Source organism: Aquarana catesbeiana, linkage group LG05 (assembly GCF_042186555.1).
Source record: "Aquarana catesbeiana isolate 2022-GZ linkage group LG05, ASM4218655v1, whole genome shotgun sequence".
NCBI classification, from domain to species: Eukaryota; Metazoa; Chordata; class Amphibia; order Anura; family Ranidae; genus Aquarana; species Aquarana catesbeiana.
Window position 1 is genome coordinate 450397107 of NC_133328.1, and position 144179 is coordinate 450541285.

Sequence of the window (144179 nt, forward strand, 5' to 3'; positions counted from 1 at the left end):
ATGCAAGTGATTATTATTGCGGAAACTGACAGCAATGCTGGGGATTGTTATTGCAGAAACTGGCACTGATCCTGGAGGTTGCTATTTCCTGGGGGAGCTCTATTTTCATATGATTTTGTTGTTCAAATTTGCTAGTTGCTTGATAGTTGCTAACGGCACTACTGTTGCTATTATATGCAGTGTTATATGGGAAAAAAATTATTAGGCAGGGTGACACCATGTTTTGTCACCCCAGGTGACACCAACCCTAGTGACGCCACTGATTTGGGTACCACATGCTTGACAAAGCATTTAACCTCCTACCACTCAGCCCGTTGGCAAGAGCACCTAGAAGCCACACAAAAGGTATGCTCCACCTCACTCCGCAACTTTCTGGTCTATCCCCACTATACCTCATGGCCTCTCAGCAGCCTCCACTGACAGGGATGATGGCATAGCGAAGGGTGTCACAGCTATGTAAATTCAAGCTGGTCAAAGCTGCTGGCCTTACAACTCCTGCCTTTCTGTCTGGTGGATTCTGCCCCCCTCCGTGATTTTGCAGAATGTGTTGTACCACAGTGGCAGGTTCCCAGTCGCTATTTCTTTTCACACATTCCAGCTCTGTACCTTCACCTAGAAGGCAATGTTGTGGCATCATTGGGCAAGGCAGTCAGCTGCAAGGTCCACATTACTGTAGACAAATGGTCCAGCAAGCATGGTCAGGGATGCTATATTTCGTTCACAGCACACTGGGTAACACTGCTTTCAACTCGGAAGGCTGCAGGACAGGACTCAGTGCTGCAACTTGTTGTGCTGCCACATCTCCATACAACTACTGGTGATGATGCAACATTTGTCAGCTCCACCCCTCCTCCTCCATGCCCTCCTCTGCTGAATTGTCCTACGAACCACCAGTACCCCCTGGTGGGGTACAAGGGGCTATTCCATGATTCAGGCTAAAAGGTGCCATGTAGTGATTCAACTGGTCTCTGTAGGGGACAGGAGCCACACAAGAGCAGAGATTCTTGCAGCTCTGCAGGGGCAGGCCCAGAGATGGTTCATGCCACGCCAGCTGGAGCCAGGAATGGTGGTGTGCGATAATGACACAAACCCCCTTAGACAAGGAAAGTTGACACACGTGCCATGCCTGGCACATGTCCTCAATTTGATGGTGCAGTATTTCCTAAATAGGTACCCAAGGTTGGAAGATCTGCTAAAGCAGGCCAGCAGAGTCTAGTCATTTCAGGTGGTCATACACAGCCAGTGCTCGGTTGGCTGGAATTCAGCAGGAGTTCCGCCTTCCCGTAACCCACCTGATTTGTGACATGCCCGCAAGATGTAACTCAACTCTACTTGACTGGCAATGCTTTAGCGGCTGCACAGATGGCCATCAACCCCCTGTACCTGTATGAGTATGGCACAACGACAGGCTCAGGCCGGCTCTGCTTTTTTTCCCCCACACCAATGGCTGCTGTTAAAGGATGCATGCACTGTACTGTCACCATTTGAGGAGGCCACAAAGATGGTAAACTGTGATAATGCATGCATCAGTGACACAATCCCTGTTGTGCTCCTGCTGGAGCAGACTCTGCATGGCATTATGGACAGGGCACTCAAGGCGGAGCAGCAGGAGGAAGAGGAGGACACCATTCTTGCAACACCATACAACACACAAGAGGAGAAGGAGGAGGAGGATTCTGACAGTTTTGGAGGCTTTGAAGAAGGGGAAGACATACGTCAACCCTTAACAGATGGTTTTCCAGCCCCTGAACCCTTGGAAGTGGTACCTGGCTGGGAGGCAGTTCCAGATACTGTAATCTTCAGTGACCCCGAGGAGTCTTCTTCTCATGGCTCCACAAACTTTGCTGTGCATGGGCTCCCTAATTCTTCAAAGCCTGCAATAGGACCCGTGTATACGTGGCATTAAGGAGAAGGATCACTATTGGTTGGCAACCCTCCTTGACCACTGTTACTAGGGGAAAGTCTCAGAACTCACCCTGTCCCCACAGGGGGAGCAGTAGATGACATTCCTTAAGGACACCTTTACATGTAATGCCTTTCCTGACTCTGGTAGGTTACAGTCTGGTGGAAAATGTATGTAGCACTAACCCCCGAAGGAGCTGCTGGAATTTATTTGGGCCTGTACTCTGCTTTATTTCCCCTTTGAATACCTCAGTCCCCCCGACACAGCTGTCGTTTAATAGTGTGCAGTCAAGACAAAACCTTAAAGACAAGTTCACAGTACACAATGTGATATACCTGTTTGTCTTTACCTGGGCCTCCACTTGCAGGATGATGCAGAGGAAAACAACACTCACACAGTTGTACTTGAATAAGAACCTTGTTTACTGTAATTGCTTTAAAGGGTAAACACTACAATGGTTGTACTGTCAGATCAACATAGTCTGACAGTCAACTGAACTTTATCTTACAAATATATTACACAGATATAAAGAGTCTGAAATAATTTGTGAGTAATGTATTAAAATAAATAGGATAACAGTCAGAGTGAATTGTTCTCACTATGAGCACTATCCTACTCTATGCGCGCTTATAACTATACCAAATCAGAGATTAACTTGATAAAGTATAATGCAGTATTAGAGAGCTCCCATATTTAATATCACATTAACCTTAATATGGTAAAGGAACACAAGGCCTTGTATTTTACTAAACAGTACTTCTTTTCTTCTGTCTTCTGCTAGCAAAAATAAAGTAGATTTGTAATCCAAGGGTTAATGACTCCTGATCAAAGTAGGCTGAAAGACAGTAGCAAAGTTCCGGTGCCACAGCACTATAACTATCTTTGGTGTCAGTGACTCAGTACTAAACTCTCAATGAGGTGCAGGCCCGAAGCCTAATATTAACTGTCTATTCCTCTTGACTTAGCTTGTGGAACTATGGGTCCCAGCAGATCTGTCTTGTGCAGAGGGATGTGTAAAAGTGCATCAAGAAGTTTTTGGGCAACAGCCCTCTCACCCAACCAGGACAGTGTTGTCAGAAAACTCTGTTCTGATGTGCAGGGTTCTGTCTCCGGCCAGCCGGCACTGCTGCGCTGCTCCACTCCACACAACGAGATGCTCAAGAACTCCCAGACGACCCCAACAGGCTCCTCTGGCTCCTTCCCAGTCTTGCGCTGCCGTCAATTCAGCTCTCTGTTGAGTCACAGTGCTGCTGCTCGGATCGTTGTTTCATGGAGTTAGGCCGCGCCGTGCTGGAGACCTCACACAGATCCTTCCAGGCTGGCCATGCGTGTCCAAGAGACCTAAGATGGCAGCTCCCAGCCTTTTTATAGTCTTCCCACAATGCAGTTCAGTTCTCCCAATGTTCATGGGAGTTAATGGGCATCATGGGTAGGTCACGTTAATGGCCAAATGTAAACAAACAAAACACTTCCATGTCAACTTTTTAAATGATGAAAAATAAAGATGCAGTACTTTTATATTTTGGCCGCTAGATGGCACTATATAACTTATTAACATTACAGCATTACAGAAGCAGAAATTGTCAGCGCTACACATTCCTCCTGCTTGAACTCTTTGGTCCCCAAAGAGATGTAAAATTTTGTTTCTGTAACACATTTTTGATTCTATACGGTTACACAAAACAGACAAGGGAGATTCCCACCAATTTTCACATGATGGGGAGCTGTCCTGTACATTCACAGTCGACACTTTACTGTCATGTACAGGTGTGTCAAGGGGTGAGATGGGGTTTTGGTTTTCTGAGTCAAAAGCAAGAGTATCAGGCTTTTCAGAGTTTCTTCTGGCAGTAAAGTTAGTTCCTTCAGAACACTCGCCCAATGTCTCATACGTTAGTCTCTTTGTGGGACGAATAACTCTTTTGGTCCTCTGTGCTTTTGGCGTTTCAGGCAAGTTGGTTTGTTCCTCAACTCCATCCTTTTCTTGTGTCTCAGGATCAGAATCAGTGCTTAGACTTCCCAAATCTGTTTCTGGTAGAAAAATTTGAGACTCCTCTATATCTTTCCTTGATCCACTTTTGGGTATGAATTCAGGAGCCTCTGGTCTAAGAATTCCACCATCCTCTCCCCCTGCTTGGAATGGAAAGTCTACTCCAGATTCCGATACCTCAGATGGCCACAGACAGCTTATTTCCATCTCCTCTTCTTCTTCTTCAGTAGCAGAAGGTTCAGGCCTAAGTCTGGTCACTGGTCTGTGTACAACAGGGGATGTGGATGGCAGCTCCTCTTGTGCGGTAATCCTGACTGCTTCTGTGAGAGGCAGGAAGTGATTACGCTGCCAAGTCTTTATTGGTCCAGTGTTTCCCTCTGGCCGAATTTCATATACTGGAAGTCCTAAAAGTTTCTTGCACACTATATAGGGTTGTGATTTCCAGTGATCAGCCAGTTTGTGCTTGCCTGGAATTCCCAAATTCCTAAATAGAACTCGGTCACCGGGTTGTAAATCTTCAACCCGTACATTGAGATCAAAGTTCTTTTTGTTTCTGTATCCTCTGCGGTCTGATGTGACTTGGACTTTATCATAAGCAGTTTTCAGACTCTTCCTCAACCTATCCACATATCCTCTGTGAGAAGGCGCTGAGGTATGATCCAAGCTGGTTCCAAAAGTCAAGTCCACCGGTAGTCTGGCTTCTCTTCCAAACATTAGTCGGTAAGGGGAATATCCTATTGCATCACACTTTGTACTATTATGTGCATGTACTAATGCAGTAATGTGCCTGCTCCAATGTGGTTTTTGTTCAGATGTCAGGGTTCCCAGCATGTTTAAAAGAGTGCGGTTAAATCTCTCCGGCTGAGGGTCACCTTGTGGATGGTATGGGGTGGTTCTAGTTTTCCGAATGCCTAAGAGATCCAACAGCTTTTTAATCAGGGTACTTTCAAAGTCTCTCCCTTGATCAGAATGAATTTGTTGTGGTAGACCATAATGGACAAAGAACTTCTCTATCAAAACTTTCGCCACTGTAGAGGCCTGTTGATCTTTAGTAGGGAATGCTTGAGCATAACGGGTAAAGTGATCAGTAACTATTAGCATATTCCCCTTTTCACTTAAGTCAGACTCCACACACAGGAAATCTATACAGACCAGTTCCATCGGTCCTTGGCTCTCCAAATGGCCCATTGGGGCAGCTCTCTGAGGTAAGGTCTTCCTCTGTATACATCGGAGACATGAGTGACAATAGCCCTCTACTTCGGTCCTCATATAGGGCCAATGGAACCTGTCCTTCACCATCTGGAAAGTCCTTTCTGCTCCCAAATGGCCGTGATGATCATGTAGAGCAATCAGTACCTTCTCTCGGTGCTTCTCCGGTAAGAACAGTTGCCACTTTTCTTCACCATCATCAGAGGGGCCCCTTCGGTAGACCATCCCTTGCTTGATCTGTAGCCAATCCCACTCTTTGTGTAAGATGCAAGCTTCCTTTACAGTGCTTTTGAGAAATAAATCAGGATGCTTGTCCTCCAAAGCTCCACCAGGCTACAAAGTGGGTCCTGTTGTTGGTCCAACCGAAGATCCCTCCTGGACAGCTTTGGTAGACCTTCCTCTACAATTTGAGTGACATTACAGTAACACTTAGGCACTCGGGCAGCAGACACTGCAACTTCTTCTGCTCTAGCCCCACCGTTATTTTGCTGTTGTGCTCCATCACAAAGGGCTCTCACTCCTTCTGGGGTGAGCTGGGTCCATTCTTCTTCTTGACCCTGGGAGCAGTGAGGTTGTCTTGATAATGCATCTGCATCTCTATTTCCAATTCCTGGTCTATATTTCAAGCTGAATGTGAAAGCTAAGAATGCAGCCAACCACCTATGGCCCGTGGCATCCAACTTTGCTGTGGTAAGCAAGTAAGTAAGTGGGTTATTGTCTGTCTTAACCACGAACTCTGCACCATACAAGTAATCCTTGAGTTTATCTACCACAGCCCATTTTAAAGCCAGGAATTCCAGTTTGTGAGTGGGGTAGTTCCGCTCAGCGGGGGCTAGACTTCTGATCACATAGGCTATGGGCCTTTGTTGTCCATCATATTCCTGATAAAGCACTCCTCCCAGCCCGTCTCAGCTGGCATCCACATGCAACTCATAGGATTTAGTAGGGTCTGCATAGGCTAGAACCAGAGCAGTGGTAAGGCCCCATTTCAACTGTCTGAAAGCCTCTTCACACTGTGGAGTTCATTCTTCTAGGATGGACTCTTTCTTCTTTCTGGGGCCTTCCTTTGGCTTCCCCAAGCTTTCAGAATCTGAGCCAGTTCTTTCTTGATTCTTCAACAGCTCAGTGAGTGAGTGGGCTATCTTAGCAAACCCCTCCACTAACCGCCTGTAATAGAAGCAGAACCCTAAAAAGGATCTAAGTTCAGTCACGTTAGTTGGTCTAGGCCAGGAGGTCACAGCCTCCAATTTCTGCGGGTCTGTTGCCACTCCTTCAGCGGATACGATGTGACCCAAGTAGTTCACTGACGGTTGGTAAAAGTGACACTTCTCCAAGGAGAGCTTCAGGCCTTCGTCATGTAATCTCTTCAAGACCTTCTCCAGGCGCTCTTCGTGTTCTTCCAGTGCTCTGTCAAACACTATAACATCGTCTAAATAAACTAACACCTCAATCAGGTTCATGTCACCCACTGTCTTCTCCATTAATCGCTGGAATGTTGCTGGGGCTCCAGACAGACCTTGAGGCATTCGATTAAATTCGAAGAATCCTACAGGGGTAATAAAAGCGGTCTTCTCTCTATCTTCAGGGCACATGGGGATCTGATAGTACCCACTCTTAAGATCTAGCACACTGAACCACTTTGCTCCTGTTAGACCCTGTAGGGCATCCTCTATCCGAGGTGTGGTGTACTGATCTGGGATGGTCCTCCAATTTAGTGTCCGATAGTCAATGCATAGTCGCAAAGAGCCATTCTTTTTCCTTACAACCACTATCGGAGAGGCATATGGACTACGGGACTCTCGGATAATCCCCGCCCTTTTTAGTTCAGCCAGCTGCTCCCGTAGATCTTCCAGGTCTCCCAACGGGATCCGCCTTACCCTCTCACGGAAGGGTTTATCTTCTTCTAACCTGATTTTGTGTTCAGCACTCTTTGCAAGCCCCACATCGAACTCACTTCTTGAAAAAACAGTCCTCCATCTCAGAAGCTGGTTCTTCACTCTCTCCCTCCAATCAGGTCTAAGAGATGTGTTCTTTGGATAGAACTCTTCCAAGGGGATCTCTCCATCCTGTTCTCCCATGGTGCCACACAGTGAGACTGGGGTTGCTGGACTAACCTGCCCCAGCAGTACTCTGGCAGGTACCATTACAGGGAAGGCTGTTGTATTGTGAATACTGACTGAGATACGTCCTTTACTCCTCTTCAGCGCTCTAGTTGACAACACCTCAGGGACAACTTCCAGGCCCCTGTTATCTTTCTGTCTGTCCGTCTCAAGAATGACGAAGAGACCAGGCTGTCTCCAACTCAACTTGATAAAGGCCTTTAGGCAGACTACCTCACCCGGTTGTACCAGCTTTTCACTCTTGTCTAAGCGCCAGACTTTTCCCACTCCTTCTGGGGGGCCCTTCTGTTCCTGCACAAGATCCTGGTACACCTGTGTTAGCATGGGGTGCACTTCCTTGGTTGGAGTGTTCTTCTCCTTTACAAGTGGAGTTAGAAGTCTCCTTACCAAGTCAGTGTTGGTCCCAATAATAAGGGAACTTCTGTCAGCCCCTGGAGGGCAAGGGCACACCACTGCCACAAGTGGATCAAAGGTAAGCTTGATGGGTATGTATCCATCGTAGGGGAAGTTCTGTGTCCCTAAACCCCATATCTCCAGCTCTTCCAGCTTCTTCAAGGGGAGATGGTTGAGATATTTCTCATAAAAATCTTTGTATAACAAGGTCACTTGGGCTCCAGTATCCAGCAGTGCTTTGGCGTAGATTCCTTCTACCTGGATGGGGATGATTGGGGAGGGTCCCACTAGTTACTAGTTTGGGAGAGAATCCACAATGAGTGGTGGGTTTAACTTGCTTGCTAGTGCGTATCTTGATCCCTCATTTCCATGGGCGCTTACTCAACTTCATTTTCTCTTTTGCCCTCAGAACTTGGTATGTCTGGGTTTTGTTGGAGTTGGCAGCTGTCACAGGGCACCCAGTTGACTCCTTCACTAGGGCCCTTTGAAGTTTTCCATTGGTTTTTGGCATTTTATTGCTGCCCTTGGGCTTGGGCATACTCTCCTATAGTGTCCAACCCCTCCACAGTTGAAACAGGGCCCAGATTTTCTCTTAAGTGTGGAATTTAACACATTTTCAGATATTTGAGCCCCTCCATGGGGTGGAGTAACGGGTTTGGCGGTCAACAGAGCCATCATCTCCATTAATTGTGACACCTGGGTCTTGAGAAGCTCGATCTGAGGATCATCATCCATTACGCAAACTGTCCTGACCCCAACAGTGTGTTTCGGCTCTTGAGTCTTTTCTTTTTTTCTCTTCAGGATAGCTTCTTCATCCCGTACAATCCGAATCAGGTCAGGATACTTCAATATGCCCCCATCTTGGCGAGTTATTAACTGGAGTGTAATGGGGTCCAAGGGCTGGGCGCCCCTTAAAACCTGTTTGGCTCGAATTTCATCCACCTCGTGGGGATCTAGCCCCTTCTTCAACAAGATCTGGTGGATTATCTTGTCCAACCGTCTCATACATTCTGACCGTTTCTCTCCCTCATCTTGATAGGTGTGCTCCAATTGATAAATCAGGTCCAAGACTTTCTCGGTATGCCCAAACACGTCCTGCAGGATATCTAGGTAATCCTGGGCAACACAGTTCTGTTTGCTGTGTTTCAAATTTCAGCTAGCTTCTGAAGCAGGCCCTTTCAAACTCTCAGTGATTTGTTGTTTTTTGTGCGCTTCAGGGATGTCCCATTCATCCAAGGCTTGTGTGGTCTGCTCCAACCATTCTTTAAAGGTGTCTTCCTCTAGAGGTACAGGCCATCAGCCAGAGAAAATGCCAAGCTTTCGATACCCAGTCCCTGAGTATACTGGGTTTCCCTTTTGACATTGAGACACAAAATTCCCTAGGGCCGTAAAGAGCTCTGGTTTAATTGCAACCAGAATTGGCTGGGAGGGAACCTTAACTTTAACTGATCCCATCTGTGGGAAGTTGGTAGGTCTTTCGCCCGGTCCCCCTGGGTGCGTCAGATAAAATTTGGTCTTATAAGCTAATTCAACATTTGTGCCCTTGAAGTTTTCTGGGACTCCCTTTCTCCACTCTAGCAGCGCATAAGTGCGGGAGGTCCCATGATCCGGTCTGACAGCAATCACCTTTGCTTTTCGGTCTGGGGACAGTGCTTTCACCACTTGGTTAATTTGTTCTTTCTCCCAAACATCTCCCCAGAGCTCAATCGCCATGCTCGCTTCTGAGCGAGTGCCTTCTACTTCACACCACTATGTCACAGTGATGGGATCCATTCTGGGGTTCTTAAGGGGGGGCTTGACTTCAGAGAAACAGTTATCCCGGACGAGCCCCCACATGTAGCACTAACCCCCGAAGGAGCTGCTGGAATTTATTTGGGCCTGTACTCTGCTTTATTTCCCCTTTGAATACATCAGTCCCCCTGACACAGCTGTGGTGTAATAGTGTGCAGTCAAGACAAAACCTTAAAGACAAGTTCACAGTACACAATGTGATATACTTGTTTGTCTTTACCTGGGCCTCTACTTGCAGGATGATGCAGAGGAAAACAACACTCACACAGTTGTACTTGAATAAGAACCTTGTTTACTGTAATTGCTTTAAAGTGTAAACACTACAATGGTTGTACTGTCAGACCAACATAGTCTGACAGTCAACTGAACTGTATCTTACAAATATAATACACAGATATAAAGAGTCTGAAATAATTTGTGAGTAATGTATTAAAATAAATAGGATAACCGTCAGAGTGAATTGTTCTCACTATGAGCACTATCCTATTCTATGCGCGCTTATAACTATACCAAATCAGAGATTAACTTGATAAAGTATAATGCAGTGTTAGAGAGCTCCCATATTTAATATCACATTAACCTTAATATGGTAAAGGAACACAAGGCCTTGTATTTTACTAAACAGGCCTTCTTTTCTTCTGTCTTCTGCTAGCAAAAATAAAGTAGATTTATAATCCAAGGGTTAATGACTCCTGATCAAAGTAGGCTGAAAGACAGTAGCAAAGTTCCGGTGCCACAGCACTATAACTATCTTTGGTGTCAGTGACTCAGTACTAAACTCTCAATGAGGTGCAGGCCCGAAGCCTAATATTAACTCAGTCTATTCCACTTGGCTTAGCTTGTGGAACTATGGGTCCCAGCAGCTCTGTCTTGTGCAGAGGGATGTGTAAAAGTGCATCAAGAAGCTTTTTTCGGCAACAGCCCTCTCACCCAACCAGGACAGTGTTGTCAGAAAACTCCGTTCTGATGTGCAGGGTTCTGTCTCCGGCCAGCCGGCACTGCTGCTCCGCTCCACACAACGAGATGCTCTGGAACTCCCAGACAACTCCGACAGGCTCCTCTGGCTCTTTCCCAGTCTTGCCCAGCCGTCAATTCAGCTCTCTGGTGAGTCACAGTACTGCTGCTCGGATCGCTGTTCTGTGGAGTTAGGCCGCGCTGTGCTGGAGACCTCACACAGGTCCTTCCAGGCTGGCCATGCTTGTCCAAGAGACCTAAGATGGTCACTCACAGCCTTTTTATAGTCTTCCCACAATGCAGTTCAGTTCTCCCAATGTTCATGGGAGTTAATGGGCATCATGGGTAGGTCAAGTTAATGTCCAAATGTAAACAAACAAACCACAATTCCATGTCAACTTCTTAAATGATGAAAAATAAAGATGCAGTACTTTTATATTTTGGCCGCTAGATGGCGCCATATACCAACTTATTAACATTACAGCATTACATAGAATTAGAAGCAAAGATTGTCAGTGCTACACGTAGTTTTAAGGCTTCTGTTGGTCAAGAGAGGAGCGGTGGAGAAGGGGGCCGCCTCAGTGGTGCTCTTCAAAATAGACGAAATGACGAAAAAATGTGTTCTGTTTTGTTTAGATTTGTTAATCTACTTATTTAGTTTTGTAAAATTTGGTTGATTCGTTCAATTTGTATTCAGGATTTGTATTTGGAAATTCGTTTTATGTCTTTTTCAAATTTTCTTTTTCGAATTTTCATAAAATTGACAGATTTTTTTGATTCGAAACGTTCGAACCGATAAATTTTGAATCGGTCGAATCGAAAACTTTAGGGTTTTTTTCGATTCAAATGTGGCAAAGTGAACAAACAAAAGAAAAATCTTCATCAAATGATTACAATGACTCTTTAAATCACCTTTGGCTTATCAAAAACAACATTAATTTGGAATGGGACTCTAATAACACACACAGTATTTGATTTCAGAAATATGTTTACAGTTAAAATTCGACCGTAGTTCAATGTAAAATTCGATTTGAATTTAAATTAGAATTCAGAGCATTCGTTAAATTTTGTTTATAATGTATTTCTTGTATTTGGATATATCCGAATCTCTGAATAAGGAAAAATTTGTCTGAATATTTATTCGGAACTAAACGAACCGCACATGTCTACTTCAATTTTTTTTTAGTCCTTGGCACCCAGGGCTATCAGCTTTTACATCCCATCGACAGCGTCTGCATCATATGATTGGAGATAATCTAATGGTGAAAACAGACACTGAAAGCTTTCCAGTTGATGATCCACTGGGTTACTGGGTCATGAGAATAGACCACTGGCCAGAACTTGCTCATTATGCAATTGAGCTGCTGGGCTGTCCTGCATCCAGCGTGCTTTCCAAACGAACATTAAGTGCTGCAGGAGGTTTTTTGACAGATAAGAGAGCATGTCTGTCCACAGAATCCATGGAGTGGCTTACATTTAACAAAATGAATCAGTCCTGGATCAGCAGAAGCTATCAAGCCCCTAATGCCGATGTCTCTGATTAAGTTCTTTCTGGATCTCAAATCTCTGAAAGACTGTCTAGGATGCCTAGCTTTGTGGGTGTTAATTTCATCTGGAAGAAATTTTTTGGTGTAGGATTCATGGGCACAATTATCACCCAAGAAACACATTTTTTCACACCTGTTTGACAGGTGCATGCCATTTAAATTTTTGACAGCAAGGCCAATTCTTGCTTTCATCAAGAGTACCTCCGTAGGGTTATGGTGTGAAAGCACCACCAACACCCAAAGCCCAATTTTTCTGCACCAGTTACTTCTATCCAAAGTCTGCAAAAAAGACACCAGCATTTATCCAAAGAATCTCTAATCTTGTTCCCAGTGCACTAAATTGTGGCCTCATCATACTGCCTGGCTCCCAGGAAAAATGTAATATTCTGAGCTTTACATATGTCATTATTGCTGCAGCAGGTTCTATATACGGTACAGATGAGCCACTTTACAGGCAGACTAAGGGGGCCCCCCGGGCACTATATTTAAAGGAATTTTTCATTTTTATTGCTATATCTACTTTTTATGGTTTTACTTTTAGCATGAGTAAATCACTACTCATTTAAAAATGTTTTTTACAAATTTTGTGTTCATTGATGCATGTTCCCCAGGGCAGTACCCAGACCCCCATACCCTTTGTAAACCCAATTACTTGCATATAAGCCTTCAAAATGGGCACTTTTGATTTTTGCAGTTTGGTTCTCCAATGGAGTTCGCTATTTGGTCCTGATGTTTTGTGATGTTCGAAAGTTCTGCCGCAAACCGAACCAGGGGTCTTTCGCTCATGTCGATGAGGGAATTTTTTGTGGATTTTTATTTATTTAACAAAGGACTAGGTTACATATTTTTTTCTGTTTGTGAATAAGTAAAGTACATACCCATTCACATGGAGGATATTTGTATTTTCAGGGACCTTTGGGGTCTGTGTGCCTTAACCACTTAAGGACCGAGCCCCTTTCTGAGATTTGTTGTTTACAAGTTAAAAACATTTTTTTTTGCTAGAAAGTTACTTAGAACCCCCAAATATTATACATTTTTTTGTCTAACACCCTAGAGAATAAAATAGCGGTCGTTGCAATACTTTCTGTCACACCATATTTGCGCAGCGGTCTCACAAGCGCACTTTTTAAAAAAAAAAAAAATACACTTTTTTGAATTAAAAAATAAGACAACAGTAAAGTTAGCCCAATTTTTGTTTATATTGTGAAAGATAATGTTATGCCGAGTAAATTGATACCCAACATGTCAAGCTTCAAAATTGCGCCCGCTCGTGGAATGGCAACAAACTTTTACCCTTAAAAATCTTCATAGGCGACGTTTAAAAAATTCTTCTGGTTGCATGTTTTTAGTTAAAGAGGAGTTCTAGGGCTCTACCAATCGTGGCGATACCTCACATGTGTGGTTTTAACACCGTTCTCATATGCGGGCACTACTCACGTATGCGTTCGCTTCTGCACGCGAGCTCGTTGGGACGGGGCGCGTTTATAATTTTTTTTTCTTATTTATTTTACCTTTTATTTTTTATTTTTACACTGTTTTTTTTTTTAAAACTGTTATCACTTTTATTCCTATTACAAGGAATGTAAACATCCCTTGTAATAGAAAAAAAGCATGACAGGACCTCCTAAATATGAGATCTGGGGTCAAAATTACCTCAGAGCTCATATTTACACTAAAATGCAATAAAAAAAAATGTAATTTAAAAAAAAATTGCAAAAAATGTCCCTTTAAGAGCTGTGGGCAGAAGTGACGTTTTGACGTTGCTTCCGCCTGCATTGTTATGGAGACAGGTGGGGGCCATCTTCCCCTCACTCATCTCTATACCTAACAGGAGACAGGACGCAATCGCCTCCGCCACTGCCGATGGCTCCGGTAAGAGGCGGAAGGGCACCGGAGTGCGGCGAGAGGGGGGCCCCTCTCCCGCCGCTGATAAAAGTGATCTTGCAAGGATTCCGCCTTAGAGACCACCTTCATCTTGTAGTGGACTGCCTGCTGAAGAAGAAGAAGATACCGGGGTTATGGCAGCTAGCTGCTGCCATAACAACGATATCCTCCTTCAAACAGCTGAAATAAAACTGCGGCGGGAAGTCCGTAAGTGGTTAAAGTGATTGTAAGCCTTTGTTTTTTTAATTAAAAATAACAAACTTGTCACTTACCTCCACTGTGCAGCTCGTTTTGCACAGAGTGGTCCCGATCGTCCTCTTCTGGGGTCCCTCGGCGTCTCTCACGGCTCCTCCCCGCATCAGATAATCCACTTAGAAGTGCTCTCCCAGGGAGTTACTTTGCGGGGGGCGCACTCCCGAGTCCAGTATTCGTCATCCACAGACGCGAATGCCAGACTCGGCCTCACCCCCTGGCGCCCGCTTCATTGGATTTGGTTGACAGCAGCAGGAGCCAATTGCTGTGCTGCTATCAATCTATCTAATCAAGAGCTGGGACCCCGTGCAGAGAGGGACAGTGCGTCTCCGCCTAGGGAAATACGAGGCTCAGGTAAGTAAAACGGGGGGAGTGGGGGGGCTGGTCACTGCCAGAAGTTTTTTCACCTTATTGCACAGGATTCATTAGGGTTAAAAAAAAGGGAGGGTTTACAACCCCTTTAAGAAGCAAGAGGGAGATGTAATTGAAAACAGTTTTTCTCTTTGTAAATGTCAGTGCTAAAAAAAAGCAAAAAAAAAAAACTGCTCCCAGCTACATGAAATAAAAAAAAATGTATTGTACATTGGTACCCAGGGTAGTGCCCAACCCCCATACTAGTTTTGACACCCCCTAACTTATTATCCCAGAAAATGGGAATTTTCAATTAATGATGGGCTTGATGTTTGTGTCGAACGTAAGTTTGTTTCGAACATCAGCTGTTCGTTTGTTCGTAGACATTTGCCCTCCGCGGAGTGCCCCATAATGCACTGCGAGATAGCAGTGCATCGAAGGCTGCTGATTGGCCGAAAGCATGCACCTGACCTCTATGCTTTGGCCAATCACAGCACTTTGTGCGGTGAGAGCCATGAGTGGCCAAAGGCAGGGTGCATGCCCCACACTATATAAGGCTGCTTACATGGCGGCCGTGTATAGTGTGAATTAAGAGAGAAATTAGGCAGGGTAGTTAGTGGATTGGGTGTGCAGTCTGTGTAGTATATATAATACAATGCAGAGTATATAGTGCAGTCAGCGTAGTATATATAATCCAGTGCAGAGTATATAGTGCAGTCAGCGTAGTATATATAATACAGTGCAGAGTATATAGTGCAGTCAGTGTAGTATACATATGTATCACCCTCTACTTAGGTAGGTGCTAGAGATAGTTTTTTTTTTTTGGTTAGAGCTGGCAAATTTGGGTAGGCCTGGGCTGGGAGTGGCTCAGAGTAGGCTGGTGACTCACAGATAGCATCAGTTTTCAGTCACCTCCCTCTTGCTTCTACAGGATTCGAGAAGAGGAGGAGGGGGAGGAGCCCAGCTGGGGAGGGGTTGTCGGGTGGAAGAACTGGAGATGGAGCACTAGCTTGTCAGAGCCTTTGAGGGCGCTCCCCATTCTGGGGGGGTAGCCTTGGGCCTGGGGTTTGGGTGCAGGATGGAGCCTTTCTGGAAAGCAAGGAGGAACTGGTCAGGAGGAACAGAGAGGAACCAAAGAGGACAACAGGAGTTAGTGTTGCCAAGCAAGTCTCCAGGAGAGAACGACTAGTGGGCAGGGTGACAGGTGGACCACAACTTTCAGCAGCCCCTACAGGGGTGCCTCTCCATTTGGGGGCTCATCCAGGATCCCCTGATCACATGTGACCTGCCAGCCGTTGCCCCTAGCAACCATGGAAGTGAGGCGGGGAACTGGGTTTGTTCCACCAGTATTAAGGAATTGAACCCTGGTAAGGACTTGTAAGTGTGCTATTCAGTACTAAATAGTGAGTGATGTTGCCCATAGGAACGAGCTGGAGCCATCATAGATTGTTGTTACCCATTTACCCAACTGCTCCAATCAGCACCGGGGTGAACACTTACATTTATCCTGCAATTCAGTGACTTTTTTACCATGTGCTGTCACCCGTAGCAACCATGGTGGCGATTGCGCCCATGGATTACAAATATGTCCAGCGTTCTGCTAATCCTGGACATTCTACAATGCATTACAAATATGCCCAGTGCTCTGCAAATGCTGGGCATCTTAAAATTTTGCTCCAAACTCCTGCTATAGACAGTAAAGCAAGCCTGAGAGTATCCACTGCTGCCCGGGGATATTGGGGTCAGCCTGCTGGTGGCTGCGGGCGGGACTATGCTATATCAGTTCTTTACAGTGAGGCATTGGCTAAAATCTTTATTGTTGCTACCGGCAACCACCGGACAAGTCAGTGGTCATCTTACCCCAGTTGCTTGGGCACAGTCGGTGCTGAGCAACATGCCTGGACAAGTTCTGCTTAGCATGCCTGCACAATTCAGTGTGTTCAACAAGGGGTTACAGCAGCGTGCCTAAGGAGGTGTCTGCCTATCATATCAGTTCCACAGGCGCCAGCCAGTCTGGAAGCGAGGGGGCTGTGCCACACCCTGGAGGAGACGAAAGGTTTCCTGCTAGCAAGAGACACCACGAGGCAGAGAAAAATGGCGGAAGGTAGCTGCTACCCACCTTAATGTGGTTGCCTGAGAAGAAGGAGTAGGCACTGGTGGATACCGGTGTCTGGCTGGAGCCAGGTGAGGGGTTCGCCCTGGGAGTGATCGAAGGGACTGAGTGGTTGTGTCTGCTGTGCCCAGAGTGCTGGATCCCGACCGCGGTATTCACTGCCTGGGCCCGGTGTGGCCATTGTGATGAACCACTAACCCAGTTGGAATCCATGCAACCTGAGCCACGTTACTACATGGTGGACCTGCGATCAGGACTCTGTCCCCCACAGATGCAGAAGTCCCGGAAGGCCGTAGAGGACCTGGAATCATCCCCTAAAGGAGGAGTGGAGTTGTGGCCTTGCGATTCCTCCGTGAAGAAAGAGCACATTGGAGAAGAGTCTGCCATGACATCCTCCAGAGTTGCCAGGGAGAGGCCCCAAAGCACCCTCCCCATGTTGAGGGCTAGCGGCCTGGTACGGTTTAGGACGGGGGGTGCTCGCTTGTCCCCCCCTTTTCATGACCTGCCGGGCTGCATGCTCGGATAAGGGTCTGGTATGGATTTTGGGGGGGGGGGCCCACTCCAATATTCTTTTTAATTTTAATCATGGAGGGGGCGTTTTTTTTTTCTTTTTTTTTTTCGTCTATATTGCCGGGAGCAATATACATTTTCTTTTAGAAATGTCATTATATTGTGAGATTAGTGTACCTTGAACACTCTTTTTTAGTGTATACGATTCATATTATTGTTTTCTCTCTTATTTGTTTTCTCTTACTTGTACCACCATGTGACTTGAATAAAAGTTTGTAAACGAGAAATGTCATTATTGCTGCGGCATGTTCTATACATTGCACAGATGTGCCACTTTACTGGCAGACTAAGGGGACCCCCAGGCACGATATTTAAAAGGAATATTTAATTTTCTATTGTTTCACTTTAAGCATCATTAACCACTTCAGCCCTGGAAGGTTTTACCCCCTTAATGACCAGGCCATTTTTACGATACAGCACTGCGTCGCTTTAACTGACAATTGCGCAGTCGTGTGATGTTGTACAGGAAATTGATATCCTTTTTTCCCAACAAATAGAGCTTTCTTTTGGTGTCATTTGATCAACTCTGCAGTTTTTATTTTTTGCACTATAAACAAAAAAAGGCTGACAATTTTGAAAAAAAAAAGCAATATTTTTTACTTTCTGCTATAATACATATCCAAATATATATATATATATATATATATATATATATATATATATATATTGAAGAAACAACAGGACCGATGCTTGATGCAAAGATTTCTTTTACTTGAAAATTCCAATACAATACAAAACTTGAAAGTGCAGACGTGCAAGCAACTGTACAGTATCGAGCATGAATCGCTCTTCATCAGGCTTCTCTGTCTGTGTGTGGAGAACCCGACATCATCTTCCTCTCTTATCCACACCCAACACATCACCACACATGTTACGAATCTAACCATTACCATTACTGATTAGCAAAACCTAAGAGTTTAACCCTCTCTATGTGAAACAAAATAACAAATGACGTTGTAAATCCATAAACCAAAATATTTACAAAAGACAAATTCATATATCATACAAAGTATCATCCCAATTGCGAGCATTACCCAGAAGTCAACGACATCTACTGCCATCAGAAATTTACATTTATCAATCAGTAATCACCCCGATTCGTAACAATATAGTTTCAGATTTCTTAACCCATTTCAACTGGTAAATGATTGACGGATTTCTCAAACGGGAATTCATTCCATTAGATCTGGAGAAAATATAAAATATATATCTATCACATATCAGATCATTAGGCTGCCCTGCATCCACAACCTATAAAAATAGATATAGATCATAGTCTCTATTCATACCACCCGGGTGTAGAGACTGTAATCTTTTGATCCACCAAACTTCACGTTTCCTCAATTTCAAAATCCTGCCCCCCCCTCTTTTGTCACAAGATATTTCCTCCAAAACCATAAACCGCAAATCGGTATCTCTGTGTCCCATCTCAGAAAAATTACGTGACACAGGGAGGCCTGACTGTGGGTGTCGGATCATACTGCGATGTTGTGCAATACGATCCTTGATTTTTTGGGTGGTCTCCCCAACATAGATGAGATTGCACGGGCATAAAAGGATGTATACCACATAGGATGTCTGACATGTAAAAAAGCCATTAAGCATTACTTTACTTTTAGTTGTAGGATGAATAAAGTGATTACCCTTGAGCATAAGATTGCATTGAATGCAATTAAGACATGGAAAACATCCATTTCTTTTCCCACCCAGAAATGTTGTTTTTGTTTCATGGGTATCGGATCTGAATTCAGATCGCACAAGGGAATCACGTAAAGTTTTATTCTGCTGATAAGCTTTCATAGGAATTTGTTGAAATTCTTCTATCCGCGGATATGATCGCTTTAAAATTGGCCAATGTTTCCTCACTAGATTAAAGATCTTGTCACTATAACTGTGGAATTGGAAGATAAATGGTATCCTAGATTTAGTTGATCTATATTTTTTGTAATTACAAATCTTAGCTGACTTTAGAATCTTGTTTAGTTCCTGTGTGATCAAACCATCCGGATAACCCCGCTCTCTAAACTTACAGCACATTTCTTCTAATCTCCTGCCCCTGACTGTAGTATTGCTAATGATCCGTGTTACCCTCAGGAGCTGGCTTCTGATGATAGAACCAAATACATGGGGAGGATGATAGCTATCAAATCTCAAGAGTTGATTCCTATCGGTGGGTTTAGTGTATAGATCGGTCTCAATCCGTTCCTGTTCAATATAAACTCGTATATCCAAAAATGGAACCGAATCACCACCCACCTGACGGTGCTGTCATCTAACCAAAGGGCTAAGAAAAGAAGGTAACCCACCTAAATTTTGGATATATATATATATATATATATATATATATATATATATATATAAACTAATTTATTCATCAGTTTAGGCCAATATATATTCTGCTACATATTTTTGGTAAAAAAAAAATCACAATAAGCGTACATTGATTGGTTTGCGCAAAAGTTATAGCTTCTACAATACAGGGGACAGATTTATGGACTTTTAATTTTTTATATGTTTTTACTGGTAATGGCAGCGATCTGCGATTTAGCGGGACTGCAACATTGCGGCAGACAAATCTGACCCCAAGTGACACTTTTTGGGGACAAGTGACATTATTACATTGCTATAAAAATGCACTGATCCATTTATAAATGACACTAGCAGGGAAAGGGTTAACACTAGGGAGGCGATCAAGGGGTTAACTATGTTCCCTGGGTGTTTTCTATCTGGGTGGGGGATGGACTCACTGGGAGAACAAATAGATCGCTGTTCCTGATCACTAGGAACAGCAGATCTTAGAGTTGTCCCCTGTCAGAACAGTATCTGCCTTGTTTTTTTTTTTTTTAACAGAAAAGTTTATTAATTTTGAATAAAACAAAAAACAACAAAAACAGCGGTACATTTTCGACAGTCTACAAACAATACAGTTAAAACAAAAGCAACTTGACAATACAGTATAGAGTAGTGTTTCTATGCCCGGGGACCCAACCAATTTGGGGCCCAAATCAGTGAAGCCAATGAAGAGGGTCCCAAAGGTCAGATACAAGTCTGAATCTACATTGAATGCAAGTTATTGGAGGGGAGTGGGGGGGGGCGCCCTTCAAGATTATATTTCAACAGATCTTGGCTATTCAGTGCCTGATTCCAAACCCTACTCCAAAGTCAAACGCCGCTCCCTAACCTATGCCGCCCATATTCTCTCAAACTTTTTGGGGCAATTGCGTCCCATATAGGTTAATTTGTATAGAGGCAGAGCTGCATATACCAAGGATCTCCATTGTTGCACCGATGTGGGGGAGGGGTCATTCCATTTTTGGAGGATCGCTTTTCTGGCATCAAAGGCTGTATAGAATACAAACAGTTTTTTTGATTGGGTGGTCTCCAGTGTATCAACAATACCCAGGAGTAGTGGTATTGGGTCACGTGGGACATGTAGCTTGCTAATTGAGTTGATATCATTAAGCACCCCATCCCAGAAAATCTGGATTCGCTGACAGGACCAGGTTACATGTATAAATGAGCGTACCTCCAGCATAGTTGCCAGCATTGCAAAAAAAATACATGGGACACTTTTTTGGCTGTAGGCTGAGCCGTATAATAATTAGGGGGCGGGGCATGCGTTTGTAGGCGTGATATAGCAATAAAAAATAAAACGCTGCATCGAAAAATGGGCGTGGTTTTCGTGAAATAATGGGCGTGGCTCAAAGGGGGTGTGGTTAGAGTTGGAGATGAATGAGGGATGGAAAGGGAAAGGGGGAGAGAGGAATGAAGGGACAGCAGTCCCAGATCCTACACAACAATAGAAACATGTGTATTCTAGAAAGTTTAACAATCAGCAGATAAAAATACTCCAAACACCTGGTGTTAGCGCTTCAATCGTCCCGGCACTATGATTGTTATGGTGTCAGGATGATTGAAGCGCATTATTTCTATTATAACATTGTAATTTTAAATTAAAATTAAAGCAGAGTCCATCCTTGCATCAGGTGCCACCAGCAGAGTCCATCCTTGCATCAAGTGCCACCAGCAGAGTCTGTCCTTGTATCAGGTGTCCCCAGCAGAGTCTGACCTCGTATCAGGTGCCCCCGGCAGAGTCCCTCCTTGCATCAGGTGCCCCCAGCAGAGTCCGTCCTCACATCAGGTGCCCCCAGCAGAGTCCGTCCTTGCATCAGGTGCCCCCAGCAGAGTCAGTATAGACCCCCTCAGTGCAGACCCCCATCCATCAGTGCAGACCCCCTCAGTGCAGACCCCCCCATCAGTGCAGACCCCCTCAGTGCAGACCCCCCCATCAGTGCAGACCCCCTCAGTGCAGACCTCCCTCCATCAGTGCAGACCCCCCTCAGTGCAGACCCCCCTCAGTGCAGACCCCCTCCATCAGTGAGCGGCCGCCAGTGTTGTAAAAATTCCTGAGACCTATGCAGTCTCTCGACCCATGTCACTTCCTGTGCGGCTACGTCAGAACACAGCTGACAGCGGGACTTCACCTTGGCTTTACCACGCATGCGCAGCCTTTCCTTTCAGTCGAGGAAAATTTTAGACTCGAGTGGGCGGGCGGAGGTGGTGCGAGTACATTATCATCACATTACATTATCGTCAGCACCGCCTCCAGCCCCTAATACGCCCCTAGCCTGCTCTGGAGAAGGGGGGCGGGCATGGGACAAGGTCGAGATAAAATATAGAGCTGCCCCACACCTAGCCTGCTCTGCTGAAGGGGGGCGTGCCCATTTCGCGCATAGCACAGTCTATATGAATGGGGCAAAGTCGAGATAAAATATAAAGCTGCACCGCCTCCAGCCCCTCCCCGCCCCTGCTCCGAGCCTGCTCTGGTGACGTGTGTTCAGTGGAGAGGGGAGGAGCTGATCTGTGCGAGAGGAGAAGCCGTTTCATTGGCTGCACGGATCAAGCCCCCTTCCTCTCTCCACTGAACACAAGGGGGAGCGATCTAGTGGCGGCGACGGCTCCGGCGGCCATTTTGCTGAAGCCAGCTGCAAAAAAAGATAAAATGCAAACATTCCCGTTTTACCTGGGCAAATCCCGATTCGAGACAGCCACAGATCGGGACCAGGGTCCCAAAATCAGGATTGTCCCGGGAAAATTGGCACTGTTGGCAACTATGCTCCAGGTTGCATTTGAGGCAGACCGGGCTCCTGGTGGGGTATATCTTAGCTAGCTGCTCCGGGGTATAATATGCTGGGTGTATAAATTTAAGTTGGGTGAACCTGTCTCTCGCAGAAATCATGAGGGGAAGGTATTGCTGAACACCCTCCTCACAGTCATTGTCAAGAGGTGTCTAGTCCGACAAAGTCGGAGTAGAGATCCGACGGGGGTTTAATATCCTCCTCCAGACCCAGCAAGTGATCAACCCTGGCAGGTGTAGACCCTATCCACCGGGTGCCTCCACCGTCAGACATCCGTCAGGCCGTACAGGGATGCCCATTGCGACAAGGGAGAGTCCACACCGGCCCCCTGGGACAGTCTATCCAGAGATGAATTAGGAGCCATGTTGAAGTCACCAGCGATAATAAGCTTAATGGTGGGATAGGCAGAGAGGAGAGGAGTCAGGCACTTCAGAAGAGCAACAGTAGCCGGTGGTGGTGTATAGATTCCCAGAATAACCATTTCAATATTCAATAGTATCAATAACCACATGTAGTAACATGTACCTACCCTCTAAGTCCACCTTAACCTCCAGCAGCTCGTAGGTAAGAGATTTATGTATTAAGATACTAACACCTCTGGCATAGTTGGAGTATGTTGCATGGAAGTAGTGTCCCACCCATGGTTTCTTCAGACCGAGTAGTTTACTGCCCACCAAGTGGGTTTCTTGCAATATGCATATGCGGGGGGAGTATTTTTTAATGTATGTATGTATGCACTAATGAGCATTTTACTTTGTCATTGAGTCCCCAGACATTCCAGGAGAGCAATTTTATGTGAGCCGTAGGAAGAGCAACAAGGTATGAATGTCAGGGGAGCATGTCTGCAATGGACCCAGAGGGAGGCACAATACATATGTCAAGTATACTCCTGTAACAAAGTTATTGTAAGTTTGATTTCTGGACTGAGCCAGTTAGACCACCAGAGAAGACCACAGTAAAAAACATAACACAACACAGAAACATTAACCATATATAACCCCCACCCTGCACATCCGTTGGGGAACTCGGAGTGCCCAGTCCCATAACCAAAGTTTCTCAGTAGGAAATTCTCCTATGGGGACAAAGAGAAAAAGGGAGCGACCATGGGGCGCTGCAACCAGGTAGTTTAGTCAGTTCAAACCTTGTGCAGCCGCCCCTAAACCTGAATGTCCATAACAGAAATTGGGAAATTTATATAGATAGTCTAATTTTCACTTAGCATAGGCTAAGTGCACATACTTAATAGGCACAACAATACAACCATTAATGACATACAATCTGAACTAGTAGTGTTTCGTATGAAGAAGTTCCCCATAGGACTCTTCAGGACATCCCTGCCTCCCCCGGACAAGTGAAGCCCCACAGGGTATTTCTGTCTCACAAGTTGGGGCACACAGGGCCCAAGGGCAAAACAAAATAAAGGAAGCATGTAGCTCATATGTAAGGAGGAGCAGAGCCCTGCTGGCCCAGCTGAAGGGGTTAGTTCAAGATCTGTAGGGTATCCACCCATAGGTAAATAAAGGGGACACCACCCCCCATCCTCCACAAGGGGACAGATAGGCAGCTCAGATGGATGAGGGTTCATATCCCTGCGGTCCTAACAGGGGGGAAAATTGAAAAATAGGGGAGATGGGGGGGAGGCGACCTGGATCAACAGCTGCAGCAGAGCAGAAACCCCCTGTTAGCATCCCGGGTGGGTATCCAATAGGGGAACCTGCATGTAGCATCTGTCGCAGGGAAGAAGGGGGGGAGGATATGAGTCTGTGGATCTTGGGGTCTCCAGTGCTTAGCCGGCTTTAGGAAGCCGCCGTCCTAGCAATCGAGGGATGGAAATAGGGTGCTGGCTGGTAAAGAACATGTTAGCAGTAAGTATAGGTTAGTATGATACAGTTACTGGGCTCCAGGAAGGGTGTCAAGCCAGTGAGAATCTTCCTCGGGGGATGTGAAGTAGCAGGTAGTTTCACCTTCCACCACCCGCAAGCGGGCAGGGAAAAGCATGTTATATTTCAAGCCCTTGGTGCGGACCTGAGCCTTGATGTGTTTGAATGTTCTGCAGAGCCTCTGAGTGTCGATCGAATAATCCAGGAAAAGTTCAGCCACTTTTCTTGCCTCACGAAGCACCAGGTCCTGGTCCCGAAAATTTAGTAGGCGGAAGATAAAGATACGAGGCGGGGCTCCCGCCTGTCCATGGATGGGGAGCATCCTATGGGCCCGTTCTACCGCATAGTGAGGGGAGAACACAGCCCCAGGAAGGAGGGTGCAGAGCATGTGTTCTGTGAATGCAACAGTGTCTTAGCCCTCAGCTCCCTCTGGGAGGCCCACCACCCTCAAATTGTTCCTCCTGCTCCTATTTTCACTGTCTTCTGCCCGGGACTCTAGGGCTTTCATTCATACCTGTAGGGTTTGCAGTGTGGCATGGTGATCCCTGATGGAGTCTTCGGATTCACCCACATGCCGATCGGCCTCCCCAAGTCTGTCCTGGACCTTGTCCATGTCCCGGCGCATCAGACCAAAGTCTGTCTGCAGCAGGTCTATTTTCGCCGTCAGGGCAGTCTTGCAGGCCAAAATCGCCTGAATGAGAGCCTGAAAGCGGTCCTCCTTCACCGTGGCCAGCTCCATTGGCATGGTCTGAGTCGCCATGTGTGCGCCGGCAGGAAGGGCCCTCTGCTTCTGTATCAGAGAGGCCTTGGGAGCGGCGTTGTTCTTCTGTCCATTTGCCCCTTCTCATGCCCAGTGATTCCCAGGAGTCTGTGGCGAGCCGGGGTAGTAGCAGGTGTTTGTTCCGTTTTTTTCAGATAAATTAAGCAGGTAGGAGCGGAGCTCTGGTCACTCACGTCCGCTCAGGCTGCCATCTTGACCACGCCCCCGGGATCTGCCTTGTTTACATAGGCAGATCTCTGTTCTGCCTCTCCTCACCGCAATTGTGGGTGGCCGGTGGACACTGAGTCCATATGACCCATGTGGGAAGTTTAACATGCATGGACCGACATATGGGTACGTTCGTTTGCGCAGGAGAGCCGACCTGCCGCCGTATATATACAGTGGCTGGTTGGCAAGTGGGTAAAATTACTGCTCCTTTAAAAACAATCATTTTAAAAACTTTTTTTTGCATTGATATATGTCCCCTAGGGCAGTACCCGGGTCCCCATATACTTTTTATGGCAATAACTTGAATATAAGTCTTTAAAATTATGACTTTTCATTTTTCATGTTCATGTCCCATACACTATAATAGGGTTTGCATGTTCGCTAGAACTTTTTGCCTGTTCGATGTGTTCTGGTGCGAACCAAATCGGGGGGATGTTCGGCCCATCCTTATTTTCAATTTGACAGATTCAACTCCCATTTATTTTAACAGGGTTCGGTATTTAAAGCGGGGGTCCACCTATCTATCGTTTTTTTTTTTTTGAGTTCATTCACAAACTTTTCTTCTCAGCATTACATACTCACATATTGTGTGTAATATGTCCGCCTGTGTCAGATTTCGTTGGAAAGAATAACTTATATTATTCACTGCAGGCAGTTTCCATCTTCATTGTGGGCATTTGAAGCCCACAAGCATTTATTTCCTGGATGTGGTGAATGCTGTGCTCCCAGCATTCACTGCTCGTTCCCGCACATGCTCAGTGGCATCCTGGGAAGCCTGAGACTAGCTCCCAGGAGTCTGGGAGAGGCTAGAAACACGCCTACTCCCACAGGAGGAGAACCAGGAAGTGCAAAGAAAAATATAAAAATAAAAATAAAATAAATAAAATTTTTTTAAACGGCATGTCAGCATCTAGGCAAGGAAGAAAATACATACAGATATTGTTCAAAATTTGGGTGGAACCCCGCTTTAAACTTCTTTGAAGTTTGGGGAACCTCTGCCAAACCAAACCCAGGGCAGTTTAGCACATCGCTACTGATGAATGTGTGGTGTCAGAGTAAATTAAGCCTAAAAATATCTAATCAACTCCTATAATGGGCAATAAGTACAACAACAATGCTGGAAAATGCTATAAAGTATCATGTAGCACAAACAAGGAAAGCAGGAAGCTGCAGATGCTATAATCACACCAGCAATGTGCTGATTAATACAAAGGATTCAATGAGATGTCAATGTGCCAGCTATTATGTCACAAGAATAATGCTCTATATGCCAACTTGATAGCAATCCTAGTGACATGATCTGCCGCAATTACAATGGCAGTTGGTGGACAACATCACATCTGAACCAATGCCTGTATGCATTGATGAAATTCTATTGTACCTGTCACTATCTGAAACCAAAATAAATAAAAATAAAAAAAACATAGAAGAGAGTGACAATGCATTAAATGAGTGATATTCATAGACCTAAAAATGAATAAGTGATAAATAACTATGTACAAAAAGCAACACTGTCTTGCTTATTAGCATAAGAATCCCACATCCAAAATCTTACACTGATGCTACATTCACACTTGAGCTGAGCGTTTTTTTCCCAGGAGTTTTTCAGCATTTTTGTTAGCAGATTTGCATAGATTATAGGCATTTTTTTCCAGGTGTTTTTCATTTAGGCATTTTTGCTGTGGACAATAGAAGACTGTGTAAGGTGTTGAGTGATGCTAGAAATTGGGAGGGGAGCTGCTGTTTGAGCTGAAAATGCCTGAAAAAAATGCTACTTTCTCACTGTTCAGGCATTTTCCATTAAAGTCAATGGGGACAAAAACGCTCAAATCTGCCTGAAAAGTAGCTCATGTACTTTTTTTGAGTGACATGCATTTTGCTACAGGTGACAAAATGCTAAAACATGGACCATTGAAATGAATGGGATTTTGCTTGTTGAGTGTTTCTGAGCATCGAACTTTGAGTTGAAATGTGCCTAAGTATTAATGGGATCTACAATATATCAGAAAGTGTACGCTATATGGTCACTTAAAGCGGTGCTCCACCCAGAAGGGGAAGCTCCGCTTGTTTGTTTCCTCCCCCTCTGCTGCCACATTTGGCACCTTTTGGAGGGGGGGGAGCAGGTACCTGTTACCCACTTCCGGGAGACTTCGCCGACCACCTCCTCATTCCACCGCCACCGGGCCATTCAGAAAGTGCAACCCATAGGGAACTGGCTGTGAAGCAGCAAGGCTTTACTGCCAGTTTCCCTTAAGAGGAATGACAGTGGCAGGATATGAGAGCTGATTGAAAAATCGACTGGGGTGCAGACATCAGGGGATCCCTGGACAAGTAAGTGTCCTAATAATAAAAGACAGCAGCTACAGTATTTGTAGCTGCTGACTTTGAATTTTTTGGTGGGGGGGGGGCTGGAGCTCCGCTTTAAGAATGCCAGTGGAATGGCAATAAACATGAACCACAGAGCATATATTAAAAATACCATTGTTACATTATTATAAGATCTCATACTTTGAGAAAATTAAGCAGTTTCTGGACTGTTCCCAGGTGCTATCAATAAAGCACCCAGGGATTGTCTCTTCTGCATTACGTAGGACAGAAAAGAATTGTCTGTGCTCAGCAAAGAGCCTTGTCCACCTACACACTGTGCAATAAATTCAATAAAAGTCCTGCACACTGTTCTGAGTTCTGACAATTAAAAAAAAACAACATACAAATCATAAAAAAGTCTACTAATGCATTTCAGCTGTGAACAGCCCTAATAATAGCTGGCTGCAACACAGAAACTTCATTAATATACTCTGTCCTCCGGAAAGAGGAAGAGTGTAATTAAAGATTATATAAATATCGCAAACGCTGAAACATAACATGTTAGAACAAACTACAAACTTCATAGCTTGCGGAATCAATGATAGCTATGCAACTCCAAACTTGCTTTTTTTCCTATTCCTCCAGCATTCATTAGGTGTACCTCTGCTCAGCTATTCTGCTTGTCAAATAGAAATGAACAGGCTGCACACTGATGTCGTCTAGGGTTGCCACCTCATCCCTTTTAAAACAAACACATATTAATTACACTTATCTCACTTATCTGCATTAAATTAGAACCTGTGTATTTCATATGTATTCGGGTGTAACCACTTTCTGACCAGCAGCCGCAGATATACTGCGGCAGGGCAGCTCTATTGCGCAAATTGCCATACTGGTATGGCACTTCGTGCAACAGCTGGAGCCGATGTGCATGCCCGGTGGCCACGATGTCCACCGGCCACCCGCGATTGCTCCACAGAAAGGCAGAACGAGGATCTGCCAGTGTAAACAAAGCAGATCACTGTTCTGACAGGGGAGGAGAGAGAGATTGTCTGTTCCCAGTGATCAGGAACAGCGATCTCTCTCTACTCCCAGTCAGTCCACTCCCCCTCACACAGTTAGAAACACCTCCCTAGCCACTTCAGCCCCAGACCATTATGCTGCCTAAGGACCAGAGGACTTTTTCCAATTTGGCACTGCGTCGCTTTAACTGCTAATTGCAATGCTGTACCCAAACGAAATTTGCGTCCTTTTCTTCCCACAAATAGAGCTTTCTTTTTATGGTATTTGATCACCTCTGCCGTTTTTATTTTTTGCGCTATAAATGGAAAAAGACTGAAAATTTTGAAAAAAAATGATATTTTCTACTGTTTGTTATAAAAAAATTCCAATAAACTCAATTTTAGTCATACATTTAGGCCAAAATGTATTAGGCCACATGTTTTTGGTAAGAAAAATGTCAATAAGCGTATATTTATTGGTTTGCGCAAAAGTTATAGCGTCTACAAACTAGGGTACATTTTCTGGAATTTACACAGCTTTTAGTTTATGACTGCCTATGTCATTTCTTGAGGTGCTAAAATGGCAGGGCAGTACAAACCCCCCCCAAATGACCCCATTTTGGAAAGTAGACACCCCAAGGAAATTGCTGAGAGGCATGTTGAACCCATTGAATATTTATTTTTTTTGTCCCAAGTGATTGAATAATGACAAAAAAAAATAAAATTTACAAAAAGTTATATATTTTATATTATATTTTATTTTTTGACACAAGTTGCGGGAAAGTGACACTTTTTTTTTTTGCACAAAGTTGACACTAAATGATATATTGCTCACACAGGCCATAGGCCTATGTGGAATTGCACCCTAAAATACATTCAGCTGCTTCTCCTGAGTACGGGGATACCACATGTGTGGGACTTTTTGGGAGCCTAGCCGCGTACGGGGCCCCGAAAACCAATCACTGCCTTCAGGATTTCTAAGGGCATAAATTTTTGATTTCACTCCTCACTACCTATCACAGTTTTGAAGGCCATAAAATGCCCAGATGGCATAAACCCCCCCCCAAATGACCCCATTTTGGAAAGTAGATACCCCAAGCTATTTGCTGAGAGGCATGTTGAGTCCATGGAATATTTTATTTTTTGACACAAGTTGCGGGAATGTGACACATTTTTTTTTTTTGCACAAAGTTGTCTTTTTCACGCAACTTGTGTCACAAAATAAAATATTCCATGGACTCGACATGCCTCTCAGCAAATAGCTTGGGGTGTCTACTTTCCAAAATGGGGTCATTTGGGGGGGTTTGAACTGTCCTGGCATTTTATGCACAACATTTAGAAGCTTATGTCACACATCACCCACTCTTCTAACCACTTGAAGACAAAGCCCTTTCTGACACTTTTTGTTTACATGAAAAAATTATTTTTCCTGACAGACTCCATGGCAGCCTACGTGTGGGTTAACCCCGCCTCCTCTCCAATGCTATAGGACCCCATACCCTATAAGATTGAGCTCACCTGAATAGACTGTGTTCCTTTTTTGTCCTCCTCCAATAGACCTACACACACGATTGTTCCTGTTCTCGTCCGGTTGGATATTTCCGGGATTTGGCATACCACTTCGCGGTGCAGCTCAGGACCCAGCCACGGGCGGGCGAGAAGCTTTTAAGGCACTAGATACCCCACTGGTGGAGGGGAGGTTGCCTCTGTATGCCTGAACATGGACGCATCAACGGCTGGCAAGGTCTGCAACTCTATTTTTCTTCCTATATTCATGGCAGTCGTTACTATGTGTTTTTTGTTTGTAGCCCCTGTTTTCACTTTTACCAGTGCCTTTCCATATCCCCAGCTACCCCTCATGGCGATTGGAACGCTTCTGCGTTCCAGCTCGCCGCAGCGCTTCCGAGTCATGGCCGCCACCGTCATTGCGCAGGCGCCGGAGCCTCAGCCCGAGGCTTGGCTCGCGCATGCGCAGATTGACGGGCACCCCGGCGGCCGTGCGGGCGCCGTTCGGCTACCTCCCCACAGCGCAGGCGCGAGGTGGGGGGGCGGTGATGTCACAGGCGGGGGATTCGAAAACGGCTGCTAGCTCCTGTCAAATGGGATCTCCCCAGGCAGTGAGCAGTAGCAGCTCCAGCCCCTCCAGCCTTGGTCTGCCCTGATGAATGCCTCAGAGTGCCTAGTCCTTCTCCCTCAAGGGGAAACGTTTTTCTTAAAAAAAAAAAATATATAAAAATAATTAAATAAAAATAAAAATAAAATAAGTGTATTTAAAAAAAAAAAAAAAGAAAAAAGAGATGGAAGTAATGTATAAGTATATTTCTTTACTATTAAAAAAAAAAAAAAAAAAAACGGGGGTAAGCAAGATTATATAATCTTTTGCTCTTTTGGCTGGCTCTGGTACATTTTGGCATTTTCAGGTCCGTCCGTCTCTTGACGTTTTGTCCAAAGGTTATGGACAAGTCTCCGCCTTCGTGTGGCCAGCCCTCATGCACATGGTACGTGCAGGTGAGGGGAGGGGTTGAGCTTACGGTTGCAAAGTATTGGCGTCTTAATTTCATGTCTCGCCTTCCCCCTCCCCACATTTTATTTTTCAGCCTTCTCAGGTCGTGATCCAGAACGACAGAGATCTTGCCAGGCCACAACATTATAACAGCAGGGGAGATGTTCCCATTCCTCTTCCAACTAGAGGAGATGTTCCCATTCCTCCTCCATCTTGAGGAGATGTTCCCATTCCTCCTCCAACTAGAGGAGATGTTCCCATTCCTCCTCCAACTAGAGGAGATGTTCCCATTCCTCCTCCAACTAGAGGAGATGTTCCCATTCCTCCTCCAACTAGAGGAGATGTTCCCATTCCTCCTCCAACTAGAGGAGATGTTCCCATTCCTCCTTCAACTAGAGGAGATGTTACAATTCCTCCTCCATCTAGAAGAGACGTTCCCATTCCTCCTCCAGTCACCGCACCCACCGCCATGACAGCTGCTCGGATAACAGAGTCTGCTGGAGATATGGGACACGAGTTCCCGAGGGTAAGTCTTTATGTGACCGGTGTTATGCCTGGGCAGTTTTGGGAATAAGAGACAGATAACAATGATGTGGAGTCTCTTGTGAAATGTGTGATGCAGCAGTCCCTAAGGAAATGGGATACATCTCACACATTGAGCCAGTTGTATATTCTACCTGGCTCCTTGGCTGACGTGGCCCAAAGGATCTGGGTCCTTCCCAGCCTTACGCTGCTTCTCCAGATTCCTCGGTTGGCGATTTAGGGGGGGACGAATATGTCGGAAGCCTTGACGTCTCTCGGGTTCCTCCACGAGTCAAAGCGATTATGGAAGCCCTTAAGTAGGTAGATCCTTCCACCCCCAGCTAAGCAAACCAATTCTTTAAGCGCCTGGAGAAAGAACACTCTCTCTCTCTCTGTTTTTTTTACGGAGTTAAAGAATGGGTAGTGGGGCAAGATGGACAAGAGAACTTCTATGTCATTCAAAACCTCCAGATTGTATCCCTTCAAGGTAAAAGAGCGAAGTATCTGGAAAACACTCCCCTCATTGATGCAGCATTGTTGCGTCTGGAAAAACAGGTTACTCTACCTTAAAAGATGCTGTGTCCTTTTGGACAGGCTTGAGAGAAATGTATCAAGACCTCAAGAAGGACGTATGAGTATGCCAACATGACTTGTAAACCTGCCCTGGCTCTAGCAGCTATGTCTAGGGCTACGGAAACCAGGACAGAGAACGTGGTTTTGTTCTCAAATGGAGTTTCAGAACACATAAGTGCAGCGGTTAGGGAGCTGGAGCTGGTGTCAATCCGATCCCCCTGTTGGCTTGGACTAAAGGGTCCTCAGTTGCGGTTCAACGGGCCTTATGGTTACGCCTTTCCCACGAGAGGCACCGGCTCGGTCTGAAGAGTCCCCAGTACAGGAGGTGCCGAACGCTTGAGAGAAGCTTGCTGTAAAGGCCTGCCGGGGCTTCTGTAAGAATTGGAGCAGAGGGCAAGTGCCCTTCCGAAAAACCCGCTAACAACCAGGCGTCCGGTAGTGGTGAACCAGCTAATTCTTTTAGGTTACGCCCGCCCAGACAGTTCGGGCAGGGGGGCTTGTCTGCTCCTCTTCCGGCACGCCTGGGTGGCCTCAATCACGACGGGTCGTCAAAATGGTTGTTCAAGCAACGTATGGTCCTTCACTGTTACTCCTCCACCCAGATTTATTCCACTCTGCTAAGCTCGGTCGGAAGAGAAGAAGCAGACGTTACTGTCCTACGTGGACTCACTATGGTCTCAGGGAGCAGTGGTACATGTCCCAAGGGACGAAAAACTCCAGGGGGTATACCTTCCCCTCTTCGTTATACAGTGCTAAACGATTTATGGCATCTAGTGCTAGATCTAAGTAACATCTAAGTAACAAGTATATAAATTAAGAAGATCCAAATATAGGCTCTGTCGACCATCTGTACGGACAGGCGATTGGCTAATCTCATTTGACTTAAAGATGCTTTCCTCCGTGTTCAGGTGGCGAAGGAGTTTCTCAATACCTCCGGCTCCAAGTTGTCAAGACCATCGACAGTTCTTCTACCTCCCTTTCGGGCTGATAACCTCACCCGAGTCTTCGCAAAATTCCTCTGGCCATAATGGCCCTCATCAGAAGGAGAGGGGTACTTCTTTATCACTATTCCTAGGTCCTCCTGTTGCTGTCCTAAGACAAAGTCCAGCTGCTGGTTCACAGGAAACAGTTAATCTCCACCTTGACCAGCTTCGGTTGGCTCCTAAATCTAGGAAAAAGACACCTATCCAGCGCCAGATGTTCTTTGGGGCCCAGTTTGCTACAGGCTCCATCTCTCTCCAAGTGGGGAAGATCACTGTCATCCAGGAGAGAATTTTGTGGTCTCTAATCCCTTCAGGGCTGAGGGCCTTATAGTGCAAGAATCTATCGGCTCGTCGGTTTCCGCGACCTCTATGGTAAAGTGGTCCTTGCGGAGATTATTCCCTTTCCAGTCAGGTTTTCTGCAGTAATAGAAATCAGGAGGCAACAGTCAACCTATTCATCAACGATGAGGAGCAGCCTCTTCTGGTGGCTTCAGCGCAAAACCTGCCCAATTGCCACTCTGTTGCCCCACCTTACGTGTCAAGGTCATATCCGATGCCAGCGGTACCGGTTGGGGAGCCCTCTGCAGATCGGATCTTGCTTAAGGGTACGTGTTCTCTCTACCCGGGCCAGTACATTATGGAATTTCGGCAAGCCTAGTGTGCCCTTCAGTACTTCTCCCATCTCCAGAACGGAGAATCAGCATTATTAAGAATGGACGACACCCCAGTGCTGTGGTAGATGTACTGGTGTTTATCTGTTTGTATGTCTTATACTCGACAAAAGAGATTTAAAAAAAAAAAAGATGAAGATGGAAAACACAATGGCAATCTCCTATGTGAGGAGTCATAGAGGCACTCAAAGCTCCACACTATTCTGGGAGGTCGAGCCCTTCAGGTTTTGGGCCTAGACAACATTTCATCGGCCTACTTCCCCAGGGTCCAGAGCGTCCGAGCGAATTTCTTATGGCGCATTTGGTTAAGACATTAACGAGTGGTCTCTTCACAGGCAGGCATTGAAGTGGATTCTGTCCTTGGGAGTCAATCCTGAAGTGGATCTATTCTCTTCCCAGGTAACTTCAAGCTGGTGAAGTGTTACACTCGGGGTCTTGGCAGCTAGGCCACCAGAATGGATGCCCTGACAGATCAATTGAGTTTCAAGAGGGCATACACCTTTCCACAGCTCCTAATAATCCTCAGGTTCTTTCGAGACCTCATGCGTAAGCAGTCAAAATGGTGGCAGTAGCCCCTTACTGGCGGAAGCAAACCTTGGTTTCCCCTCTTGTGCCAGCTCAGCTTTCGGGACCCGTTGCATCTCCCTCTCGGGCCGGACTTTCCTTCTCAAGTGGCAGTCCTGCACCCTTGTCCGATTCGGGTGCAGGTCAAGGATGATTTCCACTCTCATGAGCTCTACGGGGATGAGCACGAGTTAGGTCTATAGAAGAAGATGGGCCAAATCGGTCAAGTTATCATATTCTTCGGGCAGATCAGGAAGAAATCCAAGGCTCAGGATATCTCCAGCTTTCTTTATTTGTCTCTATCCATCAGCTCTCTAAGAGTCCGAGTCTCAGCTTTGTCGGCCTTCTCCGGTACTTCGTGGACTGTTCACCCTTTTATCCAGCAGTGATTCCGTAGGGAGTTAAAATTCAGCCCTCAAACTAAACAAAGGCTCCCCAATTGGGATCTTCCTCTTGTCCACAACTCACTGACTGAACTCAGTAAATACGGGGCCTTCCCCGCTTTTCTATTTGGAGACCTTTTGGCTAAAATAACTTTCCTTGTAGCTGTTACCTTGGCCAAGAGGGTCTCGGAGGTCGCGCCACTAAATTACAAAGAACCTCTTCTGTCCTTCTTTCCGATCCTTATTCCGATGGTCCTTATTCCTAGACTCAGCTCAAATACAAAAATTACCTCAAAGTTCCATAAAGACCAAGAGATCATCCTAACAACATTCAGGACCAGGAGTCCGCTGAAGTTCATCCTCTGGACATAGGCAAAATTCTGTCGGTATACCTGCAAGCTGCTTCTTCCCTTTTTAGACACTCAGCTGACCTGCACTTTGGCAGTAACAAACTGAATTGGGCTTCAGCTAGAACAACTGCGGCCTATATCATCTAGTTCATCCATCAGTCTTTTAGAACTAGGGGCCTGGATCTTCTGGAAGCAGTGATGGCACGTTCAACCAGGGGTATAGCGACTTCATGGGCAGCAGCCCGGCATGTGGCTCCAGACATGATCTACAAAGCGGCCTCATGGGCCTCTATTAAAACTTTATCGTCACATTACGATATTGAGCATGCTTTGCTATCTTCTGTGGACTTTGGTTATAATTCCTGTCGGTTGACGGGTCAAATTGAAATTTATTGCTGTTTAGCATGCCCACCCGTGTGGATTTGCTAGTTATTTCCCACACGTAGGCTGCCATGGAGTCTGTCAGGAAAAAGGAAAATTTATTATCAAATACTTTCCTGATGGACTCCATGGCAGACGGAGTCCCCACCCATCGGTCAAAGAGTAGGCTAGTTACGGAACACAGTCTATTCAGGTGAGCTCAATCTTATAGGGTATGGGGTCCTATAGCATTGGAGAGGAGGCGGGGTTAACCCACACGTAGGCTGCCATGGAGTCCATCAGGAAAGGAAAATTACGGTAAGTATTTGATAATAAATTTTCCTTTTTTTTGCAAGAAAATTACTTTGAACCCCAAACATTATATATTTTTTTAAAGCAAATGCCCTACAGATTAAAATGGTGGGTGATTCATTTTTTTTTTCACATAGTATTTGCGCAGCGATATTTCAAATGCATTTTTTGGGGAAAAAACACACTTTTTAAAATTTGAATGCACTAAAACACACTATATTGCCCAAATGTTTGATGAAATAAAAAAGATGATCTTAGGCCGAGTACATGGATACCAAACATGACATGCTTTAAAATTGCGCACAAACGTGCAGTGGCGACAAACTAAATACATTTTTAAAAGCCTTTAAAAGCCTTTACAGGTTACCACTTTAGATTTACAGAGGAGGTCTACTGCTAAAATTACTGCCCTCGATCTGACCTTCGCGGTGATACCTCACATGCATGGTGCAATTGCTATTTACATTTGACGCCAGACCGACGCTTGCGTTAGCCTTTGCGCGAGAGCAGGGGGGACAGGGGTGCTTTTTTTTTTTTTTTTCTTTATTATTTTTTTGCTTTTTTATCTTATTTTTAAACCGTTCCTTTCATTTTTATTTTTTTTTAAATCATTTTTATTGTTATCTCAGGGAATGTAAATATCCCTTATGATAGCAATAGGTAGTGACAGGTACTCTTTTTTGAAAAAATTGGGGTCTATTAGACCTAGATCTCTCCTCTGCCCTCAAAGCATCTGACCACACCAAGATCGGTGTGATAAAATGCTTTCCCAATTTCCCAATGGTGCTGTTTACATCCGAAAACTAAATCATGAAATGCTTGTAGCTTCCGGTTTCTTAGGCCATAGAGATGTTTGGAGCCATTCTGGTCTCTGATCAGCTCTATGGTCAGCTGGCCGAATCACCGGCTGCATTTTCAGGTTCCCTGTTGGGACAGGAGAGCCAGAGAAAAACATAGAAGACGGTGGGGGGGGGGGCATTCCCTCCCACTGCTTGTAAAAGCACTCTAGAGGCTAATTAGCTGCTAGGATTGCTTTTACATGAAAGCCGACCGCTGGCTGAAAAGAATGATACCAAGATGATACCTAAACCTGCAGGCATCATTCTGGTATAACCACTCAAAGTCCAGCAACATACCAGTACGTTGCTGGTCCTTGTTGGGCATATATTGTAAACTTTTTTTTCATGCAGCCTGTGGGCTGAACGAAAAAAAGATATTGATCAGTGGGTATGCCCACCATTAAAATACCTCCCTTCATCCACCCACTTCTAATGATGGGCATACATGCACCGTTTATATATGCCGAAGCATGGGGGCATCCTCCCGCAAAAGGCAGGAGCAAATCGCTCCTCCACCCACTTCTGCCCCCACGCTTCAGCATATATGCTGAAGTATGTAACTGTGGTGGTGAAATCACCTCCGACAGCGCTGGAGTCACGGCTTTATGTATCGTGGGAGCAAACGCTGTTGCTGTCAAGATAAATAAATCCACGCTGCAACTGAATGGCGTACCTGCTAAGCAAATGATGGTTAACAAAAAAACAAAGTAACATTACAGTATAACAGTAATACTTACCATACCTGCAAAGCAAATACAAAAAAAACATAGTAAAAAATAAAACATTTAACGCAACCTGTGCCTACCTAAAATATATATATATGCCGAAGCATGGGGGCATCCTCCTGCAAAAGGCAGGAGCAAATCGCTCCTCCACCCACTGCTGCCCCCATGCTTCGGTATATATGCTGAAGTATGTAACTGTGGTGGTGAAATCACCTCCGACAGCGCTGGAGTCACGGCTTTATGTATCGTGGGAGCAAACGCTGTTGCTGTCAAGATAAATAAATCCGCTCTGCAGCAGAATGGCGTACCTGAAAACAAAAAAGTGGTTAACAATAAAAAAACAAAGTATAAAAAAATTGCATACCTATAAAGCAAACATGATAAAAACATAACAATAAAACATTGCAGTATAGAATACAATAAAAAAGAGCAGAACAATAGAGAGAGAATAGAGAGAGAACAATAAAAGAACAACTATTTTTGGTTTTTTTATTTTATATTTTTTTTTTTACTTTTTTTTGTTTTTTTTTTACACTTTTTTTTGTAACTTTAACTTTTTTAACTGGTACCAGGTTTGGGTCTCTCAAAATGCGATGGCATCTTGGGAGACCCTGTGAAAGTGTGTCCTAGTCTGTGCAGTGCTGTACCCTACGCTAATACTCCACTAGTGTATGGTAGCGTTCAAAACATTCACCCATGTCAGGACAGGAGGGACAATAATACCGGGTGTCACGCTTAAATCCGCGCTTGCTGCAGACACGACATCTTTTTTGGGGGGCTCGTTGGGTAGGGGTACTCGGGAGGACATATTGAAAATGCCTCTCATGCAGCCGGCTTACTGCATTTGGTTGGGGAAGGTGAGGTGGAGCACCGTCTGGATACAGAAGGGCTCTGACGATCTCTTCCTGGAATTTAAGGAAGGATCCAGTCCTTCCTGAAGCTCTGTATAGCACATAAGCATTCAGCAAAGCCAATTGAAATAAAGAAACAGACACTTTTTTGTACCAGCGTCTGGCCTTACGGGCAACTAGGTACGGCGCCAACAACTGGTCGTTGAGGTCCACCCCTCCCATATTTTGGTTATATTCGTGGACACAGAGGGGTTTCTCCACAACACCAGTTGCCGTAGTAATTTGGACCGTCGTGTCTACATGAAGGGAGGTAAGAACGAAAACATTCTTATTGTCCCTCCACTTCATAGCGAGCAAGTTATTACACTTCAAGCAGGCTCTCTCCCCCAGCCTAAGACGGGAATCTACAAGCCGCTGGGGAAAGCCCCGGCGATTAGGTCGCACGGTGCCACATGCTCCAATCTGATGATCAAAAAGGTGGTTAAAAAGTGGCACGCTCGTGTAATAATTGTCCACGTACAAGTGGTACCCCTTTCCAAATAAGGGTGACACCAAGTCCCACACTATCTTGCCAGCGCTACCTATGTAGTCATGGCAGTTTGTCGGCTCTACGTGACTATCTTTGCCCTCGTAAACCATAAAACTACATGTATAGCCTGTTGCCCTGTCACAGAGCTTATACATCTTGACCCCGTATCTGGCACGCTTGCTGGGAAGGTACTGTTTGAATGACAAGCGGCCAGAAAATTTAATCAGGGACTCATCAACGCAGACAACTTGATGGGGAGTAAACAAGTCTGCAAAACGTTGGTTAAAGTGGTTTACGAGGGGCCGAATTTTGTAGAGCCAATCGTATTCAGGGTCTCCACGAGGACGACAGAGTTCTTTGTCGTTGAAGTGCATGAACCGCAAAATCTGCTCGTATCGTGCCCTGGCCATGGAGGCAGAGAACACGGGCGCATGGTAAATTGGGTCAGTGGACCAATATGACCGCAACTTACTCTTTTTATTCAAGCCCATGTTGAGGGAAAGGCCCAGAAAGGTCTTAAATTCGGAGACCGTAATTGGTCTCCAATCTCTGGCAAGGGAGGACTGGGGATTAGCGGCGATGTGTTGACCAGCGTATAAATTGCTTTGGTCCACAATAGATCTATAGAGATCTTCGGTGAAAAACAGGGAATAAAAATCCAGTGGCGTAAAATCAACTGTTTCCACCTGAATTCCGGTTTGGCCAGTGAATGGGGGAAGTACGGGTGCTGCAAAAGTGGTGGGTTCCCAATTCGGATTGGCGAATGCAGCAAGAAGGGCACTATGGGCACGACGGGCCTGTCTTTGTCTTCTTGGTGGCAGTGGGACACTATTAGTGCTTGCCACCTCACCAGCTTGAACTGCACTTATGGGACTCGCCACGTCACCACATGATACTGCAGTGCTGGATATACTACCAGGGTGTACTAGGCCGCTGGTGCTTGCCAGTTCACCAGAAGGAATAGCGGCACTAGTACTTCTCTGCTCCATACGAGGGACCTGCGGTTCTTGCACTTCAAGGACAGAAGAAGAAGTTTGGGGTCTGGTACGCCTGACCTTAGCAGGGACCACAACTCCGTCGTCAGAGCTATCTGTCATGGAGCCGCTGTCCTCTACAGGATCGTATTCTGAGCCTGAATCTGACAAATGAGTGACTTCCTCTTCACTATCTGTCATGCTCAGAAACGTGTAGGCCTCTTCACTAGTGTACTTCAATTTGCTATTTTGGGCTCTAAATTTAGGGGTACACTAGTGAGACTCACAGGCAAAAAAGCTCCTGACTGTTAGCGACTGTATCAAAACGCTACCAAAAAACTGTTAGCGATCGCAGGGATCAGGCCTGACTCTGCGAACGCTGCAGTTGTGTGCTTAGTGTTTTGTAAGTATCAGTGATCGATCGATACTGCACTTGGGTGGGCTGGGCTGGGCTGGGCCGGGCCGAGGGGCAAAACGCAGGTGCTAGCAGGTATCTGGGCTGATCCCGCTAACACTGCATTTTTGGGAACCCTAAACTGCTGGGGATGCTAGTATAGATCTGATCGGATCAGATATCAATCCGTTCAGATACTATAGCACTAATGCCCCGTACACACGGTCGGACTTTGTTCGGACATTCCGACAACAAAATCCTCTGATTTTTTCAGACGGATGTTGGCTCAAACTTGTTTTGCCTACACACGGTCGCACAAAGTTGTCGGAATTTCCGATCGACAACCACGCGGTCACGTACACCATGTACGACGAGACTAGAAAAGGCCGGTTCAGAACCAAGCGCGGCACCCTTTGGGCTCCTTTTGCTAATCTCGTGTTAGTAAAAGTTTGGTGAGAGACGATTCGCGCTTTTTCAGACTCGTGGCTTTCAGATCGTTTTCTGCCGTTCAGTTTGTGCTTGTGGGTTTGTATCTGCTCTTCAGTGCGTGCAGTCAGTTCGTATCAGAGTTTTCTGTGTGATCTTGCCTGCTCGTTGCTGTTTTTCAGGTCGCTCTTCACAGGCCTTGCTGTTCTTCAGTGCGTTCTGTTACTTCGTTCTGAGCAGCCGACCGTTTTCTAGCCATGTTTCGTATGCATACTCCTCGTAGAGTTCGTGCTGTGCGGGGGCTTGGTGTTGGGGTCCTGACCTTGACACAAGTCCAGTCCATGAACAGGGTGGGGAGGAGTTCATGGACCAAGAATTGGTTGCTTCAGCGTGACCAGTTCTGTCATATGCCTTTGCTCCGTGAGATCCGTGAGAATAATCCTGATGATTTCAGGAACTTTCTCCGGATGACGGACCCCGTGTTTCACCGTCTGTTGGCTTCGCTGACCCCCTATATCAGCAGGCAGGATACCTGCATGAGGCAAGCCATCACGCTGGAGCAGAGGTTGGTCGCTACCTTGCGGTATTTGGCCACAGGGAGAAGCCTGCAGGACCTCAAGTTCTCGACAGGCATCTCCCCCCAGGCTCTGGGGATCATTATCCCAGAGACCTGTTCTGCCATCATCCAGGTCCTGCAGAAGGAGTATATGAAGGTAAGATTTTTATCCTTTTATATCACATTTTATGGTATTGAATGTTTGCTAATATATTGTATTTCTTTCCTCATTCCCTAATTACCATGATTGTAATATGCTGTGAATGTCCCCTTTGTTCTCATGCATGCTGGATTTTTATATAATTATTATTTTATGTCCTTCATACATATTTGCCCTTCAATAACCTCCCCAGCATGGTGTCTCCTGGCCTATATTCACCTCATGTAGTCACTTAACAATTTTTTCAGCTCCATAGTAGTGCTTTACCCCAAACACCCCCTAAAATGTTTGGAAATGTTATTTTTGATTTAAATTCAGGCAGAGGGCCAGAGGCTTTTTTTTGTGGTGTCCCCAAATTTTTTGTAACCCTCCCTCCCCCCAACTGCTAAGTCAGCTGATCCCAATTCTCTATCTATCCTCAATCATCTATCTGCTGACTTTGCCAAACCCATACACACTATACCCATCTCTTTAGTGCTCAGATTTATGGATGAATTGCCCAAAGCATGTAGTGCAAGGGCCTGCCTGTATACTTTCCAATGGTACTGTTTAAAGTTCTTGTATCCTATTATGATCTTGATAGGTAATAGCAGAATGTCCAAATGTGCTCAAATGTGTACAGTGTGTATTTATATCTTTGTATTATGACACTTCTTACCTGTCCAGTGGGCTGCCAATAGTGTAACTAAGGAGGGGCTGTTCCAAGTAATACCCATTATTTAGGCATTCATCTCTAAATGAAGTGAAGAGGGTTACCTGTCCAAGAGTTCCCCCCCTATAATGTTAGAAATGGCCCATGAGAGGGGGGGGGGAATATGATAGGTGTACCTTAAACTTTGTTGTTGTTAAATTCCCCTTAATAAATGCTATCTGGAGGTTGCCCCATAATGTTTGTGTCTAATCTGCTTGCCATGTTTCTGTGAAAAAATAGTAATGTTTATTGTTTTTTCCTCAACAGTTTCCTTCCACGCCACAGGAATGGCAGACTGTGGCCTCCCACTTTGCCCAGCGGTGGGACTTTCCTAACTGCGGAGGGGCAATTGATGGGAAACACGTCCACATCGTCCCACCACCCAACTCGGGGTCGTACTATTATAATTACAAGGGGTTTAATAGTATAGTGATGTTGGCGGTGGTGTCGGCTAATTACGAGTTCTTGTATGTGGACATGGGGAAGAATGGCCGGATGTCCGATGGTGGAGTGATCGCCCAGACGGAGTTCTACAGGCGTCTCCAGAATGGCAGCTTGGACTTGCCACCTCCAGAGGACAATGTTGAAGGTCTTCCATTTGTGTTCGTTGCTGATGAAGCGTTTGCGCTGGGGGACCACCTGATGCGGCCATTCCCGATGAGGACCCTCACCCCAGAACAGAGCGTTTTTAATTACCGGCTGGCCAGAGCCCGAAGAGTGGTGGAGAACACATTTGGAATCATGGCCAGCCGGTTCTGATTATTTCTGACACCCATCCATATGGCGGAGTATAAACTGAACCATATAATACTTGCCTGCTGTGTTCTCCATAATTTTCTACGAAAACATTCAGCCAACTATGCTGGCTCAGTTGGGCCTGAGGCCGGAATCCCAAATCCATCAACACTGACGGCGCTTGAAAGCGGCCGTCCTGGCTTGCCCTCCCTGAATGCCCGTGATGTCCGGTTACGATACCTGGAGTTCTTTGCGGGTAGGGGGGCTATCAATATGCCAGACAATCTGTGACACCTTTTTCAAATAAAAAACAACCAAAAGAAATTCTTTGTGGCCATTTACTGCTTGTGTTTGTTTTAGCTGACCCTGACAGAAATGTGTGGAGTACAGAAAATGGCGTGATTGGGTAACCTTATAAAAAACACTGTTGGCTGGTACTTCCTAAATGCAAAAACACATTTCACTACAAGTGCACTTGCAACTGCACTGAACCTGCACTTGTAGTGCAAAGTGTATTTTCCCTTAGGAAATAACCCCCATTTTTGCATAAAACAGCAATTACATCACCCCAAAAGTGTTGTAGTGTTGAGACAATAATCCACACATTCTTGAGTAAGGCACTTTTTTATACCTGCACAATCACATGTGCATTTACGAAAGGTTTTTAAAACAAACCAACATGTTTGTTGTATAACAATTTTTGCAGTAGCATTATCAAAACTCGAAATAACCATTTCAGATAAAACAGGCCTGTGTAAAACCAACAAGAAAGCCAAAAAACTTGAACTTACAAAGTTCCCATTAGGTAAAACCTGAAGGCTATATCAGACATCAGTATTTAGGAACTGTGTTTGATATAGCGTTCAGATGGGGGGAAATCACCCCTGGAAAAGCCAAATTTGGAAGATGCACACCAATTTACGAATGTCAACATGTGCTATCTGCCATCACGGGGGATCAAGGGACGTGTTTTGGGGGAGAAAGCCCTTCCTCACCGCTACTCACCCCCTCACCCCCAAAACGCGTCCATTGATCTCCCGTGATGGCAGATAGCACATGTTGGCACACTGTGTGCATCCTCCAAATTTGGCTTTTCTAAACATTTAAAAAATTTTTGGAAGATTGGACCACAATCAAACAGGTGATTTTGTGGGGTTTAAATTCGCCCCAAAACATCAATGATGTTATTATTTTTTTTAATAACATCACTGATTTGTTTCTGGATGTTTTGCAATTGGAGATTACACCCCATGATCTCCCCGATCAGGATCTGGGCACTTTCTGAAGTAAAGCGTTCAGGATCCCTCACATCACGATCACCTAAAAAGAGATAAAGAACAAAAAAAAGGTCTCAAAAATCTGCCACCATCCATCTCGTTTACCTGAGTCTGTGGTCGCAGACACTCACCTGTTGTGGTGCCAATCTCCACCACGTCTTCTTCTTCCTCCTACTCAGCTTCTTGGGTTGGTATTTCCCCTTCTTCCAGAGGGGGGGGGTCTCTGGTCTCCTCGGATGAGGGGTGTCCTCCGAGTCTTTTCTCCCCTATGTAAAACAAAAATGGTATAATTAGCACACAGATATTTGATGGCAGAACTAGAAATAGGAAACATTGCTTGGAAGTGGGGTACAATTGTCTATTTTAGCCGAGTTCCAAGATGTATATTTTTTTTATTGCCCTTTGTCAAGCTGCAATACTTTACCTGTTTGGTACAAGCTTCACAGATGTAGCCCCCCCTATAGTATACACTGGAGCACCTGTGTGCCCCCCCTAATAAAAATGGTGTTCTGGGGTCCCACACTAGTGCTCCAGTGTCCAGATGTGAAAACAGCTGCTCTGTGTCCTCTCCTTACACAGAATCCAGTTGTCATTTCATTCTAGTAACAAACCCATCTACACAAACAAATATTTGGCATCCAAGTAGGCCCCAAAAAATGTGTGAAAATGCATATGGCCTAAACAATGGTGTTCTAGAGGCCGAAATAAAAATGTTTGATACGAACGAATAATGTGCCCATGAACATTAAAGTTGCCCTTTTAAACGTTACAATTAATAAAAGCACATGGAGCAGAACGAACGTAATAAAGACAGAAAGAATAGGAACACAGCACAACTACTTACTTTTTTGCAGCACTCTCCGGATCTTTCGGTACTGCTCTGGCTCTCTCAACTTCAGGTCCGACCACCGCTTCCTGAGCTGATCTTTAGATCTTCGTACCCCGAATTTCCTCTCCAGACTCTGGACCACTTTACCAATGATTTTGGCCTTTCGGATGTTGGGGTGGGGGTAAAGCCCATATTTTCCATCATAGTCGGACTTCCTCATGATGTCTACCATCTCCAACATCTCCCCAAACGACATATTTGTGGCCTTAAAACGTCTCCTTCTGGATCGGGACGTGCCTGGATCCGGCCTTTCCTCCTCCTCCTCCTCGTTGCTAGAATTAGCATGCACCTGCTGTAACTCTGCCATCATGCTCTTCACCCACTGCGCCGAACGAAAAGGAGCGGGGAATACACTAGAAAGAACGTCAGGGGCGGGCGGAGTTACACGCATGCGCAGTGTGTATAAAGCGTAACACGCGTGCGTATTACGTACGATCTGTGAGCGGAGGAAGGAGCATTGGACGCGCCGATCATAAGAACGAAGGTAAGAGACAAACTTGGGCCTATACTGCTTCTAGATTGAGGCCTATATTGTAACAAAATTAGGAGAGTTTTGTCTGACATTAGGCTTTGTCTTGTGTTGTGTCTTGCAGTGAACATGGATATCTTAATGAGAGATACTGACTTCATGTCACTATTCATTGATATGCTAAGGGAGCTGCCCTGTCTGTGGGAGATTACCCACCCCCATTTCAAGAACCAAGCAAAGAGGAAGGCAGCACTGGAGCAATTGTGTGAAATTGTGAAGCAGGTGATCCCCACGGCAGACATCACTTATTTAAAGATATTAATTGGTTGCCTGAGGAGTACATATCTGAGGGAGCGCAAGAAAGTCCTGGATTCACAGAGATCCGGAGCAGCAGATGACATCTATGTCCCCAGGATGTTGTACTACGACAGGCTGCACTTTCTGGCAGGCCAGACTGAACCCAGGTCATCCCTCTCCAGTCTTCCTTCCACGCTTCCTTCCCCCCCGGCTGAGGCTTCTGACGCCCAACCTGGGCCTTCCAGGCCACATGTGGAGGAGCCCAGATTGAGCCAGGTATAGCATTCCTCTAAATATTTCTGCTTGTCCAATCAATGATGTTAACTAGATGTTAGTTGGGAGTACTAATTTAGGATTGTGATTGATGATGCAAAACATTACAACTATGTCCCTTTTTCATACACAGGGAAGTCTCAGCCAGGAGGTGGCCAGGCCGAGCCGGCTGGCTGATCTGCAGGATCCTCCACCCCCCCTGAAAAGAGAAAGTGGCAGTAGGACGAGTGCCCTAGAGGAGGCGGCTATCAGATTCTTATGGAGGGCTACAGAGGTCCTGGGAGCACCACACACCATGCAGGAGAACATTGCTGCATTCATAGCATATAAAATGCAGAGGATGGAGGAGGGCCAAAAAGCCATGTGTCAGGCCCTCATATCAGAGGCTCTGGAGAAAGGTATGAGGGGCCAAATTACACCTCACACACAGCTTTGGGATGGTCCTCCTCCTCCTCCTCCTCCTCCCTCTCCTCCAGGTCCTCCCAGTCCTCCTCCAGGTCCTCCCAGTCCTCCTCCAGGTCCCCCCCCCAGTCCTCCTCCTCCTCCTCCCTCTCCTCCAGGTCCTCCCAGTCCTCCTCCAGGTCCTCCCAGTCCTCCTCCAGGTCCCCCCAGTCCTCCTCCTCCTCCTCCCTCTCCTCCAGGTCCTCCCAGTCCTCCTCCAGGTCCTCCCAGTCCTCCTCCAGGTCCCCCCAGTCCTCCTCCTCCTCCTCCCTCTCCTCCAGGTCCTCCCAGTCCTCCTCCAGGTCCTCCCAGTCCTCCTCCAGGTCCCCCCAGTCCTCCTCCTCCTCCAGGTCCTACTCCTCCTCCTGCCACATCTCCAACTGCACAGCCACAGCCCGAAAGGAAGCGTGGAAGGAAGACTAGACAGTGACTGCCCTGGGTCCAGTCTGGTCGGCCAAAAAATGCAGCCTCTTGTGGTACCACAGCCTGGGGACACAGATGTCATCTGCTGCTATCCGAGTCTCTGTGAATCCCGGACCAGACTGCCCTCCCTTAGATATGGACTCCTCAGGCCACCAATTTTGATGTTGAAGAATTGATGTCTGCAGTGGGGGTCCCAGGCTTCACTAATTTCTGCTGTTGATCCAGTGTTGCCTTCCTCTTTGTTTGGTTCTGATCCCTTAATAAAGGATTTTTGTTTTGAATTATACTCTCCTATGTGTTTTCCTTCAAAAATGACAGTTTGTTTGTGAGGATTCAGGTACATTTCAAATATACAATGTGAAATGAACAAGGGACACCAACACCAAACAATCTCCTTGAGATTAAATAATACAAGATATCAATGGTGTTGGGGTAACTTGACACACAAAACACACACAAAAATATTCTGGAGTAGACAGGCAGGCGATAATATACGCAGGGCAGTGTTATTGGCACATATTGCTAAAAAACGGAAAATCCCTTTATGTTTTCTATCTCTCGATATTAAGAGGGCATTTGACACAGTATCCTGGCAATATATGCAATATTCATTACAAAAATGGGGTTTTGGACCCCACTTTTTAACATGGATCAAAGCATTATATAATAAACCCAAAGCCTATATAAAATATGCTGGATACAAATCTGAAGCCTTTAATATCGAAAGAGGTACCCGACAGGGTTGCCCATTATCTCCCTTATTATTTGCCCTTATACTCGAACCCATGGCCCAATATATCAGAACAAACCAAACTATAACTGGCATTGAAGTAGGAGGTATTACACACAAATTATGTATATTTGCAGACGATATATTACTTTTTCTATCATCACCACAGGTCTCTGGTCCTAACTTAATACCAGCTCTTGATGGATTTGCAGCCCTATCCGGCCTTATGATTAATCCTAAGAAATGCCTAGTGCTTAATATTTCACTCACAAACATGGAATTGATCCCGGCTAGGGCTGCACTCCCATTCACATGGGCAGAAAAATCAATCCCATATCTTGGAATTCATTTAACAGCCTCTCATTCTGACTTATTCTCAACCAATTATCCTCCTGTATTAAGACAGATCACAAATCTAATAAAACAGTGGTCGCAACTTCCTTTATCCTGGATGGGGAAGATTAATGCACTCAAAATGACTATTCTACCCAAATTGCTTTATCTATTCCTCCCTATTCCAATTCCTTCCTATTTTTTGAGAATAGTACAAAAAAGGGCAACTTCGTTTATATGGGGCTCTTCTAAACCACGTATACCTATACACACACTACATCTTCCCAAAAATAAAGGAGGCCTGGGATACCCTAATTTTACTAACTACTACAGAGCGGCACATTTGACCAGTCTGTCCAAATACCATGCAAAACAGGAAATCCCATTATGGGTATTTATAGAGGCTTCAGAAAATGACCCTCTATTAATATCAAATTTATTATGGCTTGATCCTAAAGACCGCTTTAAAATTCATAATCCCATAACTAAACACTTCTTATCTCTCTGGGATAAACTAAAAACCAAATATCAGTTACAATCTCCACACAATCCTCTCCTTTCTTTTATCAGAAATCCGGCCTTTTATCCGGCATGGATCTACCCAAATTCTTTTAAAGCTTGGACAACATCAGGCATTCAGACACTAAATGACTTCATAGCATCTAAATCATTCCTTTCATTCCCATCGCTTAGAAAAAAATATGATCTACCAAACTCTGAGATATTTAGATATCTCCAAATCAAAAATTTCTATACACCATTCCTAAAGGGGGATACACCATTATCCCAATTATCCATTTTTGAATCAATCTGTACAAAAGATCCATTTGCTAAAGGTACAATTTCATCACTTTATAATCAATTATATGGAGTACCAAATCTTAATAGACCCTCTTACGTTCAGAGGTGGGAGGAGGACCTGGGACGAACTTTAGAAGACACGGACTGGTCTAACATATGGCTCACATCTAAGTCATCTTCACCCAACATCTTAGCACTGGAGACAAATTATAAAGTCCTAACTCGCTGGTACCTTGTACCCGCTAGAGTGGCAAAATATTCACCTAATACCTCAGCTCTTTGTTTTCGAGGATGCCCAGAAATAGGCACATATTTACACATATGGTGGACGTGCCCAGTAATCCAAACCTTCTGGAAGGAAGTCTTCGTGATTGCATCTAAAATATTTAAAAAAATAATACAACCAGATCCATATTTAACTTTACTTAATCTAAAAAAGAATGGTTAACACTCTCTCAATTCAAACTTATGATCCAACTAATAACGGCTGCAAAACAAACAGTGGCCAAGGCATGGAAATCTCCTACATTGGTACTAGCAGAAACAATTCACAGAATGAATAATACAATGTCCCATGCTAAGATGGTAGCCATCGATCAAAATCAAATTCCAAAATTTGAAAAACTTTGGCATCCTTGGATAAAACAACAGTTCCTGTCAAACTTCAATGACTCTGTCCTGTTGCCATGGTAACAGATTAAATGACTTACAGAGACACCCATTCTAAGGCTTCAAAGAGAACTAAAAAGAATAATAAACTGACGAGCGGGACAACCTTGTGGACCATACCTCTACCTTTCAACCCTTTTTCTTCTTTCTCTTTCCTTTTCTCCACCTTACGATTAAAGCTCATTATCAGAATTTATTTGACCTATATACACTCTACTTGTAAACAATATGTATAGTAGGTATAAATCATTTAAATACCTACAAAAGTAACTAAGGAAATGATATATATCTTTAATTTAGGTTTACGTGAACCCAATGTTTAATATTTGAAATTTCATGATATTTACCTATATAAACCCTCCTGTAAAACAATAAGCTTACTTTATAGATCCTTGTAAACTTACTTTATGTATCTTTATAACATTGTATACTCAATAAACTTCTTTTGACAAGGAAAAATATTCTGGAGTAAAAATAAAAATAACATTGAACAAAGATCAGCATTGGAAAAAATCCAAACATTAAAGAAAAAAAAAGGCTTAAAATCCAAAAAAAAAAAACATAAAAAATATAAAACTGTCAGATGTGACAACTAATAACAATATATTGAGGGAATCCCACTAAAAAAACACAAAGAAAAGTTTGTGAGAAGTGTGTGTGAATATGAGCATCAAAACTACTTAATTCTTGTCACATTATAAAGAAGAAGAGAGTGCGCTGTATTAAACCATTTTGAACATTGCAGCGTGACGAAAGTGCTGTATCCATTGCGAACGCTAAGTTTACCAGAACGAGCTGTCCCATGTCGGAATTTCTTCTGAGCATGCGTGGCACTTTGTGCGTCGGAACAGGCCACACACGGTCGGAATTGACGCGATCGGATTTTGTTGTCGGAAAATTTTATCTCCTGCTCTCCAACTTTGTGTGTCGGAAAATCCGATGGAAAATGTCCGATGGCGCCCACACACGGTCGGAATTTCCGACAACACGCTCCGATTGGACATTGTCCATCGGAAAATCCGACCGTGTGTACAGGGCATAAGGGATGTGTATGCTGCGTGCGTGAGTGTTAGCGCTACTGGCGCTAATCTGATGCTGCCTGGGGCGACGCAGACCTTATCTGATCCTAAAAACTTAACTTATATCACTGCCGGGCAATTAGGGGGTTAAACCTTTATAAGGTAATAAACGGCGGGTGCCCTAAAATTATAATAAACTACAAAAAACAAACGAACTAACCAGCGTCACCCGTAACACTTATACAGTGATCGCTGGTGAAAGGGTTAACTAGGGGGCAATCAGGGGGTTAAAACCTTTAGTAGGTAGTTTATGGGGGCCCCTGTCGCTATAAAACACTGACAGCGAACCTATATACTTACCTCCCTAACTAGCGTCACCTGTGTCACTAATACAGCGATCAGAAAAACAATCGCTTAGCGATATTGGCGACGGGGGTGATCAAGGGGTTAACCTTTATTAGGGGGGTTAGGGGGGTACCCTAGACCTAAAGGGGGGTACCCCAGACCTAAAGGGGGCTAACCTAACTGCCTTAACACTTATAACTGTCACAAACTGACACCAATGCAAAAAAAAAAAAAAACTGCTATTGGTGTCAGTGTGACAGGGGGTACAGGGGGGTGATCGGGGGGTGATCGGGGGGTGAAGGGGGGTGACAAGTGTGCCTGGTGTGTTCTACTGTTAGTGTAATGTTGTGCAGACTTACTTGATGTCTTCTCTCCTCGGCACCGGATCGAAAAGACCGGCTCGAGGAGGGATGACATCACTTCCTCTCTCTCTGTTTACATTACAGAGGGAGAGGAAGCATTTTCATTCGCCGGGAGCGATCGGGAGGGGGTGGCCATGAATGGATGGCCTCCCCCTCACCTCTCATCGCCCGGAAACAAATGGCGACCGCTTCTGGCACCGGGGGGGGGTCTGATTGGACCCCCCGCGGGAAGGCAATCACGTACAAGGTACGTGATTTTGCCTGCCCGTGCCATTCTGCTGTCGTACATCAGCGTGAGGTGGTCGTCAACTGGCTAGAGAATACTTAACCCCTTGATTGCCCCCTAGTGTTATCCCCTTTCCTGCCAGTGTTATCTATAGAGGGATCAGTGTTTTTTTTTTAAGGATGGGCTTAGGCGTGTTCGCGAGCTGCACGTGTCGAGCCCGCCAGAAAGTCGGCACTACACTGCACTAATCAAAGGCAGTGAGACATTTACCGATCTCTGCAGCCGCACATCAGGAAATGTCTCACTCCTTGTGATTAGTGATGTGCAGTGCCGACTTCCTGGAGGGCTTGGCACGTGCAGCTTACGAACATGCCTGAGCCCATCCTTAGTTATTTTTCTGATCACTGTAATAATGTCACTGGTCCCAAAAAAGTGTCAAAAGTGTCCAATCTGTCTGCTGCTATGTCGCAGTCCCATTAAAAATCACTGATCACCACCATTACTAGTAAAAAAAATAATAATAATAAAAATGCCATAAATATACCCCTTATTTTGTAGACGCTATAATTTTTGCGCAAACCAATCAATATACGCTTATTGTGATTTTTTTTTTTTTTTTACCAAAAATATATAGAAGATTACATATTGGCCTCAACTGATGAAGATTTATTTTTTTTTCAAAATTGACGGTCTTTTTTTGTTTTCATATAAAAAATAAAAACCGCAGAGGTGATAAAATACCACCAAAAGAAAGCTCTATTTGTGGGAAAAAAAGGACATTAATTTTGTTTGGGTACAACATCACATGACCGCTCAATTGTCAGTTAAAGCGATGCAGTGCTGTATTGCAAAAAATGGTCTGGTCATTAAGGGGGTAAATCCTTCCTGGGCTGAAGTGGTTAAAGGGATGAGGTGGCAACCCTAATGCTAGCCCTGAAAATTTCCACTCCCCTGCTCACATTTTGCGAGTGGATTTTGAGGGCTGGCGAGGAAAGGCTGCCTGGGATCTGGGGGCGAGCACCGCCAGCAGCCTGGGTTGTATGTGAGTCCTTCTCCCAGTGATAGCTGAGGGGAAGAGAGAGGAGAGCCGCCTGGATGATCAGAGCGCAGGGAACACCGCAATAACAGCTTTCATTTCACATTGTTCTGTTCCCCACTGCTCGCTGTCACATACAGCCCCTCCTCCTGGTCCTGGGACTTTGATAGACAGATGACCCATCCAATTCCGGGACGGGCGATCTGTCAATCAAAGTTCCCCGGCCAGGGGGCGGGACTGTATGTGACGTTGAGTGGCAGGAACACAGCAATTGAAATGAAAGCTGATATCGCTGTGTTCCCTGCGCTCTGATCATCCGGGCAGCTCTCCTGCTCCTCTCCTCCCCTGCACAGGCTGCATGAAGGACAGAGGCTGCATGGTGAGCACAGGCTGCATGGTGGGCACAGACTGCATTGGTGGGCACAGGCTGCATTGGTGGGCACAGGCTGCATGGTGGGCAGAGGCTGCATGGTGGACACAGGCTGCATTGGTGGGCACAGACTGCATGGTGGGCACAGGCTGTATTGGTGGACACGGGCTGCATTGGTGGGCACAGGCAGGCTGCATTGGTGGACACTGGCTGCATTGGTGGGCACAGGTAGGATGCATTGGTGGGCACGGATAAAGTTGTTAATATTTATTCTTATAACTTAATTCTGCTTAAAACATTTAAGTGTAATTTCATGAGATAATTTATGAGGGTGTGTTTAGGGGCGGAATTAGGGGCGGGGCAGAGGCAGGGTTGGGTGGGACAACTGGTGGCGAGTAACCCTTGAGGCCTGTCTAGTAGCTCAGGACTTGAAATTTTGAGCCCTGCTAATGACGTCACTGATATAAAATCAGCTTTAAAGTGGTTATAAAGGCTCAACAGTTTTTGTCTTAATGCATTTTCTGCAATAAGGTAAAAAATGTCCCAGTAATTATATTGCCTCCTCACCTCCATAAATACTTACCTGAGTCCTATCTCAATCCAGTACTGTGTCCATCTGCAGCGGTTCTCTCCTCTCTCTGCTCACAGTGGCAGCAGCAGGAGCCATTAGCTTTGCTACTGTCAATCAAATCCAGTGAACAGAGAGTAGGGGTCGTGGCCATGCCACACTGTGTATGTTTATTGATGCACACAGCCCAGCTCTTGGGTGAACCGGCAGGTGTGCCCCATAGCAAGTGGCTTGCTATGGGGGCACCCAAAGATGAGGAGGGGCCAAAAGCACCAGCTTTTAACATTTGTTTTAAACAACAGTACAGAGAAATGAGGGACCTCTTCCCGTGCCACATCCCAAAATTGAAATCTATGAAAAACAAATGCAAGAGCTTGTCTTGCAGCTGATGGACTTTACTGACACCCACATTAATGCACAATTCCTTGATATAAATTAGGATGCATTGTGTGTAAAAGTGAAAATATGAAAATGTCTTGATATGATAATATCCCAAATAGCAAGGATAACTTCCCACACATTTGTAGCAGTGTTGAATTGTAAGTATGTTAACTTGCTGCACATTTTCACTGGCAAGTTGTACACTTGCAGAGCACTTGAAGCACAAGTTCTAGTTGACACTTTTCCAATTTGTAGCAAATGTGTGTGACAAGTCTCTAGCAAGAGAAAAAGTTGCAGTGGTGAGTCTACAGTAAGAGCTCTGCAAGTCTGCACCATGCACCAGAACTTGCAGCAGACTTGCAAAATGTTTGCAAAGAAAGTTGATCTGGAGTCATGCAAAAAAACAGTGTGGCGGTTCTGCCCACACAGCCGAGTCATCACAGCAATCTGTGAATGAATGAATGAATTACAAGTCTCATCTTCCACCGCAGCAGATGTTCTTAGTTCTCCAGGAACTACTAGGGCGCTAATCAGTGTCGTTTACTGACACTTCCTGCAGCTGAGTAACTGTCTGCCCATACAGAGATATGGACAAGGAGCTCCCAGCAGTGTCTGAGGAGCCAGACATTGCCCCTGGTGCTATGGTCAGCAGGCTCAAGTGTAGAAAAATAATAAATGCACATTTTTTTCTACCTGCAAAAACATGTGCATTTATTTATTTTATTATTATTTTTTTAAGGTAAACTTATCCTTTAAAGCCAGTCCCTTGCACACTCAAGAACCTACAGTAACAAATAGATTTTTAATCAGAACACTAAATGTTATTTTTTTATTTTACATTTATATTTATTTTACATTTATATTTATGACTGTTGATATGAAGGTCTAGGCTAGAGAGTTGAGAACAAATACATGTATATACATCTTTGTGGGTCCATTCTTACATCTCTTTCTCTATATGCTAAAAGAGAGTTGGTCTTAATGAGCTCAATTTCCTAAAATATGAATTGTCATTATTTAATTTTGAATTTGATGCAGGCATTGCACCACAATGTAGAAGTGGCACAAATTTGAACTACCTAAATTTGGCGCATGAGTCGTTTATAGAACCAAAACTCTTGTAGATGTTTCTTAAATTAGGCACAGCACATTAATAAGAGGAATTACCTCCAGAAAAGTGGTGCAGCAGCTTGAGATCCTCACGACATTCCTAACTCATTAGATCAACCACAAGGAAGAATCCCTGTTAAAAAATTATTCTTGCATGACTGCAAATTCTTTCTCAAAAAGAGAATCACTGGATCAATACCGTCTAGCTCCTATAAATTCACCAACCGAAATGGACTAGATGGTGTGCAAAGGGTGGCAACTGGATGTTTTTATCGCAGTTTGGTTGGCATACTGACAAAATGTAACAGACGATACCATAAATGTACCTGCATCCCCCATAAGTATGAGATCTAAAAAATCTATCTAACAGAATCCTTACTATAGGTAAAACAAAAACTCAGCTGTTAAAATACTATACAAACTATTCAAGCATGAATATCTCACCCCTCTGTACCAAAGAAGGTGAATAATGTACCTCCCATACCACAGAATACCCTGATTACAGAGGCATCTGCAAAGACTGTGAGTTAAGCCCCGTACACACAAGCTGAATGCCTGGCGACATCACCTGGTTTAATAAAAACCGGCTGACTTTTGGCCCCTGTGTATGGCAGCCAATCCGTCTGTTGGACGAGCATGCTGGAAAACCAGCAGCCGACCGGCTCCCAGTCAGCACTCTCAGCCAATGGCTGAGAGTGCTGACCGGAGTGTTCTGGCAGGGGGAGCCGTCCCCCTGTTAGAACACAACAGCTCAGCAGGGGGAGATCGCTGTACTAATGTTGGATCATTAGTACAGCAGCTTCTTTCAACCAGGAAAAAACTCATAGTGTGCACCAGGCTTAACTCTTACCAACCCATAAATAGGTTGGTGAGAGAGGAGGGGAAAACTTGGCCTCCATAGAAGAATGTTACCTATGCAGGAAGTTTTCAATCAGGAGGAATTCTTCTGACAATATAATTCTTACAGTTGCTGTGCATAGCCACTATACTTAGAAAGATGAAATCTAAGGTGCTACCAGCACTAGATGATGAGGGATTGCCAAGTACAAGGATTTGACATCCCACCTGAAATCCCTCTCCCAATAAGACATTGACATATGTTCAAGAACTCTTTTAGTATTTCTGGGAGTCGCAGAACAAATGGTTAGCACTTCCACCTAGCAGCGTTGAAGTCGTTAAAACCAATCTCAACCATGGCACTACCTGCCTGGAGTTTGCATGTTCTCCCCGTGCTTGCGTGGGTTTCCTCAGACAATTCAAAGACATGCTGGTAGGTTAATTGGCTCCTGTCTAAATTGTTCCTAGTATAAATATGAGTCAGGAACCTTAGATTGTAAGCTCCTTGAGGGCAGGGACTGATGTGAATGTACACTATATATGTAAAGTGCATAAATTGTCGGTGCATTATAAGTACTTGTAATAAAGTCCACCCATTCACCCAATGGTTCCAGCAAGGACCCAATGGCTGTCACAATGGGGTGCACACCTAAGGGATCTTGTAGACTACAATGCCGCGTACACACGGCCCAGACTTTTTCTGTCAGCATTTCCGACGGACTCAGATATAGATCATGTTCTAAATCTTTCCCTCGGAAATGCCGATGGAGTTTAGCCCATTGGCAAGTCCACTCGTGTGTACGCAAGCATTAGACAAATGGTGAAAAACTGGGATGATAGGTGATTGTATTGCAGTTGTTCAGCAACTTTACTGTTAAAGCAGACATAGATTCCCTGGCAGAAATTAGATCACAAAGGGCATCTTGGAAAGTTGCAGGGGGATCCCTATCAAGGATAAGGTAAACATCTCTTAAAGCTTCTTTCTCATAATCTTGAGTACTCAAAAACAGCATGTAGCCTTCTTTGTCTGCATCTCCAATCCTAAAATTCTTATTCTCTTTTTAATGTTTTAATTGCAGCAGATTTGACTTTTGTGATATTATATGGTTCTCTGACCTTCTGTTATTTTTCAATTTTTTGAGTTCTAGCTTAATTACGTCCTGAAACTGCTCCACTGCGGGATTCCTCGCTTGAAAGGGATAAGAAAAAATTTTCCTATATTTATCTTCTTTCACCACTACATATCCCCTGCAGGATTATTGTTTGAACTGTTCCAAGGGTTAATCATCCTCGAAATCCTGGGAAATCAAAAGTATTAGAACCTGACACAAATGATAATAGATCTTGCTCATCTCTGTCAAAAAAATCTTTTCCCTCCTCATCCTGTAAAAAATGTTTTTAACAGTACATTCATATTAAATCTATTTACATCTAACAGAGAAGAAAAATATTAAATGTGTGTGTAGGTGAAAAAGACAGCCCCCTCAAGAGCAGAGAAAATGTTCTTTTTGGACAAAATTATACTTGGCAGATTTAACACATTATTGCTATGTCTTTGTCAATTTCTTCCGCTGTGCGTAGCTTATTCCCTAAATCTCTTTACTCTCCTGCACCTTCCTTCCTTTGATCCACACGTTGATCCTTGTTGCTTGCCTTCCCTTGTTTTTCTTTGAAAACTTATAGTAATAGGTCTGATTCATGAGAGAAACCAGAGCTTACAGATCCTATCTGATAGCTCTGATCGTGAATCCAATACTACCGCGGAGCTGAAGTTAATCATTTTGCTTCTCACGTATAGCTCGTGGTGTATCTCTATGCTTAGTAGAACATCTCATCCACTCATATACTATTCCTTCATTATAGTCCTGTAAATCCCTTAGATATCCTATATGTTTTGTTTTCATACCTTTATTGTCCCCACTTCCTTAGATACAGGGGAAGGCAGCCTTTTTGAGTGTAGGGTGAAAAAAAACATTTGTAGGAAAGTTAGAGTGCCAGATTTATAAAACAAAATGTCTACTTCACATTTTCAATGAAGAAAAGGATTATTTAGTAAATAAATTGTGGTGCTATAAAGTAGATTCTACAAAAATATCCTCAAACACAGGTGTCAGTGACTCCAATATCAAACTCAAACAGTGACTGGAATAACATACCTTACAACTTTAGGATTTCATAAATAGGGAAAGTCTGGATAAAGGATAATGTGTTACAAAATGCAGTAAAGAAACGGGTGTGGCTACATTGGGCATGGTGTAAAGGGATACAGTTAAATCCCAGACAGCAAGCAATTGAGCTGCAAGTTTGAAAATGACTTGCTAAGCTGTTGCTAGACTTGCCAGGCTTCAAACGTTTGTGGCACAATTGCAGCATTATTGGTCAGGGGAAGGAAAGAAATAACCCCAATGTAAGGGCAGTGGTGTCGCTATGGGGGTGCTGGGGGTGTGGATGGCACCCGAGTGACACCCACCAGAGGGGTGTGCTTATCAGTGCCTGAATGACAGGAGTAATGCTGCCGCCATCGCCCTTGTAATTCAGCTACAGAATAGCATAGTTCATAGCAGTGACTGGAACAGCTGCTGATGTTGTGCAAGGTGACACCACAAACACCTCCTTCCTGGAGAGGGGAGAAAGAAGATATGAAGGTGGCCAGGACTCATTGGTGGAGGTGGATGGGACACACTATTTGAGGTATCCTGGACTCATTGGTGGGGGTGGGCAGTTCAAACTGCTGGAAGGCCTCAGGACCTGCTGGTGAAGGTAGGTGGGACCTATTGGTGCCATTGGGAAGGCGCAAGTTTTAACAAGGGGAACTGCTCCACTGCTAGGAGGACAGAGGGAACTGAGGGATCTCTCTACAGATGGGGACACACATTTTTCTCCCCTTTTTTTCCCCCCAGTACTAACAGCCTACTGTCTCTTCTTCCACAGTCTTCAGTGTCACAGACATAGCATTTTGGGATACGTTTTCACTTACCACTATGGATGAGCCGAACACCCCCCAGTTCGGTTTGCAGCAGAAGATGCGAACAGGCAAAACAATTGTGCGAACACCATTAAAGTCTATGGGACGCGAACATCAAAAAACAAAAGTGCTAATTTTAAAGGCTAGTATGCAAGTTATTGCCATAAAAAGTGTTTGGGGACCTGGGACCTGCCCCAGGGGACATGTATCAATGCAAAAAAAAAGTTTTTAAAACTGCCATTTTTTCGGGAGCAGTGATTTAAATAATGCTTAAAGTGAAACAATAAAAATGTAATATTCCTTTAAATATCTCGCCTGGGGGGTCTCCTTAGTCTGCCTGTAAAGTAGCGCATCTTTCCCATGTTTATAACAGTACCACAGCAAAATTACATTTCTAAAGGAAAAAATTTCATTTAAAACTGCTCTCGGCTGTAATGTATTGTCGGATCCAAGCAATATAGATAAAAATTAAAAAAAGGCCCTTTGAGTCTGGAATTAATATTAAGGGGAACTTCACACCAAAAATAAAAAATAAAAAATAGCATGGATGCCCCCCCCCAAGATCCATACAAGGCCCTTCAGGTCTGGTATGGATATTAAGGGGAATACCGCACCAAAATTAAAAAGAAATGGCGTGGGGGTTCCCCAGGCCCCCAGGCACTATATACTCTGAACCGAAGTATATATATTATACGGCCTGTCCTATATACTCTGCAGAAAAATTGGGCCTTAGGTGTTGGTGGTGCCAGAACACTGTAAGCCCTCACAGTTACTCTTGTTTGGCGCAGGAACGGGCTCTGCTGTTAAATATTATATCAAAAATTGTAATTACATGCCCCTGTTAAACAGGGTTAGAAAAATTGGGCCTTGGGTGATGGTGGTGCCACAACTCTGTAAAGCCTCACAGATACTCTTGTTGGGCGCAGGAATGGGTCCTGCTGTGAAATATTATATCAAAAATTGTAATTACATGCTCCTGTTAAACAGGGGCAGAAGAATTGGGCCTTGGGTGGTGGTGGTGGTGCCACAGCACTGTAAACCCTCACTGGTATGCCCCGTACACATGATCAGACATTGATCGGACATTCCGACAACAAAATCCATGGATTTTTTCCGACGGATGTTGGCTCAAACTTGTTTTGCGTACACATGGTCGCACAAAGTTGTCGGAATTTCCGATTGCCAAGAACACGGTGACGTACATCACGTATGACGAGACTAGAAAAGGCCAGTTCAGAACTAAGCGCGGCACCATTTGGGCTTCTTTTGCTAATCTTGTGTTAGTAAAAGTTTGGTGAGAGACGATTCGCGCTTTTTCAGACTCGTGGTTTTCAGATCGTTTTCTGCTGTTCAGTTTGTGCTTGTGGGTTTGTATCTGGTCTTCAGTGCGTGCAGCGAGTTACGCGTGACTCTTGTCATTGTGTTCTTGTTCATTCGTTACTGTTTTTCAGGTCGCTCTTCACAGGCCTTGCTGTTCTTCAGTGCGTTCTGTTACTTCGTTCTGAGCAGCCGACCGCTTTCTAGCCATGTTGGGAATACGTACTCCTCGCAGAGTTCGTGCTGTGCGGGGGCTTGGTGTTGGGGTCCTTACCTTGACACAAGCCCAGTCCATGAACAGGGTGGGGAGGAATTAATGGACCAAGAATTGGTTGCTTCAGCGTGACCAGTTCTGTCATATGCCTTTGCTCCGTGAGATCCGTGAGAATAATCCTGATGACTTCAGGAACTTTCTCCGGATGACGGACCCCGTATTTCACTGTTTGTTGGCTTTGCTGACCCCTTATATTAGCAGGCAGGATACCTGCATGATGCAAGCCATCACTCCGGAGCAGAGGCTCGTCGCCACCCTGCGGTACTTGGCGACAGGGAGAAGCCTGCAGGACCTCAAGTTCTCAACAGGCATCTCCCCCCAGGCTCTGGGGATCATTATCCCGGAGACCTGTTCTGCCATCATCCAGGTCCTGCAGAAGTATTATATTAAGGTAAGATTTTTATCCTTTAATATCACATTTTATTGTATTTAATGTTTGATAATATATTGTATTTCTTTTTTCATTCCCTAATTACCATGTTTGTAATATGCTGTGAATGTCCCCTTTGTCCTCATGGATGCTGGATTTTTATGTAATTATTTTTTTTCTCCTTCATACATATTTGCCTTTACTTACCTCCCCAGCATGGGATCCTGGTCCTTATATTCACCTCATGTAGTCACTTAACAATGTATTTTATCGGCTCCATAGTAGTGCTTTACCCCAAACACCCCCTAAAATGTTTTTAAATGTGATTTGTGCTTTAAATTCAGGCAGAGTGCCAGAGGCTTTTTTGGGGGGGTCCCCAAATCATTTAGAACCCTCCCTCCCCCCAACTGATAAGTCAGCTGATACCAATTCTCTATCTATCCTCAATCATCTATCTGCTGACTTTGCCAAACCCATACACACTATACCCATCTCTTTAGTGGTCAGATGTATGGATGAATTCCCCAAAGCATAGAGTGCAAGGACCTGCCTGAATACTTTCAAATGGTACTGTTTAAAGTTTTTGTATCCTATTATTATCTTGATAGGTAATAGCAGAATTTCCAAATGTGCTCAAATGTGTACAGTGTGTATTTATATCTTTGTATTATGACACTTCTTACCTGTCCAGTGGCCTGCCAATAGTGTAACTAAGGAGGGGCTGGCCAAAGTAATACACATTATTTAGGCATTCATCTCTCAATGAAGTGGAGAGGGTTACCTGTCCAAGAGCTCCCCCCCAGAATGTTAGAAATGGCCCATGAGAGGGGGGGGAATCTGGTGGACCTTATACTTTGGTCTTTAAAAACTCCCTCAAATAAATGTTATCTTGATGTTGGCCAAGAATGTTTGTGTCTAATCTGCTTTCCCTGTTTATGTGCAAAATGATTAATTTTTTTGTTGTTGTTTGACTCCACAGTTTCCTTCCACGCCACAGGAATGGCAGACTGTGGCCTCCCACTTTGCCCAGCGGTGGGAGTTTCCTAACTGCGGAGGGGCAATTGATGGGAAACACGTCCACATCGTCCCACCACCCAACTCGGGGTCATACTATTTCAACTATAAGGGGTTCAATAGTATTGTGATGTTGGTGGTGGTGTCGGCTACTTACGAGTTCCTGTATGTGGACGTGGGGAAGAATGGCCGGATGTCCGATGGTGGAGTCATCGCCCAGACGGAGTTCTACAGGCGTCTCCAGAATGGCAGCTTGGACTTGCCACCTCCAGAAGACAATGTGGAAGGACTCCCATTCGTCTTCGCTGCGAATGAAGCGTTTGTGCTGGGGGACCATCTTATGTGGCCATTCCTGATGAGGACCCTCACCCTGGACCAGAGGGTTTTTAATTACTGGCTGGCCAGAGCCAGAAGAGTGGTGCAGAACACGTTTGGAATCATGGCCAGCCGGTTCTGCCAATTTCTTACACCCATACACATGGCGGAGTACAAACTGAATCACATCATCCTGGCGTGCTGTATTCTACACAACTTTTTACGGCAACATTCTACCAACTATGCTGGCTTAGTTGGGCCTGAGGCCGGAATTCAAAATGAACCAACCCTGACGGCGCTTGAAAGTGGTCGTCCTGGCTTGCCCCCCCTGAGTGCCCGTGATGTCCATCTAAGATACCTTGAATACTTTGCAGGTAGGGGGGCTATCAATATGCCAGACACTGTCTGAAACCTTTTTCAAATAAAAAAAAATTAACTACTAAAATCTTTCGTGACATTTACTGCTTGTGTTTCTTTTAGCTGACCCTGACAGAAATGTGGTGAGTCCTGAAAATGGCGTGATTCTGTAACATTACAAAGCATTGTTGGCTGTTATTTACTAAAGGCAAAGACACTTTGCACTACAAGTACAGTTGAAACTGCATTAGAGCACAACAAAAGTTTTGGAGCGTTGAAACAATAATCCACACATTCTTGATTAACAATCTTTTTAATACCAGCACAATCACATGTGCACTTAGAAAAGGTTTTTAAAACAAACCAACATGTTTGTTGTATAACAATTTTTGGGGTCACATTAGAAAAAGTAGAAATGTCCATTTAAGATAAAACAGGCATGTTTAAAACCAACAAGAAAGACACAAATCTTGAACTTACAAAGTTCACATTTGGTAGAACCTGAAGGCAATATCAGACATGAGTATTTACAAACTGTGTTTGATATTGAGTTCAGATGGGGTGAATCACCCCTAGAAAAGCCAAATTTTGAAGATGCACACAAATTGCCGAATGTCAACATGTGCTAGCTGCCATCATGGGGGATCAAGGGACGTGTTTTGTGGGTGCAACCCCTTCCTCACAGCTACTTTATTATTGAGGAAGGGGTTGCACCCCCAAAACGCCTACATTGATCTCCCGTGATGGCAGATAGCACATGTTGACATACTGTGTGCATCTTCAAAATGTGGCTTTTCGCAAATATGTCAAAAAATTGTAAAAATTTTTAGCTCACAAAAAGCACAAAAAAAAGGGATTTCGAGGGGTTTAAAACTCTCCCTAAAACTTCATTTTTTTTTTAACATCATTGATGCTTTTTTGGATGTTTTCCAAGTCCCTATTACACCCCATGATCTTCCCGATCAGGATCTGTGCACTTTCTGAGGTGAAATGCCCTGGATCCACAACATCACGATCACCTAAAAAGATAGAAACAAAAACACACCATGTATTATAAATCTGCCGGCATCCATCTCTTACCTGAGCCTGTGGTCGCAGACACTCACCTGTTGTGGTGACTAGTTCCATCACATCTCCTTCCTCCTCCTCCTCCTGTTGGCTTTGGTGGGTCTCCACTTCTTCATGAGGTGGGGGGTCTCTGGTCTCCTCGGATGAGGGGTGTCCTCCGAGTCTTTTATCCCCTACGTAAAAAAAAAATAGGTATACTTAGCACACAGATATTTGATGGCAGAAATAGGAATATGAAACATTGCTTGGAAGTGGGGTACAATTGTCTATTTTGGCAGAGTTCCGAGATAGACAGACAGTCTATTGACTGGAATGGTACCAGCTGATTGGGGAAAAGCCAATGTAGCACCAATATTTAAAAAGGGCCCAAAAAACATCCCTGGGAATTACAGACCAGTTAGCCTAACATCAATAGTATGTAAACTCTTGGAGGGGATGATAAGCGACTATATACAAGATTTTAGTAATAAGAACGATATCATTAGCAGTAATCAGCATGGATTCATGAAGAATCGTTCTTGCCAAACCAATCTATTAACCTTCTATGAGGAGGTGAGTTGCCATCTAGATAAAGGAAGGCCCGTAGACGTGGTGTATCTGGATTTTGCAAAAGCATTTGACACAGTTCCCCATAAACGTTTACTGTACAAAATAAGATCCGTTGGCATGGACCATAGGGTGAGTACATGGATTGAAAACTGGCTACAAGGGCATGTTCAGAGGGTGGTGATAAATGGGGAGTACTCAGAATGGTCAGGGGTGGGTAGTGGGGTTCCCCAGGGTTCTGTGCTGGGACCAATCCTATTTAATTTGTTTATAAACAACCTGGAGGATGGGATAAACAGTTCAATCTCTGTATTTGCAGACGATACTAAGCTAAGCAGGGCAATAACTTCTCTGCAGGATGTGGAAACCTTGCAAAAAGACCTGAACAAATTAATGGGGTGGGCGACTACATGGCAAATGAGGTTCAATGTAGAAAAATGTAAAATAATGCATTTAGGTGGCAAAAATATGAATGCAATCTATACACTGGGGGGAGAACCTCTGGGGGAATCTAGGATGGAAAAGGACCTGGGGGTCCTAGTAGATGATAGGCTCAGCAATGGCATGCAATGCCAAGCTGCTGCTAATAAAGCAAACAGAATATTGGCATGCATTAAAAAGGGGATCAACTCCAGAGATAAAACGATAATTCTCCCGCTCTACAAGACTCTGGTCCGGCCGCACCTGGAGTATGCTGTCCAGTTCTGGGCACCAGTCCTCAGGAAGGATGTACTGGAAATGGAGCGAGTACAAAGAAGGGCAACAAAGCTAATAAAGGGTCTGGAGGATCTTAGTTATGAGGAAAGGTTGCGAGCGCTGAACTTATTCTCTCTGGAGAAGAGACGCTTGAGAGGGGATATGATTTCAATTTACAAATACTGTACTGGTGACCCCACAATAGGGATAAAACTTTTTAGCTGAAGAGAGTTTAATAAGACTCGTGGCCACTCATTACAATTAGAAGAAAAGAGGTTTAACCTTAAACTACGTAGAGGGTTCTTTACTGTAAGAGCGGCAAGGATGTGGAATTCCCTTCCACAGGCGGTGGTCTCAGCGGGGAGCATTGATAGCTTCAAGAAACTATTAGATAATCACCTGAATGACCGCAACATATAGGGATATGTAATGTAATACTGACACATAATCACACACATAGGTTGGACTTGATAGACGTGTGTCTTTTTTCAACCTCACCTACTATGTAGAATTTTTATTGTCCTTTGTCAAGCTTCAATACTTTACCTGTTTGGTACAAGCTTCACAAATGGAGTCACCCCTATAGTATACACTGGAGCACCTGTGTGGACCCCCTAATAAAAAGTGTGTTCTTGTGTCTCACACTAGTGCTCCAGCGTCCAGATGTGAAAACTGCTGAGTGTCCTCTCCTTACACAGAATCTAGTTTGCATTTCATTCTAGTTACAAACCCATCTACACAACCAAATTATTTTCAGACAAGTAGGCCATAAAAAACGTTGGCAAATGCATATGACCAAAACAATGGTGTTTTCTAGGCCGAACTAACAATGTTTTATACGAATGAATAATGTGCCCATGAACATGAAAGTTGCCATTTTAAACTGTACAACAGTTAAGAAAAGCACATGGAGCAGCACAAACGTAATAAAAATAAAGAATAGGAACACAGGACAACTACTTACTTTTTTGCAGCACTCTCCGGATCCTTCTGTACTGGTCATGCTCTCTTAATTTGAGGTCCGACCACCGCTTCCTGAGCTAATCTTTCAATCGTCGTACCCCGAAATTCCAGTGCAGACTCTTGACCACTTTTGCCATGATCTTGGCCTTTCGGACATTGGGGTTGGGGTAAGGTCCATACTTCCCGTCATAGTCGGCCTTTTTTAAGGATGTCCACCATCTCCAACATCTTCCCAAAGGACATATTTGATGCCTTAAATCATCTCCTTCTGGATCTGAACGTTTCAGGCTCCGGGCTTTCCTCCTCCTCGTTGGTGTAATTATCAGACACCTGCTGTGTCTCCGCCATGTGCTCTTCCCCCACTGCGCCGAACGAGAAGGGGCGGGGAATAGACTAGAAAGAACGTCAGGGGTGGGCGGAGTTTCACGCATGCGCAGTGTCTATAAAGCGTAGCACGCATGCGTAGTACGTACGATCTGTGAGCGGAGGAAGGAGTAATGGAGGTGCCAATCATGATAGCAAAGGTAAGATTTAACATTGGGCCTATACTGCTTCTAGATTGAGGCCTGTATTTGCACAAGTTTAGAAGACTTTAGGCTGACATTAGGGTTTGTCTTGTGTTGTGTCTTGCAGTGAAAATGGATATCTTGAAGGATCAGGACTTTATGCCAATCTTCATTGATATGTTCAGGGAGCTGCCTTGTCTATGGCAGATAAACCACCCTGAATATAAGAACCAAACAAAGAGGGAGGCAGCGCTGGATAAGTTGATGCAATTTGTGAAGACGGTGATATCCACGGCAGACATCACCTATTTGAAGGTTCTAATTGGTGGCCTGAGGAGCACTTATCTAAGGGAGTGCAAGAAGGTCCAGGATTCCCAGAGATCAGGAGCAGCAGATGACATTTATGTCCCCAGGCTGTGGTACTATAACAGGCTGCATTTTCTGGCAGGTCAAACTGAACCCAGGCCAGCACTCTCCACTCTTCCTTCCATGCTTCCTTCCCCCCTAGCTGAGGCTTTTGATGCCCAACCTGGGCCTTCCAGGCAGCAACATGTGGAGGAGCCCAGATTGAGCCAGGTATAGCATTCTTCTAAATATTGCTGGTTGTCCAATCAATTATGTTAAATAGATGTTAGTTTGGAGTACTAATTTATGATTGTGATTGATGAAGCAAAAACTAAAACCATGTCCCTTTTTCATACACAGGGAAGTTTCAGCCAGGAGGTGGCCGGGCCAAGCAGGCTGCCTGATACCCAGGTCCCTACCCTCCACCTTCAAAGACAAAGTGGCAGGAAGAGAAGTAACCTGGAGGAGGCTGCCATAGGCCTATTTTGGAAGGCTACAGAGGCCCTCAGAACACCCCACAGTGTGGAGGAGGACTTTGCTGGCATAACTGCATCCAAAATGATGCAGATGGAGGAGGGCCAATGACTCCTGTGTGAGTTCTTAATTTTGGAAGCTCTAAATAAGGGCTAGAGGGGCCAAATCACATGTGCAACCCACATTTGTGACCTCACACATAGTCCTCCTCCTCCTCCTCCTCCTCCTCCAGGTCCTACTCCTCCTCCTGCCACATCCTCAACACCAGAGTCACAGCGTGGAAGGAAGCGTGGAAGGAAAACCAGAGAGTGATGGCCCTGGGCTCAGTCTGGTCTGGCAAATTATGCAGCCTCTTGTAGTACCACAGCCTGGGGACATACATGTCATCTGGTGCTTTCAGGATCTCTGGAACTTCTGGACCAGACTGCACTCCCTTAGGCTCGATTCACACCTATGCATGTTGCTTTTGAGCGTTTTTGGAGGGTTTTTTTTCATGCTTGCCACGTTTTTGAGCAGCGTTTTTGCGGCGTTTTTGCCGCGATTTTGCCGCGATTTGCGTCTTGCGTTTTTTTTTTTTTTTTTTTTTTTTTTACAGTTTTTTTTTACAGTCTAAAAAAAAAATTAAAAAAAATAAAATAAAAAAAAAAAACGGCAAAAACGCATCAAAAACGCATCAAAAACGCTGCAAAAACGGTGCACTTGCGTTTTTGATGCTTGTCCATTGAATTCTATTACATGCAAAACGCTGCATTTTGCATGAAAAAAAGTCCCTGACCCTTTCCAAAAATGCAGAGAAACAAAAAGGCATTGATGTGAACATGTTCCATAGGAACCCATGTTAAAAAATTCCCGTGCATTTCTGCAAAATGCAAAATGCATCAAAAAACGCGCTAGTGTGAATGGAGCCTTAGATATGGACTCCTCAGGCCACCAATTTTGCTGTAAAAGAATTGATGTCTGCCCTGGGGGTCCAAGGCTTCGACAATTTCTGCTGTTTCTCCAGCGTTGCCTCCCTCTTTGTTTGGTTCTGAGCCCTTAATAAAGGATTTTTTGTTACAATTATACTCGCCTATGTGTGTTTTCCTTCAAAAAGGACAGTTTGTTTGTGAGGAGGCAGGTACATTTCAAAAACACAATGTGAAATTAACAAGAGACACCAACACCTTAAGATTAAATAATACAAGATAATAATGGTGTTGTGGTAACTTGACACACAAAACACACCCAAAAATATTCTGGAGTAAAAAAAAAAAACATCAGTCTTGAAACAAATACAAAACCAAAAAAAATCAGCCTTGAAAAAAATACAAAACAAAAATAAAAAAAAAGAAAAAAAAATTTTGTCAGATGTGACAAATCAAAATATATTGAGGGAATCACGATAAATAATAAAGAAATATGTTTGTGAGAAGTCTGTGTGAATATGAGCAGCAAAACTACTTAATTCTTCTAGCATTATAAAGAAGAAGAGAGTGCGCTGTATTAAACAATTTTAAACATTGCAGCCTAACGAAAGAGCTCTACCCATTCCGAACTCTAATTTTACCAGACCGAGCTGTTCCGTCTCGGAATTTCTTCTGAGCATGCATGGCGGAATTGTCCACACACGGTCGGAATTGACGCGATCGAATTTTGTTGTTGGAAAATTTTATAGCCTGCTCTCAAACTTTGTGTGGCGGAAAATCCGATGGAAAAAGTCCGATGGAGTCCACACACGGTCGGATTTTCCGACAACACGCTTCGATCGCACATTTTCCGTCGGAAAATCCAACCGCGTGTACGGGGCAGTACTCTTGTTGGGCATATGAACGGGCCCTGCTGTGAAATTTTATGTCAAAAATTGTAATTATGTATATAGAAAGCAGGTGTAGATATGGCGCTGCTCTAGTGTGGTAAATTTTGATAATGAACCAACGTTTAGTGCTTTGTGCAGTCTCCTTACTTCTGTGTAGAGGCTTAGTAATGTGTTAAATAGCAAAAAGCTTGGACATTGTGTATGTGAACAAAATCACAGTGGTATCTTGTTGACAAATTATGTTTCAAAGCAAAATATGTGGATAAATGAAACGCAACCGCACTAAGCACACGGCACACTATTTAAGCAAAAGAGGTGTAGCAAGATGGACGCTCCTTGTAAACATCCGATGACGAAACGCGTAGGGGGGACTTACGAACGTCTTGCATCACCTCCAGTTAGAAGAACACAGGCTGTTTGTGATGGAATTTATTCTTTCATGCTTAAAATTACCTTTTAAAATGTGAGTACGAACTTTTGCTTATGTTACAATAAAGCTTCTTCATACGGTTTTACACTATGGGCATTCCCTCTCTCTTTTTATGATGAACATATTTAAATCGGTAAACAGCACTTAAAGCACAGACCGGAGATACCCAGGGTTGCTACACAGTGGCAGATACTGTGACTGCACACACCCCTGCAGGGGTAAGGCTATCCAGTGAGTGCAAGCATAATAAGAGCATGTTTAAGAAGCACCATCACCAAGTCAGCACCTGGATAAGAAGTTTCTTATACAACATTGTCTTCCAAAGAGGATTTTTCCCTTTGAGCCATATAAAAAGACTTTAAAAAAAAACGAAATTTTCGTTTCCAATAAGCACTGTTTTTTTGCACATAAGTCACTTTATTAAATCTAAGCACAAGTCACTTTTCGATTAACAAAGACTATACCAGCACTCTTTAGATATGAAGCACTATTTGCACTTTGTTACTTATTAATGCAATGAAATGTGATATAGGATTGCGGCGTTTTATTTACAAAATTAGCACTTTATATTTATGATTAAACACTTAAATAGAACAATCCACACTATATCTGGGTAAAATCACGTACAGGAACACAGCTAGGATCATAAAATTCTATTGGTAAATAGCCGCCAGAGGCTGTAGTAAAATTAAACGACAATTGGGTTTTAGAGGCTAAAAACAAAAGTTGGGTCCTAAACATCCCAATTTTCGTTTTCAACATATTTTGCTTTGAAACCACTGTGATTTTGTTCACATACACAATGTTCAAGGTTTTTGCTATTTAACACATTACTTAGCCTCTACACAGAAGTAAGGAGACTGCACAAAGCACTAAACGGTGGTTCATCATCAAAATTTACCCCACTAGAGCAGCGCCATATCTACACCTGCTTTCTATATACACTCTAGTACATCCCACCTAGGTGGAATTGTATCTGTAGAGGCAGCAGCTCTATATCTCAGTAGTACCCATATCCACTGTGCGGACTTACCTCACATATTTAAAAATTGTAATTACATGCTCTGTTAAACAGGGTTAGAAAAATTGGGCCTTTGGTTTTGGTGGTGCCAGAAAACTGTAAGCCCTTACAGTTATTCTTGTTGGGAGCAGGAACGGGCCCTGCTGTGAAATATTATTTAAAAAATTTGTAATTGTAAGGTTCATCCTCAAGACCAGTAACCCAGTGGATGCTCTGTTGGAAAGGTCTCCAAGTCTGCTCTTGCCCCAAGATATTCCTACACCATATAATGCAGACACTGGCGATGGTTGCTTGAACCGATCAGACCTTAGCACTGAGGACTGTTTCATTCTCTGCTCCCTCTGCGAAAGCAGGATGAGATCTGTAACTTTACCCTTGTAACATGGATCAAGGAGGGTTGCCAGCTAGTAATGATCCCTCTCCTTGATACCACGAATCCTAGGGTTCTTTCGCAGGCTGTGCAGAATCAGGGAGGCCATGCAGCTTTAGTTTGCAGAGGCATTCGATTCTGAGTCCTCTGGGTCATTAAGGATCACATTATCCTTAACTACCTCCTCCCAGCCACGTACAACTCCTTGGGTTTCTGGGGACTGAAACCCATCCCTTGAAGACTGCTGCTGAGTGTTATCCTCTACATCCATACTGACACAATCCTCCTCCTCCTCTTCTTCTTGTGTGTTTGGCGGGCCCACAGGAATGCAATCTGGATAAAGGGGGCTTTAAGAGGAAAGGAAGTCCTCCTCTTCCTCCCGCTGTACTGCCTTAAGTGCCCTGTCCATGATTCCACGAAGCGTGTGCATCATTATCGCTGCTCACCATCCTTGTGGCCTCCTCAAATGGTGACAGGACATTGCATGCATCCTCGATCAGTAGCCACTGGCATGGTGAAAAGAAGCCAAGCTCCCCTCACCCTGTCCTGGTGCCATACTCGCACAGGCACTCGTTGATTACCCTCTGCTGTGTGTGCAGCCATTGCAGCATTGCCAACGTTGAGTTCCACCTGGTGGGCATGTCACAAATGAGGTGGTTGGTGGGCAGGTTGCATTCCCTTTGAATGTCAGCCAGCCGAGCACTGACATTGTATGACAGACTTTTCTGGCCTGCCTCAGGAGTACTTGGTCAAGAACTGCTGCACCACCAAATTCAGGATGTGTGCCAAACATGGAACATGGGTCAAGTATCCCTGTCAGAGGGTGGAGAGAAGGTTGGTGCCATTGTTGCATACAACCATTCCTGGCTGAAGCTGGCATGGCGTCAACCACCTCTGAGCCTGCCCCTGCAGAGCTGACAGAATCTCTGCCTCCGTGTGGCTCATGTCACATAGGCAGGCCAACTCAAGCACCACATGGCATCTTTTAGCCTGACTGCTTGCGTATACCCTAGAACACTTACAGAGCACTGCTAGTTAAGAGGACAAATCTGCAGAAGAGGCCATAGAGGAAGAAGAAGAGGAGGGGGTGGAGGAGAGAGATGTGGCAGAATCACCACTAGCATTTTGGAGGTGTGGTGGTGGAACAAGCTCCAACAACACCGAACCCTGTCCTGCATCCTTCCCAGCTGTCAGCAGAGTTACCCAGTAAGCAGTGAAGGAAAGGTAACGTCCCTGCCCAAAACACTGCCTTCCACATGGCGGTAGAGAGCCAGAATGGCCTTCCATTAAAAGAATTGGCGTTTTGGAACCCACCACTGAGGTACAGTACATTCTACAAATTCACGAAAGGGGACAGAGTCTACCAGCTGAAAAGGCAGCAGTTGCAGTTAGACCCTGAGCATGTGGATGGTTGGGACCGAATTTCTTTTTACGGTTCAGCAACTGACCCGACCCGGAAGTGACATCCGTCCCTATGAGCCGTGTACACCGCCGATCGCAGTCCCGAATACCCGGAAGGCATTGTGAACCAGCAGTGTGACTGGATGTAGGATAGCACTGCAGAGACACAGCCACCATCACATCCATATTGGACTCCCTCCTCTCTCACCCGGCCGTCGGAGCGGATGATACTATATGCCAATTTATAGCATACTTTTGTGAGTGGATTTTAACCTTACTACTTTTATTAAAATAATTTGCTTACTGCACGTAGAGGGCGCTGTTCTTCTGTCCTTTATGGGGTAGGGAAATTTGCCTGCTAAAATCAATAAGTGGTGTACTGCTAGCAGATTGGCTGTAAATCCTTGGGTCACCTATTGCTATGCCTTCATTCCTCTCAGTGCAGGTTTTTGAGAGGACTGAAGATATAATAGGGTTAGAGATCCCAGATGAGGAGCAAGGAAAAGTCCGCCTTTTTGTATGATGTGGGTCTTTCAAGTGCTGTTGCCAATGGACTGCATGGCAGGTCGTCATATATCTGATCAAGCATGTGATGCCCAATGCGGCTGCTGTTCTGGCCACGCTTGATCCGCTTCAGACATAGGTTGCAAACAGCAATGGTGCACATATGTGAAAAAGGCCCACACCGAGGAACTTTTAAAAGTCAGCGGGGAGTCAGCAGTGCCCTGCACCTGCGGAGCTCTGCAGTGTGGTGCAATAGGGTGGCTGCCCTTAAGCTGTCCCCTAGAGGACATCCTGCCTCGTTGGAGTTGAGCCTCCTTCTCCTCTCTTTTATCAGGCACCCAAGTACAGTCAGTGATCTCATCATCCCAGTGTCACACCTGGCAGTATTCTGCAGCTGGGGGAACATGACTGCCAGTTTCTTGTCCTTCTGTGGCACCCCCTCTCTCTAGGCTCACGTTACTCCCTTCTTCAACCTGGGAACCAACATCGGAGACTTCAAATCGCTGTGCATCCTCCAGCAGCATATAACCGACACTGTGGTCAAATAATCCTGGGGACTCCTCTGTGCATGATGGTGGGAAGAAGTGACTGTGAACAAGGAGCCAGTGGAATAGGCTGCTTTGGCAGCTGCATTGGCAGGCAAACTACTCTGAGCCTGGGTGACAGAGGATGGGGAGGACGAGGGCGGCTTTGTTATCCACCCCACCAACTCTTCTGCATGTTGTGGCTCAATAACATGGCCAGCAGCAGGAAAAAAGGACAAGCGTGCCACCTGCAGAGGATGCACCATGTCCATGACCACCACTAGGGATGAGCTTCGAGTTCGAGTCGAACTCATGTTCGACTCGAACATTGGCTGTTCGCAAGTTCACCGAACAGCGAACAATTTGGGGTGTTCGCGGCAAATTCGAATGCCGCGGAACACCCTTTAAAAGTCTATGGGAGAAATCAAAAGTGCTAATTTTAAAGGCTAATATGCAAGTTATTGTCATAAAAAGTGTTTGGGGACCTGGGTCCTGCCCCAGGGGACATGGATCAATGCAAAAAAAAGTTTTAAAAACGGCCGTTTTTTCAGGAGCAGTGATTTTAATAATGCTTAAAGTCAATCAATAAAAGTGTAATATCCCTTTAAATTTCGTACCTGGGGGGTGTCTATAGTGTGCCTGTAAAGGGGCGCATGTTTCCTGTGTTTAGAACAGTCTGACAGCAAAATGACATTTTGAAGGAAAAAACTCATTTAAAACTACTCGCGGCTATTGCATTGCCGACAATACACATAGAAGTTCATTGATAAAAACGGCATGGGAATTCCCCAAAGGGGAACCCCGAACCAAAATTAAAAAAAAAAAATGACGTGGGAGTCCCCCTAAATTCCATACCAGGCCCTTCAGGTCTGGTATGGATATTAAGGGGAACCCCGGCCAAAATTTAAAAAAAAAAATGACGTGGGGTTCCCCCTAAATTCCATACCAGACCCTTCAGGTCTGGTATGGATTTTAAGGGGAACCCCGCGCCAAAAAAAAAAAAAAAAAACGGCGTGGGGTCCCCCCAAAAATCCATACCAGACCCTTATCCGAGCACGCAACCTGGCAGGCCGCAGGAAAAGAGGGGGGGACGAGAGTGCGGCCCCCCCTCCCTCCTGAACCGTACCAGGCCACATGCCCTCAACATTGGGAGGGTGCTTTGGGGTAGCCCCCCAAAACACCTTGTCCCCATGTTGATGAGGACAAGGGCCTCATCCCCACAACCCTGGCCGGTGGTTGTGGGGGTCTGCGGGCGGAGGGCTTATCGGAATCTGGAAGCCCCCTTTAACAAGGTGACCCCCAGATCCCGGCCCCCCCCTGTGTGAAATGGTAAGGGGGTACATAAGTACCCCTACCATTTCACGAAAAAAGTGTCAAAAATGTTAAAAATGACAAGAGACAGTTTTTGACAATTCCTTTATTTAAATGCTTCTTCTTTCTTCTATCTTCCTTCATCTTCTGGTTCTTCTGGCTCTTCTGGTTCTTCCTCCGGCGTTCTCGTCCAGCATCTCCTCCGCGGCGTCTTCTATCTTCTTCTCCTCGGGCCGCTCCGCACCCATGGCATGGGGGGGAGGCTCCCGCTCTTCTCTTCTTCTTTTCTTCTCTTCTTCTCTTCTTCTCTTCTTCTCTTCTTCTTTTCTTCTTTTCTTCTCCGGGCCGCTCCGCAATCCATGCTGGCATGGAGGGAGGCTCCCGCTGTGTGACGGCGCTCCTCGTCTGACAGTTCTTAAATAACGGCCCCGCCCCCCTCTGACGCACGGTGACTTGACGGGACTTCCCTGTGACGTCACGGGGAATGCCACAGGGAAGTCCCGACAAGTCACCGTGCGTCAGAGGGGGGCGGGGTCACCGGGTGGCCCCGCCCCCCCGTTATTTAAGAACTGTCAGACGAGGAGCGCCGTCACACAGCGGGAGCCTCCCTCCATGCCAGCATGGATTGCGGAGCGGCCCGGAGAAGAAAATGAAGAAGAGAAGAAGAGAAGAAAAGAAGAAGAGAAGAAGAGAAGAAGAGAAGAGCGGGAGCCTCCCCCCCATGCCATGGGTGCGGAGCGGCCCGAGGAGAAGAAGACAGAAGACGCCGCGGAGGAGATGCTGGACGAGAACGCCGGAGGAAGAACCAGAAGAGCCAGAAGAACCAGAAGAACCAGAAGATGAAGGAAGATAGAAGAAAGAAGAAGCATTTAAATAAAGGAATTGTCAAAAACTGTCTCTTGTCATTTTTAACATTTTTGACACTTTCTTCGTGAAATGGTAGGGGTACTTATGTACCCCCTTACCATTTCACACAGGGGGGGGGCCGGGATCTGGGGGTCACCTTGTTAAAGGGCGCTTCCAGATTCCGATAAGCCCCCCGCCCGCAGACCCCCACAACCACCGGCCAGGGTTGTGGGGATGAGGCCCTTGTCCTCATCAACATGGGGACAAGGTGTTTTGGGGGCTACCCCAAAGCACCCTCCCAATGTTGAGGGCATGTGGCCTGGTACGGTTCAGGAGGGAGGGGGGGCCGCACTCTCGTCCCCCCCTCTTTTCCTGCGGCCTGCCAGGTTGCGTGCTCGGATAAGGGTCTGGTATGGATTTTTGGGGGGACCCCACGCCGTTTTTTTTTTTTTTTTTGGCGCGGGGTTCCCCTTAAAATCCATACCAGACCTGAAGGGTCTGGTATGGAATTTAGGGGGAACCCCACGTCATTTTTTTTTTTAAATTTTGGCCGGGGTTCCCCTTAATATCCATACCAGACCTGAAGGGCCTGGTATGGAATTTAGGAGGACTCCCACGTCATTTTTTTTTTTTAATTTTGGTTCGGGGTTCCCCTTTGGGGAATTCCCATGCCGTTTTTATCAATGAACTTCTATGTGTATTGTCGGCAATGCAATAGCCGCGAGTAGTTTTAAATGAGTTTTTTCTTTCAAAATGTCATTTTGCTGTCAGACTATTCTAAACACAGGAAACATGCGCCCCTTTACAGTCATACTATAGACACCCCCCAGCTACGAAATTTAAAGGGATATTACACTTTTATTGTTTGACTTTAAGCATTATTAAAATCACTGCTCCTGAAAAAACGGCCATTTTTAAAACTTTTTTTTGCATTGATCCATGTCCCCTGGGGCAGGACCCAGGTCCCCAAACACTTTTTATGACAATAACTTTCATATAAGCCTTTAAAATTAGCACTTTTGATTATTCATGTTCGTGTCCCATAGACTTTAACGGTGTTCGCATGTTCGAACGAACTTTTTTCCTGTTCGCATGTTCTGGTGCGAACCGAACAGGGGGGTGTTCGGCTCATCCCTAACCACCACTGTTGACTGTAGACACAGAGGCTGCATGCCCTCTTTTAGTCGCCTGTGAGCATCTACCTCTCCTTGGTGGCCTTCTGGACATGATGTATTTTTTTGTTTTGCAACACCACCCTACACTGTATTATATACTGTGTACACCGCCTGAAGTGTATTAGAAACTGTACCCCAACTGAATACACTGTATATATAGGCTACTATATATATATACTATATACTACACCGCCGTAGCACTGAATTAGAAACTGTACAATGGCTGCACTGTATTGTATACTGTGTACACCACCATAAGTGTATTAGAAACTGTACACACTGTATTAGATACTGTGTACACCGCCTGAAGTGTATTAGAAACTGTGCACACTGTATTAGATACTGTGTACACTGCCTGCACTGGATTAGAAACTGTACAAATGCTGCACTGTATTATATACTGTGTACACCACCAGAAAAGTATTAGAAAATGTACACACTGTATAAAATACTGTGTACACCGCCTGCACTGTATTAGAAACTGTACAACGGCTGCACTGTATTGTATACCGTGTACACTGCCTGAAGTGTATTAGAAACTGTAAACACTGTATTAGATACTGTGTACACCGCCTGCACTGTATTAGAAACTGTACAATGGCTGCACTGTATTGTATACTGTGTACACCACCAGAGGTGTAGTAGAAACTGTACACACTGTATTAGATACTGTGTACACCGCCTGCACTGTATTAGAAACTATACAATGGCTGCACTGTATTGTATACTGTGTACACCACCAGAAGTGTATTAGAAACTGTACACACTGTATTAGATACTGTGTACATTGCCTGAAGTGTATTAGAAAATGTACACACCATATTAGGTACTGTGTACACCGCCTGCACTGTATTAGAAACTGTACAACGGCTGCACTGTATTGTATACTGTGTACACCACCAGAAGTGTAGTAGAAACTGTATACACTGTATTAGATACTGTGTACACCACCTGAAGTGTATTAGAAACTGTACACACTGTATTAGATACTGTGTACACCATCTGAAGTGTATTAGAAACTGTGCACACTGTATTAGATACTGTGTACACCGCCTGCACTGGATTAGAAACTATACAATGGCTGCACTGGATTATATACTGTGTACACCACCAGAAATGTATTAGAAAATGTACACACTGTATAAATTACTGTGTACACCGCCTGCACTGTATTAGAAACTGTACAATGGCTGCACTGTATTGTATACCGTGTACACCACCGGAAATGTATTAGAAACTGTACACACTGTATAAGATACTGTGTACACCACCTGCACTGTATTGGAAACTGTACAATGGCTTCACTGTATTGTATACTGTGTACACCGCCTGAAGTGTATTAAAAACTGTACACACTGTATTAGATACTGTACAATGGCTGCACTGTATTGTATACTGTGTACACCACCATAAGTGTATTAGAAACTGTTAGGGATGAGCTTCAAGTTCGAGTCGAACTCATGTTCGACTCGAACATTGGCTGTTCGCATGTTCGCCGAACAGCGAACAATTTGGGGTGTTCGCGGCAAATTCGAATGCCGCAGAATACCCTTTAAAAGTCTATGGGAGAAATCAAAAGTGCTAATTTTAAAGGCTTATATGCAAGTTATTGTCATAAAAAGTGTTTGGGGACCCGGGTCCTGCCCCAGGGGACATAGATCAATGCAAAAAAAAGTTTTAAAAACAGACGTTTTTTCAGGAGCAAGGATTTTAATAATGCTTAAAGTCAAACAATAAAAGTGTAATATCCCTTTAAATTTCGTAGCTGGGGGGTGTCTATAGTATGCCTGTAAAGGGGCGCATGTTTCCCGTGTTTAGAACAGTCTGACAGCAAAATTACATTTCAAAGGAAAAATTCCATTCAAAACTACCCGCGGCTATTGCATTGCCGACAATACACATAGAAGTTCATTGATAAAAACAGCATGGGAATTCAACACAGGGAAACCCCGAACCAAAATTTAAAAAAAAATGACGTGGGGGTCCCCCTAAATTCCATACCAGGCCCTTCAGGTCTGGTATGGATATTAAGGGGAACCCCGGCCAAAATTTAAAAAAAAATGACGTGGGGGTTCCCCCTAAATTCCATACCAGACCCTTCAGGTCTGGTATGGATTTTAAGGGGAACCCCGCGCCAAAAAAAAAACAAAAAAAAACGGCGTGGGGTCCCCCCAAAAATCCATACTAGACCCTTATCCGAGCACGCAACCTGGCAGGCCGCAGGAAACAAGGGAACCCCCAGATCCCGCCCCCCCCTGTGTGAAATGGTAAGGGGGTACTTACCCCTACCATTTCACTAAAAAACTGTCAAAAATGTTAAAAATGACAAGAGCAGGTTTTGACAATTCCTTTATTTAAATGCTTCTTCTTTCTTCTATCTTCCTTCATCTTCTTCTGGTTCTTCTGACTCTTCTGGTTCTTCCTCCGGCGTTCTTGTCCAGCATCTCCTCCGCGGCGTCTTCTATCTTCTTCTCCTCGGGCCGCTCTGCACCCATGGCATGGGGGGAGGCTCCCGCTCTTCTCTTCATCTTCTTCTTCATCCTCTTCTCTTCTTCCTTCTTCTCTTCTTCTCTTCTTCATTTTCTTGTCCGGGCCGCTCCGCATCAATGCTGGCATGGAGGGAGGCTCCCGCTGTGTAACTGCGTCTCCTCGTCTGACGGTTCTTAAATAACGGGGGGGTGGGGCCACCCGGTGACCCTGCCCCCTCTGACGCACGGGACATGACGGGACTTCCCTGTGGCATTCCCCGTGACGTCACAGGGAAGTCCCGTCAAGTCACCGTGCGTCAAAGGGGGGCGGGGTCACCAGGTGGCCCCGCCCCCCGTTATTTAAGAACCGTCAGACAAGGAGACGCCGTCACACAGCGGGAGCCTCCCTGCATGCCAGCATGGGTGCGGAGCGGCCCGGAGAAGAAAATGAAGAAGAGAAGAAGGAAGAAGAGAAGAGGATGAAGAAGAAGATGAAGAGAAGAGCGGGAGCCTCACCCCGTGCCATGGGTGCGGAGCGGCCCAAGGAGAAGAAGATAGAAGACACCGCGGAGGAGATGCTGGACGAGAACGCCGGAGGAAGAACCAGAAGAGCCAGAAGAACCAGAAGAAGAAGAAGATGAAGGAAGATAGAAGAAAGAAGAAGCATTTAAATAAAGGTATTGTCAAAAACTGTCTCTTGTCATTTTTAAGACCCCCACAACCACCGGCCAGGGTTGTGGGGATGAGGCCCTTGTCCTCATCAACATGGGGACAAGGTGTTTTGGGGGGCTACCCCAAAGCACCCTCCCAATGTTGAGGGCATGTGGCCCGGTACGGTTCAGGAGGGGGGGGCGCACTCTCGTCCCCCCCTCTTTTCCTGCGGCCTGCCAGGTTGCGTGCTCGGATAAGGGTCTGGTATGGATTTTTGGGGGGCCCCACGCCGTTTTTATTTTTTTTGGCTTGGGGTTCCCCTTAAAATCCATACCAGACCTGAAGGGTCTGGTATGGAATTTAGGGGGAACCCCACGTCATTTTTTTTTTAAATTTTGGCCAGGGTTACCCTTAATATCCATACCAGACCTGAAGGGCCTGGTATGGAATTTAGGGGGACTCCCACGTCATTTTTTTTTTTAAATTTTGGTTCGGGGTTTCCCTGTGTTGAATTCCCATGCCATTTTTATCAATGAACTTCTATGTGTATTGTCGGCAATGCAATAGCCGCGGGTAGTTTTAAGTGGAATTTTTCCTTCGAAATGTAATTTTGCTGTCAGACTGTACTAAACACGGGAAACATGCGCCCCTTTACAGGCATACTATTGACACCCCCCAGCTACGAAATTTAAAGGGATATTACACTTTTATTGTTTGACTTTAAGCATTATTAAAATCACTGCTCCTGAAAAAACGGACGTTTTTAAAACTTTTTTTTGCATTGATCCATGTCCCCTGGGGCAGGACCCGGGTCTCCAAACACTTTTTATGACAATAACTTGCATATAAGCCTTTAAAATTAGCACTTTTGATTATTCATGTTCGTGTCCCATAGACTTTAACGGTGTTCGCGTGAACTTTTTTCCTGTTTGCATGTTCTGGTGCAAACCGAACAGGGGGATGTTCGGCTCATCCCTAGAAACTGTACACACTGTATTGGTTCTGTGTACACCGCCTGAATTGTATTAGAAACTGTGCACACTGTATTAGATACTGTGTACACTGCCTGCACTGGATTAGAAACTGTACAATGGCTGCACTGTATTATATACTGTTTACACCACCAGAAATGTATTAGAAAATGTACACACTGTATAAAATACTGTGTACACCGCCTGCACTGTATAAGAAACTGTACAACTGCTGCACTGTATTGTATACCGTGTACACCGCCTGAAGTGTATTAGAAACTGTAAACACTGTATTAGATACTGTGTACACCGCCTGCACTGTATTAGAAACTGTACAATGGCTGCACTGTATTGTATACTGTGTACACCACCAAAAGTGTAGTAGAAACTGTACACACTGTATTAGATACTGTGTACACCGCCTGCACTGTATTAGAAACTATACAATGGCTGCACTGTATTGTATACTGTGTACACCACCAGAAGTGTATTAGAAACTGTATACACTGTATTAGATATTGCGTACATTGCCTGAAGTGTATTAGAAAATTTACACACCATATTAGATACTGTGTACACCGCCTGCACTGGATTAGAAACTGTACAATGGCTGCACTGTACTGTATACTATGTACACCATCAGAAGTGTAGTAGAAACTACACACTGTATTAGATACTGTGTACACCATGTGAAGTGTATTAGAAACTGTGCACACTTTATTAGATACTGTGTACACCGCCTGCACTGTATTAGAAACTGTACAACGGCTGCACTGTATTATTTACTGTGTACACCACCAGAAATGTATTAGAAACTGTACACACTGTATAAGATACTGTGTACACCACCTGCACTGTATTAGAAACTGTACAACGGCTTCACTGTATTGTATACTGTGTACACCGCCTGAAGTGTATTAGAAACTGTACACACTGTATTAGATACTGTGTACACCGCCTGCACTGTATTAGAAACTGTACAATGGCTGCACTGTACTGTATACTATGTACATCACCAGAAGTGTAGTAGAAACTGTGCACACTGTATAAGATACTGTGTACACCACCTGAAGTGTATTAGAAACTGTACATACTGTATTAGGTACTGTGTACACCACCTGAAGTGTATTATAAACTGTGCACACTGTATTAGATACTGTGTACACCGCTTGCACTGGATTAGAAACTGTACAACGGCTGCACTGTATTATATACTGTGTACACCACCAGAAATGTAGTAGAAAATGTACACACTGTATAAAATACTGTGTACACCGCCTGCACTGTATAAGAAACTGTACAACGGCTGCACTGTATTGTATACCGTGTACACCGCCTGAAGTTTATTAGAAACTGTAAACACTGTATTAGATACTGTGTACACCGCCTGCACTGTATTAGAAACTGTACAATGGCTGCACTGTATTGTATACTGTGTACACTACCAAAAGTGTAGTAGAAACTGTACACACTGTATTAGATACTGTGTACACCGCCTGCACTGTATTAGAAACTATACAATGGCTGCACTGTATTGTATACTGTGTACACCACCAGAAGTGTATTAGAAACTGTACACCCTGTATTAGATATTGCGTACATTGCCTGAAGTGTATTAGAAAATTTACACACCATATTAGATACTGTGTACACCGCCTGCACTGGATTAGAAACTGTACAATGGCTGCACTGTACTGTATACTATGTACACCATCAGAAGTGTAGTAGAAACTGTACACACTGTATTAGATACTGTGTACACCATGTGAAGTGTATTAGAAACTGTGCACACTTTATTAGATACTGTGTACACCGCCTGCACTGTATTAGAAACTGTACAACGGCTGCACTGTATTATTTACTGTGTACACCACCAGAAATGTATTAGAAACTGTACACACTGTATAAGATACTGTGCACACCACCTGCACTGTATTAGAAACTGTACAACGGCTTCACTGTATTGTATACTGTGTACACCGCCTGAAGTGTATTAGAAACTGTACACACTGTATTAGATACTGTGTACACCGCCTGCACTGTATTAGAAACTGTACAATGGCTGCACTGTACTGTATACTATGTACACCACCAGAAGTGTAGTAGAAACTGTGCACACTGTATAAGATACTGTGTACACCACCTGAAGTGTATTAGAAACTGTACACACTGTATTAGGTACTGTGTACACCACCTGAAGTGCATTAGAAACTGTGCACACTGTATTAGATACTGTGTACACCGCTTGCACTGGATTAGAAACTGTACAACGGCTGCACTGTATTATATACTGTGTACACCACCAGAAATGTAGTAGAAACTGTGCACACTGTATTAGATATTGTGTACACCACCTGAAGTGTATTAGAAACTGTAAACACTGTATTAGATACTGTGTACACTGCCTGAAGTGTATTAGAAACTGTACACACTGTATTAGATACTGTGTACACCGCCTGCACTGTATTAGAAACTGTACAATGGCTGCACTGTACTGTATACTATGTACATTACCAGAAGTGTAGTAGAAACTGTACACACTGTATTAAAAACTGCGTACACTGCCTAAAGTGTATAAGAAACTGTACACACCGTATTAGATACTGTGTACACCGCCTGCACTGTATTAGAAACTGTACAATGGCTGCACTGTATTGTATACTGTGTACACCATCAGAAGTGTGGTAGAAATCGTACACACTGTATTAGATACTGTGTACACCGAGGACGTGATGCGTGAGGGGTAGGGGAGGGGCCTTGCGGTGGGGTGGTGGAGGACAGAGGAGGAGGAGAATGGTGAGGGAGACAGCGTGAGGTGAGAGCCACGCTGAGCTCCGGGAGACAGCTGCATCAATAGCGCGGAAGTGACTAGTATTTGGCAGCCAGCAGGGGAGTTGAACTGGAGCCTGAATCTGGAACTAGGGCAGAGACCGGCACTGGCTGCAACACATGCAGTACGGGGAAGGAGAGCCTCAGGAACTCAAGGTCTGTCTGGAGGGGAACCCAGCCCGGTGCAGGTAGATCCCCAGGACGCCGGCTATCGTGGTGCCTCGTTCCCTGCCCCCCCCCCGCTTAGCGTGGAGGAAGATCCGAGCCGCCTCTCACAGGACACCAGCACTTCATGAAGTGAGTCTGTGGAGTCGGTAGAGCCCTGCTGGAAGCTGGGGAGAACGTCCCTGTGGAGAACGTCCCTGTTAGCCCTGTATGAGGAGGAACATCAGCTCTGTGACCCCTGCTACAAGACAACACCAGGTAGGAAAACGGATGCTGAATAAATTCCTGAGTGTTATGTGTGTATAGCAATCTGTTGCAAGGTTATAAGGAGGAACACACTTAAGGGGTGCAGAGTGAAGCAAGGAGACCCAAGAAGCAACACAAGAGAGATGCAGAGTAGGGGGAGAAGAATATGAAAGGGCGCACAACTAAGGCTGCAGAGGCTAAAAAACCAAGGGACAGTTTAAACGCAAGTACCATCCAAAAATATATGACAGAAATACAAGCCAGAAGCCCTAGCATGGACAATAAACAACAAAGTGAAAAAGACAAAAAGAAAGATCCCTATAAAAATAAGGGAGTGACAGGAAGTAACTCCAGAGTAGCAACCTCACCTGAGCCTGAATTGGAAGCAAGCATAGAAGTAAATATGGAGGTTTTACCAACAAGAACAGAGATTCAGGATATGTTTATCAAACTAGAGAATGTGCTGAAGGCAGAGATTCTCAATATCAGAGAGGATCTGGGACATCTATTGAAAAGAGTGGAAACAGTGGAGGAGGTAATAGAGCAGCACATGTCAGCGATTGAGGACTTGAAATCTCAAGTTAAAAATCTGCAATCAGATCAGAGGGAGTTGCTCCTTAAACTCGAAGAGCAAGAGAATCAAAACAGAAGGCAAAACCTTAGAATCAGAGCTATTCCAGAGCAGAGAGGAGATCTGCTCTCCATAATGAGGGAAATTTTCAATCCGTTGTTGGGAAGAAATAAGGAGGAGGAGCTTAAAGTGGAGCGAGTCCATAGAATAAGAAAACCTGTAAATGTAAGAGAAGATTTGCCTCGGGATGTGATTGTGAGGTTTCACCATTATGAAGAAAAGGCAAAGATCTGGAAGAATCTGAGAGGGGTCCAGTCGCTGAAATACAATAATGGGGACATTCAAATTTTTTCAGACCTGTCTTCTAGAACCCTGGCGAGGAGAAGACAGTTAAAACCCCTGTTGGATGTTTTAAGGGAGGGTAATATAAAGTATAGTTGGGGTCACCCTTTCTCGCTACCGGTAATGAGAGAGGGTAGAAGCTTTAGATTAAAATGGATGGAGGACCTACAGGACTTCTGCACAAATTTGAACATAACGATTCCACAGGACTTGGAAGGAAAAATTTTTTGAGGGGGGGGTGGGGCCGGGGTGTGGGTGGCTAATGGCATATATTGGAATGACAGATAGGCTATGTGAAATAGGGAATTCCTCCGCCCTCTAACTCACATAATGTGGGGGGAGGGGGTCCTCTTAGCCCCATGGTGGGAGCAACACCCTGTAACACGAGGGGTCGTAGGCGGTAAGGTAACATGGTAGAAGCCACGGTCCCGAGGTCAGGAACTGACGGGGGGGAGGGGGGAGGAGGGAGGCGGTGGGTGGGGGGGGAGGTGGGGGAGGGCACCCGCAGATTCTGGGTATAGGCCATGTGTCCTTTTTTTCTTGCCTTTTTTCTTCTCTTCTTATTATCGTTATTTCCCTTCATTATGTAACGGTGACAGGCTAATTCAGGGAAAAGTAGAGGTGAATTTGTGGGATATGAGAGCACATATAATGAGGGGCGGTAATGGAAATTAGATGCTTGTCATATAATGTGAAAGGACTTAACTCACCAAGGAAAAGGTTTAAATTAGGTCAAGAATTACAGAGATTGGATATAAATATTGCCTTTTTGCAGGAAACACACTTAGTGCATGAGGAGGGTATTAAGCTGACCTCAAGAGGTCACCCGGTATGGATATATGGTGATTCCCCCTCTAAAAGGGCGAAGGGAGTGGCTATCGGATTCTCTAAGCGGATGAAATTTAATTTAGTGGATAAGAGGCTGGATCCAGAGGGACGATTCTTGTTTATGAAAATAAAAATAAATGAAAAGATTTTCACATTGGCCAACGTGTATTGTCCAAATAGAGATCCGATAAAATACCTCTCCCGGACCTTGATTAGCCTGGAGGAATTTAAAGAGGGGGAAGTGATCCTGGCGGGTGATTTTAACTTTGGCTTAGACCCAGCCTTGGATAGGTCAGTTGGTTCCGTGTGGGCAGATAAAAAGGGGTGCTTTAGCATTGGGAAGAGATTACATGACCAGAAGTTGATCGATGTATGGAGGGTGTTGCACCCTAAGGAGAGGGATTACACCTTCTTTTCACGGGTCCATAGGACCTATTCAAGGCTGGACTACTTGTTAGTTAATCATAGCTTACTGGATTCTGTAGTGAGTTCAAAGATAGAGATCCAGACTTTGTCCGATCATGCCTCTGTGGTGATCACATTAGAGATTAAGGGTCTACAAAGGATCCCATATACATGGCAGTTGAATGATTTTCTTTTAGAGAAAGAGCATATTGTAGAAAAGGTTCAGAGGGAGATTGAAGGGTTTTTTCATACTAATGAATCTGAAGAGGTCCCAGGGACAATTATTTGGGAGACCTTCAAGGCCTATATTAGGGGGGTGTTAATATCGATCGGCACGAGGGAGAAGAGAGAAAGAGCGAAAAAGCAAGAGAGTCTAATAGAAAAAATATATAAATTAGAGCAACTACACAAAGCCAACAAGGAAGAGGACAAAAAGGTATTTAGTGAACTGATAATAAAAAGGGAGGAGTTGAGAGAACTGTTAGAAGTAGAAGCCCTCAAAAGAAGGTATAAATACTGTAAAGACCTCCATATAAAGGGGAATAAAGCAGGGAAACATCTGGCCGCAACTATTAGGAAAAAGAAGGTGGAGAATTATATAGAGAAGGTTAAGAACAAAAAAGGAGAAATGAGACACTCAACGAGAGAAATAGCAGAGGAATTTAGAAAGTATGTTTCTTCTCTTTATTCAGTGGGGCAAAGAGAAAAACAGGGGGGGAAGAGAGAGCAGGAGGTAAGAGAATTTTTAAAGGAAGCAGCCCTCCCCACATTGTCACAAATAGATTCAATGGAATTGGAGAGACCTATTACGGAAGATGAGGTCCTGAGAGCTCTGAAGCAATCTCCCGGGGGCAAGAGTCCTGGGCCGGACGGTTTCACAGCAAGTTTTTATAAAAAATTTAAGGAATCCCTGGTTCCAAGGCTTTGCCAGATGTGGAACGGCCTGGGAAATCAGGAAATGTGTGGGGAAGCCTTACTGGCAGCAGTGACACTGATTCCCAAGGAAGGGAAAGACCACACCCTATGTTCGAGTTACCGGCCAATTGCGTTATTAAACGCAGATACCAAACTATATGTGAAAGTATTGGCACTCCGGTTGAGGGAGAAAATGGCCTACCTGGTCCACCCGGACCAGGTGGGATTTGTCCCCGGAAGAGAAGGAAGAGACAACGGGGTGCGGTCTCTCCTTATAAGTCCTCATGCACACGGACATTTTCACAGCTGCTTTTTTGAGCTTTTTTTGCAGCTTAAAAAGGCCTGTCTATGTTAGTCTATGGCTTCATGCCCACCTAGGCGTTTTTGAGCTGCAAGTGGCATAGGCGTTTTTAAGCTGTGAAAAAAACCCAGGACCAGTGGGTTCTGAGAGACGTTTTTCAGCTGTAAAAACGCTCTAACGCTGAAAAATGCTCAAAAACGCTCAAAAACGCTCAAAAACGTCATTCACCAACGTTTTTTAACGTTTTTGATCCATTGAAAAAAAAAAAAAAAATTGAAAAAAAAAAAAACGCTAAAAAACGCTGATGGGGAAAAACGCTCAAAAACGCTCAAAAACGCTAAAAAACGCTATTGCAAAAACGCTGAAAAAAGCTGAAAAAAGTTTAAAAAAATCACTGCAAAGATACTGGCATTTTCATAACGTTATTTTAACAGCCTGTGTGCATGAGGGCTTATGGAGGCATTTAAGGCAAGCAGATCCCCAGGGCTACTTCTGTCGATCTATGCCGAAAAGGCGTTCGACAGAGTAGACTGGGGATTTATGTTCAACACACTGGAGACAATGGGAGTGGGGCCAATAATGTTAAAAAGGATAAAAATCCTATATAACCATCCAGCGGCCTTTGTGAGGGTGAATAATGTGCCTTCTGCTCGGTTTGTCATGCAGAATGGCACCAGGCAGGGCTGTCCGCTGTCCCCACTCCTATTTGTCTTGGCTTTAGAGCCACTCCTTAATACGATCAGAAGACATCCGGACATCAGTGGATGTGCGGTAGGAGAGGAGGAGCACAAATTGGCGGCATTCGCCGATGATATACTCTTTTATATCTCAAATCCCAGAATTTCAATCCCCAATGTGTTGGCTATAATGAGGAAATATAGTGAACTCGCAAACTTTAAAATTAATATAGAAAAGTCCAAAGCATTAAAGATCAATATTAATAAGCTAGAAGCTAATAGACTAGCCGAGGTGTTCCATTTTCCGTGGAGAGATAATATTAAGTACCTAGGAGTGAAGTTGACGGGCTCTAGGGGTAACCTGTATAAGATAAATTATATACCTCTGCTGAATGAAATAAGAGCTGAAATAAAAAGAATATCGCATGGCCCTGTCTCTTGGACGGGGCGAATAAATATTGTAAAAATGGTGCTTGCACCTAAAGTGCTATATAAAATACAGATGTTGCCCATCCCGGTCCCCCGGGGATCCTGTCCGAGTTAATAAATAGATATGTATGGGGAAATAAGAAACCGAGAATAGCGCACGGGGTGTTGTGTAGAGAGAAAGTACGAGGGGGGTTAACTCTCCCAACTTTAGAAATTATTATAAAGCAATTGTAATAGCGCGGGCACTTGAATGGGGTAAGAGTAGTAGTAATAAAAGGTAGGTGAATTTAGAAACAGGGTTGAGTAAGGTATGTTTGAGCCACATGATTTGGAATCCACCACACTACAGGAATTTAGGTAATGATACACATTACATAACGCACCATACACTTAAAATGTGGGACCAGATTCACCATTTAAATAATTGGGATTATAACTCACCTTTAATTTATATAAAAGAAAACCCGTTTTTTCCCCCAGGGATGGGATGGATAGGAGGGAATTGGATTTTTGAGAAGGGAACACAGATAAGGGATATAATAAGTAGAGGTAAATTAAAAACATTTCAAGAATTAAATGCACTAAGGGAGGTTTTGTCAATAAACGGGTGGCGGTATAATCAATTAAAGCACTTTATTAGAAGTCTTCCAGGCCCCTTAAGGGAGGAGGCGGACTATAGAGGGTTGGAGAAATTAGCATGTAGAGAAGAATTAAAAAGGACTGTCTCTGAGGTTTATAAAATTCTGATGAGTAGGGGCAGACAGGATCCGCCCCCGTTCATCAGAAAATAGGAGGAGGACCTGGGGACTCACTGTGACAGGGAAATGGAGAATCGTATCCTGGGGGCTACACATGGGACGGCAGTAGATATGAAAACAAGGGAGAGTAACTATAAGTGTCTAGCCAGGTGGTATATGACCCCGGCTAGAGTGAGTAAATTTTCATTAGATAAATCCCCCAACTGTTGGCGAGGGTGTGGAGGCCCAGGAACAATGGTGCACTTATGGTGGGAATGCCCTAAAATTAAAACTTACTGGCAGGAAGTGATAAGGTTAACCACTTGAGCCCCGGACCATTATGCTGCCTAAGGACCAGAGGTCTTTTTCCAATTTGGCACTGCGTCGCTTTAACTGCTAATTGCGCGGTCATGCAATGCTGTACCCAAACGAAATTTGCGTCCTTTTCTTCCCACAAATAGAGCTTTCTTTTGATGGTATTTGATCACCTCTGCGGTTTTTATTTTTTGCGCTATAAACGGAAAAAGACCGAAAATTTTGAAAAAAAATGATATTTTCTACTTTTTGTTATAAAAAAAATCCAATAAACTAAATTTTAGTCATACATTTAGGCCAAAATGTATTCGGCCACATGTCTTTGGTAAAAAAAATGTCAATAAGCGTATATTTATTGGTTTACGCAAAAGTTATAGCGTCTACAAACTAGGGTACATTTTCTGTAATTTACACAGCTTTTAGTTTATGACTGCCTATGTCATTTCTTGAGGTGCTAAAATGGCAGGGCAGTACAAAACCCCCCAAGTGACCCCATTTTGGAAAGTAGACACCCCAAGGAAATTGCTGAGAGGCATGTTGAACCCATTGAATATTTATTTTTTTTGTCCCAAGTGATTGAATAATGACAAAAAAAAAAAAAAAAAAAATATTTACAAAAAGTTGTCACTAAATGATATATTGCTCACACAGGCCATGGGCCTATGTGGAATTGCACCCCAAAATACATTCAGCTGCTTCTCCTGAGTATGGGGATACCACATGTGTGGGACTTTTTGGGAGCCTAGCCGCGTACGGGGCCCCGAAAACCAATCACCACCTTCAGGATTTCTAAGGGTGTAAATTTTTGATTTTACTCCTCACTACCTATCACAGTTTCGGAGGCCATGGAATGCCCAGGTGGCACAAAACCCCCCAAAATGACCCCATTTTGGAAAGTAGACACCCCAAGCTATTTGCTGAGAGGCATATTGAGTCCATGGAATATTTTATATTTTGACACAAGTTGTGGGAAAGTGACACTTTTTTTTTTTTTTTTTGCATAAAGTTGTCACTAAATGATATATTGCTCACACAGGCCATGGGCATATGTGGAATTGCACCCCAAAATATATTTAGCTGCTTCTCCTGAGTATGGGGATACCACATGTGTGGGACTTTTTGGGAGCCTAGCCGCGTACGGGACCCCGAAAACCAATCACCACCTTCAGGATTTCTAAGGGTGTAAATTTTTGATTTTACTCCTCACTACCTATCACAGTTTCGGAGGCCATGGAATGCCCAGGTGGCACAAAACCCCCCAAAATGACCCCATTTTGGAAAGTAGACACCCCAAGCTATTTGCTGAGAGGCATATTGAGTCCATGGAATATTTTATATTTTGACACAAGTTGTGGGAAAGTGACACTTTTTTTTTTTTTTTGCATAAAGTTGTCACTAAATGATATATTGCTCACACAGGCCATGGGCATATGTGGAATTGCACCCCAAAATATATTTAGCTGCTTCTCCTGAGTATGGGGATACCACATGTGTGGGACTTTTTGGGAGCCTAGCCGCGTACGGGACCCCGAAAACCAATCACCACCTTCAGGATTTCTAAGGGTGTAAATTTTTGATTTTACTCCTCACTACCTATCACAGTTTCGGAGGCCATGGAATGCCCAGGTGGCACAAAACCCCCCAAAATGACCCCATTTTGGAAAGTAGACACCCCAAGCTATTTGCTGAGAGGCATATTGAGTCCATGGAATATTTTATATTTTGACACAAGTTGTGGGAAAGTGACACTTTTTTTTTTTTTTTTTTTTTTTTTTTTGCATAAAGTTGTCACTAAATGATATATTGCTCACACAGGCCATGGGCATATGTGGAATTGCACCCCAAAATATATTTAGCTGCTTCTCCTGAGTATGGGGATACCACATGTGTGGGACTTTTTGGGAGCCTAGCCGCGTACGGGACCCCGAAAACCAATCACCGCCTTCAGGATTTCTAAGGGTGAAAATTTTTGATTTCACTCTTCACTGCCTATCACAGTTTCGGAGGCCATGGAATGCCCAGGTGGCACAAAACCCCCCTAAATGACCCCATTTTGGAAAGTAGACACCCCAAGCTATTTGCTGAGAGGCATGGTGAGTATTTTGCAGCTCTCATTTGTTTTTGAAAATGAAGAAAGACAAGAAAAAACATTTTTTTTTTTCTTTTTTCAATTTTCAAAACTTTGTGACAAAAAGTGAGGTCTGCAAAATACTCACTATACCTCTCAGCAAATAGCTTGGGGTGTCTACTTTCCAAAATGGGGTCATTTGGGGGGGGTTTGTGCCACCTGGGCTTTCCATGGCCTCCGAAACTGTGATAGGCAGTGAAGAGTGAAATCAAAAATTCACGCCCTTAGAAAGCCTGAAGGCGGTGCTTGGTTTTCGGGGTCCCGTACGTGGCTAGGCTCCCAAAAAGTCTCACACATGTGGTATCCCCGTACTCAGGAGAAGCAGCAGAATGTATTTTGGGGTGTAATTTCACATATTCCCATGGCATGTTTGAGCAATATATCATTTAGTGACAACTTTGTGCAAAAAAAAAAAAAAAAAATGTGTCTCTTTCCCGCAACTTGTGTCGCAATATAAAATATTCCATGGACTCGACATGCCTCTCAGCAAATAGCTTGGGGTGTCTACTTTACAAAATGGGGTCATTTGGGGGGGTTTTGAACTGTCCTGGCATTTTATGCACAACATTTAGAAGCTTATGTCACACATCACCCACTCTTCTAACCACTTGAAGACAAAGCCCTTTCTGACACTTATTGTTTACATGAAAAAGTTATTTTTTTTTTGCAAAAAAATTACTTTGAACCCCCAAATATTATATATTTTTTTAAAGCAAATGCCCTACAGATTAAAATGGTGGGTGTTTCATTTTTTTTTTTCACACAGTATTTGCGCAGCGATTTTTCAAACGCATTTTTTGGGGAAAAAACACACTTTTTTACATTTTAATGCACTAAAACACACTATATTGCCCAAATGTTTGATGAAATAAAAAAGATGATCTTAGGCCGAGTACATGGATACCAAACATGACATGCTTTACAATTGCGCACAAACGTGCAGTGGCAACAAAATAAATACATTTTTAAAAGCCTTTAAAAGCCTTTACAGTTTACCACTTTAGATCTACAGAGGAGGTCTACTGCAAAAATTACTGCCCTCGATCTGACCTTCGCGGTGATACCTCACATGCATGGTGCAATTGCTGTTTACGTTTGACGACAGACCGCCGATTGCTTTCGCCTTAGCGCGAGAGCTGGGGGCGACAGGGGTGCTTTTTTTTTTTTTTTTTTTTTCTTTATTATTTTTCTGCTTTTTTTATCTTATTTTTAAACTGTTCCTTTCATATTTTTTTTTTTTAATCATTTTTATTGTTATCTCGGGGAATGTAAATATCCCCTATGATAGCAATAGGTAGTGACAGGTACTCTTTTTTGAAAAAATTGGGGTCTATTAGACCCTAGATCTCTCCTCTGCCCTCAAAGCATCTGACCACACCAAGATCGGTGTGATAAAATGCTTCCCCAATTTCCCAATGGCGCTATTTACATCCGGCGAAATCTAAGTCATAAAATGCTCGTAGCTTCCGGTTTCTTAGGCCATAGAGATGTTTGGAGCCACTCTGGTCTCTGATCAGCTCTATGGTCAGCTGGCTGAATCACCGGCTGCATTCTCAGGTTCCCTGTTGAGACAGGAGAGCCAGAGAAAAACACGGAAGACGGTGGGGGGGGGGCATTCCCTCCCACGGCTTGTAAAAGCAGTCTAGAGGCTAATTAGCCGCTAGGATTGCTTTTACATGAAAGCCGACCGCTGGCTGAAAAGAATGATACCAAGATGATACCTAAACCTGCAGGCATCATTCTGGTATAACCACTCAAAGTCGTGAATGGCGTACCTGAAGACAAAAAAATGGTTAACAATAAAGCACAGTAAACGGTAAAGTATAAAAAATTGCATACCTGAAAAAGCAAACATGATAAAACATAATAACAATAAAACATTGCAGAATAGAATACAGTAAAAAAGAGCAGAACAATAGAGAGAGAGAGAACAAAAACGACAACTATTTTTTTTTATTTTATATATATATTTTTTTTTTGACACTTTTTTTGTAACTAACTTTTGTAACTGTAACCGGTTCCAGGTTCGGGTCTCTCAAAATGCGATGGCATCTTGGGAGACCCTGTGAAAGTGTGTCCTAGTCTGTGCAATGCTGTACCCTACGCTAATACTCAACTAGTGAATGGTAGCGTTCAAAACATTCACCAATGCAAAGACCAGGATTGTCAGGACAGGAGGGACAATAATAGCGGGTGTCACGCCTATATCCGCGCTTCCTGCAGACACAACATCTTTTTTGGGGGGGTTCGTTGGGTAGGGGTACTCGGGAGGACATAAAGAAAATGCCTCTCATGCAGCCGACTGCATTTGATTGGGGATGTGAATGGGGGAAGTACGGGCGCTGCAGAAGTGGTGGGTTCCCAATTAGGATTGGCGAATGCAGCAGGAAGGGCACTATGGGCACGACGGGCCTGTGTTTGTCTTTTTGGTGGCAGCGGGACACTACTTGTGCTTGCCACCTCACCAGCTTGAACTGCACTTATGGGACTCGCCACGTCACCAAGTGTTGCTGCAGTGCTGGTTTGACTACGACCGGGGTGTACTAGGCCGCTGGTGCTTGCCAGTTCACCAAAACGCTACCAAAAAAACTGTTAGCGATCGCAGGGATCAAGGCCTGACTCTGCGAACGCTGCAGTTATGTGTTTAGTGTTTTGTAAGTGTCAGTGATCGATCGATACTGCACTTGGGTGGGCTGGGCTGGGCCGGGCGGAGGGGCAAAACACAGGTGCTAGCAGGTATCTGGGCTGATCCCGCTAACACTGCGTTTTTGGGAACCCTAAACTGCTGGGGACGCTAGTATAGATCTGATCGGATCAGATATTGATCCGTTCAGATACTATACCACTAAGGGAGGTGTATGCTGCGTGCGTGGGTGTTAGCGGTACTGGCGCTAACCTGACGCTGCCTGGGGCTGGTGCTTGCCAGTTCACCAAAACGCTACCAAAAAAACTGTTAGCGATCGCAGGGATCAGGCCTGACTCTGCGAACGCTGCAGTTATGCGTTTAGTGTTTTGTAAGGGACAGTGATCGATCGATACTGCACTTGGGTGGGCCGGGCCGGGCGGAGGGGCAAAACGCAGGTGCTATCAGGTATCTGGGCTGATCCCGCTAACACTGCGTTTTTGGGAACCCTAAACTGCTGGGGACGCTAGTATAGATCTGATCGGATCAGATATTGATCCGATCAGATACTATACCACTAAGGGAGGTGTACGGTGCGTGCGTGGGTGTTAGCGCTACTGGCGCTAACCTGACGCTGCCTGGTGCTTGCTTGCCAGTTCACCAAAATGCTACCAAAAAAACTGTTAGCGATCGCAGGGATCAGGCCTGACTCTGCGAACGCTGCAGTTATGCGTTTAGTGTTTTGTAAGTGACAGCGATCGATCGATACTGCACTTGGGTGGGCCGGGCGGAGGGGCAAAACGCAGGTGCTAGCGGGTATCTGGGCTGATCCCGCTAACACTGCGTTTTTGGGAACCCTAAACTGCTGGGGACGCTAGTATAGATCTGATCGGATCAGATATTGATCCGATCAGATACTATACCACTAAGGGAGGCGTATGCTGCGTGCGTGAGTGTTAGCGGTACTGGCGCTAATCTGACGCTGCCTGGGGCGACGCATATCACCGCCGGGCGATCAGGGGGCTAAACCTTTATTCGGTAATAAACGGCGGGTGCCCTGACACTATAAAAAATAAACGAACTAACCAGCGTCAACCGTAACGTTTATACAGTGATCAGTGGTGAAAGGGTTAACTAGGGGGCAATCAAGGGGTTAAAACATTTATTAGATAGTATATGGGGGTCCCTGACACTATAAAACGCTGACGGCGAACCTAAATATTTACGTCCCTAACTAGCGTCACCAGTGACACTAATACAGCGATCAGAAAAATGATCGCTTAGCAACACTGGTGACAGGGGGTGATCAAGGGGTTAAAACTTTATTAGGGGGGGTTAGGGGGGTACCCTAGACCTGAAGGGGGGTAATACTAACTGTCCCAACACTGTAACTGTCACAAACTGACACTATGCAGTAATCAGAAAAAAAAAAAAAAAACCTGCTGGTGTCAGTTTGTGACGGGGGGGGTGATTGGGGGGGGATCGGGGGGCGATCGGGGGGGGGATCAGGGTGTTTTGTATGCCTGGCATGTTCTACTGTGTGTGTAGTGTGTTGTGCACTTACATTGATGTCTTCTCCCCTCGGCGCTGGAACGGAATACCGAGCTGAGGGGAGATGACATCATTTCCTTTGCTGCTGTTTAGCATACAGCAGCAAAGGAATGTTCCCATTGGCCAGCGGCGATCGCGAGGGGGGGGCCACGAACGGATGGCCTCCCCCTCATCTCGGATCGCCGGGGAACAGAACGGGACCGCCTCGGGCGGCGGGGGGGGTCCGATCGGACCCCCCACCCGCGGAAGGCAAATCACGTACATGTACGTGATTTTGCCTGCCCGTGCCGCTTTGCCGACGTAAATCGGCGTTAGGCGGTCCTTAAGTGGTTAATAGAGGGGATAACAGATAAGAGTATACGGTTTGACTCTTGGAGCTGTCTGTTTCATGGCCTGGAAGGAGGGAAGAAGGGGTGTAAGTCCTCATTAACACCAGTTTTACTTAATGCTGCAAAAAATGTAATCCCAAAGAAATGGCAGGAAGAGGAGCCTCCAAAGATTAAGGACTGGATTGCTAAAGTAAATGAAATTGATAGATTAGAGAGAACTGAGTGGAAAAAACATCTGGATAGGAATCAAGAGGAAGAGAAGGGAAAGTGGAGTCCTTTGGGGGCCTTTAAAAAAACAAAGAGTTTGTGGAAGCAGTGTTAAGATAACACATGGGGCCTAAACTAAGGTGGTTTAGGACTAGAAGAGAAGGAAAGGGCCTGCGGGGGAGAGGGGTGAGGGGGGCGGGGGGTTCGGGGGGGAGGCAGGGGGGAGGGGGGTCCAGTGGGGGAGGTTGTCTTATTAAGCAGATCAGGGGAAATGTAAAGATGATGCCATGAGATGTATTGAGACATTCCCAGCTGGAGGGGTTTTTTATGTATGTAATTTTTTTTTTTTTTGAAAATTAAATAAAGATTTAAAAAAAAAAAAAAAAAAAAAAAGATACTGTGTACACCACCTGAAGTGTATTAGAAACTGTACACACTGTATTAGATACTGTGTACACCGCCTGCACTGTATTAGAAACTGTACAATGGCTGTACTGTATTTTATACTGTGTACACCACCAGAAGTGTATTAGAAACTGTACATCGGCTGCACTGTATTGTATAATGTGTACACCACCTGAAGAGTATTAGAAACTGTACACATTGTATTAGATACTGTGTACACCGCCTGCACTGTATTAGAAACTGTACAACGGCTGCACTGTATTGTATACTGTGTACTCAACCAGAAGTGTAGTAGAGACTGTACACACTGTATTAAATACTGTGTACACCACCTGAAGTGTATTAGAAACTGTACACACTGTATTAGATACTGTGTACACTACCTGCACTGTATTGTATACTGTGTAGTAGTATGTAGGGCAGAGTGCAAGGATCAGTAGTATCTAAGGCAGAGTACAGGGGGCAGTTGTATGTAAAGCAGGGTACAGGGGTTAGCAGCCTTTAAGACAGAGCACAGGAGTCAGTAATATGTAGGGCAGAGCGTGATTTCCTCCCATAGGCTATTTGTATACTGATATACTGTATATGTTATTATTAAAGAAGAAGTAAAGTCCCATTTTTTTTTCTTTTTCTGACCTGCAAAAGTAAAGGCATAATGTGCTAGTATGCATCGCATACTAGCACATTATGTTAAACTTACCTGCAAATGAAGCCCTCGTTGTCCCCGCTGGAGGCCGCATCCATCTTCGCCTGTCTCCCTTCTGGGTCCACGGACTCCAGCTCTGTGACTGTCTGTAATCAGGAGACGTCACTCCCGCGCATGCGTACGGGAGCCGCTGGTCACGACACAGGCTTCTGTAAAATCGGCACGGGTGGCCGTTCCTTCAAAGCGAATGCACTGATGAAGAAGTAGGCTGCATATACAGTAAATATCTCCCAAATAGGGATGAGCCGAACACCCCGCGGTTCGCACCAGAACCTGCGAACGGACCGAAAATTCACACGAACGTTAGAACCCCATTGACGTCTATGGGACTCGAACGTTTGAAATCAAAAGTGCTAATTTTAAAGGCTAATTTGCATGGTATTGTCCTAAAAAGGGTTTGGGGACCCGGGTCCTGCCCCAGGGGACATGTATCAATGCAAAAAAGTTTTAAAAACTGCAGTTTTTTCTGAAGCAGTGATTTTAATGATGCTTAAAGTAATAAAAAAAAGTGAAATATCCTTTAAATATAGTACCTGGGGGTGTCTATGCCTGTAAAGTGGCACGTGTTTCCCGTACTTAGAACAGTCCCTGCACAAAATGACATTTTTAAAGGAATAAAAGTCATTTAAAACTGCTTGCGGCTTTAATGTAATGTCGGGTCCTGGCAATATGGATGAAAACCAGTGAGACGGCATGGGTACCCCCAGTCCATTAGCAGGCCCTTTGGGTCTTGTATGGATATTAAGGGGAACCCCGCACCCAAATTAAAAAAAGGAAAGGCGTGGGGCCACCAGGCCCTATATACTCTGAACAGCAGTATACATGTGGTGCAAACAATATAGGGACTGTAGGTTTGTTGTTAAAGCGGGGGTCCACCTATCTATCGTTTTTTTTTTTTTTGAGTTCATTCATAAACTTTTCTTCTCAGCATTACATACTCACATATTGTGTGTAATATGTCCGCCTGTGTCAGATTTCGTCGGAAAGAATAACTTATATTATTCACTGCAGGCGGTTTCCATCTTCATTGTGGGCATTTGAAGCCCACAAGCATTTATTTCCTGTGCTCCCAGCATTCGCTCGTTCCCGCACATGCTCAGTGGCATCCTGGGAAGCCTGAGAATAGCTCCCAGGAGTCTGGGAGAGGCTAGAAGCAACGCCTACTCCCACGGGAAGAGAACCAGGAAGTGCAAAGAAGAATAGAAAAATAAAAGGTAATTACGGCGATTTAAATTTATTTAAACGGCATGTCAGCATCTAGGCAAGGAAGAGAATACATACAGATATTGTTCAAAATTTGGGTGGAACCCCGCTTTAAGTAGAATCTGTTTGTAATTTTGAACTGGTACATTTTTAACGTGTTTAGCTCCAGCCAAAAAATCTATTTTAAGCTTTTTGGAAAACATAGGGAAGGGTTATCACCCCTGTGACATTTGTTTTGCTGTCTGTGTTCCTCTTCAGAAGATTTCACCTCACTTTCTGTCCCAATGACAAATGTTTTTAGAAAATTTGGCATTTTTTTTCGTGAAACAAGGATTGGTGATAAAGCATCAGTGGAAAGGAGAAACGTTTAACTCTTACAGGAGAGGATTTCCCTTCCTAGGGGTAGATTTCATCTCACTTCCTGTTGTCTCCTTCCGTTTGCAAGTAGGAGTCGTTTGTAATATGGATGTTTGAAAGTAGGGGCCTGCCCTATATATTTTGAAGAAATTTGAGCCTTAGGTGTTGGTGTTGCCACAACACTGTAAGCCCTCACAGGGCCCTGCTGTGAAATATTAGATCAAGAATTGTAATTACATGCCCCTGTTGAACATGGGCAGAAAAATTGAGCCTTTGGTGACAGTGGTGGTGCTGGTGCCACAACACTGTAAGCCCTCACAGGGCCCTGCTGTGAAATATAAGATCAAGAATTGTAATTACATGTCCCTGTTGAACAGGGGCAGAAAAATTGGGCCTTAGACACTGGTGCTGGTGCCACAACACTGCAACCCCTTACAGATACTCTATTTGGAGAGCAGGAACGAGCCCTGCTGCAAAGTATTGCATCAGAAATTGTAATTACACGCCCCTGTTAAACAGGGGCTGAAAAATTGGGCCTTAGGCACTGGTGCCACAACACTGCAACCCCTCACAGATACTCTTGTTGGAGCGCAGGAACGAGCCCTGCTGCAAAGTATTGCATCAAAAATTGTAATTACATGCCCCTGTTAAACAGAGGCTGAAAAATTGGGCCTTAGGCACTGGTGCTGGTGCCACAACACTGCAACCCCTCACAAATACTCTAGTTGGAGCACAGGAAGGAGCCCTGCTGCAAAGTATTGCATCAAAAATTGTAATTACACGCCTCTGTTAAACAAGGGCTGAAAAATTGGGCCTTAAGCACTGGTGCTGGTGCCATAATACTGCAACCCCTTACAGATATTCTAGCTGAGCACAGCAGCAAACCCTCCTGCAAAATATTGTAACAAAAATTGTAATTACATGCCTCTGTTAAACAGGGGCTGAAAAGTTGGATCTTAGCCACTGGTGGCGGCGCCCAGAACCAAAAATGTTCTTACAAGCTATCAGCATGATCATTGAGGAGGAAGAGGATAATCACTCAGCATAACAGGATAGTCACTTAGCATCAGCATAGGCAGTCTTGAAGGGATCTTACATTTTAAAAAAAATTATTCGGTTACATCAGCATCAGGTGCTTGGTAGCTGGTGGTGAGCCAAGACTGATTCATTTTTATGAAGGTCAGTCGATCAACCGAGTCGATGGACAGATGCACCCTGTGATCGGTTACAAAGCCTCCAGCAGCAATGAATGTGCGTTTCGAAATAACGCTGGATGCAGGACAGGCCAGTAGCTCACTTGCATACTGTGCAAGCTCTGGCCAGTGATCCATCCTCAAGACCCAGTAACCCAGAGGATTTTCGGTGGGAAAGGTGTCCAAGTCAGATCTTGCCCCTAGGTATTCCTGCACCATGCGAAACAGACGCTGGCGATGGTTGCTAGAACCGATCATACCTTGGGGCCGCGGACTAAAAAATTGTCTGAACACATCGGTTAGATGGCCACCTTCTTCACCGCTCCTTCTTTGACTGACTGAAGCCTCAGCAACACGTTGTCCAGGAACAGGAGTTTGTAACCTCCCAGACTCTGGGAACGCGTTGCACAGACCTTTCTGCAAGGCCTCCCGAAGATGTTTCATCCTCTGCTCCCTCTGCGACGGCAAGATAAGGTCCGCAACCTTACCCTTGTAATGTGGATCAAGGAGGGTTGCCAGCCAGTATTGATCCCTCTCCTTGATACCACGAATACGAGGATCCTTCCACAGGCTTTGCAGGATCAGGGAGGCCATGCAGCGTAGGTTTGCTGAGGCATTCGGTCTGGAGTCCTCTGGGTCACTAAGGACGACATGATCCGTAGCCACCTCCTTCCAGCCACGTACAAGTCCATGGGTTTCTTGGGACTGTAAATGATCCCTTAAAGACTGCTGCTGATGCTGAGTGCCAGGCTCCACCTCCATGCTGACACATTCCTCCTCCTCCTCGTCCTGTGTGATTGGCGGGCACGCAGGAACACTGGATAAAGGGGGCCTTGAGAGCTAAGGAAGTCCTTCTCTTCCTGCCTCTGTTCTGCCTCAAGTGCCCTGTCCATTAGTCCACGCAGTGTGCGCTCCAACAGGTGGACAAGGGGGGAAGTGTCACTGATGCTTGCACTGTCACTGCTCACCATCCTCGTGGCCTCCTCAAATGGTGACAGGACAGTGCATGCATCCCTGATCATGGCCCACTGGTGTGGGGAAAAAAACAAGCTCCCCTGACCCTGTCCTGGTGCCATAGTTGCACAGGTACTCATTGATGGCCCTCTGCTGCATGTGCAGCCGCTGCAGCATGGCCAACGTTGAGTTTCACCTGGTGGGAATGTCACAGATTAGGCGGTTCTTGCTCAGGTTAAATTCCTTTTGGAGGTCTGCCAGCCAAGCACTGGCATTATATGACCGGCGGAAATGCACACAGACTTTCCTGGCCTGCCTCAGGACATCCTGTAAGCCCGGGTACCTGCCCAAGAACCGCTGCACCAAAAAGTTAAGGACGTGAGCCAAACAGGGCACATGGGTCAGTTGTCCCTGTCAGAGGGTGGAGAGGAGGTTGGTGCCATTGTTGCAAACCACCATTCCAGCCTTAAGTTGGAGTGGCGTCAAACACCTCTGAACCTGCCCCTGCAGAGCTGACAGAATCTCTTCCCCAGTGTGGCTCCTGTCCCCCAAGCACACCAGCTCAAGCACCGCATGGCATCTTTTGGTCTGCGTACTTGCGTAGCCCCTTGAACGCCTACAGAGCACCGCTGGTGGAGGAGAGAGGTGTGGCAGAATCACCAGTACTGGCATTTTGGAGATGTGGTGGCGGAACAACCTCCAACACTACTGCACCTTGTCCTGCATCCTTCCCAGCTGGCAGCAGAGTCACCCAATGCACCGTGAAACTTAGGTAACGTTCCTGTCCATGCCTGCTGGACCATGAGTCAGCGGTAATATGCACCTTACCGCTGACCGCCCTGTCCAGCGAGGCCAAGACATTGCTTTCCACATGCCGGTAGAAAGCCGGAATCGCCTCCTGTGAGAAAAAGTGGCGTTTGGAAACCAGCCACTGAGGAACCGCACATTCCACAAACTCACGGAAGGGGGCAGAGTCTACCAACTGAAAAGGTAGCAGTTAATGTGCTAGCAATTTAGCCAAGCTAGCATTCAACCGCTGGGCATGTGGATGGCTGGGAGCGAACTTCTTTCTGCGGTGCAGCAGCTGGGGCAGGGAAATTTGCCTGGTACAATCTGACTTTGGTGTACCAATAGTAGATTGCCCACAAGTACTTGGCTGTGACACACCTAATTCTACACCTTCATTCCTCTCAGTGCAGGTCTCAGAAAGGACTGAAGGTATAGTGGGGTTGGAGATCCCAGATGATGAGGAGCAAGGAGAGGTCTGCTTTGTTCTTTGGTGTGGGTCTTTTAGGTATGCTTGCCAACGAACTGCATGGCAGGTCGACATACATCTGGTCAAGCATGTGGTGCCTAAGCGGGTGATGTTTTGGCCACGCGAGATACGTTTGAGACATATGTTGCAAATAGCAGCACTGGGATCTGATGCACTCGTCTCAAAAAAGGCCCACACCAAAGAACTTTTGGAATAACACGCAGAGACAGCAGCGCCCTGCGCATGCGGAGCTCTGCGGTGTGATGCAGTCGGTGTGCTGTCCTTAAGCTGGCCCCTGGAGGGCATCCTGCCTCATTGGAGATGTGCCTCCTCCTCCTCCTCTCTCCTATCAGGCACCCACGTGGAGTCAGTGACCTTATCATTACCTCCCTCCTCATCACTGGAGCAAAGCTGGCAGTATGCTGCAGCTGGGGGAACATGACTGCCAGATTGCTGTTCTTCTTGGGCACCCCCTCTCTCTGGGCTCACGTTACTGCCTTCCTCTAGCTGGGTACCATCAAACGGGTACCATCATCGGAGCCTTCAAAACGCTGGGCATCCTCCTGGAGCATGTACCCAACACTGTGGTCAAACAGTTTGGGGATTCCTCAGGAGGACATGGTGGGGCTAGGGAAGGAGTGACTGATGCCAATTAAGCAAGAGGCTGCGTTGGCAGCTGCTTAGCCAGACAAAGTACCCTGAGCCTGGGTGAGAGAGGATGAGGAGGATGAGGATGGCCTGGTCATCCACTCTACCAAGTCTCCTGCAAATTGTGGCTCAACACGGACATATGCCGAAAAAAAGGACAAGCGTGTCCCACGGCCACGTGCTGATGAGGATGCACCGTCTCCACGACCAGCACTGTTGCCTCTAGATACAGAGCCTGCTTGCCCTCTTTTATTGGCTTGTGACTGTCTGCCTCTCCTTGTTGGCCTTCCAGACATACTAATGGCCTGCAGTGAGATGTAGCTGCACAAAGCTGGGATGTATATATATATACTGTTACTGCAGCTAGCAGAATCAACTGCCTGCCTGTAGTATTATTAGTATGAGAACACCAGCAATTGTCTTCAGGTAGCTTTAGGTGCACACTGTGCAGAGGACACAGTACACTAACTGTAAATACTGCAGCTGCCTGCCTGTGGTATTAATAGGATCAGAACAACAGCAATTGTCTTCAGGTAGCTTTAGGTGCACACTGTGCAGAGGACGCACTGCACTAACTGTAAATACTGCAGCTGCCTGCCTGTGGTATTAATAGGATCAGAACAACAGCAATTGTCTTCAGGTAGCTTTAGGTGCACACTGTGCAGAGGACGCAGTACTCTAACTGTAAATACTGCAGCTGCCTGCCTGTGGTACTAATAGGATCAGAAGAACATCACCAATTTTCTTCAGGTAGCTTTAGGTGCACACTGTGCAGAGGACACACTACACTAACTGTAAATACTGCAGCTGCCTGCCTGTGGTATTAATAGGATCAGAACAACAGCAATTGTCTTCAGGTAGCTTTAGGTGCCCACTGTGCATAGGAGGCACTACTCTAACTGTTCTTCTGATCCTATTAGTACCACAGGCAGGCAACTGCAGTATTTACAGCTAGTGTACTGTGTCCTCGGCACAATGTGCACCTAAAGCTACCGAAAGACAATAGCTGGTGTTCTGATCCTATTAATATTACAGGCAGGCAGCTGCAGTATTTACAGTTAGTGTACTGTGTCCTCTGCACAGTGTGCACCTAAAGCGACCTGAAGACAATTACTGGTGTTCTTCTGATTCTATTAGTACCACAGGCAGGCAGCTGTAGTATTTACAGTTAGTGTACTGTGTCCTCTGCACAGTGTGCACCTAAAGCTACCTGAAGACAATTGCTGGTGTTCTGATACTATTAATACCACAGGCAGGCTACTGCAGTATTTACAGTTAGTGTACTGTGTCCTCTGCACAGTGTGCACCTAAAACTACCTGAAGACAATTGTTGGTGTTCTGATCCTATTAACACTACAGGCAGCCAATTGATTCTGCTAGCTGCAGTATATATATACATCCCAGCTTTGTGCAGCTACATCTCACTGCAGGCCATTAGTATGTCTGGAAACAGTCACAAGCCAATAAAAGAGGGCAAGCAGGCTCTGTGTCTAGAGGCAACAGTGCTGGTCATGGACACGGTGCATCCTCATCAGCACATGGCCGTGGGATATGCTTGTCCTTTTTTTCGGCAGCTGGCCGCGTTGAGCCGCAACATGCCGAAGACTTGGTAGAGTTGATGACCAAGCCATCCTCCTCATCCTCTCTCACCCAGGTTCAGGGTACTTTGTCTGGCAAAGCAGCTGCCAACGCGGCCTCTTCCCTCGGCTCAATGGCATCAGTCACTCCTTCCCTAGCCCCGCCATGTCCTCCTGAGGAGTCCCCGAACTGTTTGACCACAGTGTTGGGTACATGCTCCAGGAGGATGCCCAGCATTTTGAAGGCTCCGATGATGGTACCCAGCTAGAGGAAGGCAGTAATGTGAGCCCAGAGAGAGGGGGTGCCCAAGAAGGACAGCAATCTGGCAGTCATGTTCCCCCAGCTGCAGCATACTGCCAGCTTTGCTCAAGTGATGAGGAGGGAGGGGATGATGAGGAAGTCACTGACTCCACGTGGGTACCTGATAAGAGAGAGGAGGAGGAGGCACATCTCCAATGAGGCAGGATGCCCTCCAGGGGCCAGCTTAAGGGCAGCACGCCGACTGCATCACACCGCAGAGCTCCGCATATGCAGGGCGCTGCTGTCTCTGCGCATTATTCCAAAAGTTCTTTGGTGTGGGCCTTTTTTGAGACAAGTGCATCAGATCCCACTGCTGCTATTTGCAATAGCAGCAGCGTATCTCGCGTGGCCAAAACATCACCCGCTTGGGCACCACATGATTGGCCAGACATATGTCGACCTGCCATGCAGTTCGTTGGCAAGCGTACCTAAAAGACCCACACCAAAGAACAAAGCGGACCTCTCCTTGCTCCTCATCAGCTGGGATCTCCAACCCCACTATACCTTCAGTCCTCTCTGAAACCTGCACTGAGAGGAATGAAGGTGTAGAATTAGGTGTGTCACAGCCAAGTACTTGTGGGCAACCTGCTATCAGTACACAGACGTCAGATTGTACCAGGCAGATTTCCCTGCCCCAGCTGCTGCACCACCGAAAGAAGTTTGCTCCCAGCCATCCACATGTCCACATGTTTAATGCTAGCTTGGCTAAATTGCTAGCACTTCAACTGCTGCCTTTTCAGTTGGTAGACTCTGTCCCCTTCCGTGAGTTTGTGGAATGTGCGGTTCCTCAGTGGCAGGTTCCCAAATGCCACTTTTTCTCACAGAAGGGGATGTCTACTGGCATATGGAAGGCAATGTCTTGGCCTCACTGGACAGGGCGGTCAGCAGTAAGGTGCATATTACCGCTGACTCATGGTCCAGCAGGCATGGACAGGGACGTTACCTATCTTTCACCGCGCACTGGGTGACTCTTCTGGCAGCTGGGAAGGATGCAGGACAGGGTGCAGTAGTGTTGGAAGTTGTTCTGCCACCACGCCTCCAATATTCTACTAGTGGGGATTCTGCCACACCTCTCTCCTCTGCCCCCTACTCTTCTTCTTCCTCCATGGCCTCTTCCTGTGCTGATTTGTCCTCGGAACCAGCGGTGCTCTGTAGGCGTTCATGGGGCTACGCAAGCACGCGGGAAAAAGATGCCATGCGGTGCTTGAGCTGGTGTGCTTGGGGGACAGGACCCACAATGGGGCAGAGATTCTGTGTGTTCTGCAGGGGCAGGTTCAGAGGTTGTTGATGCCATGCTAGCTTAAGCCAGGAATGGTGGTTTGCAACAATGGCACCAACCTCCTCTCCGCCCTCTGACAGGGACAACTGACCCATGTGCCCTGTTTGGCGCACGTCCTTAACTTGGTGGTGCAGCAGTTCTTGGGCAGGTACCCAGGCTTACAGGATGTCCTGAGGCAGGCCAGGAAAGTCTGTGTGCATTTCCGCAGGTCATATAATGCCAGTGCTTGGCTGGCTGACCTCCAAAAGGAATTTAACCTGCCCAAGAACTGCCTAATCTGTGACATGCCCACCAGGTGGAACTCAATGTTGGCCATGCTGCAGCGGCTGCACATGCAGCAGAGGGCCATCAATGAGTACCTATGTGACTATGGCACCAGGACAGGGTCAGGGAAGCTTGTTTTTTTTTCCCCACACCATTGGGCTATGATTAGGGATGCATGCACTGTCCTGTCACCATTTGATGAGGCCACGAGGATGGTGAGCAGTGACAGTGCATGCATCAGTGACACTGTCCCTCTCGTCCACCTGTTGGAGCACACGCTGCGTGGAATAATGGACAGGGCACTTGAGGCAGAACAGAGGGAGGAAGAGGAGGACTTCCTTACCTCTCAAGGCCCCCTTTATCCAGACAGTGTTCCTGCGTGCCTGCCGATCACACAGGAAGAGGACAAAGAGGAGGAGGATTGTGTCAGCATGGAGCTGGAGCCTGGCACTCAGCATCAGCAGCAGTCTTCAAGGGATCATTTACAGTCTGAAGAAACCCATGGACTTGTACATAGCTGGGAGGAGTCCTTAGTGACCTTAGTTCTTAGTGACCCAGAGGACTCTGGACCGAATGCCTCAGCAAACCTGTATGGCCTCCTTGATCCTGCAAAGCCTGCGGAAGGATCTTCATATTTGTGGTATCAAGGGGAGGGATGATTACTGGCTTGCAACCCTCCTTGATCCACGTTACAAGGGTAAGGTTGTGGACCTTATCTTGCCAGGGAGCAGAGGATGAAACATCTTCGGGAGGCCTTGCAGAAAGGTTTGTGCAATGCGTTTCCACAGCCTGGGAGGTTATAATTTCCTGGTCCTCCTGGACAACGTGTTGCTGAGGCTTCGGTCAGTCACAGAAGGAGCGCTGGAGAAGGTGACTGTCTGACCGATGCGTTCAGACAATGTTTTTAGTCCGCAGCCCCAAGGTATGATTGGTTCCAGCAACCATCACCAGTGTCTGATTCACATGGTGCAGGATTACCTAGGGGCAAGATCAGATTTGGACACTTTTCCCACCGAAAATCCTCTGGGTTACTGGGTCTTGAGGATGGATCACTGGCCAGAGCTTGCACAGTATGCAATTGAGCTACTGGCCTGTCCTGCATCCAGGGTTCTTTCGAAATGCACATTCAGTGCTGCTGGGGGCTTTGTAACCGATCACAGGGTGCGTCTGTCCACCGAATCGGTCGATCGGCTAACCTTCTTAAACATGAATCAGTCATGGATCACCAGCTACCAAGCACCTGATGCTGATGTAACTGAATATTTTTTTTTATGTGAGATCCCTTCAAGACTGCCTATTCTGATGCTGAGTGACTATCCTGTTATGCTGAGTGACAATCCTCTTCCTCCTCAATTTTCATGCTGATAGCTTGTAAGAACATTTTTAGTTCTGGGCACCGCCACCAGTGGCTAAGGCCCAAATTTTCTGCCCCTGTTTAACAGGGGCGTATAATTACAATTTTTGATGCAATACTTTGCAGCAGGGCTCATTCCTGTGCTCCAACTATAGCATCTGTGAGGGGTTGCAGTGTTGTGGCACCAGTGCTTATTGCCCAATTTTTCTGCCCCTGTTCAACAGGGACATGTAATTACAATTCTTGATCTAATATTTCACAGCAGGCCCCATTTCTGCGCCCACCAATAGTAACTATGAGGGCTTACAGTGTTGTGGCAACACCACCACCACCACCACCACCACCACCAAAGGCCCAATTTCTCTGCCTCTGTTCAACAGGTGCATGTAATTACAATTCTTGATATAATATTTCACAGCAGGACCCATTCCAGCACCCACCAAGAGTAACTGTGAGGACTTACAGTGTTGTGGCACCAGCAGCACCACCACCACCAAAGACCCACTTTTTCTACCACTGTTCAACAATGGCATGTAATTACAATTCTCAATCTAATATTTCACAGCAGGGCCCGTTCCTGCGCCCACCTAGAGTAACTGTGAGGGCGTACAGCATTGTGGCAACACTAACACCTAAGGCCCTAGTTTTTGCAGAGTATATAGGGCAGGCCCCTACTTTCAAACATCCAACTTACAAACGACTCCTACTTGCAAACGGAAGGAGACAACAGGAAGTGAGATGAAATTATTATTATTATTATTCAGGATTTATATAGCGCCAACAGTTTATGCAGCGCTTTACAATATAAAAGGGAGACAATACAGTTATAGTACAATAAAATACAAGAGGATTAAGAGGGCCCTGCTCAGAAGAGCTTACAATCTAATAGGGTGGGGCAGGTGATACAAAAGATTGTAACTGTGGGGAATGAGCTGATGGAAGTGGTAGGAGATTAGTTGGAGACGTGATAGGCTTTCCTGAAGAGATGAGTTTTCAGGGATCGCCTGAAGCTAGCAAGAGTAGGGGATAGCCGGATAGATGGAGGTAGCGAGTTCCAGAGGATGGGATAGGCTCTGGAGAAATCCTGGAGACGAGCATGGGAGGAGGAGATGAGAGAGCTTGAAAGCAGGAGGTCTTGGGAAGAGCGGAGAGGTCAATTTGGGTGATATTTGGAGACAAGATTAGTGATGTAGCTCAGGGCAGAGTTGTGAATGGCTTTGTATGTTGTGGTTAGTATTTTGAATTTAATTCGCTGGGTGATTGGGAGCCAGTGTAGGGATTGGAGTAGAGGGTTGGCAGACACTGAGCGGTTGGTAAGGTGGATAAGTATGGCAGCAGTATTCATGATAGACTGAAGAGGGGATAGCCTATGGAGAGGTAAGCCAATGAGAAGGGAGTTGCAATAGTCAAGGCGAGAGATAACAAGGGAGTGAATGAGGAGCTTGGTGGTTTCATTTGTTAAAAAGGGGCGAATTTTAGAGATGTTACGGAGGTGAATTCTACAAACTTTTGACGATTGGATTTGAGGTTGAAATGACAAGTCAGAGTCTAGGATTACACCTAGTACCCTGGCGTGGGGGGAGGGACTGATGGTTGCATTGTTGATTTTGATGGAAAAGTCATGGAGGGGGGCACGGGCAGGGGGGAATATTAATAGCTCAGTTTTAGAGAGATTTAGTGTAAGGAAGTGGTGCGACATCCATGCTGATATGTCAGTTAGTAAGTTAGTAATGCGAGAGGAGACTGAAGGAGTGAGGTGAGGAGTAGACAGATAGATTTGGGTGTCATCAGCGTATAAGTGGTATTGGAAGCCGTGGGCAGTTATTAAGTGACCAAGGGAGGAGGTGTAGATAGAGAAGAGAAGGGGTCCAAGAACTGAGCCTTGGGGCACCCCCCACAGAAAGGGGCAATGGAGAGGAGGAGACAGAGTTGTAGGTGACACTGAAGGAGCGCTGTGATAAATAGGCAGAGAATCAGGATAGAGCAGAATCTCGGAGGCCAAGGGAATGTAATTTATTGAGAAGGAGCGGGTGGTCAACAATATCAAAGGCCGCAGAGAGGTCAAGTAGTAGGAGTATGGAGTACTGGCTGTTGGTTTTAGCAGTAAGTAAATCGTTAGTGAGTTTTAGTAAGGCAGTTTCCGTGGAGTGCTGCGAGTGAAAGTCAGACTGTAAGGGGTCAAGAAGGTTATTTTCATTGAGGTAGGAGTTAAGACGGTTGTAGAATCTTCCCCTAGGAAGGGACATTCTCTCCTGTAAAAGTTAATATGGGAAAAACGTGTCTCCTCTCCACTGATGCTTTATCACCAATCCTTGTTTCACTAAAACCCCCAAATTTTCAAAAAACATTTGTCATTGGGACAGAAAGTGAGGTGAAATCTTCTGAAGAGGTGCACAGACAGCAAAACAAATGTTACAGGGGGGATAACCCTTCCCCATGTTTTCCAAAAAGTTTAAAAATAGATTTTTTGGCTGGAGCTACACTTTCAAAATGTACCAGTTCAAAATTACAAACAGATTCTACTTAACAACAAACCTACAGTCCATATCTTGTTTGCACTGCCTGTATACTGCTGTTCAGAGTATATAGGGCCTGGGGGCCCCACACCTTTCCTTTTTTTAATTTGAATGCGGGGTTCCCCTTAATATCCAGACAAGACCCAAAGGGCCTGGTAATGGACTGGGGGGGTACCCATGCCGTTTGTCTCACTGATTTTCATCCATATTGCCTTGACCCGACATTACATTAAAGCCGCAAGCAGTTTTAAATGACTTTTATTTCTTTACAAATGTCATTTTGTGCAGGGACTGTTCTAAGCACTGGAAACACGCGCCACTTTACAGGCATACTATAGACACCCCCAGGTAAGATATTTAAAGGAATATTTCACTTTTTTTTCACTTTAAGCATCATTAAAATCACTGCTCCCGAAAAACGGCTGTTTTTAAAACTTTTTTTTCCATTGATACATGTCCCCTGGGGCAGGACTCGGGTCCCCAAACCCTTTTAGGACAATAACTTGCATATTAGCCTTTAAAATTAGCACTTTTGATTTCGAATGTTCGAGTCCCATAGACTTTAACAGGGTTCTAAAGTTTGCACGAACTTTCGGTCTGTTCGCAGGTTCTGGTGCAAACCGAACGGGTGTTCAGTTAATCCCTAATTGCCATCTACATCCACATTAAGGCCCAAAGGAAAAAAACATCCAATCTTGAAAATCCATTTCATCTGAAATTGTGGGTCCCCTTACTAATGACGTCAATAGTGAAGGGACCCCGCTAAAAACTACTTGAGGTCTCAAAAAGTAAAGAGGGTCTAAGAACTTTATCATTACACAAAATGTGCCAATGCTTCTGAATAAGTCTTTTTATCCTCCAATGTTGTGTTGAGTAACTTGTAATAAAAGGTAGAAATGGTTCTTTCTTACCCTCTACCTCTACCCTAGATATTTGCGTCTTTAACAATAAGCTCCTATCGGTCTGCTCAATCTGATCAACTATTTTGCTAAGGGAATTTACCTTGTAACCTTTATCCACAAATCTTTTAGTGAGTACCCCCGCCTGTTCCTTGAATTCTACTATCCTAGTGCAATTCCATCTCAGCCTTGTATATTGTACCTTGGGAACCGCTTTTAGGCAAATTTTGTGGTGGCAGCTGTCTAAAGGAATATAAGCATTCCTATTGGTGGGTTTAAAAAAAGTTGACGTAATTAGCCCATTCGATTCCATTATTATCCTTGAGTCCAAGAAGTGCACCTCCTCTTTACTAACTTCAAAGTTCAGTATGATACCCCTATCGTTGTTATTAAGGGATTCCATAAAATCTTTCAGACTATCGCCATCTCCGTCCCATAGGAGGAGGATGTCATCTATATACCAGGAGCAATTCTGGTCTCTGATGGGCATAGACGACATCCTCCTCCCATTTAGCCATTAAAAAATTAGCCAGACTAGGGGCATACTTAGCCCCCATAGTGACACCCCTATCCTGGTGGTAAAACTGATTTTCCCACCAAAAATAATTATGGGGTACCGCAAAGCCAAGCAATTCCATTATGAATTCTGTCTGTTTTTTTAGAAAGACCTGAATCCTTATCTAAAAAGTATTTCACTGCTGATAGACCCATTGTGTGGGGTATAATTGTGTAGAATGAGGTTACATAAGCCTACACAAGCCACATCCCTGACCTTGTATGACAATTGGACAGAATATTAATAATGTGCCATGTGTCCTTGATGTATGAAGGCATTCCTTGAACCAAGGGCAGCAGATAACAGTCAATATACTGTACTTGCCCACCCGGGATGTCACTTAGTCAATCCCACTCACTATCGGGTGTACCCGTGGCCAAGTCATACTTTTGTGAACCTTGGGTAAATAATATATTACAGATGTTGCGTGGAGCACTGGGTAACAGTCCCTCTTTTTTGTCTAATATATCTTCTTTGAAACCTCTGGAGACAATTGTATCTAATTTAAGTTTGTACTCTCTAATCGGATCTTTCCTCAATAGTGTGTAGGTCTCCCTATCACTCAAAATTCATTCCATTTCTATGATGTAATCCCTTTTATCCAATATCACAACCCCCCCCTTTTATCAGCGGGGTGGATGACCAATTCTTTATTAGTACAGAGCTTATCGAGTCCCTGTTCCAAATCCCTTTGCATTTTTGCATTCTGTACTTTAATTTCATCAAGATCCCCGAGAACCACATCTCAGAAAACTTTAAGAGAAGGGGCCAAACCACCTGGTGGGTTAAATAAGGAGGCATTATACAAATTTGAATGTCGAACGTCTCCTGATACTATCCTATTTTCTTTGATAGGATTGGAGAGCAAGTAGAGTTTGATATTTACTTTGCGGACATATTTATGAACATCCATGTAGGTCTGGAATTTGTTTAACCCACATATAGGAGCAAACTTCAAACCCATGTGTAAAATTTTAATTTAAGCATCTGAAAGGGTTTGTTTGCTTAAATTATAAATTCCGTCCCCTTTTATGTTTGTTTCTTTTTTTGACTGTACTCGCCTCCCCCTTTAGTTCCTTTCTTTGTTCTATAGGTCTTTTGACCCTTTGATTGGATCGTGGAAAACCCCAACCATTCTGTTCATTATACTCATTTTGATGTGGTGGGCCATAATTCCCTCTGCTATACTCCATACAGATTTCTCTCTGCATACTGGGGCCTTCTCTTTGATAACCCAAATCGTTGTCGGCACGAGCATTCCCATCATTATATCCTTTTCTGGATTCATAATGATTAAAAGGTGCCTCCCTATCCTGTAAGGAAAATAATCTACAGTATTTTGTATTGGGACACTATATTGGGAGTCCAAAGGTCTACTATGCTTCTGGGTCCACAGACTCCAGCTCTGTGACTGTCTGGAGTCAGGAGACGTCACTTCTGCACATGCACACGGGAGCCGCTGATCACGACACAGGCTTCTGAAAACAAGGGACAGGTGGCCGTTCCTTCAGAGCGCATGCGAAGATGATGTAATCGGCTGCATATACAGTAAATATCTAATAAATAGCGCATGTTTAGGTGATATTTGCAATACCAACAGGTAAGCCTTATTATAGGCTTACCTATAGGTACAATATATGCATGGGATTTTACAGTACCTGACCGCGAGATTGTGTTTCCAGCGCGATACCATCGCATTGGTTCTCGGCGACAGGGTACTATGCATGTCGCGCTGGCTCACTCATCGGGAAAGGAAAACTTTGTTTTCCTTTCCCGATGAGTGACAGGCAGTGCTGACAGCTGTCTGGTATGAATCCTGAGGGGGAACGCCGCGCCAAATTTTAAATGAAAAAAACAGCGTGGGTTCCCCCCCAGGGGGCATACCAGGCCCTTAGGTCTGGTATGGATTGTAAAGGGAACCCCCTATGCTGAAAAAATCGGCGTGGGGGTCCCCCCAAAATCCATACTAGACCCTTATCCGAGCACGCAGCCCGGCCGGCCAGGAAAGGCGGTGGGGACGAGTGAGCGCCCCCCCGTCCTGAGCCGTACCAGGCCGCATGCCCGCAACATGGGAGGGGTGAGTGCCTTGGGGGAGGGGGGTGCCCTGCGGGGGCCCCCCCACCCCAAAGCACCTTGTCCCCATGTTGATCAGGACAAGGGCCTCTTCCCAACAACCCTGGCCGTTGGTTGTCGGGATCTGCGGGCGGGGGGCTTATCGGAATCCGGGAGCCCCCTTTAATAAGGGGGCCCCAAGATCCCGGCCCCCCACCCTGTGTGAATGAGTATGGGGTACATGGTACCCCTACCCATTCACCTAGGGAAAAGTGTCAATAAAAAAACACACTACACAGGTTTTAAGAGTCATTTATTAGGCAGCTCCGGGGTCTTCTTCCGACTTCGGGGGGTCTCCTTCCGACTTCTCCCGGTGTTCGGCCTCTTCTCCCGGTGTTCGGCCTCTTCTCCCGGGCCCCGCCGCTATCTTCTTCCAGCTCTTTTGCCAGTGAGGGGCCTGGTCTGCTGCCGATGTCTTGTCGCCGCTGTCCTGCCGCTGCTGTCTTGCCGCCGCTGTCTCATCGCTTCTTCTCTTCTTCCGATGTTGACACGACGCTCTCTCCGGCTGGAATGCTTTGTGTGAGATGCAGAGCCATTTATATAGGCGGTGACCCCGCCCCCTTGTGATGTCATGGTCCCAGCATGCGCAGGGGGGCCGGGATCTGGGGGCCACCTTATTAAAGGGGGCTCCCGGGTTCTGATAAGCCCTCCGCCCGCAGACCCCAACAACCAACGGCCAGGGTTGTCGGGAAGAGGCCCTTGTCCTCATCAACATGGGGACAAGGTGCTTTGGGTGGGGGGCCCCTGCAGGGCCCCCCCTCCCCCAAGGCACCCACCCCCCCATTTTGAGGGCATGTGGCCTGGTATGGCTCGCTCGTCCCCACCCCCTTTCCTGGCCGGCTGGGCTGCGTGCTCGGATAAGGGTCTGGTATGGATTTTTGGGGGACCCCCACGCAGATTTTTTCGGCGTAGGGGGTTCCCTTTACAATCCATACCAGACCTAAGGGCCTGGTATGCCTCCTGGGGGGGAAAACCCATGCCGTTTTTTTCATTTAAAATTTGGCGAGGTGTTCCCCCCCAGGATTCATACCAGACAGCTGTCAGCACTGCCTGTCACTCATCGGGAAAGGAAAACAAAGTTTTCCTTTCCCGATGAGTGAGCCATCTCGGCGCTGGCTCCCATGACGGAGCTTGCAGGTGTCAAATCTCGCCGAGAAGTGCGGCGAGATTGACACAATATCGCGGTCACCTACTGTTCATCTGCTTTAATTACATTTGTTAAGCATGTTAGCTGTTCAATGGTGGTTAATGGGAGCAATGTAATGCAAATCATTGGGGTTCTGTGGTTAATTACCAGAGTCAAATCACACCAGAAATATGCAAGAACATTAGGTGAAATATCACTTCACCTGGCACGACCTCCATTAAGCTGCCTTTTACAATATGCATTTCAGCATGGTTCGGAGCATAGGTTCTGCTAGACCTAAGGCACCAGACAGGGAGACCTGTGAACACACGTCCTATATTCCCAGATATGGCAAATCCTTTGATGCACAGACATCAGATGATTTCTTTGGCCTCCTGTTATGGTAACAACTGTTTAAAGTTCGAACATCCCATCCCAATGACAATAGTCACCAGGACAAATAAAGATGATGACTCTTCCCAGCAGGGACATTAGCATCAATAAAATCTGACATCTTCCAACCATTTCTTACACTATTCAAAATTTAAGTAAAAAAAGTTCTGACTAGAGATATACTTTATTTTGGTCAGCATCAGACAGATATCTACTTTTTAATGCTGATCTGACATGAGCATGACCTTTCAACCTAATTCTAAAGAAAGGATGTCAAATGAAAAAAGGAATACATGTTTACTACCTAGTTATGAAAAATAACATGAGCAGTGTTACTCAACCACAGCATATTTGCAGCACTAAAGTGTCCCAGGAAATTACTTGAACTATTCAAATGATAATTAATTACATGTAGTGACGTTTCAGTTTTTATCTGCTGCACAGTATAATATTTCCATATTCACCTCTTATCATAACATTATGCTTACAACATTAGATGCTGATATGTCAGATTTTAACATAATAACACTTAACATTGCAAGCACAGTTTTTTTGGATAAGTGGTAAGCATAGAAATATTACTCTATACAGTATAATGTAATGTAATTTCCATTTGAGTGTTTCATGTAATTTCCTGGGACACATTTGGCTGTTGTAAATATGCTATGGTTCAGTAATATCCTCCATGACATTTTTCATAACTAGGTAATACCATGTTTTTCTCTTTTCATTTGATATCATTCACATCAGAATTATTAGGCTAAAAGGCCATGCTCGTGCCAACACTGCAATATCCAATGATCGCATAATATATAGTCTAAAGCAGAACCCTCACCCCCACCCCTGAAGCCTCCCGCTTAGACCTTTTTTTCTTTAACAAAAATTCCCTGTAATGTACGTGCTTTTTTTTACTACAGTCTTTCAGGCAGTCCAGTGAAGTCAACGGTCCTTTTTTTTTTTTAAAGATACTTTCACACTGGGGCAGTGGGGGCGGTAGCGGTAAAGCACCACTAGTTTTATTGGTGCTTTACCGCTGTTCTTTTAACCCCGGCTAGCGTCCAAATAAAGGGTTAAAATCGCCCGTGTTGCGATGCTGCCAAAGCACTTTGCAGGCGCCTCGGTAGCGCTGCCCATTCATTCCAGTGGGTAGGGGCGGTGGAGGAGCAATGTATTCACTGCTCCTCCACTGCCCCAAAGATGCTGCTTGCAGGACTTTTTTTCCTGTCCTGCAAGCGCACCACCTCAGTATGAAAGCGCTCGGACTTTCACACTGGGGTGGATTGAGAGGCACTTTACAGGTGCTTTACATGCTCTATTTTTAGCGCAAAAACACCTGTAATGTGCCTTAGTTTGAAAGGGGTCTAAGTGAAACCACAGGGATTGGGATTTCCTCCTGGACTCAGCAGCATTCACATAATGCTGTGCTGGAGTACTGTGTGCCTAGGCCAGTGTTTCTTAACTCCAGTCCTCAAGGCACCCCAAAAGGTCATGTTTTCAGGATTTCTCTCAGAATAAATGGCTGTAGTAATTACTAAGGCAGTGAAACTGATTAAATCACCTGTGCAAAATAATGGAAAGCCTGAAAACATTACCTGTTGGGGTGCCTTGAGGACTGGAGTTGAGAAACACTGGCCTAGGCTACATGATGTGCACCCACTGGGGATGTTTTAATGACAGGCTGGACTCACAGGAATTAGATAGAATGATGCTGACTGTTGGTTAACCCGAAGAGGAGTTGTGGTGCTATATCAAAGAAGAAACTGGGGTGTGGAGAGGATAAATGTTATTTTTTTTAATATGGGGGAGCCCAAAAATGGAGTTTCACTTTAAAAATATGTAGCACCCTGATGTTTAGGCAGGGTTGCTAGTAAACTTATTTGCCAAGTGATAGTTGCTTTGGCCAATTGGTCGGCGGTCAATTGATTTCACCCTAATTCTGGAATTGCTGCACTTCTCTTTTCTGTCACTAGATGGTCGGGTATTTGGTGGCATTAGATAAGGTCAAGGGCATTGCAAGGACAGATTAGGAATGAATGGGGTGTTTCCAATGTGCTGGGATTTTTTTTAGGTCCCTTGGCCTGGTAGAGCCTATTTATTTGAGTGAGGTCAGGTGATCGGGGTTCTGTGCCACCTGGACAGCTGTCTGGGTGGACGTGTGTGGTGCTGCCCTTGGCTGCTAAGCCAAAGCCTGAGGTCTATTCCAGGGACTTCTGGCTGCTAGGCTGTCTGAGGGCCTATCCAGAAGCAAGAGAGCAGCGTAGGGTTATGATTGCAGCTTGCAGTCCAACCAGAAGTTCTGCCGGCCGGAGAACCAGTCGAGGTCGGAGGTAGAGGGGAAGCTGTCGCCACTATGGGACCATCCACCTTGTACCGGCGACCACTGTGAGTAGCCGAAGCAAGTACCAGAGAAGCATTTTCACCAACTAGGGACGGTGAAGAATTGGGAAACTTCAACAGATGTCAAGCCAGGGACCCAGCCAGTGGAGATGACGCTGGACTCCATTGCAGATTTTGTGCGCTGCAGAAGCAAAGGGACGGGCACTGAGGTTTCCAGAAAGTATCTGCACCAATCCGTTGGCAGGGGGAGACACCCTGCTCTGCAGAGGAGGATAAGAAAGTGTTGCCACGTGTGCCTGGTTGTGGGTTGGAGACGATGACGCTGTTTGGAAGTGCAACGATGGATTGGAAGATCCGAGTAAGAGCAAGTAAAAAGCACAGTGCCATATACACCTAAGTGCAGTCTTGCCCTGTATACGGCTGGAGGCTATGAGGCCTTGGGACTGATTTGCAGGAAGTGTTCCGGTCTGGCCATGCATCTGAGGCCTTGGAATGTCTGTGGACACAGAGGGAACCCCTACTCGAGGTAGTCTCACCAGCTCAATCTCTGTGGATACTGCAAGCAGATTGGGACAAGAATGTCGCTATCCCAGCTGGGAGTGATATCAAGAGCCCACCTGCCATCACTCGAGTCATGCAAGAAGCTGCTCCCCCTGTCTGGACAGCTGCCCCAGGACCCAGCGCTTCGGTCGCTCCTCGAGGCTGCGGTCAGGCCCACCTGCTCGCTTTGATGTCAGAGTTGCCGAAGAAAAGGGTGCCGGAGTCAGGTAAGCCTGCAAGGGGTGAAAGCAGTGTGCCAGTGTGTGAGGTGATACCTGTGGCCATTAAGGGAGACAACACGGTTGTGCCGGTTAAAGCCAGTGCCAAGTGCAACTACCTCCCGGCCGAAGAATGCTCCAGGATAACCAATTCAGACATCCGTCCCAACACTGGCAGTCCGTCCCAACACTGGCAGTCCGTCCCAACACTGGTAGCATTGGGGAGGGGCCAGGACGGAGTGTTAGGCAGCGATCAGTGTTGGGACGGACGCCATATCCTCGCTGCCTGTACCTACTGTATATACATGCTTGCCATAGGGTGGTGCACTGATGCACCCTGGAAATGTGAGTTGGAATAAATAATTTTAAAACGTATTATGCTATATGGTCCTTTCTTCTCATCCATTAACTGTTCCCATGCTGGAGTCTGTGATCCTGGTGGCTTAAAAGCATTTTCTGACTTTGTCTAGCGACTTAGTCACAGTCTCTGAGGTGAGCGTATTACCTTGGGGGGGTCACCTGTATTGCACCATCGCATGATCTGTGGCACGTGGAGATTTGAGCACTTTTGAATACACCACCGTTGAATATCTTGTACAAGCATTTATTATCCATGTGCAGGACTATTCATACGCTTAATATTTATATAGTTCCTTAGAATATATTGTATATATGTATTGTGTGGCACTTAGCACTGTACAGTTTGTTTGGCACATGGCACTTTTTGGAATCTGTTTTTGCATATAATGCATGTTTAAATAGTGGTGGTTTAGGTTTGTCGTATCTGCTTATGCACCTTATGTATACATATATTTTTATTTATTAATAATTTTGTGATTATATTTTACTAATTAATGTTGGATGTGCTTTCACATTTATTTGATACACAGATTTTGTGTCATCACATGGGCACACCTAACACACTCTAGTGCGTCACTTATTTATTTGTGATTATATTTAATTCAATTTATTATTAGAGTTGAATACGCTTTCACATATATTTGATACACTGTTGGTTGTGTCAACATATGGGCACACCCAGCACACTCTAACGCATCACTTTATTTATTGAAGAGACCACCTTAGCAGGAAAGTGACACAGCAGGTGACAATCTGCATCTGGTGACAGGCGACGTGACAAGTGACAATTCGCAATGTGTGGCAAGTGACAATCCGCAACGTGTGGCAGGTGACATGGCAAGTGACAATCCACAACGTGTGGCATGTGACGTGGCAAGTGACAATCCGCATCTGGTGACAGGTGACGTGGCAAGTGACAATCCACAACGTATAGCAGGTGACGTGACAAGTGACAATTCGCAGCGCGTGGCAGGTGACGTGGCAAGTGACAATCCACATCTGGTGACAGGTGACGTGGCAAGTGACAATCCGCATTTGGTGACAAGTGATATGGCAAGTGACAATTCACAGCATGTGTGAGGTGACATGGCAATTGACAATCTGCATCTAGTGGCTGGTGACGTGCCAAGTGACAATCCGCATCTGGTGACAGGTGACGTGGCAAGTGACAATTCGCAGCGTGTGGCAGGTGACGTGGCAAATGACAATTCGCAGCATGTGGCAGGTGACGTGGCAAGTGACAACCCGGAACTGGTGACAGGTGATGTGGCAAGTGACAACCGCATTTGGTGGCAGGTGAAGTGGCAAGTGACAATTCGCAGCGTGTGGCAGGTGACAATCCATATTTGGTGGCAGGCGACGTGAAAAGTGACACGCTCAGGACTCCCACTGATTCTGCATTATGGTGAGTTGAACTATTTCATTTTATATTACAATGTAAGAATAGAAATAATAGGCTTCAATCATCCTGACACCATAATAACCATGGTGCCATGATGATTGAAGCGCCAACACCAGCCGTTTCCCCGATAAAATGCCCACAAAAAAAGGTATTTTCTGGCAGTGCCCCTCCCGAGACTAGACTCTGGGTCCGCCCCTGCTGCCAATGCAGCTCCATCAGTATGCATTACTAGAGCTTTTGAGGAGGATCGTTTGGCCCGATGGGTCCCTAAAGTTCGCATTGCCAAGCCAACGTCTGTAACTAAGTCTGATTGCAAGCCAGATGTTGTTGCTGGGTATCCAGTCCAGCATGCACCTGTCCTAACCGGGTATGGAGAGCCTAAAACACTGCCCAGGCTGTCCAAATTACAGTGTATAATTATTAAGAAAGTGGCTGAAGAGTTTAGCTACTTATACCCATATATATCATCTCACTTAGAGGAAGAAATTCAGGATAAAGAAACACAGTGGGTGTATGAGGCCATGCAGAGTTTCCTGCTGGTCCCTGTGTGCTTGGATCTTCAGAAGTTGTCACCAAAGGTAGCTGAGAGGTATACTTTGGTGCTGAAAACCTAGGGTTATGATCGCAAAATGAACCCATATTGTGTGGTTCTCAGCCGGCCAAACAAAAAGGACATCCGCCAATACATTACCACTGTTAACGCAAGAGGGGAAACCCTCCAGTTGCCGGATCCCTGGTATTACTGGTAAATGCTATGGAATCTGTTCACCAAATCTTGTGGATTACAAATGTGTGCTTTGTGGCATTAAGGACGCTATGCTGGAAGCCGCTTCACCCCTGCACAGAAGTTGTTGCTAGTGGAGAACATTCCTGTTGGCTGTACTGCTGAGATTGTGATGGGCTGAATGCTGCCAGCAGATACAGGGAGTGCCCATTTGAGTCGCGCTGGCCAGTACTGTGGAATTGCCAGTGTGGTTCCCTCTGAAAAGTGACCTGTGATGTTCAGTGGGTTGTTCCTTCAGTTGATTAAGAGATCTTTCTCAGTCCCCGGCTGTCATGCAGACAGACTTAGACTACCATGTTCAGAAGTGTGGTCCCTTGCACCGTGGCCTGGCTGCTTGTTGCCTAATCGCAGCTTTGCCACACATCCCCGGAGTTATCCCTAAGAAGAAGGGAAACAGCTGGGAAATGTGTTTCATCAAAGTGATACTATTGATGGACTCTGGACGATTCAAAGACACTGGGGTGTTAGTTAGCTAGATAGAATAGGCTATGGTAAGAAAGGGGCTAAAAGTTCTTACCGTGTACACTGAATAATGGACTGCCCAGTGTTGCATATTGGCCACCAGGTGGTGTGAGAAGTGCCAGCCTGGGTGAGCTCTCATTTACATTATGTGTTCATCTACATGAATTACCAAGAAAGTTTGTAAGATAATTGTGAAAAGGGGTGGCATTATCGGATGAGAATGAGGCCCACTTTTATATGTATGTGTATGACTTAGACATATTATAGGGTGCACTGCTATGCTGTTCTCGGCTGAGGACAATTAGCCACTTCTTAAAGTGGATGTAAACCCACTCTCATCCTTTCTAAACTATTGCCATAGTGGTTATCTACAAGGATATACATGCCTCCTGCATGTATCCTTATCTTTCAAATGTCTCCCCTCTGTCTGTTATGAGACCCAAAAAACTGCAGATTCTGTGGGTGGCTCTGTTGTCCGGAGCTTGGTGAGTGGAGTCGTGATGTCTGTAGACTCCCCGATCAACTCTACACTCCCCTTGTATATATGCATTTTCTCCTGTGTATTTCTTACACTGAACTTCTGCTATGATCACTAAAATCCAGTCAAAACCCAGAAAAGTCACCACATGACTTCAGCATGCCCAATCATGCTTAGGTGTGGATCAGCCAATCCTGGGAGAGCTGAAGAAGAACGGAGGAGGAGATCTGAAGTACACAGAATGTCTCTCTATGGGTCCTGCAAGAGATTTGTAAATCACCAGTCACTCACAGCAAGGGGGAAGAACTGACTCCTATTTCTCTGTGTGTCAGTTTTTTTCTCACTGAAAAAAGATAAGAGGACTGCTCAGAGCTGGATTATCTCTTCAAGACAAGACTGTGCACAGATGACATGAAATCCTATTCTGTACAAGGTGCAAGCCTTAATTTTTTTTTTCGGGTTCACATCGACTTTAACCACTTGCCGCAGTCACTACACTGTGGCAGGTCGGCACGTTCCCGCGAGCGGTCATAGCTGTACGTTGGCCCTTTAAGAAGGGATAGCACTGTGGGGGAACCGATGTGCGTGGCTGGCTATCACAGGCACGAGAGCCAGAACAGGGACGTGTGTGTGTAAACACACAAATCCCTGTTCTGTGAGGAGAGGAGAGGCAGATCATGTGTTCCTACTAGCTAGGAACAACTATTTGTCTCCTCCTCTAGTCAATTCCTTCACCCTACAGTTAGAACAAACACTGAGGGAACACATTTAACCCCTTGATCGCACCAAAAGAAAGCTCTATTTGTGGGGAAAAAAAGCATGTCAATTTTGTTTGAGTACAGCGTTGCACGACCGTGCAATTGTCAGTTAAAGCGACGCAGTGCTGTATCACAAAAAATGGCCCGGTCAGAAAGGGAGTAAATTTTTCCGGAGCTGAAGTGGTAAGGGTTCACTTATGTACATATTACAGTGTATTATCATAGGGATAGGATGCATTTACATTGCTCTTTATTTTCTCTTTCAGGTGCTCGGGCACCATTGCTTCTTCCTCGGACAGGGAGAGACAGCGACCCGACATGGATAATAACGCTAACTATTCATTCCCTTTATTATTGTATATATTAGATAGATAGTTAGGATTGAGCTTCGAGTTCGAGTCGAACTCATGTTCGACTCGAACATTGGCTGTTCGCAAGTTCGCCGATCAGCGAACAATTTGGGGTGTTCGCGGCAAATTCGAATGCCGCGGAACACCCTTTAAAAGTCTATGGGAGAATTTAAAAGTGCTAATTTTAAAGGCTAATATGCAAGTTATTGTCATAAAAAGTGTTTGGGGACCTGGGTCCTGCCCCAGGGGACATGGATCAATGCAAAAAAAAGTTTTAAAAACGGCTGTTTTTTCAGGAGCAGTGATTTTAATAATGCTTAAAGTCAATCAATAAAAGTGTAATATCCCTTTAAATTTCGTACCTGGGGGGTGTCTATAGTATGCCTGTAAAGGGGCGCATGTTTCCTGTGTTTAGAATAGTCTGACAGCAAAATGACATTTTGAAGGAAAAAACTCATTTAAAACTACTCGCGGCTATTGCATTGCCGACAATACACATAGAAGTTCATTGATAAAAACGGCATGGGAATTCCCCAAAGGGGAACCCCGAACCAAAATTAAAAAAAAAAAATGACGTGGGAGTCCCCCTAAATTCCATACCAGGCCCTTCAGGTCTGGTATGGATATTAAGGGGAACCCCGGCCAAAATTTAAAAAAAAAAATGACGTGGGGTTCCCCCTAAATTCCATACCAGACCCTTCAGGTCTGGTATGGATTTTAAGGGGAACCCCGCGCCAAAAAAAAAAAAAAAAAAAACGGCGTGGGGTCCCCCCAAAAATCCATACCAGACCCTTATCCGAGCACGCAACCTGGCAGGCCGCAGGAAAAGAGGGGGGGACGAGAGTGCGCCCCCCCCCCCCCTCCTGAACCGTACCAGGCCACATGCCCTCAACATTGGGAGGGTGCTTTGGGGTAGCCCCCCAAAACACCTTGTCCCCATGTTGATGAGGACAAGGGCCTCATCCCCACAACCCTGGCCGGTGGTTGTGGGGGTCTGCAGGCGGGGGGCTTATCGGAATCTGGAAGCCCCCTTTAACAAGGGGACCCCCAGATCCCGGCCCCCCCCCTGTGTGAAATGGTAAGGGGGTTCTTACCCCTACCATTTCACTAAAAAACTGTCAAAAATGTTAAAAATGACAAGAGACAGTTTTTGACAATTCCTTTATTTAAATGCTTCTTCTTTCTTCTATCTTCCTTCATCTTCTGGTTCTTCTGGTTCTTCTGGTTCTTCTGGCTCTTCTGGTTCTTCCTCCGGCGTTCTCGTCCAGCATCTCCTCCGCGGCGTCTTCTATCTTCTTCTCCTCGGGCCGCTCCGCACCCATGGCATTGGGGGGAGGCTCCCGCTCTTCTCTTCTTCTTTTCTTCTCTTCTTCTCTTCTTCTTTTCTTCATTTTCTTCTCCGGGCCGCTCCGCAATCCATGCTGGCATGGAGGGAGGCTCCCGCTGTGTGACGGCGCTCCTCGTCTGACAGTTCTTAAATAACGGGGGGACGGGGTCTTCTTCTTTTCTTCTCTTCTTCTCTTCTTCTTTTCTTCATTTTCTTCTCCGGGCCGCTCCGCAATCCATGCTGGCATGGAGGGAGGCTCCCGCTGTGTGACGGCGCTCCTCGTCTGACAGTTCTTAAATAACGGGGGGGCGGGGCCCCTCTTTTCCTGCGGCCTGCCAGGTTGCGTGCTCGGATAAGGGTCTGGTATGGATTTTTGGGGGGACCCCACGCCGTTTTTTTTTTTTTTTTTTGGCGCGGGGTTCCCCTTAAAATCCATACCAGACCTGAAGGGTCTGATATGGAATTTAGGGGGAACCCCACGTCATTTTTTTTTAAATTTTGGCCGGGGTTCCCCTTAATATCCATATCAGACCTGAAGGGCCTGGTTCCCCTTTGGGGAATTCCCATGCCATTTTTATCAATGAACTTCTATGTGTATTGTCGGCAATGCAATAGCCGCGAGTAGTTTTAAATGAGTTTTTTCCTTCAAAATGTCATTTTGCTGTCAGACTGTTCTAAACACAGGAAACATGCGCCCCTTTACAGGCATACTATAGACACCCCCCCGTACGAAATTTAAATGGATATTACACTTTTATTGTTTGACTTTAAGCATTATTAAAATCACTGCTCCTGAAAAAACGTTCGTTTTTAAAACTTTTTTTTGCATTGATCCATGTCCCCTGGGGCAGGACCCGGATCCCCAAACACTTTTTATGACAATAACTTGCATATTAGCCTTTAAAATTAGCACTTTTGATTATTCATGTTCGTGTCCCATAGACTTTAACGGTGTTCGCGTGTTCGAACAAACTTGTTTCCTGTTCGCATGTTCTGGTGCGAACCGAACAGGGGGGTGTTCGGCTCATCCCTAGTTAGGATATAAGATCATCGTTTATATTTTTTCCCTCAACCGTTTGGATGGTACTCCACACATAAATTGTATATAATGTCCGATATTTATCTGCCTTGTATGAACTGCCATTCGCTCATGTATATGTTATACATGTTTACTCCATGTGGTACGCCACGTGTATTGTTTGTTATTATTATTCCTTTCCTGTTTCCCCACCCTTCCAGTTTTTGCCAGGACATCCGCTCCCAGGCTTGAGAGCTCAAATTATTTTTCTGCAAACTCTGAGACGTAGTTTTGTAGGCAGGGGGAGGATGTAGCACCCTGATGTTTAGGCAGGGTTGCTAGTAAATTTATTTGCCAAGTGATAGTTGCTTTGACCAAATAATTTCACCCTAATTCTGTAATTGCTGCACTTCTCTCTTCTGTCACTAGATGGCCGGGTATCTGGTGGCATTAGATAAGATAAGGGCATTGCAAGGACAGATTAGGAATGAATGGGGTGTCTCAGCCAATGAGCAGGGATTTTCTTAGGTCCTTTGGCCTGCTGGGAGAGCCTATTTATTTGGGTGGGGTCAGGTGATCGGGGGTTCTGTGCAACCAGGACGGCTATCTGTGTGGACATGTGTGGTGCTGCCCTGGGCTGCTAGGCCAGAGCCTGAGGCCTATCCTGGGGACATCTGGCTGCTAGGCTGTCTGAGGGCCTATCCAGAAGCAAGAGAGTAGCGTAGGGTTGGGATTGTGACTTGCAGTCCAACCAAAAGAGACGGTTCTGCCTGCCAGAGAATCTGTCGTGGTCGGAAGTAGATGGAAAGCTGTCACCACTAAGGGACTATCCACCTTGTATCGGGGACCACTGTGAGTAGCTAAAGCAAGTACCAGTGCAGTATTCTCACCAACCGGGGACAGTGAAGAATTGGGAAACTTCAGCAGATGTCAAGCCAGAGACCCAGCCAGTGGAGGTGACGTTTACAGAGCAATATTGTGTGCCAAGCCAGGGACTGAGCAGGCTAGTGGGGTGATGCTTGAAGAGTATCTGTGAGTGCCAAGCTAGGGACCCAGCAGGGGACGTTAGGGTGACGCTTGAGGAAGATAGTGAATGAAAAGATTGGAAGAGCTCAGGGGATCCAGTGGCAGTGGATCAGCAAGTCTAGTGAAAATCTGTATATATTAGATAGATAGTTAGGATATAAGATCATCGTTTATATTTTTTCCCTCAACCCTTTGGATGGTACTCCACACATAAATTGTATATAATGTCCGATATTTATCTGCCTTGTATGAACTGCCATTCGCTCATGTATATGTTATACATGTTTACTCCATGTGGTACGCCACGTGTATTGTTTGTTATTATTATTCCTTTCCTGTTTCCCCACCCTTCCAGTTTTTGCCAGGACATCCGCTCCCAGGCTTGAGAGCTCAAATTATTTTTCTGCAAACTCTGAGACGTAGTTTTGTAGGCAGGGGGAGGATGTAGCACCCTGATGTTTAGGCAGGGTTGCTAGTAAATTTATTTGCCAAGTGATAGTTGCTTTGACCAAATAATTTCACCCTAATTCTGTAATTGCTGCACTTCTCTCTTCTGTCACTAGATGGCCAAGTATCTGGTGGCATTAGATAAGATAAGGGCATTGCAAGGACAGATTAGGAATGAATGGGGTGTCTCAGCCAATGAGCAGGGATTTTCTTAGGTCCTTTGGCCTGCTGGGAGAGCCTATTTATTTGGGTGGGGTCAGGTGATCGGGGGTTCTGTGCAACCAGGACGGCTATCTGTGTGGACATGTGTGGTGCTGCCCTGGGCTGCTAGGCCAGAGCCTGAGGCCTATCCCGGGGACATCTGGCTGCTAGGCTGTCTGAGGGCCTATCCAGAAGCAAGAGAGTAGCGTAGGGTTGGGATTGTGACTTGCAGTCCAACCAAAAGAGACGGTTCTGCCTGCCAGAGAATCTGTCGTGGTCGGAAGTAGATGGAAAGCTGTCACCACTAAGGGACTATCCACCTTGTATCGGGGACCACTGTGAGTAGCTAAAGCAAGTACCAGTGCAGTATTCTCACCAACCGGGGACAGTGAAGAATTGGGAAACTTCAGCAGATGTCAAGCCAGAGACCCAGCCAGGGGAGGTGACGTTTACAGAGCAATATTGTGTGCCAAACCAGGGACTGAGCAGGCTAGTGGGGTGACGCTTGAAGAGTATCTGTGAGTGCCAAGCTAGGGACCCAGCAGGGGACGTTAGGGTGACGCTTGAGGAAGATAGTGAATGAAAAGATTGGAAGAGCTCAGGGGATCCAGTGGCAGTGGATCAGCAAGTCTAGTGAAAATCTGGGATCTCAGTTGAGTGAAGATCTACAATAGGAGATTGTAGAAGAAGTGAATAAGTTCATTACAACCTTTGTTAGAAACTGTTTCAAGATTGTTGCCATAGGAGACAGCGGTCCTACTCACGCAGATGTGGTGTCTTGCTTGATGCCTTTCCCTGCGGGGCTGTCTACCTATAGAAGTCTCGGAGTCTGCTAAATTAACATTCCAACTACTAAAGGGTGTCCTAGCCCTAACCATCTCTCCCACAGTTCTGTTTAAGAGACAATAAATCTCTTTGCATTCAAGAAGTGTCTGGCGCCCATTAATCTACCTTGCATTGCACCCACCATGCCTCATAACCCACTCTATATAGAAGGATGTCAGCTGTCCGTAACTCTGGAGGTCATCATTAGGCCTGGAGAGGCCCGGGACTTGGCTACATATACAAGGGTGTATGTATGCAATATGTGCTAACTAAAACATTTCTTTTTGACCACACTACAAAGTCAAAATCCCCATTTAATTCTGAAGACTGAACTGCACGTATACATTCCACTCATGGCAGGTAAACTAAATTATTTGTTTACTTTTTGAGGCTTGTTGTCAGGGAAGGCTTTTCAATAGTGCAGATGGTGTTCCCAGGTGCATAGAGTGTGCATGCGGAGGCTGGGAACTGGCCGAACAGATGAGCACAGGCATGCCTGTCACCAATACTGGTGCCAGACGGCCTATTTAAATGGGGCTAATTGCTGTTTGGTCTACAGCATTATGTGTGTTGTGTGCTTGTTCCTGATTCCTGTGCCTGACTTCTGATCTTGACCAGGCTTGCTTTTGACTACATTTGCCTGCTACCTGCCCTTGGCTTTGTCCCCAGATTCTACTTCTGCCTCCCATTCCTGGCTGATCTGCCCCACCGATGCTGAAACTGGCCTGTGACCCGACTACTTTTCTGCCTGCCGTTTATGCCTGATATGCCTGTCTGTTAAGTACCCAGCTTGCCTGACCCTATGTTCTGCTTTTCCAGCCTGCTACAGCTCCTTCAGTCCTGCATGTCGTAATCTGGCTTGTGTTTCCTGCCCTGAATCCTCAGCCTGCTGCCAGCCAAGCACCGTGCCAGTCTGTCTGTCACTGGCCTGTCCAGTCTGTTACATCTGCCTGCTGTTAGCTTCTTCTGTTTCTCCCAGTAAAGAATCAGCTACTATCAGCGCAGACTACCGAACTGATCGCAGACACTCATTGTGCTCTTGTGGCTACTGGTCCACTAACAGTGGCCCCCAAGCTGGAGCTGTACAAGAGGCCTGGCTCACCAACCAGGTACGTGACACCTGTGCATCCCATAGTAACTGGATTTACCATTATTTTGTTATTATTATTATTATATTATTATACAGGATTTATATAGCGCCAACAATTTGCACAGCACTTAACAAAATGAAGGCAGACTTTACAGTTACATTACAATTTTGTACAAGAGGAATCAGAGGGCCCTGCTCGCTAGTGCTTACAATCTAGGAGGGAGGGTCAATTGATAAAAAAGGTAATAGCTGTAGGGGATGAGCTGATGGAAAAAGTAAAACAGTGTATTAGTTAAAAGCAGGGCAAGCTTCTTTAAAGATAAGGGTTTTCAGGGATCGTCTAAAGATGGATAGATTAGGGGACAGTCGGACAGATTTGGGTAGGGAGTTCCAAAGGATGGGTGAAGCTATGGAGAAATCCTGTAGGCGAGCATGGGAGGATGTGACAAGGGAGCTAGAGAGCAGGAGGTCTTGGGAGGACCGAAGAGAGCAGCTTGGTTGGTATTTTGAGACTAGGTTAGTAATGTAGCTAGGGCAGAGTTGTGGATGGCTTTGTAAATTATTGTTAGTACTTTGAAATTTATTCATTGGGTGAGTGGAAGCCAGTGCAGGGATTGGCAGAGAGGTCTGGAGGACACTGAACGGTTGGTAAGGTAGATGAGTCTTACATCAGCATTCATTATGGACTGAAGGGGGGATAGTGTATGTAAAGGTAGTCCAATGAGGAGTGAGTTGCAGTAGTTGAGGCCAGAGATGACCAGGGAGTGAATTAGAAGCTTGGTGGTGTATTCTAGAGATGTTGCGGATACTAAGGCGGCATGATTTGGACAGGGATTGAATGTGGGCCTGAAAGGACAGTTCAGAGTCTAAGGTTACCCCTAGCACCCTGGCATGTGGGGACGGAGTGATAGTTGTGCCATTGATCTTGACAGAGAAGTCAGGGGAAGGGGCACATAGGGAGGAAATATTATGAGCTTGGTTTTAGATAGACTCAGTTTGAGGAAGTGGTGTGGCATCCAGGCTGATATGTCTGTTAGTAAATCAGTGATGTGTGAGGAGACTGATGGGGTGAGCTGAGGGGTAGAGAGATAGATTTTGGTGTCATCATCATATAAATGGTAGTGGAAGCCAGGGAGGCTATCAGCTGACCCAGGGAGGATGTGTAGATCGAGAACAGTAGAGGTCCAAGGACAGAACCTTGGAGGACCCCAACGTTAAGAGGTGTTGGAGAGGAGGAAGTAGAGTTGTAAGTGACACTGAAGGTGTGGTGAGAAAGGTAAGATTCGAACCAATGGAGAGCACAGCCATGGATACCAAGCAAATTGAGTTTTTTGAGGAAGAGGGGGTGATCAACTGTCTCAAAGGCACTGGAGAGGTCAAGAGTAAGAGTACGGAATAATGACCATTGGTTTTAGCTGTTAGTAAGTCATTTGTGAGTTTTAGGAGTGCAGTTTCTGTGGAGTGCTGTGGACGAAATCCAGACTGAAGGGGATCAAGAAGGTTATTCTCAATGAGATGGTCGCTCAGTCGGTTGTAGACTAAACGTTCAAGAAGTTTGGAGGCAAAAGGGAGTAAGGAGATGGGTCTTAGGTTGTTAAGATTGGTGGGGTCCAGTGAGGCCCTTTTTGGTATGGGAGTAACTAGTGCATGTTTCAGAGGGTTAGGGAAGATGCCAGTAGAGAGGGAGAGGTTGAAGATATGAGTTAAACAGTGTAGGATAGAGTCAGAGGGTGACCTTAGTATTTGAGAAGGAACAGGGTCCAGCGGGCAAGAGATTAGGTGGGCGCTGGAAAAAAATGTATTGACTTCCTCTGTAGTAGTTGGATTAAACAAGAGTTTTGATTGTACAGGGGGACAAAGAGTGTAAAGTGAGGGAGATATCTGTAGAGTGGAGGAGATCTTATTTTTGAAGTGGTTAGAAATCTCCTGGGCATTGAGTAAGTTAGTGGGTGGAGGTAATGGCGGACGAAGTAGAGCATAAAAGGTAAAAAAAAAGAGTTGACGGGGACTGTGTGAGAGGGTGTTACTGAGAATGATAAAGTAAGTCTGTTTGGCAGTGTGGAGACAGGAATGGTATTTTTGGAGAGCAGATTTATATTGGTTGAAATCTTGCTGTGGCTTTATCTTACGCCACAGACGCTGTCTTTTTTGAGGCTTTTGGGAATGTCTGTCTGCCAGGGTTGTAGCGGTCGGGGTCTGATTCTGTGTATAGTGAGGGGGGCCAAGGTATCCACGGTGGATGACAGTGAACTGTTGTAGATATAAGTGGCCAGGTTGGGGCAGAACAAGGATGAGATTTTGGCATAGAGACAATCTGTAGCAGAAAAAAGAAGAGAAGGGTTAAGATGGCAAAGGTTTCTATGGGTAATTGTTTGGTAGTTGGAAGGCAAAGAGGAGGAAGACAAGGAGTGAGTGAAACTAATAAGGTGGTGATCAGAGCAAAAGGAATGTTGGAGAGGTTGTGTGGATTGCATAGGTAGGAGAATATGAGGTCAAGGCAGTTGCCAACAGAGTGAGTAGAAGCATTTGCCCATTGTTTCAGGTCAAAAAAGGAGGTTAGGTTCAGAAATTTAGAAGTAGCCGGAGTGTTCAGATTAACAGGGATGTTGAAGTCACCAAGAATGATTGTTGGGATTTCAGAAGAGAGAAAGTAAGGTAGCCAGGCAGAGAATTCGTCAAGGAAGCTTGATAACGGTCCAGGAGGCTGATAGATCACAGCAATTCTCAATGAAACTGTTGAAAATAGACTAATACAGTGAGCTTCAAATGAGGAAAGGGATAGGGAGAGGGGTGGATGAAGAACCTGAAAAGTGCTTTGAGGGGATAGGAGGATTCCAACACCACCACCTTTCCATCCACTAGGCCTGGGAGAGAGACCAACATGGGAGAGGGCAGCAGGAGAAGGAAAGTCAGATTCTTGAAGCCATGTCTCCGTAATTGCAGGTAGGTTGAAGGAGTTTGTGATAAAAAGGTTATGGACGGTGGTAAGTTTGTTGCAAACCGAGCGGGCATTCTAAAGGGCAAAGGAAAAGGGAAGGCTGGTTCTAGGCAGGAGAGGAATAGAAATTAGATTGTGTAGATTGTGGCTTCTGGCAGAGGATAGGGGGTGCTGGGTATGTTGGCCAAAGATAAATGATGGCGGTCTGGGATGTGGAGAAATATTTCCAGACATTAGGAGAAGCAGAAGGGTGAGAGAGGTGATATGGGAGTGTGACTTATGTGGGGGAAAACTTCTCAGTGTCCTGAAGGTTTTATTGGTATGTGGGTTCAAAATTAGCAGGAGCTGATGAGTGCAGTAATACGGTGAAGACAGAAGATATATATATCAGGGTGATATATATATAAGCTGTGGGGTGGGGAAGAAGGGTGAAGGAGAGAACATTTAGGGAGAGAGGATGCAACTATGAGAAGGAAAAGTAGGGAGTGCATGATACAGAGTGGTAAGATTGAGAAGCAGACTGGGTGAGAGATGTTCTATGGGGAATCAGGACACCTGTAGTCTGTTTAGTGTGTTGCAGTAGTCTGTTGTAGATTTTCACTTTGTCCATGACATATGAAGGACATAACCTCCAGTTCTCTTTTCCAACCTGTTATAACATAATCTCCAAACTCCACTTACCCAATAAATGATGTGACAAGGTTTATTGGAGTAAAATGGCCTTACGGCCTTTTATTAACAATTTAACGTAATTTAAATAAACAACATTTTAAAATAACCATCAACCAACCTTCTCTATATACTTTGGGGGTCTTTGAGGGCAACGACACACAACTTGGTCACTGCGACCAACTTCTTTTAAACTTTAGGCCTCCAGTCGCAAGCCACCAACTCAGAGAAAGTACTAAACATTCGCAGTGACCTACATTTTTACCCCTTCCTGTTTAACCCCTCGTTAACCGGAAGGTACCTGAGAACCCCATGCCACAGATGGGTCCCAACCATGTTATATATATACCACCATCTTCTCTTCCTCCAAAGACCCACCACTGCCACTGCCGGGCTGTCCTGACAGCCTTCCTGAAAATACAGACCAAACATCGGGAGGGTGGGTGGGTGGTAATCTTCTTCCCCTCCGCTCTCGACTCACATCACTTCCTCCTTCTCTTTCACCCTACATCCCCAGAATGCCTCCCGGATCGAGACCACCTCCCTTTCCTTAAAGGGGCCAACTTCCTACATTACCCCCTGCCTGTCCTATGTCCACCCCTGTCATGCCATCGCTCTCATTCTTTTAACTATTTCTATTCTTTTACTCCGGGACACCCTTTTGCTGAAATGCTGAACCGAAGTGTAATACTTAATCCAATATGAATACTTTATCCAAAATGATAACTGCCAATGCATTCCCTGCATGTGCAACCCTTAGAGAAGGCCTACATTTATATTGAGTTGGGTGGGGGTATTATTGCCAATTAATCAGCCAGGATTGCATAGGAGGAACACATGACTGACAGAAAGAACGCCTCACAGCAAAGACAGACTACAAGATACAGCAAGAGAGCAGGGTATCATGGCTATAAAGATAAAACCAACTTATAATTTAGGTATGGACAATAAGAAAACAAAAACAAACATCAGAGGTAAAGAGGTAACAGAGGTAAAGAATTTGAAGGCAGCATAGGTTACCCTTTAAGCATGTTTAAAATAATGAAGCAGTTGCAGGTAAAAGTGGAATTTGAAGGCAGCATAGTTTACCATTTAAGCATGTTTAAAACAATTAGGCTGTGTTCACACACGTGCGGTCCGAATTGAAGCTCCGTTTTCACAGCTAATTGACAAAGTAGTTCAGCATTTCATATCAGTTTTTGATCAGGATCAGGTCAGGATTGCATCATTATCAGGTCAGGTTTACATCAGGATCAGGTCAGGGTTTTATCCTGTTCACAACGGAATGCATCTGCAAATCAGATGAGTTCCCATAGAAGATAATATGCTTGCAATTCGCACCGCAATGCCCAGAAAACGCACACGTTTTTTGGGCAATGCGGTGTGCGAATGCAACGCACATATGTGAACCAGCCTCATTCAAATGAACATATTTTATGTCATGCGAATTGGATGCGGTGTATGCCACATCCAATTCACAGAGGTGTGAACCCAGCCTGAAGCAGTTGCAGTTTAGACTTTTATTTATCCATAGTACTTATGGAATGCATACGTCTATGTCAGTTGTGTTCAAATCAAAAAGTATCTATAAATTTCATAGAGGTCTTTATGTAAATGTACTACTTTTTACCATTTCCAAATAAGACATTTCAAATTTCCAAGCCCCATGATCAACAGGAAAAGCCAGGACATAAGATAATGGCAGCCATAGGTATTGTAATTAGACATGAATATAACAAGGGGTCACCCCATCTTCCAGTTGAGGCATAGGGAGCCCCTCCACTCATCTGTGTATACTGCCACTGTATTCCCCTCTAACATTAGCCTGTATAAAAGAAATGCATTGTCATTAACATGGCCCTACAAGCATTTCTGGGAAGTGGTGTTCAAATTAGCAGAGCTACCACTTCAGATCCGGAAAGGTTTACCCCCCTTCCTGACCAGGCCATTTTTTGGGATACGGCACTGCGTTAACTGACAATTGTGCGATTATGCGACACTGTATCCAAATAAAATGTATGTCCCTTTTTCCCACATATAGAGCTTTCTTTTGGTGGTATTTGATCACCTCTGTTTTGATCACCTCGGTTTTTATTTTTTGTGCTATAAACAGTTTTGAAAAAGAAAACATTTTTTACTTTCTGCTATAAAACACGTGCCGTAAAAAAATCTAATTTCTTCATCAATTTAGGCCAATATGTATTCTGCTAAATATTTTTGGTTAAAAAAAATCCCAATAAGTGTATATTGATTGGTTTGCACAAAAGTTATAGAGTCTACAAGCTATGGGATATATTTATGGAATTTTTTTTTTTTTAATAGTATTGGCAATGATCAGCGACTTATAGAGGGACTGCGACATTGTGGCAGACAAATCGAACACTAACTGACACTTGACACTTTTTTGGGAACCAGTAACACCAATACAGTGATCAGTGCTAAAAAATATGCACTGTCACTGAACTAATGACACTGGCAGGGAAGATGTTAACATCAGGGTTAAATGTGTGCCTAAAATGTGCCTGGTTACTGTGGGGGAGCTGCTTATACTATGGGAAGGCTGAGATCCGTGTACCTGCTTTGCAGAAATACAGTATCACTACCTTCCCTACTGATAGAGCGCCAGTCTGCCTTGTTTACATAGGCAGAGGGCCGTTCTGCTTTTGTGCTGAACGATCGGCGGGTCCCAGTGGACATCGGGTCTGCTGGACCTGCTGTTTGGCTCCCGCTGTGTCCAATCACAGCAGGAACGGGTCGCTGGCGGTACGCATGCGTGCCCCAAACCCAGAAGTGCAGGATTATCTACAGGTACCTGATCCTGTACAGGAGAGCCGCCTTGCCACTGTATATGTACAGTATACGGTCAGCCAGCGGTTAAAGATAGCAGGAAGTAACATGAAAAAAACGCAAAACCTCCCCATGTGGTCAGGGTTGGTGTGACTAAAAAGTGTGTCATCTGTGGTATTGCTTATCAGTCCCAACTTATCAACTTGAGAAAGAGTGATGCCTCAGCACAGAGACAACATGCAGTACATGGTGAAAATAATAAAAACAAACTGAGCTGTTCATAACACCATATGATGCCTGTGCTGTATACAGTGCCTTGAAAAAATATTCATACCCCTTGAAATTTTCCACATTTTTTAATGTTACAAACAAAAACGTAAATGTATTGTATTGGGATTTTATGTGATAGACCAACACAAAGTGGCACAAATTTGTGGAGTGGCAGGAAAATGATAAATGTTTTTCAAAATTATTTATAAATACATATCTAAAAGTGTGGCGTGCATTTGTATTCAGCCACCTTTAATCTGATACCGCTAACTAAAATCTAGTAGAGCCAATTGCCTTCAGAAGTTACCTATTTAGTAAATAGAGTCCACCTGTGTGTAATTTAATCTCAGTATAAATACAGCTGTTCTGTGAAGCCCTCAGATGTTTGTTAGAGAACCTTAGTGAACAAACAGCATCATGAAGGCCAAGGAACACACCAGACAGGTCAGGGGTAAAGTTGTGGAGAGTTTAAAGCAGGGTTAGGTTATAAAAACAACATCCTAAGCTTTGAACATCTCATGGAGCACTCTTCAATCCATCATCCAAAAATGGAAAGAGTATGGCACAAATGCAAACCTACCAAAACTTGACCGTCCACCTAAACTGACAGGCTGGGCAAGGAGAGCATTAATCGCAGAAGCAGCCAAGAGGCCCATGTTAACTCTGGAGGAGCTGCAGAGATCCACAGCTCAGGTGGGATAATCTTTCCACAGGACAACTACTAGTTGTGCACTCAACAAATCTGTCCTTTATGGAAGAGTGGCAAAAAGAAAGCCACTGTTGAAAAAAAGCAATAAGTCCCGTTTGCAGTTAGCGAGAAGCCATGTGGGGGGACAACAAACGTGGAAGATAAGACCAAAATTGAACTTTTGGGCCTAAAAGCAAAAAGTATGTGTGGTTGAAAACTAACACTGCACATCACCCTGAACACACCATCCCCACTGTGAAACATGGTGGTGGCAGCATCTTGTTGTGGGGATGCTTTTCTTCAGCAGGGACAGGTAAGCTGGTCAGAGATGATGGGAAGATGGATGGAGACAAATACAGGGCAATCTTAAGGCCCGTACACACGATCAGACTTTTTGACAAGAAACATGCAAATTAGCTGTTTTGGAGCAACATCCGACCGTATGTACGCTCCATCGGACAAACTTTTTCTGTTTCCATCTGACTTTTGTTAGCTGTGCGAACGCACAAACTTTCCAGCAACAAAAGTCCGATGGAGCAAAGTCCGATCGTGTGTACACAAAACCATCGGACTTTTGTACAAACTACAGTACGCAGCCGCGAGAATGTTTCCAGCGCGATCCCATCGTGCTGGTTCTCAGCGACAGGGTACTGTACACCTTGCACTGGCTGCAATAGGAAAAACACAATTTCCTACTGCAGCGGGAGCGAGGGGGAATTCCCCTCTGGGGGAATAACAGGCCCTTCAGTCTGGTATGGATATTAAGGGGAACCCCCTACACCGTAAAAACGGCGTGGGGTCCCCCCCAAAATCCATACCAGACCCTTATCTAAGCGCGCAGCCAGGCTGGTCAGGAAAGAGGGTGGGGACAAGCGAGCATGGGGGAGTGGGTGCTTTGGGGGAGGGGGCACCCTGTGGCCCCCCACCCTAAAGCACCTTGTCCCCATGTTGATGAGGACAAAGGCCTCTTCCCGACAACCATGGCCTTTGGTTATCGGGGTCTGCAGGAGAGGGGCTTATCGGAATCCGTGAGCCCCCTTTAATAAGGGGGCCCCCAGATCCTGACCCCCCACCCTATGTGAATGAGTATGGGGTACATCATACCCCTACCCATTCACCTAGGGAAAAAAGTGTCAATAAAAAAACAACACACTACACAGATTTTTAAAGTAATTTATTAGGCAGCTCCGGGGTCTTCTTCCGACTTCGGGGGTCTCCCGACTTCTCTGCTCTCTCCGGCCTCTTCTCCCGGTCTCCGGTTCTTCTCCGCTCTCTCTGGCATCTTCTCCTGGTGTCCGGTTCTTCTCTGCTCTCTCTGGCCTCTTCTCCTGGTGTCCGGTTCTTCTGCTGGCTCCTCCACTATCTTCTGCCGCTCTTTTGCTAGCGGTGGCCCAGTCTTCTACGTTGTATCCTTCCCTCTTCTTTTCTTCCGATGTTGACACGACGCTCTCTCCCACTGTAATGTTGTGTGAGCGCTCTGCAATGACTTATATAGGCGGTGACCCCGCCCCCTTATGATGTCACAGTCCCGGGGCATGCTGGGACTGTGACGTCATAAGGGGGCATGGTCATCAGATGACATCACCCGGTGACCCCACCCCATGCCTATATAAGTCATTGCGGAGCGCTCACTCAGCATTACAGCAGAAAAGAGCGTTGTGTCAACTTTGGAAGAAAAGAAGAGGGAAGAAGACGACGCAGAAGACCGGGCCACCGCTAGCAAAAGAGTGGCAGAAGAACTGGGCACCAGGAGAAGAGGCCAGAGAGAGCAGAGAAGAACCAGACACCAGGAGAAGACGCCGGAGAGAGCAGAGAAGAACCGGACACCGGGAGAAGACGCCAGAGAGAGCGGAGAAGAACCAGACGCCGGAGAGACCCCTGAAGTTGAAAGAAGACCCCCGAAGTTGGAAGAAGACCCCCGGAGCTGCCTAATAAATTACTTTAAAAAAATAAATTACAAGTGTCAATCTCGCCTATACAGAAGTTGATCAAAGGGTGGCAGTAAAGAGCTGAAAAACCACGTGATTTGGTGAAAGTTGGCTGAAAAAGTCCTGCCGTGTGTATGCTTAATTAGTTTACAGCCAATGCCCTTTGTACAAAAATCCACGGGAAAGTTTGTACAAAGTCCGATCATGTGTATGATACTTTAAGGCCCATACATATGATACGACTTTGTGCAAACTTTCCCGTGGATTTTTGTACAAAGGGCGTTGGCCTTAAACTAATTAAGCATACACACAGCAGGACTTTTTCATCCAACTTTCACCAAATCACATGGTTTTTCAGCTCTTTACTGCCACCCTTTGATCAACTTCTGTATAGGCGAGATTTGACACCTGTAAGCCCCATCGCGGGAGCTAGTGCCGAGCTTGCTCGCTCATCAGGAAAGCAAAAATGTGTTTTTTCCTTTCGCAATGAGCGACAAGCATTGCCGACAGGTGTTTGTTATGAATCATGAGGGGGAACTCCAGGCCCTTCAGGTCTGGTATGGATATTAAGGGGAACCCCAGCCAAATTTTTTTTTTAAAAATGACGTGGGGGTTCCCTAAATTCCATACCAGGCCCTTTAGGTCTGGTATGGATATTAAGGGGAACCCCGCGCCAAAATTTTTAAAAAATACGGCGTGGGGTCCCCCCAAAAATACATACCAGACCCTTATCCGAGCACGCAACCTGGCAGGCTGCAGGAAAAGAGGGGGAGACAAGAGAGCACCCCCCCTCCTGAACCCTGAACCGTACCAGGCCACATGCCCTCAACATTGGGAGGGTGCTTTGGGGTAGTCCTCCAAAACACTTTGTCCCCGTGTTGATGAGGACAAGGGCCTCATCCCCACAACCCTGGCCGGTGGTTGTGGGGGTCTGCGGGCGGGGGGCTTATCGGAATCTGGAAGCCCCCTTTAACAAGGGGACCCCCAGATCCCGGCCCTCCCCCCTGTGTGAAATGGTAAGGGGGTACAAAAGTACCCCTACCATTTCACTAAAAAACTGTCAAAATGTTATAAATGACAAGAGACAGTTTTTGACAATTCCTTTATTTAAATGAAGAAGAGAAGAAGATGAAGAAGATGAAGAAGAGAAGAAGATGAAGAGAAGAGCGGGAGCCTCCCTCCATGCCATGGATCTGGAGCGGCCCGAGGAGAAGAAGGGAAGAAGACGCCGCGAAGGAGATGCTGGACAAGAACACCAGAGGAAGAACCAGAAGAGCCAGAAGAACCAGAAGAAGAAGAAGATGGAGGAAGAAACCAAAGGAAGATAGAGGATAGAAGAAAGAAGAAGCATTTAAATAAAGGAATTGTCAAAAACTGTCTCTTGTCATTTTTAACATTTTTGACAGTTTTTTAGTGAAATGGTAGGGGTACAAACCCTTACCATTTCACACAGGGGGAGGACCGGGATCTGGGGGTCCCCTTGTTAAAGGGGGCTTCCAGATTCCGATAAGCCCCCCGCCTGCAGACCCCCACAACCACCGGCCAGGGTGTATGGATTTTTGGGGGGACCCCACGCCGTTTTTTTTTTTTAATTTTGGCGCGGGGTTCCCCTTAATATCCATACCAGACCTGAAGGGCCTAGTATGGACTTTAGGGGGACCCCTCACGTCATTTTTTTTTAATTTTTGGCCGGGGTTCCCCTTAATATCCATACCAGACCTTAAGGGCCTGGTATGGAATTTAGGGGGACCCCCCACGTCATTTTTTTTTTTTAGTTTTGGTTCGGGGTTCCCCTGTGGGGAATTCCCATGCCATTTTTATCAATGAACTTCTATGTGTATTGTCGGACTGGCAATGCATTAATAGCCGCAAGTAGTTTTAAATTACTTTTTTTCCTTTGAAATGTCATTTTGCTGTCAGACTGTTCTAAACACGGGAAACGTGCGCTCCTTTACAGGCATACTATAGACACCCCCCAGGTACGAAATTTAAAAGGATATTACACTTTTGTTGTTTCACTTTAAGCATTATTAAAATCACTGCTCCCGAAAAAATGTCAGTTTTTAAAACTTTTTTTTGCATTGATCCATGTCCCCTGGGGCAGGACCCAGGTCCACAAACACGTTTTATGACAATAACTTGCATATAAGCCTTTAAAATTAGCACTTTTGATTATTTATGTTCGTGTCCCATAGACTTTAACGGTGTTCGCGTGTTCAAACAAATTTTTTATCTGTTCGCATGTTCTGGTGCGAACCGAACAGGGGGGTGTTCGGCTCATCCCTATTCCTGAGCCTCTGTGCAAATTACTGTTTTGGATTCCTGTTGTGACCCGGCTTGTTCCTGACCTGTCCAATCTGCTCTCCTGGTTTGACCCCCTGGTTTGCTTTACCGACTTGTCTTCTCCTGTACCTGATCCCGGCTTGTATAACGGACTTTGCTATAGTTACCTATTCATGCCTGCTTCCTGATACCAGACCTTTGGCTTGTCCCCGTTTCTGCAACCTGCCTCCTCCACTTGCCGGATCTACTGTGTTTGACCCCTGGCCTGGCTTTTACTACTGTTCCATGTGCACACCTTGCCAAGTATTACCGAGGATTCTTATAGACTTTAGCCCAGCTGTTTCCTGTACTACCCAGTGTCCTTCAGGTGCCCCTTCTACCAAGACTTCTTTCCGGAATCCATCTGGCAACCTGTGCTTCTCTGGGCACTACACCCTCTGTACCCAACTTCAGGGGTGTACTGCACTCAGCCGCAAGGAGAGCCCTCTCGGCATTTTGGCCTCCAACCAGGTACATGACAGTACAAACTAGCCATGACCGAGGCCGACTGAGGGGCTTCCCCACTCAAGATGATGTGTCAACAAGTTACCACCCTTACGCAAGCCGTTCAGAGGCTCCAGGATGGCTACTTTCGGTTGGAGGATCGGCTGCAGCATTTGCCTGTTGCTCCAGCCTTGGTGGACTCCAGTTCTTCCTCCTCTAACATGGCTCCAGTGTCCTTGCCTCCTCCTGAACCAAGGGTACCTACACCCGAACGATTCTCCGGTGACCGGAAAGAGTTCAGGGTCTTCAAGAATGCCTGCCTACTGTACCTGGCCCTCCAACCTAGAACTTTTGCTTCTGAGTTTGTGAAAGTAGGATTTACCATTTCTTTATTATCTGAGGAACCCCAAGCCTGGGCTCATAACCTGCTGGAACAAAAAGACTGCTTTGAATACTATGAACACTTTCTTTGAGGCCATGACTCTGTTGCACGATGACCCCCAGCGTGCGGCCTCCGCTGAATCTGCCTTAGTTGCCCTATGACAAGGAAAATGCCCAGCGGAAGATTATACCGTGAATTTCCGCAGATGGTCCTCCAACACAAGCTGGAATGAGGCAGCACTCAGGTTCCAGTAACGCCAAGGACTGTCTGAGATCCTTAAATATGAACTGGCTCGAGTTGGTATTCCCGACACTCTTGATGGACTTTTTCACCTAGCCATTCTGCTTGACAGGTGCCTGCGGGAGCGGCGGTCGGAACCTGCTCAATCCTTCCAGCCTACATGGATGCTACCCAAGTTTTCTCCTGCTGTTGCACCCAAGTCTGTTTGCCCTGCAATCCCGGAAAGGAAACCAAAGCAAGTTGGCCTGGCCCGTTCCTCCCTTACTCTTGAGGAGAGACAACGCCGCCAGCAGGCCAATCTCTGCCTGTACTGCGGGAGGGCTGGACATTTTTTCTGCAGCTGCCCCATAAGACCCAGTAAGGTCTACCCACCAAGTTCCACATATCTCCAAGTCTCTGGATCCTGCCATTCTTACCTTGTTCTTCCCATCTCCTTACAAGTGGCAGAAAGGGAGATCCGGCTACAAGCAATCATTCATTCCGGGGCATGTAGTTGTTTTATGAACTTATCTCTGGCTAAAAAACTTGGTGTGCCCCTCTGTGAAAAAAAGAAAAGACTTGAGGTTCTTTTGGCTGATGGTTCCCAGCCCAGTTCTGGACTTGTCACCCAGGAAACCATGCCCATCTTCACTACCACAGATACCGGCCATCAAGAATTTGTCCGCTTTGATGTCCTATGTTCCCCCATGTTTCCCATCATCCTGGGAATTCCATGGCTGCAGGGACATAACCTGCAAATCAACTGGGCCAAGAAGGAAATCTCTCTTTCTTCAGCATATTGCCTGAAGCATTGCTTTACTCCCAGCTCCAGTAAGCCTGTTAGCTGTCTGGCGGTGCAACCTGCTCTCAGTAATCTCCAGCTTGTTCCTCCAGCTTATCATGAGTTTATAGACATTTTCGACAAGAAAAAGGCCTATGTCCTCCCACCTCATCGGCCTTATGACTGTCCTATTGAACTGCTCCCAGGGGCTGAGATCCCGTTTGGACGAATCTTCCCCCTATCTGAAAACGAGCTTGAGACCCTATGAGTATATATTCATGAGAACCTTGAAAAGGGGTTTATCCGACCCTTTTCTTCTCCTGCTGGGGCAGGTATATTCTTTGTGGAGAAGAAGGATGGCACGTTGCGGCTGTGTGTAGACTACAGAGAAATCAATAAGATCACTGTAAAGAACAGATACCCACTCCCTCTTGTTCCTGAACTCTTTCAAAGGTTCCGAACTGCCAGGATTTTCACTAAATTGGATCTGAGGGGCGCTTATAACCTTGTCCGCATACGCCAGGGTGATGAGTGGAAAATAGCATTTCAGATGCGGTTCGGCCACTTCGAATACCTTGTGATGCCATTCGGGTTATGCAATGCCCCAGCCACCTTCCAGCATCTAGTGAACGACATTTTTCGAGAATTCCTTGATTACTTTGTAATCATATACCTCTATGATATCCTCATCTTTTCTGCCTCTTTGGAGCTTCATCGAATTCACGTAAAAAAGGTCCTCTCAACCTTGAGAAAACATGGACTATATGTCAAGGCAGACAAATGTGATTTTGAAAAAACATCTATTCAATTCCTGGGTCTCATCATCTCCACAGAAGGAATTGCCATGGACCCAAAGAAGGTGGAAGCAATACTAGACTGGCCAGCTCCTTCGGACAAGAAAGGTGTTCAGCGCTTTGTGGGGTTCTCCAACTTCTCCAGTGTTCCACATCTCCCTGCTTAAACCAGCTGTACCCAGTCCCTTCCCTGGAAGAGAAGAGCCACCTCCACCTCCAGTCTTGGTAGAAGGGGAAACAGAATTTGAGGTTGAAGCCATTATGGATTGCCGGAGGAGGGGTAGGCAAGTCCAGTATTTAATCAAATGGAGGGGGTACCCTCCCGAAGACAATTCCTGGGAGCCTGCAAACAATGTGCATGCTCCTAGACTTGTGCAGGACTTTCACAGCAGACATCCCGAAGCATTGGCCCGTGGGGGCATCCGGAGACTGCCCCTTGGGGGGGGCACTATCAGGGAACTGGCCGTAGGAGAACTGGCACCAACAGCAGGAGAAGGGCTCTAGGACCCAGCATCTCTACCAGCACTTATAGCAGAAGAAGGACTTTAGGACCCAGCATCTCTGGCAGAAGGGCTCTAGGCAGGGGTGGATCCAGGGGGGGCAACGGGGCAATTGCCACCCCCGAGAAATTTGTTGCGGGCTGGGCGGGCTAGAGAGCGGGCGCATGAGGGAGCGGGCGGCTCCCCAAGCGGGAGCGGGAGGACCGGGCGGCTTGGGTGGGTGAGAGCAGGCTAGGTGGTGTGAGTGGGGGTGGCTGGCCAATCAGCGAGCCGGCGTGCAGGGGAGCAGAGGGATGACATCATCTCTCACTGCCCCGCATCCCTGCAGTAACTTCTGCCCACAAATGTACAGGCAGTGTGGGCAGCAGAGAGATTACATTATCTCTCTGCTGCCTGATCTGAAAGGAGGCAAGCAAAACACCACCTTAGCAGCTATGTGACAATCCGCAAGGTGTCAGGTGATGTGGCAAGTGACAATCCTCAATGTGTGGCAAGTGACAATCTGCATCTGGTGGCAGGTGATGTGACAATCTGCAATGTGTGGCAGGTGATGTGGCAAGTGACAATGTGCAAGGTGTGGCAGGAGACATGGCAAGTGAAAATCCACATCTTGTGGCAGGTGACGTGGCAAGTGACAATCCGCAACATGTGGCAGGTGACAATCTGCATCTGGTGGCAGGCAAGTGACAATCCGCAATGTGTGGCAGGTGACGTGGCAAGTGACAATCCGCATCTGGTGGCAGGTGATGTGGCAAGTGACAATCCGCAATGTGTGGCCAGTGACGTGGCAAGTGACAATCTGCATTTGGTGGCAGGTGACGTGGCAAGTGACAATCCGCAATGTGTGGCCAGTAACATGGCAAGTGACAATCTGCAACATGTGGCAGGTGACGTGGCAAGTGACAATCCGCAACATGTAGCAGGTGAAAATCCACATCTGGTGGCAGGCAAGTGACAATCTGCAACATGTGGCAGGTGACGTGGCAAGTTATCCGCAATGTGTGCCAGGCGACGGTGGCAAGTGACATGCTCAGGGCTCCCACTGTTTCTGCATTATGGTGAGTTGAACCATTAAATTTTATATTACAATATATTAGTAGAAATAACAACCATGGT